General features: G+C 52.8%; 1 protein-coding gene across 1 annotated transcript; it reads right to left on the bottom strand.

Moving 5' to 3' along the window:
- Positions 1-22,018: 22,018 nt before the first annotated feature.
- Positions 22,019-86,769, bottom strand: HS3ST4 (heparan sulfate-glucosamine 3-sulfotransferase 4; the record flags this gene model as incomplete). Its single annotated transcript, XM_082313209.1, has 2 exons — positions 22,019-22,655; positions 86,096-86,769. 2 exons carry the CDS (start codon positions 86,767-86,769, stop codon positions 22,019-22,021), a joined length of 1,311 nt encoding a protein of 436 aa, XP_082169335.1.
- Between the last annotated feature and the right edge of the window lie 55,800 nt (positions 86,770-142,569).

Genomic DNA, 142,569 nt, shown 5'->3' with positions numbered 1-142,569 from the left:
TCCGCCAAGCCCCAGGGGAGCAGGGCATGAGGGACCAGAGGTGCCGGAGGACGCCTCGTCCCGTGGCAGCTGCAGGTGTTCCTGGAGCACGACTGTGCGTGGCGACAGGGTGACAGGTGACAGGAGGAGGGCAGGAGCCAAGGGGAGAGTGGCTCCTGTGTGCAGGGGGTCCCTGCCCAGCACCCCATCCCCTGACCACCTGCCAGACCTGAACAGGTCAGTGCCCCCAGGGAGCAAACTGGGGCCGTGGTGGCATGGGTGAGGACAACACCTCTGCAAGAGGCTTTTCTGCATTGACTGCTGCATCCTATCAAGCAGAGAAAAGCCCTGTTAACCATTCCTCCTGGAGGAGAAATAAGCTTTTTTAGAGATCTATAAAATGCTGTCATTTTGTAAAGAGTGGATGGTGAAGCTGCTGTGTACTGTCTTTCCCTAAGCTGGTACCGATGCCCTGGAAGCAACAAGTCATGGCACGAAAGGGCTTTTTTTTTTGCTGGGGGTCAGCAAATGAGTTGGGAAATGAATGGACTGTGTTCCCTTCCTGGGGATATGTGAGATCTGCTGCTGATGGCTCTCCTGTCACTGCTGCAGGTTAATCATTCAGCAGAAGCACCTTGCTGCTCTGAGGCAAAGATTTGACTTGTGCTGAAAAACAATAAAAGACCGATGGCGGAAAACATCTTTGAGAACAGTAGGCAAAGAAAAATGCTAGCAATTTTGCATTTAAAAAAACAAACAGTTTTTAACTGAGTCCTGATATCTGTTTGTGGAAAATGGCTATGGAATCTGTGTTTCCTTGTTCAGAATTTTGTCTTGAATAAAATCAAGCAAATATTGCAGGAAGTTTAAAAACAACCACCTTTTCTAAAAAGCAGAGTTTTTTAAACCGCGATGTCCCCTTCAGTGCTGCTGCCTGTGCAGGGCTGGCTGGGACACGTGGCTGCTGTGGTCGGCGGGAGCTCTGCTCCCTGCACAGGGAATCAGCGGCTGGATGTGGGCCACCCTCCTTCTGCCACCGCACATCTGCACCTAGGGGAACGGCCATGTCTCAAGCTCTGTGTCCAGATGGGCTCTGCGGGACCAGCTTCTCTGCTGGCTGAGCACCCCCAGGGGTTTCCCTGGGTCCTGATGCTGTGGGGGACCAGGGTTCTCTCCTTGCTGTGGTGTGGTCTGCAAGATCTCCAGACCCCCTGGGCCTGGCAGTGAACTGTCACCTCCTAGACCTGGTCCGTGGCATTCCCCACCTCAGCATTACCTCCTAGGGGGTTTCAAACCGCATTTGCATGTGTTAAAGAGGCTTCATGTATCGTACAGGGATAGATATTTTGAAAAACAAGATATCGATGCAAGTGTTGAGCCACTTTATTGGCTCTTTCACTTATTAGCAGACGTGGCTCCGTTCCTGCTGTTTGTGCTCAGAATGGATTTTTATTGCTTAATTCTCTGTAAGTGAAGTGCTAGCAAATTGTAAAATCCTATTGCTTAACATGTAGCATTAAGTATTGAACTAGCAAAAGAATCAATTACAGGTTTGGTCACTGATTAGCTTGACTCTTTATGGAATTTAATGTCAAGTCTCATTATAATTCTGCTCTTTAATTCAGGAAATAAAGCACATGTGGGGGGATAATGGCTGTGAGTGGCTCTGTTCCAGCTCTCCTGCTGGTGGGATGCTCAGCACCGTGGTGCCAGGAGGACCTGCAGAGCCAGTGGCAGGGAGGTGATGGCCAAACTGTGCTGCCTCTGGAGCCCTCTCCCCAGGCCAAGCCCTGGGGCTCTTTCGGGGTCCCCCAGTCCTGCAGGAGACATGCCTGAGCCTGAGAGTCTGGCTCTTGGTTTCTCTGCCCTCATTTTCTTGCCTGTGAAGGGACCAGGGGCTGGCTGCATGGTTCAGGACAGGGGCTGCTCTGTGAGCCAGATGCACCTTCATGCATGTCCTTCCTGCTTGCTTGTCTTGCAGTTCCCTGCAGGCTGGTGAGAGGCAGAGCTGCCGTGCTGGCACCTTCCTTGGCAAGGGGCCTTGTAACCTGCTTCCCAAGCACAGAGTGCATCCCACCTTGCAACCCAGGGAACAGCCCATGTCGTGGGCTTTGCAATCAGACTTTGATTATTTCATTACTACCAACGCCTGGGTGCAAAGTAACTTACATCTGGCATCTGAAATACTGATGAGCCCTCTGAGCCTCTTGTCTTGGGGGAAATGGGGTAGGAAATGGCTACAAGTGGTTTGCAGGAGCCTTTCAGCAAAGGGCTGAGCTGGAGCCATGTGGCAGAAGACTTGAGCCTTGGTCAGATCACTGGAGTCCATCAAAGACCTTAAAAAACTCCGACTGGCTTCTGGTAAAATATCAATGTAACGACTCAGGGCAAGTGAAAAATGAAGAGGTATCTGAGCCCAAGTTAAAAATCCTAGCAGAAACATTTAAATCAATTGTAATCAGTGTCTGGTGTCTCCTGGAAAACCTCCAAGGAAGGAGATGCAGGGAAAGCTGTGCTTTTCTCTGGGGGATGGCGTATCAGTGCAGTGCCCCAGCAGACCTGACAGGGATGAGCCATGCAGGGGTGTGGGGGCAGGCTGCATTTCCCTCCCTGCATCTCCTAGTGCTGCCTGCAAAGGTGAGGAGGGAGGGCTTGCGCTGAGCTCCTTTCCCCCTCCTGCTCCTGCTGCTTCTCTCCGACTCGTGGCAGCGCTTGTCCTGCATGTGGCTCTCATGTCAGTGACAGTTTGTGTAAAACCCCTCTGGGAAAAGGGCTGTGGACCGCAGCAGGGCAAAGCAGCTTTGCACCATTCTGGGGTCCCCCTGCCCTGTGGCCTGGGGTCCCATGGGGCTGAGCCCCCTCCTTCCCCTGCCCTGGTGCTGCAGGCTGGGATTGCCCGCAGCCTCCTGGTTCCCCTTGCCAGTTGCTGCCTTTGCTGATGGACAAGTGCAATTGGATTTCCAAATTACACCAGCTCGGGTTAGATTCAATATCCCTTTTCTCTAGCCAGACAACCCTTTAATTCCTTTTCTTTTGATTGTGTGGGGACCCTTCTGTGCATCTCAGACCCTTCGGCAGGAAATCTTTGCTGCACGGAAGCTGCCATGTGCTGCCGCTGCAATAAACTGGAGACATGGAGCTCCAGCACAAATAGCGGGAGACCAGCAAGTTTTGCCTTCCAGCACTGAGATTTCTGGAGGCTCTTTCTTGTCTGGCTGAGCTTATCCCCCTTCCAGGAGAAGCTCTGTCAGCAAACTAATTTATAGCGTACTTGAGCAGTCCCCCTACATCCTGAGCGAGGATGGTTTGGGAAATTAAAGTTTGTAGGAAATGCATCAAAAATCTGATGTCCTCAAGCAAGACATCTGTTTTTCCAGCCATGAAAAGGGAGGCTATAACAAACTGCAGCGACTCGGGGGTCAGCAGAGAGAGGAGGGAGGGACAAACGTGCTGCCTGGGCTCGGAGTGGAGGGGGATGCGGCCCTTGCATCTTGGCGAGAGAGAGGTTTGGTCAGTGCCTGCAGTCTGTTGGCACTGGGAGCTTGGTGCCTGCCCGAGAGCCACGTTATGCTGTGCCTGTGCTGTACTGGGCACATTCCTGGTGCTGGCAAATAATAAATAATGATAATGATTATGGAAGCACTGTGGATGTGCCCCTAGGGCTCTGCAAAAAAACTTTTACATCAAAATCCAACAGGAACATTTTCCCCCTTGTCTAATTCACAAAATATGCCCATAAACCCAATAATTTATCTGTACAAGGGCAATTCCCTAGGTATTTAAACAAAGATTGATAGCTGCTGACTGTATTCCATCCTAGCAGGGAGTGAGACCCAGTGGAATTCCTTGGGACTCTGCGCAAATGCAGAAGCATTTTCAATAATATTCATATTCAAAAATCATCAAATGACTTGATATTTACTACTTGGGATTAAACTCTGGGACAGGTCTGGTCCCACCCCCAGCTGTGTCTCCTAGCTTGCTCACAACATCCCTGGGCTCTGGGCCTGGCTCAGCTCCTGATTTTCAGGAAAGGAGCTGAGAGCAAGCACTTTTCCCTGTCTCCAGGTTTGACTTTCATATCATTGCTTTTCAACGTACTTAAATCTGTGTGGTGTTTAAAATTCAGCTATGTTTGTTGGAATTCAATTACCCCTGAAGATTACACAAAGATTATCAAAGTTGTAAACAGCAGAATATGCTCAGAGATCAATGAAGCGCAACAAAGACCACATTTAACAGGAGAAATAAAAGTAAGAGCGTGCTGGCAAACTCTGACAGTGGAGCGTAATGTCGCATCATCACGCTGAAGGTTGGAAAGTAATTGCAATCTATGTTATAGCACAATATATCCCTGCACAGATTTGCAGTCATGGAACACAATTTCAGCTCTAATATCCGAGCAATTCATTTGGTTTAAGCAGACCCAGGCTCTGAGGTGTTCTTATTAAGCACGGGTGCAGAGCATCCGCACAGGTTACGCGGCGGCAGCAGTGCTGCTGCCCATGTGCATCCCCTCTGCCATGCACCCTCTCCTGGCAGCCTGCCAGCAGCAGAAACCCTTCACGAGAGGAAATTCAGGGTTTTGGGGCACAGGATGATTATCCTTAATACAAATGAAGCATCTTGCCATTTTTCTTTGGATTTTTTTGGTAGGAAGGTATTTTCAGCTCTGCAGCCATGCCCATGGGGTCAGAGGTGTGCCGGCTGCCTCCGCGGCCACAGTGTGCAGGCACAGCTGATGCCTGTGCCAGCAAAGCTGCCCTGCTCCGGGGCAGTGCCCTGTCCCGGGGTAATACCCTGCCCTGGAGCAGTGCCCTGCCCTGGGACGCTGCCTTGTCCTGGCAGAGGAGCTGCTGCCTGAAGAGCTTGAGGTGGCTGAGGAGCAGCAGGAAGGACTAAGGATGCCGGGTGCCGATCCCCAGCCCCCCGTCCCGGCGTGTGACTGCCCCCTCCACACAGAAGGCCTCTGTTTGCCGCGGGGCAGCAGGCCGTGCCCCGTGCGACGCTGTGCCCTGTGGGACTCCTTCCCCGCGAGCACCCTTCCTGGCCACCCCGGCTGCCTCGCAGTGCCCCGGCAGAGATCTTCTCCGGCCAGCAGCACCTCCATCATGTTTTGTGGCTTTCCATTGTCATTCTGAAGGCAATGCAGCCAGCTGATTTTTCTTCTCTGTAATATATTGCCACTATAATACCAAGTCTAGCAGAACAATGAACTCTGGAGGATGGAGATACCTTCCTCCTGTTTTGCAAACTAAACATAATTTTTATTTGTGCTCAGATTTGTGGCTGCTGCAGGGGGGAGCGTGGGGCAGGGAGGGGGGACGACGTGGGGCAGAGGCCAGTGCTCCATCCCTGGGTCCTGTCCCGGACCAAGCACTCCTGCTTTTTGTCTCTGCGGGTCCCCAGCAGCATTGAGATGCAGAGGAGGATGCCTCCTTTTGTCAAACACCTCGGGGTTTCAGAAGAAACCCTTCAACCCAGATTAATTACTGTTATCTGTACCCACTGGGGCCCAGTCCACCTGCCTGTCTGCTGCAGCCAGAATGTGCTGAAATTCTCATTCCCTTTCTTTTCTCTCTTTTTTTTTCTTTTCCTATTTACTTCTGCTTTAATCTGCATATTATCATCAGTGCAAAGACCTCTGAAATAACATCTGACAAATGATACCTATTAAAAAAAAACTCTGCACTGTCCTCTTTCACCGCCTTCCAATTTGGACTAGCACTATAACTATGCATCAATAGACAAGCAATATTATGTTAAGAACATGATAAAATACCAGCAGCTTCATAATGGCAGCAGCCAAATGGTAATTTCTGCTTCAGAAATTGGTCATTTATTTTGCTGGTCTGTTCTTACGTTCAAATTAGATGAAGTTTAATATACTGTAAAATTGAATGTATTCTATCCTTTTCAACAAATATGGCATGTATGAAATGATTTATGGGTCTTACAAACCTTAAAATGTTAAATAATCTCCTTTTTCCTGTGCCTTAAGTCAGTGATGCCAAATAGTTTAAGTACAGAGAAGCAAAACTTTATTAGCTCCCATCCTGATCATCACTTTATTTTGCTGCATTTACAGAGGCAGAAACAGTATTTAACATATTAGACTGAGTTTTAGAAGCAGCCATATTAATTGGTACATTAATTTTACCCTATTAACTGTAATTGGTAGGAAAGCAATTCTTCCCTGGTGAATGTTGTAATTTGTGTTTTAAATTTTTAATAAAGTCATGATGGCACTGCAGATGCCTAAATGAGGGTGTTCCTCTCAACTTGAACCTCCGGCCACCGCTGGGCTCCCCCTGGCCGCTGCATCGCAGGGCTGCTCCGTGGCATCCGGGAGAACCAGCCCGCGGCTTCGTCTCTGCCCAGCATCCTCCCTGGCCTCCAGCTCTGTCCCCCTGCCCACAGTACCCCTTGGCATACCCCTCACGGGGATCTCATATCAGCTCGGTCTTGTCTGAATCCAAAAGTGCCTCCCTCTGTGCTTCGCCTGTGAGGAGTCACAGCATCAGGTGCAACGGACTGGGTGGGCGTGAGGATGCTGCAGGGCTGTGTCCCTTGACCTGCTGCTCACGGGTCTTTCCGAGGCGTGCGCCAGTGGGACATCAAGGGCGCTAAGGCTGTGATAACCTCCAGCCCTGACTGAAGGCAGACGTGCCAGCTGCAACTTGCATATACACAGCCTTTGCTCCAGCCCCCGCTGTCACCCTTGTGCAGAATCCATCCCAGCATCGTAATTGTGCACGCTCTGGATTGCTCCAAGGGCTGGGAGAGCTTCTTGCAACACCTTCCAGCTTTGCACACACAAGCGTGCCACACAGCAGAGCGGGCAATGAGATCCTCCTGTAGTGATTTGGGTGCAGCAGCCCTTGGAGAAATCCCTGCACTCCCCTGAGGTGGGAAGCTTGTCTGAGCCTGAGCTGAATCTGATTTACAAGTTGCTTCCAGTGCAGACAAGGATATCAGCACCTTAACGGCATAAGGAGAAGGGAGACAACCTCACCCTGGCTGACATTGCCCTTCACAAGTGCCATCCCTGGGCTCTCTGCCAGCCCACAGGCGAAGCTGGCTTGCATGGTCCCGTGTCTCTGATCTATCTTGGAGCCAGCAGCATGTGGTCCCTCCGTCCCTGCAGAGCCGAAACAAGCAGAGCTCTGACCCTCCTAGCTGGTGAGCGAGCTGCTCTGCTCAGGAGGCACAGAGCAAGGATTAGCATTCTGGATGGGTTCGCTAAAAATTACTGACAACGTGCAAATCCCACCTTGATTTGAAAATAGGCATTTATACCTGTTAAATTCAAAGTTTTTGAGTGTCTCGTGGCATCCAAAGCTTGCAGTGTGTAGCTTGTGCATATTCAGCTTCCTACAAGGCTGGTGACAGCAGCTCCTCCAAAGCGCAGGGAGGATGGTTTGATGGAGCCTGCCCTCCCCTGCAGGGGATCTGCTTGGCTATGGGTCAGGAAACAATTCCCCTTCCCCAGCCTGATAGCACATTAAACCCTCTCCTAAGGTCTGGCCCCAGATCCCAGGGAAATCACTGGGGCGACTGCCCTGGCTGTGGGGTGGGGTGATGGATGATGCAGAATCAGCCAAGGAGCAGAATGAGGGTGACTCCCTCCTGGCTTGTAGTTATTTAAAAACAACTTGTCTCCTTGCCCTTAGCCCTTTCTCTGTTTCCTGATCAGCAGCTTGTCCCTGAGGATAAGCCTCAGAACAGCACAATCTCCTGCAGTCCCCTGGAGCTGCAGCCCTGTGCACCAGCATTATAGAGAAGCCTTTTATTCTGTTTATTTGCTCTATATAATTTTTCCTGCTCTTGCTGACCCTTCTGGGAAGCGTTCCACCCTTCAATCTCCCTGCTGGGTGCCAGAATTGTTGAGCTTAGGCTATATTTGCATTTCATATCCTAGTTAAACCAACATCATCAAGGTCAGAACACACTGTTGAATTGGAATAGGCTACAAAACAGCCTCTGTCTTCATGGCACAGGGGCAGTGCAGAAACCAGACTTCCACCCACGGGGAGTGCCCGTCCTTGCCCCAGCCTGCTCCCAGCAAAGAGGCAGGGGGCTTCTGCCCCAGGCACTGCCCGCCCAGGCCCTGTGGCTACGGGGGTCCAGCCAGGGGCTGCTTTGCTTTGCAGCCTCAGGGTCTGCTCGCAGGCAGGTGCTTGGCAGAGGCAGGGGCTCAGCTCTGGGGTTTGCTGCCTTGGCTCACAGGTCTAAGGGCAGAGCCCTTTGGTCAGCCCCAACTCTGGACAAGGTGCAGAGGGAATGTGGGGATGTTAGGGAAGAGCCAAGGGACAGACTGCCTGGCTTTCTGCTGGGCAAGGCTGGCTGCTCCAGCAACGTCCCCTCTCTCTGGGGGCCTCCAGGGCACTCAGGAGCACAGTCAGGTGTCTGTTCCCAGCCAGCTCCGAGCTCTGCTTGGGGCAGCACTCACGCCTCACTCCCTTCCCTCCGCCCCACTGCTGTGCCTCCCCTGTTCCCAGTTCCCATCAGCCGCTCCAGCCAGGGAGGTTTCTCTGCTTGGGCTGCCCTTGCTTGGACCAACCCATCCTGCAAACACTCAGCACAGCGCAACCATGGCCACGGGTGACAATTCCCACAGAGGAGGCACAGAGCCCACATTTAAACATGTCTATAAAAGCGTATGCAGAGAAATAGGCAGAATGAGAGAGAAAATTCAAGAAACATAAGAAGTAACCCTCCTGCTTCCCGAAGGCAGCTGGAATTTATGCCCCATTTCAGAGCATAACCTCAATGCAGAGATGCTAATGTGCATCTCCACGTGTGCACGTGTGTTCGTCCAAACAGGCTTTAAAAGGCAGCAGCTGTATAGAGCACAGAGCTACACTATAATGATTTTTACATCCGTGCACACAGTCTGTCTTTCCTTTCATTAAGGAACATTTCTTATGGAAAAGTAGCTGGATTTCTGATGTGAAAAAACAATTCTGCTCAAGACTCAGAGCTGTTTAGAATAAACGCCAGACACTGTGTGATGGAGACATTGCATGGAGACTTAATGCTGGTCACATCTCTCTTCTCTGCCAGTAAGTCAAGGATGTGTCTTTGCTATTGTATTTGGTGACTCATCTTTCAAATAATCATCTCTGGAAGAATTTCGTGCCAAGATGAAAAAATGCCTGGATCCTAGAAGTGTGTGTCTGTCTTTCCGTGTGCACACCCTAGGAGGGAGCTGCGGGGCAGCTCTGCTTATCCTCCCTCATGGAGGTGCGGGGTGGAGTGGGCACGGGCTGGCATGGTCCGCTTGCCGGGGCAGTGCCTGCTTTGGGCACAGGATGGGGAGGGAATGAATGCAAATTCTGGCAGGAGGTAGTGCTGCCTCGTGCAGGTCCCACTTACTGTGATTTGGCTGGAGAGCAGGGTCAGGCAGGAGCCCCAGGCCACCAGCAAGCCCATGGCGTGGGGCAGCCGATGGCATTCTGCCATGCCTGTGCGTGCCCACCTGCCTTGGGACAGGAGCCGCGTCCGCACGAGCATCCTACCAGCACCTGGAGGCTTCCCTCATCCTCGGAGCGAAATATGCAGATTAGATGAGTAAGTGAAGTGCTGTATGCTAATTAATTCAACAGACTCACTGTTCCATAACATCAAACCTATACAAGGAGGATGTGCTGGAATTAGCTTCCCCTGGAAAACATTTCCTTGCCGCTTAACAAAAAGTTACACAAGATGATTAAACACTGAACAAGAAGGTGAATACCAGAGAAGCTGTAGGTGCTGTGTGGGCTAAATCCGAGCAGCTGTGCCCACAGAGAGCACAGTAGTCCTCAGTGGCACTGGGAAGGCTCCAGCAGCAGGTGTGTGCCTGGTGATGCTGAAATGTGCCAACAGCATTTTATTTGTAATCCCTAAGAAACCCATAGTGTAAATGGCCCAGAAACCAGCATAGCCAGGCACCACGGGCTGCGAGCACCACCTCCATCCGCTCCGTATCTCATCAGGGCAGCAGCCACATGCACAGCACCGTCAGCACACTCACAGGGGTGACAGAGCTTTTCTTCTTCAGGAAGCTTTAAAAGAGAGTCCACAACTTGCTTCTCTTAAAGTACATGCCAGCGGTAAAGTACACTCACATCTAAACTGAAATCCAGCCCCGAATCATGTCTGTTTGGGCTGCTCTGTGATTTAGCAGGGATAAAGCAGCCCTCAGTGCAAGAGAAGAGATAACATTGTGTGTCTTCATTAATAGCGGGAGCACCCTCAAATGCAGCAGCGTGGAAGCACCATCCCGGGGCACCGCTTCTCTCTGCCGCCTTCCAGCTGTGCGGCTCCTTCTCCTGCTCCTTCTCTGCTGGGATATGGGCTGACACCTCCAGTGCACACAGGTCTGTCTGGACCCAGACTGTCCAGCGCTTGCCAAGGGAATCCAAAGGGAACTGCAAATATCACCCGAGAGCACTACCAAAATGACTGATGGGGCTGCGGGTGCTCTCCAGAACACAAAACAGTAAAGCCCCACAGCAGGAGCATTTGCTATCACCTGGGCACAGCTGGGAAGAGTGGCTAGAAGAGACTGCTTCAAAAGCAGGGAGAAAAAGGGTTTAGTGGAAACGATTTGACAGCTGCAATCAGGCCAGGAACTGAAGGAGCTAAGGAAAGAAAGACGCAGTTGGGTAGAGGAGGAACGGTAGCAGGCAGTGCACGGCTCCTAAGATATCCTCTGCACGAGCACACACGTTTAAATCTCCAGAAGCCCTATGCTCCTGCAGAGATCACTAGGCCAGCATGAGCACAGGGCTGTGAGTCTATTATTTGGCTTGGCTCTTTGCTTATATATTCAAAATGCAAAAATCCTTTCCCACCTGAAAAAGGGCATTCCACCTGATTGAAGCCAATCGTTCAACTCTGCACAGAGGGGTGATGGAAAGCTGTGGTTCCTAAACTGGCTATGCAGCACACGAGGTGCGTGGGCACACGGGAACATCCTAAAAATGCCTGTGTTCTTGCAAGGCACAGGCTTTAATGGGAAGGCTGCATCTCTATGTATAACGCCCTCCAAGAAGGTGAAGTTCAGCTTGTTGGCTCCACGTCATGGAAGGAAGATTCTCCTCTGCTGCAGGGTTTGTGTCAACACCAAGTCTGTCTCTTCTTATCTGGTGCTGTGCGCTGGTTTGTACCTAGCAGCTTCAGGAATGCCTGACCTGTGTGTTACAGTTATGACTCCAGCTCATATTGCTGTGTAGCTCTTGTTTTCTGTATTTTAAATAATAAAGTGGATGCTGCATTCTTTGACAGGACCAAAGGCTGACTTTCTGGTTTGAGAGCTCTGCTGCTGCAAACAGAGCAAGACAGATGGACAAGCCAGTGGCATATGCCATTCCCTCTCTGAGTTGCATGAAAAGACATTTTCCCTAATAGAATGGGGATAAAATTCACAGTTCTCAGGGCGTTAGAGTATTTCTAATGTATGTCTCTGGGAACATGGGCTTGGGTTTTGGTGTTTTTTTTTTTTTTTCCCTTTCTTAGAGTAATTCTCATATTGTAAATCTAACAAATCTACTTTGCTACATAAGTTGTCATACCTGGAAGGAAAACACCAGACTTACGATTTTATTATTAAATCTTGCTAGAAGAAAGTGTTAGTTAAACTATTTTTCTATCTTACCCTGTAGAGATGGCCCCCAACTAAATGGATGAGCCGAGTATTTGCTGTTCTGTATGCACTTCAGCTCAGGAGCTGTAGCTCTCCAGAAACTGCAAAGCCCCTCTCAGCAGGACCTCCTCTTCTGTGAACTCTGACAGATTGTGTGAACTGGAAAGTGGCCAAATTGCAGCCCAGATAAAGAGAGCCTTTTTGCATAGTCACTAATGAACTGTCTTTGCAGACTGGGATCACACTAGGCAGAGGCTGTTTTGGTGCCAGTGTTTAGGATTAAGAAATTGCCGCAGTTGGCTCAGGAGATGCAGTGGGCTTTTAAGGCAAAGCAAACTTCTGGACAGTAAACCTTTGCTAGACAAACAGGTCAGTCCACAAAGGGCAGCCAAAATCATTGGTGCTTGGGCAAAATACCATAAATTGCTTGAACTCCTTCAAGATCATCTGCTGAGAGTGGCTCATCTTCATCTGCCAGGCCTTGTAGTCATGTTACTCCAGCAATGCCCGTTGCCCACAAGTGCTTTCGAAGCCATGGGACAATGTGGAGCAGACGGTCATAGTGCTGAGAAATTAGATTAAATTAGCAGGAATTAACTGTGATGAGACACTTCTTCCCAGGTAAACTAGGAACACTAAGGAAACAGAGCACTTCTCCATCCTCTACCACGGCGCTGAACCGGGGGAGAGATTTCCTATGCAGGCATGTCATCCAGCCCTCCAGCTTGGAGCCCAGGCTGAAGTCTGACCCCCATCCTGGGTTTCATCCCCTGGCTCACAGCCTGCTGAGCAGGGGGAGCTGGAGGCAGCGCAGCTTCTGGTGCTTTCTCAGCTTCTGCATCTGCCCTCCTGCAGGGCCTGTCCGTGCATGGTCTGGCTGGAAAGGTCTCTGCAGCAGCCCCAGGGTGGGATGGGCTGCCCTGGACTGGGCCGTGCTCTGGGTCAGTCCTGGGGTTGGGGTCCAAGCACAGGGAAGATGCTGACCCCTGCTTTCCCTCCCTGTTCTGCACTGGAGGCTGGGTGCCCTGCTTATCCTCAGAGAAGGACGTATCAGGGTGCCATCTAGTGCCAGACCTGCCCAGTAGTGTGGGACGCTGGGGACATGGGTGCTGCTGCCCCAGGACATGGTGAGAGCAGAGCATCCAACTGCATGGGACCCAGGAGCCCTGCAGCTGCAGTAGTGAGCTGTCACGGAGGAGGGGGGAATCCTTTCACCATCTCCCATAGCATGACTGGGATGTGCTGCATGGTCATGGACCACCCGCCCTTCCCTTCGTCACTGAGGAGGGAAATGATGGCAGTGTGACCTGGATACAGAAGGCAATGGCTGCTTTGTGTGATGGTCATACACAGCGGGTGGCAGTGCCCACACGCAGCAGAGCCCCAACTTGTTGGGTCTGCACGCGTGGTATGGTTTCTGCTGGGAACAGCCTGTCTCTGCCAGAGCCAAGGCCATAAGCATCGCTCGCATGAGCAGGAGATTCCCGTAAGAGAGGAAACACGGCTGGGCTCTGGCCCCTGAAACTAAAAGCCGCAGGTCACAGACATGGTGAAAAACTTAAAAATATCACTCAGAGGGACTGATGTCCAGGGAATCGTCATGTGAATGGAAAGATTCCCTGAAAAAAGCTGAATTTTTCAGAGAACTTGCTCTCAGCTGCTTATTCTGCTCAGACAAAATTCTTCAAGAGAGGAGTGCGGTCACCCTCGGTGACCTGCGTATTCCTCACTCCTTTCATTAACTGCAACTTATTCTGCAGGTAGCATTTGAAGGTAAAGGCAAAAATCATCCATTAGCTTTCCCTTGTTAAACTGGGGCTGAACCCCAGCTGAGTCCAGCTGCTGGGCAAGGCTGGGTGCTGTGCAGGGTCCCTGGGGAGAGGGAAGGATGTCAGTCCCCGGGGAGGGACACCGGAGCACCAGCCAACCTTCCAGGGGCTGGGCTGATGGCGGGAGCACTCAGTGCGCTTATGGCTTCATAACCCCTTGTCTCCTCCTGGGAAGTGTCTCCCGCTGCCACTGCTGTGCTTCGTTTTGCCTCTGCTAATGAGGGCCTGCAAGCCTGGCGGCTCTGTTGTACCTGCCGCTCAGGCGCCCAGCCGGAGCACCAGCCCGCTCGCTGCACGCTGGCCCCACAGACTCTCAAGACAAGCTTTGAAGGATGCTTACACTATTAATGGGGTATATTTATAACTGTTTATCTCTGTCAGCTGGGTGGAAAATTGCCAGATGTGTCGTTTGCCTTCATTACACAGACATCTCTCGTGTTATCTGGATCAGTGCTTTTAAGCGGTGTGTCACTACTAGGGAAAAGCTCATTTCTTCTGTGTGGTGTTGATGTTTGTAGGATGTCCCTTAGAGAGTATGGAGAGCAACACCTTGGAGGCAAGTCTCTGTACAGGACAGATCTCTGTCCTCCACTACTCTGGGTATTAGTCTCGTGGAAGGAAAAGGGAGGAGCGGAGCTGAGATCCTCCTAACTGGGGCTCCAGAGCAGCCAAGGCTGCCTGAGCTGGGCACTGCAGCCTCGGAAAGCAGTACCCTACCCCTTGGACTGGCTCGTTGGGGATGGCTGCGGGCTGGCTCCGTGCTGTGGGGCCCGGCTGGCTCTGGGCAAATGCAGCCAGGCACAGGGAGGATGGGTGGAGTTGCTGGCACCAAGCAGGGCTGGTGCCACTGGGGTCGACTGGCCGGAGAGCGGCTGCCCCTTCCCAGGGCCATGATGTGCTCTGCCACCGCGGTGCCAGCACCTCTGGGGCAGGGACCACCCTGGGGCTGTGTCCCATGCTCAAACACAGGCTATAGTGCTCTCCGCTACTTAAGGTTACAGGATTAATTACCCTTCTTGACAACTATAAGGTCCAAACGGGTGCACCACCTCAATACAGAAGCTTCTGTAACTGTTTCTTGGAGTTGATACCACGTGCCACCCACCACCACTTTGGAGGCATGAGGAAACCCACCAGACAGGGCTGTTCATCAGCTGTGAGAAGTGCTCAGGAGCAGGAAGGGGCTCTCAGCCGGGCAGGGGGTCCTGGAGAGCACAGACACCCCATGTGCAGGAGAGACAACTGAGAGTCATGCAGATATCCCTTCCAACACAGAACAAGGGAGAAAGGTAAGAATGGCTTAAATAGAAAGAAGTTGTCTCCAAATAAAATGTTTTTCCTCATTTCCCATGATACAGTGAAATTTCTTCATGGACAGATAGTCAGAGTAGAGTCCATTACACTCCACACTTTTTGCCTTGAAACATAAATAGCTGCATATCATATAAGTGTTTGTTATGAGGAAATGTGTATGCTAGAAAAAGTTAGACATTAAATCATTATTTCATGCAGAAAGATATTGCTGAAGGGAGAGGATTACTTACTATATTAATTCTGTCCTTCAGCTACCCGTACATCTCTCTGCACATAATGACTTTAGTCACAAAATGTATTGTGGAAACAATCCTGGTTCTTCTCAATTCCGATTTCCTCGGAGACTGCGCACGCGGTGCGCCCTCCCTCCCAGCCCCGTGCCCAGGTACACCATGGGGGGCAGCGGGGCAGCAGGGGCAGGGGGGCAGCCCCCCTCCCAGACAGCCCACCCCAGGGCAAAGCGCAGGAGGGGTCTGCAGGAGGGCCCTCCATCCTGCCTCTGAGGATGGGGAGAGGGGAGAGGATCCAGCGGCTGCGGGCCCTTTCCTTCCCTGCACAGCTGCTGGGGGATGGGGGATGCCCACCTCCATCCGAGGGGCTCCTCGGCCACACTGAGGCAATGCCCACCCTAACCGTGAGCCAACAAACCAGCCTTCGTCTGCCAACACAGGAGTCAAAGCACAGGCTGCACAGCTTGTCCTGCAGCACAGTGAGTTAGCAGCAAATAAATGTTGTCTTCACAGTGGCTGAGGTCTCTTAGCTGTGCACAGCCCCTGCTGCCCCCACTGCCACGGCTGCCAGCCTGGCACAAGGCAAAGCCCCGGCCCTGGTCCTCTGAGGGTGCTGGGTCCCACCGAGTTCCTTTGCTGGGCTGCCTGGTGGATCCTCTCTGACACAGGTGAGATGTGTCCTACCCCACCCTGAGCAGCCATGGGGCTGGGCACCGGCAGCATGGGGAGCTCTCTGCGTTATTCTGCAAAGTCCCAATGTCTTTCTCCTCTGCCATCCTAGAGCATCACTAGGTTAGAGCAGAAATTCCTGTTAATCTGTAGGTAAATCTTTCCATGGAGAAACCTTCTGATCTGGCAGCCTCTGTCCTTGCATTGGATGTATATGGGCAAGTGCTTGTATCTATTGGGCTATTAGACATCGTGTTACACCTAAAAATTTCCAAAATATCCCTGTTGGTGGTGTAAAGTAATACTGAAGTGACTCTCAAATTATTTCTTCTAATTCCAAGTCTTTTACCTGAAGTCGGAAGAGCTTCTTTTAAAAGGCATCAAGAATTTTCTAATCAGTTTTGGTTTTTTTTTTCCAGCAAGTGACTTACAGAGGGATAGTTTCTGAGGTCAGCAAAACCAAAAAAACCATGAGCAAAAGGCACCATGAAAGCTGGGGAGGTGAGAGCATCGGTTTGTTTTGATGCTTCTGCCTAGAATAACTGGGACGTCGCAGCTTGTTGGCATAGGGCGCAAAAGCCACTGCACTGCACTGCGCGGGGGTCACAAGCACCCGGCGCCGTGCCAAGGAGGCAGTGGCAGAGGGCAAGGGGCTGGAAAAAGGAGTTTATTCATGCTGACAAAGCTATAACAGGTCATTGTGGGTTTGCAACCTGGCCAGCTAAATAATCCCTGTGTTGCTCTCCTCCAAGGCTCGGGTGTCAGAGAAAAACTCTTTGTTCCAGTATGTGAAAGCTGATGGCTGGAGCTCTTGCCTGATGCTCTGGTTTCCTGTATTTGCTGATGTAAGTGCAGAAAGCTCAGTGCTACACACAGGATAGGGAAAAGCAGCAAGCAAGAGGGTCTTATATCACCATCTAGCATGTCATCCTTATTCAAAGGGCTCTGTTTGAAACCTGGCATCGGCATATACAGAACATGTTGCATCTTTGCTGGTACCTCTTCAATCTGGTTTGCAAGGCATCCTGGAGGATGTGACCTTGGAAGGCAGGCGGAATATCGAACCTGCATAGTAAGAGTATCTCCGCATCAGTGGCAGCCTGTTGGGTACAGGGCAGTTAATAAATAATGAGGATGTCAAAGATAACAGCAGGGAAGTGGGAGCAGGTAACAGCTTTGCAGCCAGCTTTCTGACAGCCGCCTGGCAACGTCCAATTAAGAGGCGCGCACCGCCGTTCAGCCCAGCGCGGAGCGCGTCCGGCACCAGGACCGGGGGTGTCGAGATGCTGGCACCAGGGCAGCCTGCAGCACTGTGTTTGCAGCACACGCTCCTAAAGGCAGAGGGAGCAGGCAAATGCTTTGCAGAGCTGCGTGGGTCTTCTAGGGAGCAAATCCCTGGAGGAAGATGAAAGGCACCCGGCTATGGTACTGGAGAGGCAAAACAGCAGCGGATTGCTGGGAGGAGCGACACTCACTGGCCCAACATGAAGGGGTGTGCAAAGGATGGTGAAGACCTGCACGGAGCAGGGGAAGGAGACATTACAAGAGACAGCTGGATCAGATAAATGCAGGACTTGCTTTCTCAGGGCTTGCAAGAGAGGAGCACATTGGCCCTGGCCCCATGCCGAGGTGCAAGCACTGCCGGGGCAGCTTCTCAGGACTACAGCCCCTGCTCACACAGGTGTTTCTTTTAAGGGTTGCATTATATCATGCCACAAATCAAATATTAGGAATCTGACTACATTTGAGGTGTAATTGATCTTCTGACTTTTTAAACATCTGGTAAGAGGGGACTACTTTCCAAACAGCAAAATCTACACCAAAATGATCTTGATTTGAATAATAAGTACTCCATCCTTGTTTGGTAAATATACCCAGTGTTAATGGTGCTTAATGGTGCCTGTAATTGGTGTCTAAAGTTATTTAAAAGTAAATTTACTAGAAAATAATTAGCAATTTTATAGTTCACTACTTCCTAATTTTGTTGATAAAAGTTTTTCAGTGCTTTTTATCAGATGACACAATAGGGCTGTGCTGTGAAATAGCTTTTTTCAAACTAGCAGGAAATTGTGGGCACAAAATAAGATAGAAAAATTTTCCCCCTAATTTCTTTTCCTGGCAGCCAGCCCTCTCACTCCTTTTATTAACCACTGATTTATCCTTAATCAGCAGCAAGTGAAACATCCCAGGCATTGCTTGGGGATTTGTTCTTTGTGACCTTGGGCGATGCACCCCAAGCTGTGAGGCCAGTGAGGAAAGCTGTGCCCCACTGCAGGGACATGTCCTGCTGTCCCCCACTGTAGGGACAAGCCTGCTGTCCCCCACCACAAGGACAATCCTTCTGTCCCCAGTGCTGGGTCTGGGGGGCCGGTGGTTGGTCCCTGCCTGCAGAGGAGAGCAGCGGTTGTGCTCTCCATGGGTCGCTGACCTGATCCCATGCAGGACTTCTCTGGGGACACTGCTCATCAGGCTGGAAACCCCTCCATGTCTGGGACCCTGCAGGTTGAGTGCTGGCCCGGGCAGTCCTGGTCCTGGTCCTGGTCCTGGTCTGGTCCTGGTCCTGGTCCTGGCTGCGGCATGCGCCTTCCCCCGGCCCTTTTGGCACCAGTGGGACTGCATCCTGTGGAGCAGGTCGGGGCGGCCGCTTAGGGTGGACTGGCTGATGGTGGGTCACGGCCAGCGCCCACCACAGGTCTGCTGCTCGTGGGGTGTTGGTGCTGCTGGGGGGGGCTGGGAGAAATGGAGCAGAGAAATGCGGCTGCTACAATGTTTTATTGTTTAGTGCTGTGGGTTCAAGTGTTCAGTTCAGGATTTTCATATTTTTCAGGTACAGAGTGACACCGACAGACAGAGACGCATTTGGGAGGAGGCGACAGCACAGCAGTTTGGTTTCGGAAAAGACTAACTCCATTTCCAGTCTCTGAACCATGAAGTACCAGCTTTTCCAGAACAATGAATCACCCAGTCTGTGTATAAAATTAAATATAATTTATGCTTTGCTAATTGAAATCAAATACAAAATTCAATTTCCTGTGTATTCTAATGCTGACATTTGAATAGTTTAAAAAAAAAGTGTTATTAACCTGACTCCCTCTCATTTGGCAGGCCAGTCTCTGGCCAGATAGAAAATAATTCCCCTGTCAAGCCCCTGCATTAGCACAGCAGACACAGGGTGCATTTCAGAAAAACAGAAAAGATAATATCCCCCCCCCGTGCTGCCCGTGCCCCCAGCCTGTTCCCAGGGCGGCTGGCACGTCCCTGCTCCCTTCCAGCACTGCGAAGGGGACAGTGGCACTGTGGCGGTGTGCAGGGAGGCAGGGCATCCTGTCCCACCATGCTGGGGTGTTGGTGTCCGCAGGGCAGCCGCTCAGGGGTGGAGGAGCGCAGCTGCCTCTCCATGCCAGGTGCTTGGCGGCTCCTCCCAAGCTCGAGATTACAGCCAATATAAAAAATAAACCTCTGAATATATGGCAGAAAGAATGGGAGTGAGAGTTCGGGGCCGGTGGGCGAGGCACAGGCAAGCCCAGCACCTCCCGTGGCCAGCCGTGCTTCTGTAAACCATCGGGTGGCCCCTCCTGGGGGGGCCGGGGGGCCGGGCCCATCTGCGTCCTGCTCCGAGAGCCCTCCTCTGGGAGCCCTTCTCTGGGAGCCCTGCTCCAGGGCCTTGTTCCAGCTGCAGGACTGAGCCCCAGGCACAACTGTGCTTCGTCCCAGTGCAGGATGGATGCTTCTGCCCGGCCCAGCCGCACACCATGACTTCCCCAACAGGGTTCTTCATTGGGTTGTAATTCTCAGACAAAGACGTGTTTTTGGATCTCCTGTCCCTCCAGTGGTGGGCACGATGAGAAGAGTGACGGTGGCTTGATGGCAGCTGGGGACCAGAGGCTCTTCCTGGGAGAAGGTGGCCTGAGCTGCCCAGGGAGACATGGGGCAGCCCTCAGACCAGACCAGACGAAAGCTGGGGTGTGCCGGGAGACCTGCTGGGTGGGGATGCCCTCAGGGGCTCTTTCAAGCTCAAGGAGACCTTGCTTGGAGAAAAACTGCTCCTGTTTAAGCTGTCGATGGGGGCTGAGAGAGTCCAAGCTTTGGCCATGGAGGCGATGCACGGTGCCATGCTGATGGCCATAACAACCGCAGTCACGCGCAGCTGCCAACCTGCCCGGTCCCGGTGACGCCATGAGCTGGACCGTGTTCCCCCACAGCCAAGCCCCTCTGGCAGGCACCAGGGCCACTGGTCCCACCATCTCCACTGGCAGGCTCCACTCAGCACCGTCAGGGCCAGCCCACCATGGCATTGGGGCTGCAGCACGCAGGGAACAGGGAAAAAATTCTGAATATCTCTTTGGTGAGGAGCCTGGACACTGGGCCTTCATGAGCCCCTCATCCTCCAACTGAATCCATCGAGCAGCTTGCACCAAATTGTGTAACAACAGTTTTCACGTAGGAGCTGATCTGACATTTTAATAACGTGGGAAACACTGTAAAATTATTCCTATTACATACTTCCAATTTTCATGTAATAATTTTGGGATTTGTGGGTCTGTGAAAAACTGCGTTATGTCAGGAGCTGTTTTTAAATCTAATCAGGCTAATAGGAACTGACATGACGTTAGCAGGGACCTTGCGGTGCCCCTCCAGCATGGCCCATGGTGTAAATTTTCCAAATGGCTTCAGCTCCTTTTTCATCCAATCCAAGGCACCACCACCACTTCATGGTGTAACGAACCGCAGAACAGGCCATGAAACCCAAAGCAGGTTCAGCTTGTTACCCAACATGACAGCGATTTCATTTGGTTAGCTGGATCAGTAGGGATTTCTTGCCACCTTAATCAAAATTGAGTCTTGGTCCTCCCACAGCGATTCTACACTGCATCTCTGCTGCCTTCCAACAGCCAGGGACCTGGCACCAGAAAGGGGACCGGGGACTCGCACACAGCTGCACTCCACCCAGGAGGCATCCTCACTGCTCATTAAACCAAAGAAGGCGGCCAGCAATATTTGAATGCCCTTAGCAATCACCCATGCAAAGGGAACATTTCAGCAACGGTAGCTCTGCGTTTTTCCTTTTGTTCCCTCTCTTACTGTTTTTCTCTCAGTAACAGAGACAGAAACAGTGCAGCTGTGTCAAAGTGCTGCTGTCCTGCTCTCCACTGGTTCCAGCATGCAGCTCTCGTCACATTGCTGGAGGATCCAGTTGGTATATGGGTTTATTCTACAGTTTCTACCAGGATTTGCAAATTTGGTTGACTTGGTCATTTCCACTAGCAAGCATGTATTTTTTGCACAGAGCAGTGCTCACCCTGGGAATTAATTGCTTTTTTGTAATTCTGAAGTAAAGATGAAGGCTGCTTCCCCATTTTGCAAACCTGGCTGTCAACAGCAAGGAGCAGAGATCTCATTTTCAAGGTGCAAGTGAAGGGCTGTCCCCCATGCCCCTGCCCTGCAGTCACTCCCTCGGCTCCCACCAGGAATGCCCAGCTCCAAACCATGGAGCAGGGCACAGGATGGCCTTGCCAGGAGGCACTGCACAGGCATGGGCAGCTCTGCACTGCGCCTCGGCAGCCTGGCCGGGCAGCAAGACCCTGGCTCACTCCGAGCAGGTGCCTGGGAACGGTCTTCGGTATGGCTTCCAGGAGGAGCGGGGGGCCCGGGGAGGCCCCGGTTCTGATCTCACTGAGTATCCCAGCAAAGCAGGAACAACTCTCTTCCAACAGTGGCGTTATACCTATCCATCGGAGGAGAATCGGGCCCAGGTGTTTTGTGGCACTTGGTAAATACTAGTTTTAGTGCAACAAGTAATTGAAATGTCTGGTGCAAATGAAGTTTCTGTACATATAGTTCCTTTGCAGCATAACTGGCTTTATTCCTTCCACACACAAATACCAGTGTGCATGTGAATGCACGTGTCCTGAATTTACCAGATCTGATGCTGCTGTTTGGGCAAAACTAAAAGCCAGGGCAGGAGAAATCAAATCTATGGGCTTGTCCCAGTGCTGCTGGGTTTTGTCAGCCACCTTCCCGCTCAGCTAGCTGTGGCAGGAGGTGGTGGTCCTGCCTGCCTGGCTGCAAGGGGGACACCAGCAGCGAAATGTCGACACAAAGCATCCCATCACCCCGAGGAGCACTCTCCTCCTCCCACCCGCCGCCTGATCCCTCAGCATCATGGGGAGAGAGCCCAAGTGCAACCCGAGGTGACATGCCACTAAGGTTTCAGAGCTGGAAACATGGGGCGGCTTTGGCTACAATCCTGACAGCGCAAGAGTCTTGCGCTCGCAAGACTGAGCCTCTAGCCCCAAGTGAGTTTTGGGTCTCTAACAATGATTCACATCTCAAAAGAAAAGAGCTTTTTTCCTGATTTCATGGTTCTACTTATCACTTTCTTCCTGCTCCCACTGGAAATCTTGGCCCGTCATTTGGTAAAACATGACATTGAAGGGTTTGTAAAACTTCCGCAGTCTGTGGATGACATCTGGGTCTATTTTGGGGTGAGTTCGACCCTTGGACTTGCCCAAGCACCGGGGAGCACTGCTGTCCTCTGGCTTCTTTAGACAGGGGAACCCCTTGGTTTTATTAAAATAAAAATGTTTCTCTGTCACAATCCTCTTGAGGCCCAAGAAGTCCTGGACCTTGGCCATTTCCCCGGCCGGGTCAGTGATGAGCCTCTCACCACTGACAAAAAGGATTTGGGAGAGGGGGAAGTACTGGAGCCAGTTCTCCAAGTGCAGGGCGTAGATCCCGATGCGGATCGCACTCCAGGAGGCATCAATCAACCCCAGGGTCCGGTTCTTGAAGGCCAGCACCTCAAAGGTGGGGATCTCTGGCTTCTTGGAGAGCGTCTGCGTGTAGTCTGAGATGGCCCGGGTGACCGGGTTCCTCACCACCACAATCAGCTTTGTGTCCTTGGCCATACAATGAATGCGCCTAGGGGCCTCGTTGGTCACGAAGTAGCTGGGGGTCTTCTCCATGGTGATCTGGCCGTCCAGCGTCTTGGGCATCACATTCCTGTGCAGAAGCAGAGGAGGGGTGGTTAGCAAGGAGCCAGGCATGGGCGGACACCTCAGTGTCCCTCCTGCTCCCTGCAGATGTTAGTGGGACATTCAGGAGGAGAGATGCTGCCACACCTGCGGGCCCTGGGGACCAAAGCACTTCTGGCCTTGTTTCTTCTTGGACCCTGGACATGGTGGGCACCTGAAGTGTTAAATCAACCTTGGTAACACATTATACAGTCAATTCGCCATAGGCATATGTAGACAAAAGTTAATTGACAATAAACCTGTACAATACCTGTCTGTTCAGCAAGCCATCTGCTTCCATTTGCTCAATTAAGCCTATTCACTTCAGAGCCTTGTACCAGAGTGGTGCAGTTAGGATTACACAAGACCTTTTTGTTATGATGACATGCTTTTAAATGTCTCAGCTAATAAAACTTAATACAGAATAAGATCCCTTGCTTCTAGTACAATAATTAAATTTATTTACTATCTTGTGTGTGAGAAAGAATGACTTTTCTTTTATCTCTAATTCACATGCTCTGTCAATAATTAATTGCTGCTGGGTTTTGAGCTTCCTGTGCAAGCACTTTTATTAGCCAAAAGGAATTTGCCTACTGGATAAATTAGCATGTAGCAAGACTTTCCTGGATAGCATATTACCATATTGTAAAATGAAACTGCAGCGAGATAGCATTTATATCTAAGAAAATGAAGAGGTAAATGCTTGTCCCAGCTGCCCCCAGTTAAAGATTATCATAGCAAACCAGAAGGTATTAAATGAAGAGCATTACAGCCTCTTTCACACCTCCTCAGCTGCCGGGTGCTGGAGAGGCCGGAGGGCAGTGCCATGAGCACTACCCACCTCCCACTCCCACTCCTGCGTGCGCCGTGGCCGTGGGCAGCCCCTGCCCTGCCACCGTACCCCCTGCCCTGCTGGGCTCCTCTCCAGCACCTGCTATGTCGTCCGCAGTAGAGACGCCCAGGTGGGAAACTGGCTGGGTCCCGAAAGCTGTGAAAGGCCCCACCTCACCCGCCGGCAGGGACCCACGCAGGCTCTGACCTGTGCAGCACAGAGGGAGCACCACCAGCCCCTGATGCCCTTCCCAGTGCCCTCTGCATGGACTGGGCGAGGTGAGACAACGCAGGAGGCTGTGGAGCCGTGTCTGCTGGAGTGCTCCTGCACAAGGCTTTCCGTACCCACAGTGTACCTGTTCAAAGGTTTTACAGGCACGGTGTTGACTGCTTCATAAGTGTGTTTTAACAATATTTTTATCTTAAGTCTTTCAAATACTCGTGCCTAGGCACGCCCACACAAGGTGTAGTTTGTTTAACCTCTTGTTGGCTAATTTGCCCTGGAGACACGGTGCCTGACGGTGCTGCTGCCTGGGAGGAAGAGGAGGAGTGGTGTCGCTGCTCTCAGGAAGCACTTGCGGCACTCGCCAAGTCTCCTGCAGCAGACACGGAGGACAGAGATGCTCAGGGTCTTGCAGGATTATCCCTTCATATCGCAACTATTTTTAGTACAAACATATGGTGAGGAAACAATGTGAATAGGCTGAAAATGGTTCTATAAGAGCACCTTGGGCACAGGCGACCGCAGCGATGCTGACGTCAAACCGCCAAGCCCCAGGAAACAGCCATTTCAGGAATTACGCAGCTAAAGACTGCAAGCAGAAGTGGCTTGTCAGGCAAGGCCCAGCTAAATTTGCCTGTCAGTGTTGCCTCATATTTGTGACTGCTAAATGCAGGCTTGCTTTAAACCTCCCCGTAATTTGTGTATATATTGCTGGTGTAATCCATCCAACAGGGCTTGTTTTGCCAAGGTGCTGCTGGAGGAGGTGCCGGGTCTCCTGTCAAGGCAAGAGCGAAGGGGGGTTTGGTGCTGCCACAGGGCTGCTCATGCCTTCAGCATTTTTGGGTGAAGAGGACAGCAGGGTCCTATGGCTCCCCCTCACCTGCAGTCAGCATCTGTCCTGTTGAAAAATCTCTAGTTGAGTCCTGGCAATGGGGGTTTGTAGGGGAGCAGGGCTGCAGGACTCCAGCTGACCCATTTCAGGGCCAGCACACTGGTGGCCATGCCCTGCCAGGTTACTCATCCCTCCAGCATCATGTCCCACGAGAGCTGCCTTCCCGAAGCGGTAGGGTGTCTGCGGTCCTGCCTGCTGCCCAGAGCACTTTGGTGTTTTGACTCTGCCTTGAATCAGCTGTCTAAGTAGCAGTGATGTGCAAGGAGCAAGGATTAGTCAGAATGATGCATCTTGAGGTATTTTATCTTAAGAAAAGCCTGAACAAATTAAGAGGGATGCAAGCACTTGGGGACTGCAGATGCTGAAGAATTACAGACTGGCTTTCCTGGGGGGGGATGTGGCACCCTGATTTAACAGTCCTGTAGGAAGGAAGCATCTTTTTTGGCTATCCACATCACAGCAAGGCCCACAGCGTGATCAGGGATTGAGTCCTCAGATGCCCACTGCTGTACAACTAGGGTGGCCTTCAGCTGAGCATGAGGTTGTTTAAAGGAGTGGTGCAAGGAAAGCGCACAGAAAACGAGACCGGGAGGTTGAGCACATGGGCAGGCAGCGCTTGCCCTGAGGACGACTGGAGCAGAAGTGCTCCCTGCTGCTCTCCAAAAGTGTATGATGGACACGAGCCCTGATGGCCAGAGCGGGGCTTCCCCTCCCCAGCACCACGTGGCACCCACGCTCCAGCTTGCCACCCCGGCTGGGGGCAGCAGCTATCTGGGCACAGGCACCACCGGCTGCAGGGAGCAGTGGCTGGCGACCAACCCTGTAAGGGTATCCTGCCAAACTCCCAGAGCGGCACCGGGGCTCACTCGACTTCTCAGTCTCTGCGTGATTCTGACCGCTGTTTGTATTCCCATGGAAATTGCATTCACTCGGCAGCATGTCTCTGAGAGCGACTGGCCAAAGATAACCCTCAATTTCAGGATGTGACCCACTGCAGAAATCTCCCCGCTGCAGAGTCCCGCTCACTGGCTTTGGCGGGCGCTGCCTTTGCATGCACAGCGAGCTTGCAGTGCACCAGTCATTTCTGTGTTGCCCACAAAATACAAGTGTGGCTGTGTAAAATTTCCTGTTTGATTTTTTTTATTTTTTTAAATATTGCTTAACAAACTTGGAACTGAAACGCTAAAACTTCTGCACAGAAATTAGGTCTTGGTCTTAATGTGACAGAGCAGTGAAAGGAAGGAGGAGAGCTGGGGGGCTGAATGGGAGGAGGGCTGGCGGCTGCTGAGGGCTGCCATAGGCAGCACCGCTCTGTGCAGCTGCTCTCGCAGACCGGGTGCTAATTGCCGGCAGTGGAGGAAGGGGAGCGATCCACCTCCAGCAAGGGCAAGGGCCACAATCACAGGGTGTCCATTCCCCATAGCAGCACCAGACACCCTGGGCCCAGCCTTGCAGGTGCAACTCGCTGGTAGGACCCAGCACTGAGCCCGTGCCAGCAGTCAATGCAGCAAGCTAAACTATCTTGTAAAAGCTGTTTAGAGAAATGACACTGAAGGGCAGGCCAGCAAGGACCTCTGAACAATGACTCCATTTCCCTGCTACCAGGATCTCTCTTTGGATCAAGTGTTTTTCTCTGAACACACTCAGCTGCAGGGGCTCAGTCACTCCCCACCATCAACACCTTCTGCTGCACTCCCTACTTGCCTGGAGAGGCACGAGCAGCACAGTGATATTGCTGTCTGTGGTTCTCCCCCCGACGTCCAATCTAGCCCTGCCCTGGCAGGGTGCTCGCAGCGTTGCCGTCTCCCTCCTGCTGCTGCATCATTTGTCATCCGCCCAGATGCCAGGAGGCAACACCGCTTCTGGCTGTGCTGGCTGATGTTTAGCCATTGCAGTCATCTGCATGTTGCAACCTGCTCCTCCAGTGAGCATGACTCAGGTGTGGTGCTACATCAATCTTGCCAGGCTCCAGTCCTTGGGGCAGCATCTGGCACTGGAAACTACTTTGGCAGTTTCCAGCCCTGTTGGGATGAGCACTGCACACAGACAGAGCCACAATCCCTGCCCCGAAGAGCTTCCAGAAGAAGAACGGGAGCCTGCGAGGAGGAGTGGCAGCCAAGCTGCAGGAGCCAGCGCCTGGGGCTGTCCTGGGGCTGTGCAGTTGGCCTCAGAGAACATGTGGAGGAGTGAGGCAAAGAACTGAGACCAGGGAATAAAGGTGCTTCCAATCCAGTGACTTTGCCCAGGGTGCTCCCAGAACAGGTTTCTATTGAACCATTAATTACCCAAATCAATGTGTTACTCTTCTGTTCCTTGCTCCACAAAATAGTTATTATTTTATCATAAGTTATAGCTAGTAATTTGTATGCATTTCCTTTTTGATGGATTCTATCACAAGCTAGCTGCAGACCACGTTTTACCCTGCTGCTTGCTGTCCTGTGCTAACACCCAGAGCACCTCCAGAGTACCAGAGCTGCCAGCCCCCAATGACTAGAGGTGCTGCAGCCTGGGTGGTGACTGGGAGTGTTCCTGCCAGGTCGCCTGTCTTTGATACCAGTCAGTAATGGGAGTCCCCGAGGAAGGACGGAGAATCTCTCAACCAGCTATGGGATTACTCTGCCCATGCACCTTTCCTCCTGATTCCTATCACTGAAGATTTGATGAAGTCCTGAAGCAGAAGCTTTTAATATTGCTTCCCAGTCTCTGTAGTTAGTGGCAACTCTAGATATGGTTAACATGCACAGACCTGTCCAGTCCCTCCTGTGTCTTGCTAAATTCTGTGCTCAAAGACATCAAGCAGCAACAGGGTCCATGGACTCGTCCCTCAGTGCTCGAGCAGTGTTTGTCCTTTGTGCCGGCTCTGTATTTACTGCTGTCCTGCTCCATGAGGATGGGAGAATGGAGCTCTCTGCCTTCTCCCTTTATCTCGACCTTCATTTTACACCATGGTAAAGCTTGAAAGGGCTAGACCAGCTCTGATGCTCCCTTTGCCAGCAAGGTCTCAGTTCACAACAGATTCTCTCAAAGCATCCTTTCCATATTCTGAGCGGAGATGAAGCTCTGGGGAGGCTGACCTGGGGCTAACGTTACTGCTCCCACTGCTGCTGCTGGGAGCTTGGATCAGTGTTTTAAGACAAGAGGGTCAAACGCGACCAACGGCATTGCAGTGAACTTGTGGTACGTGGCACTACAGGGAACGGGAAGAGGCAGCTCTGATTTTTGAGTGAAGAGGGCATCAGCTGAGACAGCAGTGGCCTGGATAACAGGAGAAGCAGCAGCATGTAGAAGTCCTTCTACCTTGCAAATGGTGCTGGACTGCTAGGCAAGCACAAAACATCGTTACACCATGGTGTTCAATTATCCTGACACCCGCGCAGCAGCACCGCACACTTGTTTGTGCTGTCTCGAACAGGATAAGCTGTTTTCCTATGCAATTGTCTAAGCAGAAGGAGGGACCAGCACAGGCAGAATTGGCTGGTGTATGCTCCTCTGAGTCAGACACCCTGGCAGCATGCAGCAGGCTGTCAAATGTCAAAATGTGGTGATTATGAGATGCTAAAAGCTCTGCTGGACTACAGACTGTCAGACAATAGGGCTCGAGGGGACCGTTGCCATAGTCAGCTCTGACCCTCTGCATCGCACAGACAGACCTGCCCTGGGCCACCCACATGGCTGCCTCCACCAGCACCTCTGCTCTGCAGTAAAGAGCTCCGGGGAGCCGAGGGGCCAGGCAGCCCTGGGGTAGCTCCCAGGGTTGGTTAACACCACTCGCTGCTACTTAGTGCCTCGGCTGCAGTGTGAATTGGTCTAGCCACAGCCACTGGCTTATTCGTTTTTTATAATACATCTTTGTATCTGCTTTCTCTCCTAGCTGACAAGATGCTGTTCTGCAAATAAGCGCCTGTGGACTCTCAAACTAAAATCTCAGAGCAAACGGGGGCTGGCTGGGCCCTGCCCCTTGTGCCGATGCTCTGGGTGTGCAATCAGACCAGAGGGTGTAACTAATGGTGTTTGTGCTGCATTTGTTCCTGCTCCCCCTGACCAGCACCTCCCTGGCACTGCAAGCCGTCTGCAGCTCCTTGGACATTTGGGCAGGTTCCCAAGGACCCAGTGCTTGCACAAGCCTTTGTTTGCTTTGTATTATGGATTGCGTCTGTGATTTGTGTGTTGTTAGATGTCAGTGCTTTAAGAGATGAAAATTCATCAGAATTCTGAGGAGGTACTGCTGCTCTCCTTCACCCACGCCACCGCTCCTGCCCATCCCACCGCTGGCAGGGCTGGGTAACCAGGAGCGGGGTTCCCTCTCCTTCCAGGCACTGCCATGCCACGGCAATAGCCCCTTCACAGACAGTTTTGTAAACAAGAATTTTGGTCCCCTCTGCTCTAGGGTCAGGGCAAGAATCGTCTTGCCTTTAATATTATACTTAGTTAGCTTTTACTTTAAATTATGGTTTCAATAAGCTGTTGCAAAAAAAAAAACCAAACCTCTAAGCGTTTTCTCTGTGGTGGGGACGCTTCAGACAATACACTGGAAGCAAGTTTTAGTGGCTGATGTTCAAGTATAAAACAAACACACCAGGGGTTTATAAAAGAAGCACGAACAAACTATTAATTACAACGGCCCCTTCAGATGATGTTATCACAATAAACAGGAGCCAAGAAATTGCAGAGCTAATAATCTGAAAGTGTTGCTACATTTAAGGACTGTGTTTAATTCCATGCACAATAAAGACAAATGGATAGATAGGTTGGCACTGAGGAGAGACAGCAGGGAAGTAGCGATCAAGGAAAAGAGGAGGAAAAGCAGATTCAGCTTTTGCTGTACAGTTTTAAGGAAAACATTGAGAGCTGCAGTGTGTCCTCGAGACAACCCTGGCCCTGCAGAGCACCAGAACTACTGCAGCTCTGGGATTCACACACAGAAATGCTTTTTCCCAAAGTCTGCCTTATTTCCGAGTTACTTTCTAGGTGCTGCCGTTCTTGGGCAGGCATACAGACCGCCTCACTGAGCTCCCCCAGTACAAAGGCAACTGTGAAGGAGGCTCGAGCCCATCAGCCCCAAGAGCCAGCACGTCCTGCGCACGTCCTGCTGCACGCAATAGCTGTTGCCAAGCACGCAGCAGAGAACAATACACGGCACTGCCGGCTCCTGTTGCTGAGAATGACAAGGGTGTTAAACCTAGAGCAGCCGAGCCTCTGGCACGGCGGGAATACTCCTCAGAGCAGTTAACCTTCACAGAGGTGCCGCCATGTGCTCTGCCCTAATTACACGCATGCCAACAGAATGCTAACCAGCTCTGCATGCTTAGGCAGGATGCAACGCTCAGAATTGTTCTCCTCCGGTTGCTGCTGCAGAGCTCTTTGCCGTGCTGGGCCGGGGCTTTGCTCCTGGAGAGGACTACCTAGCCTCTTGGGCATGCTCCAGCTTTTCTTGAAGCGTTTGTTTCCCTTTCGATGCCAGGCTGGTTGATGAAGAGGCACTGCCATACTGCTGACCACCTCTCCAGAGCGGCCCAGGAGATGAAGAGCTGGAACAGGACATGTCTACTCTTGGCTCTGCCACTGGTCTCTACTCACCTCCCGCCCCTCCTCTGCCTTCATCGCTACCCACCTGAAAAAGAGGGGCAATGACAACAAGCCATTTCCCCTTGGAAGGAGCTCCACCACCATACAGCATTAATGACTCCTTCACCCAGTTACAGGGACGGGCGTCATTTCTTCACATTTGTTGGTAGCAGCATCCCTGCGCTGTGCAATGTCAAAATGAAACTTCTATTGCCATTCCTGGGCTTGAATCCAGGAATTACCTGGTCCTCACAGCAGATGATCAAATACGTGTTATTGGGTGCTTGCTTGGGCTTTTCATATTTCCTTTCCTACTCACTCCCCAGTGCTGTGGCCTGGAGGCTAAGGAGGGCCAGGCTGCTCTTTCTGCCCCCCCAGCACCCCCACCGCTCCTGCAGCTCCCCAATCAGACAGGGGACTCACTGCCATCACTTCTTCGAGTTTTTTTGCTCTGTGCATAAAAACACCCCCCAGCTGGTGTGCGGTGATGGGCAGAACATCTGGCTCCCAGTCTCCTCCAGTTTGTGGCAAAGGCCAGCTTTAAGCCCTCATTGGGAAAATGTGCTGTAGTAATTGTTCTTAACTGCTGGCTTCAGACAAGCTCTTTATTTTCAAAGGATACATTTTATAAATTTGTGAATTTGCATGTTGCCAAAATCCCCTTGTGGTTTATTTAAATCCAGATTATCTTGTTTATTCCTTCAGTCACAGCTGTCATTTATCTCTGTGTAGGCAGCTTGTTCACGATGTTGCAGGTTTCCTGCAATCCCACTCAAAAGGAGTCTTTGTTAACTGTGTTTTCATGCTCTCAACAAGAGAAAAAAGTTCACAGCAACTCCCAGGGCTTGGAGAACCACAGAGAAGGACATGAATTTGCACGATTACTATCCAAAAGAGATGATGGCCAGGTGCTGAAACAGTGTCACCTGCCCGTGGAGCTCATCTCTGCCACTCCTCAGTGTGGAGCAAACATCTGCTTTTGTCTTCTGAAAAGACAAACATGAAGTCATTTTCCTTTTTATTATTAACACATTCCAGTATAATTGCTTGAGCTGTCAACTGTGACCTACCAGTAATTCAGCAGGCGTGGGACTTTCAAGGGGAGAACAGCATTGCAACTGAAGACTGCAATACGCATTAAAAGCAGAACCTATTTGCTGTAAGCCCCCAAGTCAAATCTCTTGTTGAATTTGTTCAAACATAAATTTACAGCTGAATTTACATAGGTTTAATGTTTTATAATCTTTTTGGTCTGTGAATCTATATTCAAGACTGAGTGCATTAGCTTAGAAATATTGTGCTTAACGCTGAAAATAATTTTAATCTCTCCACAGTCCAATCCTTTGCACATTACTAAACCTCAGAATCCAATCCCTTCTAATAAGAGACACAAAACTTGCATCTGTCGCTGCCTAATAGATTCATACTGCTCTAATTCACATGGCTTGCACACGTCTGTTAAAAAACATTAAACGCAAATTGTAAAACACTTTCAGAAAAGCGGGTGCCAGTTCAGACTGGGGCTAAAGCAAAACAAATCTCCCCCAGGAGACTCACCAAAACAGTTTCACAGTTTGGAAGCTGGTGTGACTGCTGCTTGTAGGAGAAGGGGGTGAACCATCCTTCTCTGTGACTTGAGCTCTGCTCTTGCAGGACTTAATGCCCAAAATTAAGGGCTGCCTGGGACTGCTGGTTTCCCTCTCCAAGACAAGCAGCTTTCCTTTGTCCCAAATTTGCAAAGCCATTTGATGTCCATGCAAAACACTCGTGAGGGGCAGTTTGAGACTGCAAGGACACTTCCTTGTGCCGTGCCAGCCACCTTTCCTGCCACATCCCTACCGAGCTTCTCCTGGGCCGTGCAGGACTCAGGAGCCCAGGACACTACAGCTGGATGCAGCCCCTGCTCCTGCCACAGCCAGGGGAGTAAGGAGCAGTGGGGGTGTTGGAGCATCTTGCTGTCCTGCAGCAGGGCCAACCGTGTCCCATCTGCACCCCCCCCTCCAGGGCCACGCACTCCCCTCCGAGGCCGGCTCCATCCCTCCTGCAACAGTGTCAGCCAGAATGGTCCTGTGTTGCCATACCAACGCAGGTGCTAACTCGGTGTTGACTAACTGCGAGCTGATCTGATCGGAGAATGGCAGCATCGAGTTGCTACGGTAACCGAAATGCCAAATTGGAAATTGTGTCAATAGCAAAGTTATCCAAGAGGAGGCAAGCATGTGCAGCAGGGCACCAGGCCTGAGCCTGGCTGGAGGATGCTCAGCAGCCCCAGCAGGCAGCTGCCTGGCCAGAGCTCCTGCTCATGGGCTGATGGAACAGCTCAGGACACTGCAGAGGCTCAGCTGCATCCCAGGTGCCAGTCCCAAGGACCTCCATTTCATGGGGCACGGCTCTCCTGCTCCTCTGCCTCTGCTTTCCTTGCAGACATGGCCAGAGGGGCCTGGGCCTCTCGTTGCAACTAACCCCAAAGGACAGGGCTCCCCTCCGGTGACAGTGCAGGCAGCCTGGGCTCACAGGGCACCGCTGGTGCTGGCTGGGCAAGTGCCTGGAGAAAGGATGCCGTCTGTAAGCATCATCTGAGCCGCTCTCCCAGATGCTGAGGAAAATGCCTTTGGAATACAGCCTGTTTCTAATGTGATTTTTCATCATCTTGCCCAGTCTAGAGTCCAACAATCGCAATGAAAGGGATTCTGTGTCTCCACAAAATGCAAAATCTTTAACAGCTCATTGGCATGTGCTTAAGTTGGCCTGGATAAGAAGTTACTCCTGAGAGCCCGCTATTGATTCTGTCAGGGATTCAGAGGTTTTATAGGCATCGCTCAGGATCTCTTTAGTACTTGTACCTTCTTAATGGCTCTCATCGCCAATAGAACTGAAAACATCCCCCTGCGCACTGGGAAGCAGCTGAATCCATGCCAGGAGACAGTGCCGCACTGCTGCCACGGGAGCATGGCTGCCCTCCACGGCCAGCGGGGCAAGCCTTCCAGGCAGCCCTGGGGAGAGAACTCTTCCGTGGTTCCTCTAAGGCATTTTAGGAGGTGGGGTCGATACCAGGGCTAATGAAAAAGCTGGGTGAACTTCACCCAGGAAGGCTCCTCTCCTCCTACCACTATGCAACAAAATCAGTGGGCAGCTGGCTGAGTAGCAGACAAAAATATAAATATGCTCTGATTTCACTGGGACCATCTGGCTCATGCATGATAGGCGGGTAAGAATGCTATAATCATGGAGCAGAGAACTAAGCTGATCCATTAAAGTCTTTTAGCAGAAGCAACTATGGAACCTGTATTAATCCAGCAATGCTTTGTGAACAGACATCACAAGGTTAGATCCATTCAGTTGCAATTAAAAATAACCCTCGCTGTTTAGGCTGGCTTGGATAGCTATTACAGCACTGTGTTCCCCAAAGACTCTCATGTATATAGATTGTTGATGCTCACACAATGCAATCTGAAATTATGATCTTAATGCTAAATCTTGCTTTCTTCTGTTCTTTCCTCAAGTGGTTCTCCTCTGGGATATGGCTGTTGCCTTGTTCCAAAATCCCTCGCCCATCTGACTGCACAGCTCACACACAAATTGGACAGTCTCGGTTTAGACAGCGCTGCTGTGATTTCACTGCCTTGCTAATGGGGGGTGCCCTTAACCACCACCTTCCTCACCAGCAGCCATGGCAAATTCACAGGGGGGTGCTAACTCCTGAGCTGCCTGGCCTGGCCCAGCAGCTCACCTAGAAACAGCCACCAGAGTTCTGCAAGCTCCTGGCACATCTGCACCAGTATGCACTATCTCAGGTGGCTCACAAACACGGCCCTTGGCATCACTTGGCTTTGACTGTGCAAAGCAATCTCAGTCCTGTGGATGGAGATGAGTGTTCAGTGTGACATCGTTTTACCAGGGATAAATTTGGCCCAGTCTCTCCAATTTTAGTGTAAGATTTATTGTTGGTCAGCACTCAGCCGTGAAACAGGTTGTGAAAAAGGCTGGAAATGCATATTTCTAACCCCACTGCAGACAAAATTGTTTTGACTAAGCCTCACTACTGTTCTCTACAGAAGTGCTGCGATGCTGTTCACTGGGAATATCTCAGTGTTGCCTACCAGATTTAATTACTGTATTAATCACAATTATAGCGAAGCAGCACTAGTCTGAGTGCCCGGCCTCTCACACACATGCTGGAACAGGGACTTACTGACAGAGGACGAATGAGTCCTGCCTCCTTTGACTGAAGATGTTCAAGTCAAGGTAGTCTGTTTCAAGTCCAGGTTCCCCTTCAACGTACAGGTACAAGTCCCTCGAGTGCTAGCTCATTCATTTTCCACTGTCATAGGAGGAAGGGAAAAGGCCAAGTCCATGAGCTGGTGCAAATCCTAGGGCTGAGAAAGCAAGCAGCCAACCCAGAAAGCAGCATGCCCACCCTGAGGGCTGTGTGTAACCACAGCGAGCTCCACACTTGAGGAAGGCTTGGTCTTGCAGAAGGTGTTTAGACAGTTTGGGGGGCAGGCCCCAGGGGAAAGGAGCAGCTATTTAATGAGCAAATAAATACAAACTAGCTATGAAAAACTTGGTGTGTCCCAATACCCGTGTCTTAGTCATGGGTAGCTTGCTCTGCAAAGCGCGGGTCCTATGAAGAATGGGGGTGCTCCTGTTTCTCCTCACTCCTGTTCCCCCACCCACCCAGAAGACATGGTCAAGCCAAGGGCATCACCTGCACATCCAGGCTCTGGGGATGCATGTGCCAATGCTCAGTACAGGCTGACTGCAAATATCAGTAGAGCAGAAGGTGAGCAGGGTGGAGCACCTTCCTGACACCTGCTTGAAAAGTACCAATGCAGTTGTAGTGGGATGAAAACCTGCCAGGGGGGAAATTCCTGATACAAGCAAACCTCACTGTTGGTCTTTGAGATCAGCCAAACCTACTGTGCACTGCAGAGCTGTTGCCACCTGGATTGGCCTGGAGAACCAGCTGCAGCTCCTGCTCCCCTGGCTCAGGCAGGAGCAGCCCCCGAGGGGGGCCAGTACTTGGGGCTGGGCAGGGGCTCCCTCTGCCTTCCCCTTGCATGCTGGCACCTGAGCAGCGGCGAGAGGCTGGCTAAGCTGAGGCACACATACCTCTGGCTGTCCCAGTCCACTCACCAGCCTTGGGCAAGCCACAGGACTGCAGCCATGCCTGCCCACCCACATGCCAGTCCCCAGCATGCCTGCAGATAAAATGGGCATGAACTACCTAAAATGCCAATACACCTGTTGACCTATGCTTGCGGGACAGAAATCCTCTCTGAAACACTAGATCCAGCACACCTTGTTGGCAGCAGACCATCGCAGACCTTGCCTTCCCACTTGCTTGGGAAGGCCTATTCCCGAGGTGGGAACTCACCTGGGACACACAGCAGGATGAGCCCCAGTGCAGCCAGCTGTGTCCTCCTGCCCTGAACACAGCTGGCAGGCATCTGTGCAGGACTGTGCAGGCACCCATGCGGGACTGTTCAGGCACCCATGCGGATGTGTTTCCATCCAGCTTTGCCTTGCTGATTGCTAAGTAGTACCTGTGGAAGCTTCAAGACTGTTAATAATACATGCTATTGATATCGCAGGCTATGGTTCCTGGAAAAGCCAGTTTGATATGGAAAAGATACAGCTGAGGAAGAGAGCGCTATACACACAGTCCAGTTCACCTTAAATACTGACTTGACTCAACTGTGCATTTCAAACAATTCCTGTTTCCCAAATACGGGCCTTTCCCGAGACGGGTGATCATGAAAACAGAATGTTAAAATGTAGTAGTATGGAGCTATACATTGTGAGGAGTCCTTTTTCCATCTTCTGGATAATTTACTTCTACCAGGAAAAAAAGCCCTGACAATAATGGCTGCCTAAGTGAAAGGACTGCTGCTGTATCATGCTAAAAGCTTTTCAAGGAAAAACAGTAAATAAATTCCACTCTTCACATGTATCTGGATGTTATCCTAACACAGTGCCAGAGTAATAGGCGAGCATCAACAGCTAAAAGGCTGGAAATTGTTACGGAGGGACGACAGAGGAGCGACATCTGCAGAATAGGTTGAATAACAAAAGTAGTTCTACACATCCCACTGCTGAGTTCTTGCACCGCTAGCAGCCAGGGGAAAGAAGGACTCTCACCCCACTGGCAGAAAGGTTTGACACAAAACTGCCAGTAAATGCTGCCATAGGAGCTCCTGGCTGGTCAAAGGCAGGCAGCCAGGAGCACAGTTCTTCTGCGTCTTCAAAGCCGTGCAATTACTTGTTTGATTTCTAGTTGCAGACGAGATAGGTCAGCGCAGGCCCACTGGTGCCACAGGCAGAGCAGCTGAATGCAGGGGCAGGTGGGGAGGAGGAGGACAGGGTCGTGCTGGGAGGTGACAGGCTCTCAGGGGACAGTGGATGCTGGAGGCAGAAAAAAAAACCAAAAAAAACCCAAACAAACAAAAAAACCCAAACAGTCCCAAGTCCCTCCATGTACACACTGCATGGTCAGATCTTCCCAATTGCATTAACCTCTCAGCTGTCCAAAACACAATATCCCACTTTTTAATCTACAGTAGGGCAGTATTTGCACCCAGCCCCTGCAGCCCAGTACATGCCCTGGGCAGAGCCCCGCTGCCCTCCATTACCACTATCAGGCAGCAAGGAACACCACTGCCCCATCCCCGAAGCTCCTGATCTCCCCCGCTCAGCACCAAAGGCAAGCTGGCTGCATCAGTTCCCAAGAGCTAGGGCACCCTCAAGGCATTGAGAGGTGTCACGGCACCATCTTGGTCGTGGCATCAGATGAGCCCATGGTGGCCAAGGCATCCCCCAAAGTGGCTGCCAAGGACTGCACAGATCTGAGACTCCTCTGTTCCCATCCAGGAGCTGCTCTTCTGCCCCAGGAGGGAGCGATGCCAGCCAGGCTGTTGCTGAGGGCACAGCTATTTATTATTTGCTTCTGTTGATTATTTTGGGGTTTAAGTTCATTTATTATGTATGCAAAAATGGTAACACACTGGCATCTGAATGTCTTTTAGGCATACAATATCCTTATTATTCAAAAATGTTTTTTTCTCCATAATTGAATGGTTTACCTTATTATTACTTTATGTTAATGACCCAGCATTTCCATTTTTCTATAGGATGCTTAATTGTAAGCAAAGTGCAATCAGAATCAGAGATGCCATCTGTAATTGACAGCAGCATAATAACAGCCAGCGTTGCAGGAACAAAGTACCAAAATAAATGGCAGTGGAGAGAAAGACGCCTCTGAAAATACCCAGGAAGCTGTTCTGGGCTGGGGCAGAGCCCCATCCACACAGGATCCTCTCCCCAAGCAGTGACAGTTTGGGCATTAACACAGATAGAGTGCTATTTATATCAGTTTGTACATTTAATCAGTTTTTTTGCAGTTTTCAGCGAGATGTGAACTATATCCCTGTCCAAGGCATTTGGTTCAAATCAGCTGAGACAGAGAATAATCAAGATTTATGATTCTCATTCTGACTCGGATCACACAGTCAGTGCAATCGGTACAGCAGAGCTTCCTCTCTGAGCCCGAGTGACATCCCTTCACTCTCCCTCACAGAAGTGATTTAACGTCCATCTCGGGAACTGTCAAAACGCTGCTGCAGCTCCAGATAACAGCGGCTCCGGGCTTCCCTCCCCACTGCACGCAGCCACACACAGCCCTCCCGGGCAGCAACACTGTGGGGGCACCGCAAGCATGTTAGAGGGTGTTTGGCAGAGATCAATAAAATAGCACTTTGCAAAATAAAAGGGATTTTGTCTTGTCCTGCCTCTCAGTACAGCTTAGAGCAGCCATGAGGAGTAGCCTGTGGTGTGTCTGACCTTCCTTATACAGAGCATCCTTGCCAGGGGAACAACATCACAGGTCCTGCACATGCCCCCAGCGTCTGTAAGTCATACCAGCCCTGCTGTGAGGGGAAGGGGTGTGGGAACAGAGCGAACACCGGGTCTGCAGCAAAGAAGGGCCCTGGGAAAGGCTCAGGAGGCAGCTTCCAGCAGCAGAAAGGGTTGTCAGCACTTCCAACAGACAACTCTATTTCCAGGGGCTCAGCACTGGTCCAAGGAGCCAGAGCTGTGCTCTCCAAGATCTCAGCTGGGAAGCAAATGTTTAGATAAAAATTAAATGATCCAAAAGCAACTCTATTAAAAAAGAGCCAGGTGATGGGAACATAGCAGTGGCGAGGCTGTTTCCAAGCCATTTTGAAGGCAGCCATGCTGCGCGTGCAGGCTGGCTGTGGCATGCTGCCACTGGTGTCGGCTCTCGGGATGCTCCAGCGGGCTCTTCCCCAGACATCTGCTCCTGTCAGCACAAGACGGGCACAAGCCTGGGCCAGGCAGCTCAGCAACAACTGCTGAGGAGGCTTCTGGCACATCATATGCTTTTGTACCCAGGTGAGACCCCACAGGCTACATCCATGCTGCCTGGCAGACCTGGGCAGGATCCCTCCTTGGGCAGGGCAGCAGAGCTGGTCTCTTGCATCTCAGCCGATAAACCCCACCTCCTGCATGTGGTTCATGAATACAGAGCGCTGCGACCCTGGCAAGGAGAAGTTGGCAGGGTTGGAAGATTCATCCAATAAACAGGGTGACAGGAGCTCTGTCTTGATTGTAGCAGGTGGTGAACTAGGAAGGGGAACACAGGCTCATCTCCCCTTATGCACATCCTCGAAATGAAGGCAGAGAAATATGCCAACCATGAAGGGAAAATAAATGCTGTTTACTTGCAATACCAAAGTCTCCATATAGTGACTTTGTCAGTACAGGTGCCTGTTAATGTTTTATTTTCTTCAGGGTTTGTTTAGCCATCTTTTCCCCATACACATACACACTATGTGCAGCACAGCTTAGATTTAGCCAGGACTCCCTGTTAAATTCACACATGCAGTATAACATTCAAGTAAGTGAAACACCAGACTGATTCCACTCCAGTCAATAGAGTAAACAATTCCTGGTTTAGATAAACAGAATTACTAGTGCTGAAGAGCCCTGGGCAGCACTGCACACTCTGATTAGTGTAAATGCTAAACACAAACCAATTAACACTAAGTCTGCTTATCTCATGTCACTTAGTGCTAAAATAAAGCCTAACACTAAATACACATATTGATTTAGCCATTAAATCTAGCATCACTCAAAATAGCTCATTATATTACTGAGAAACAAATAAAGTCACCTTAATTTTCAGAACCTACTGTATTATGAACAATGACTTAATTGCTCCATCCAGCACCAGGGAGTTACTACTGATAGTGAGAACAGACTGATCTACTTAGCCTAAAAATTAAACCTAGTAGGACCCCAGGCAGAGGTGGCAAGAGGGCATCTCTGTGCTACCTCAGGTAGCTTCACCATGGAAACACCCAGCACCCTGACTTGGTGCTGTGGCATCAGCTTACAGAGCCAGGATATAAACTTGACCATTGTTAGGAATACTATTGCTCTGCTGGTGCCAGACACAAATCACAGGCATCAATTAGCTCCTCTAAAGAAGAGGACAAGACTTACCACACAGTCCCAGCAAACACCACTGACTGCTAGTGCCCCTTTTCTGGAGTACAACTAGGTACAAACACCAACCCTAGTCCTTGAAGAACCAGAGCTACTTGTGGTTTGATTTGGTTTTTATAGGGCTGTTAATTTAGAAACTATTGGAAGCTGGTGTGTGGGAAGTTGATGATGGGAAGCACCCAGCTGGAGGTATCCTGCCCTAATGAGCACCGGGAGAAGGCAGGGATGGGACATGTGGATGTTAGCAGGCAGTGTATGATGTTTACATTCCCAATTACAAGAGCTAATTCTTCAGTTTGGCCAGGTGTCCCTTTGCAGACAAGGTTAATGGGATGTGAGAGGCCACAGCTGCCACAGCACCAAGTGAGGAGAACAGGCAAGGGACAGCAGTATTAATCAGCCAGGAGCAATGCAAAAATGGTTATCTCAAGCTGTTTGGAGGCACGGATTAAAAATAAATCTCCCTGAGTTTAATATTCTGCCAGTCAGCTCCTTTTTGTAGGTGGAATCTATTAAAAAATTATCTTTCTGCTAAAATGCTAAAGTATTTTTGACATTTAACAGCTTGCTTCAAGCAAAAAAGTGCAATAAATACATGGGAGAGCTAATTGGCTCCAGTACACCCAACATCCAGTCCATCATGAATAAGCAATGCAGTGCCAGCTTACTGATAGCTCCAGCAGACCCTGAACACCTCCTTCTGAGCAATGGCACACCTGCTCCAGTCTCCCCCGTTCACCCAGGGTAACTGGGAAGTTCCCACCGTGATCCAGATGCAGAACAAAACCAGCCACAAACTGAACGTTTAGACCCAAGGGTGCTGGGGGGGGCGGGGGGCATGTGCTGTAATTTGGTCTTACCGAAGTCTATACTTTGAGGTACTTGGTTTGCAGCAACATGCAGAAGGAGCTGCTTGGCAATGTAGTCTTCTCAATAAAAATTAATGCTTTAACAAGAAGCCAAATAGCTACAGCTAATGTACTTCTGAATGAGATCTAAATTTTATTCATAAGCATCAGTGTCAGGACTAAAATAACAGTTTTATGGACACTATGAGCATAAACAGCTCCGCTGATTCAAAAACAGAAACTGCACTTCTGAATGAATCAACTCATTCATTTGGAACAAAAGCATCATTTTAAATACATGCCTCAACTAAAAGAGAAAGGCAGAGACAATATTCTTGTGAGCCTGCTTCCAAGAAATGCACTGCAGAGGAGAAGGGAGACCAGCTCCTGGCAAGGGGATGGTGATTGGGAATGTGCTGGGGAGCAGAGATCACTCAGAAGCTGCCTGGGACATGGCTGGAGGTGGGGTAGGATGGCGTTCCCACCTCCTGAATCATCTACATGTGGAAAAGAATCCCAGATGGGAAAGAAGAGTGCTATGGTGCTGCGGAAACCCCCGCTGAGCTCCAGCATTCAGGACATGCTGGCTCTGGTGCCTGTTGAAATGGCCTTTATTTATTTGGGATGGATTGCACCATATTTAGATATTTTTCTAGAATCCTGAGTAGCAGGTATTGGGAAATCAGAAGGAATTTAAAGGAAAAAAAATCTCAGGGCTGTGGACATCACTCACTGATGTGTGGGAGGATGCAGAGAGCCTCTGAATGTCCTTCCACATGGATCTGATTTGAGTGGATGCAAAAGCATCTGCGTGGATGGCTGTATCCATGCAGCCATTGTATGGGATGCAGCAACGTATGATATGGCAGCAACTACACATAATTTGTGTCTCTGGAGAAAAATGATACAAAGGAGACGACTCTGTTTCTTGCAGATGTTTCCAGCTGTTGCTGGTCCCTGATGTTTATGCTCTACCTCTTCCTGTGCTGTTTTCCTCATCCTCTCCCAGTGTAGCACGCTGTGGTGGTTCCCAGGAGCTGCCGGTCACAGCGCCAGGAGCTGCCGGCTGCGCACGCCCCGGAGGCAGGGCAGCTCGGGCACGTTCCTCAGTTTGGGACCCTTAGTGCTGCCTTACCTGTCATTTCCAGATGTGCTTTCAGTGGTGGTGGCCTGGGAAGGGCCCCAGGGTACATTGCACAAAGGACTCTCCAGAAGCTGAGTCTGGATCTTGATGTGAATATTGATAACTCACAGATACCCATTGCTAGCCCAACAAAGCAGTTACAAATGCAAGTTAAAAACAGTGATAAAATTGGAAAATGTGGAGCGCTGTATAGCTGACGACTAACTGATAAAAGATTTTTAGAAAAATACATCTTGGAGAGTGCGCTCATTACAGACAGAAAAGTCAGATAGATGTCAGGAAATACTGACATAAAGAAAACTTTATAGACATGCATGACAGGACGAGAAAATGACAGTCATCTGGGCTGGTGGCAATTCTTGTGCCTCAAAGCCTGAAACAAGGAGCTGCGCAACACAGCCAGTTCTGCTGAGTGAGGGCAAGGGCTCCCGCAAGGCACGGCCGAAGTCTGGGGCAGCAGAGGAGCTGTGGCTTGGAGATGGTCACCAGGGTAGTTTGGCTGGGCAAGGGAGACCGAGGAGGGACAGTGACACAGGGGATGGGGTTCACTGGGGAGCCGAAGCCCTGAGTCTGCACTGCTCATCCCCTCGTGATGCTGCTAATGAGTGTCTTTGCAGAGACAGGGCTCCTCCCAGCCACCTTCCCCAAACCCCACCAGAGACCCAACAGGCATCAGGTCATGTCTCCTGATGGTGCCTTTGCGGAGGATGCTGAGGGCACCTGCCCTCCCCCTGGCACGCAATGCGGCACGTGGGCACGGGCCATGGCGTGACCATGCCAGCCAGAAAGACTCCAGAGCACGACTGAAAACAGGTTGAAAAACACATTGTATATTCAGTGACAAATTTGTTAAGTTGTCCGGCTGCTAATGAAACCATAACAGGCTCTGGACAGTTTGTTTATTTTACAAGGCCAATTAGGGGCTGTGCAAGAGGAAAACCGCCAGCTCCCAGCACACCCCTGCTCTCACATGCTTTCTGCAAGTGAAACAGGACCGAGCAATTGCAGTCAATATTGAAACATCCTGAGCAAAGCGATCCTCATCCAGCCCTGAGCAGCCAGAGCTCCTGGCTGGGACGAGGCCGAGCCGAACCCTCCTGCACTGGGCAGCCCCTGGTTTCCTGACAGACCCCATTAGCTCGAGGCGCTGCAGGGCAGCTCTCCCCGCACCGGGGCTGGGAGCACAGGCAGCCCAGCTCTTGCCACTGCCGCGTTTCCCGTAACTGGGGTAATATATCTGTGGCCACAAATGAAAGATCAATATTTATTTAACACACACACTACCCTTTAGAGGCCCTTAATTGTAAATTAATCATCATTAACTGACAGTAATTGAACATGCTGAAAGCTACGATCACAGCTTTCCCCCGCAGTGGGAGGCCCTGGCACGGCCGCCGCAGCGGAGGGGAGCGGGATGGAGGTGGGAAGCAGGAGAGGGACCCGGCAGGAGGCACCACCGGCCCTGCGCACCCACCCTGCCCTGGAAGCAGGGATGCTCAGGGGACTGCTGACGCTCCGGCAGCCTGAGCTTTGCTCGGCTTGTAGCAATCCTGCACCAGAGGGACAGAGCTCTGTGGGCTGGGGGGACCCTCACCAGACCGTGACAAAACGAGGGGTGACCCAGGAGCAGGCAGGTGCCTCTCGCCCTGCTGCAGCCCCAGAGCCCTTGGCAGGACATGCTTGTGCTTTAGCCCCAATCTCACCTCCCACAGGGAAAGGCAGTGGTCTCCAGAGTGGACAAAACCCCCATGATCCGTGTGTCCAGCACGGGGGTCTGAGAAGAGAAATGTGAGGAGTGAAAGGTCCGTCACAGGAGAACAAGTGCATCGGCTGTGCTCGGCCTGCCTGCCCTGGGGCTGCAGACGGTCCCAGGCAGGGGAAGCACTGCTAGTGACAGGCTCTAAGCCCAGGAGGATGCCTTTCCCTTGGGAGGGAGATGCTGCAGTTTGTTTCTTTCCAGATTTTACAGAAATACAAACGAGAAGTGCAAGTGCCAGCTGTTCCTCCCTTGGCTCCCGGGTAAATCAGGTGTGAGCCTGCCTGCAGGTTAGTGAGAGAGAGCAGCCAGAGAGAGGCTGGGGGACATGACGGTCACCAGCAGAAGTGTTTTGGAGAGCGCTGCTTTTTAGACAAACTTGCACATTGGAGGGCTTTTGTGATATCTAGTCTGGGGGGTTAGAGCAGCTCTACCCTGCATTTCTGGCGTTGCAGTGATTAAGCAACAAAATATAACTTAATCCTTGGTGGGGAGTGCAGGAGAGCGTGGCTGATCTCCAGTGCCAGCAGGCTGTGCAGAGTGAGCTGGCAGAAAGAAATGCAAATTCCCTTTCTGTAAGGACGACAGTGGCACAAATGCTGACTTTATTAAAATGCAGAATTATTTCAGGGCCCTTTGTTTAGCTCAGAGCCTGGAGGTAATTTATGCACAAGGATGGAGCAGTGAGGGCTGCGCTCAGCTGCCTGGTGCTGCCAGCATTTCTTGGCTCGTGCTCCTGGTGTGAAGGCTTTCCAGTTCTGGATGGAAGGTCTGGGAAGCCCACAGTCTCCCTGCTTGTTCTTGCTGAAGAAGTTTTCCTGTCCCCACAGCTCCTATGTACAGCTGGGGACTGGGCCTTTAACAGAGAGGCTAATTAAGTACTCACGTATCAAGTAGGCTGGTCTACTGCTCCTCCATGCCTGAGCCTTTCGCTCACAGCCTGCTCTTCTGCTGCCCAGAGAACAGCAGCCTGATTGCATTCAGTGCCTGGAAGCTTGCACAGGACATGCCATCCCTGAATGCTGGTGCATGGCGTCCCCATGTGCCTTCCCTGCGGTTCCCTTGGGACAGAGATGGGAGCATCGCCCCCCCTGCAGCCTGGTAAAGGAGACGTTTGAGTCGTGGGCAGCGAGGAGGAGACCCGCTCCCTGCCCTGCTGCTGGCTGCAGCTCTGCCACGCCATGGGGTGCAAGCTGCACCTCTCACATGGGAAGTGCAGAAGCTGTACCTGTAGCCACTGGACTCAGCATCACTGCTGGATCTGCCCCAAGTGCCCTCAGGCTGGGTAGTTCATGGACTTTGCAGCCCATGAATTCTGTTTGGATTTGGAGACTTGTAGCTGGCAATATGAGCCACTGCAAGCTCTGATCAAAATCTGGGGCTTGGTTGGCTCTTCCGCAGCGTTGGCCTCTATATTGAAGGGAAGCAGGCAGGATTTGGCAGAAGAAATCCTAGAACCTGGCACAGAGATGACAGTTAGCTTCTTATGATGAAATACTAAAACTCAAAGGGATGCGGTTCATTCGCCCAAGTCAGGACTCCAGCACAGCTCAGAGTAAACATCCTGGTCCACAGCAGACAATGGGGTGGGTTCCTGGAAAGCAACCTGGAGAGCATGAAATGAGGGTTTCCCACAAGCCATATGAGGTGGGCAGAAGAAAGAGGAAGATGCTGCCTAAGGTCTCTGAAGGGCAGCAGCAAGCACGCTTGCTTACGACCACAATCCTGGGAGAGGGTCCAGCCATGTCACCGATAGCCTGGGGGAGCTGGCAGAAGGCTCAGGCCAGTGCATTTCGGAGGAGCAGGTTCGGCTGGGGGTGCCGGGGGGTGAAGCAGCACAGCCCAGGAGCATGGAGGGACGTCAGGACAGAGGCAGGGTCTGGGTGCTGCTGAGGCAGCACAGCAGAGACACTCTTGGGCATGGGGACTGATGCCAAGCACTTCACCTCTGCCTGAACATCATTGCTAAAGCAAACAAAGGCTCCTGGAGCTTGTTGACAGGGAGGTTTATTGAGATGAAATCTTTGCATCAGGTTATGTGTTCTTGTTTTGAGGAGCTTAAACTATGTCCAAGATCAGGCTAGAGTAAATCCTTGACTTCCACTGCCGTCCAGGAAGCCTCATCTAGGCCGATTTGCATTTCATCTGCATACTAATGCTGGGCTTATAATCAGCAAGAAAACCTCCCCAGCTCATTGGTCCAAAGGTAAACGTCTGCAATGGAAAGTAAACAGGGAGGAAGGCTCCTGCCGCCGTGCTGCTCAAACAGAAGCTCCCCCCGTGCCGCACGTACAGGATTTGCCGTATCCTGACTGACAGGACATCGGGGGCTCTGCCGCCTAATCCCGAGAGCTGCACGTCTGGCGTTAGGATGTGCACTGCTGGGGCTGTATTTTGAGAATATTACAGTGTGTTTGACACAAAGTCTGGCTTCACTGAGCCAGGTTTATCACCTGATAAAAGCTGCTACACCCAGACATTACAGGCAGAGCAGAGGGCCTGCTATTAACAGGGGAAGGAGTCAGTGAATAAATCCAGGACTTCTGCTTTTGTGCAGGTGGGGTGGAGGTTTAGGTTGAAGGAGAACAGTGCTCTCTGTGTGACTCCTAAATTACACCAAAGCCCTGCATACATGGATCACCAGCAGCTGGTAACAAACCACAGTTTTGCAGGAGTCAGGGGGAGGAATAGTGGTGCTGTGAGCGTGTGGAGCTGAGGCTGGAACCAGCTGCCCTTCTGGAGGGAGAAACTATTCTTAGGTGGGTATTTGGATGCAGTTCAGAGGAACCTGCCTTGTCACATTTAAATTCCTCTCCCCGTGGTGGCACGGTGACAGAAGCCTTCCCGTATGGCGCTGTGGGAGGGAAAGCTTCCGCCCGCCATTGTCTGCGGCGGATGCCAAACGGCACGCTGGGCGCCTGCCATCGGCAGCGGGCTGGCGGCCGCGCGGGTCGGTACCCCTGAATAGCGCTGTCTGCTCGACAGTCAGCGAGAAGCCCCGTCCCCACCTCCCCCCCAGCCAGGAGAGCACAGGGAGCCAGTGTCACACATGTCGCAGGGACCCTGGCTGTAGACCATCATTTCAAGGCGTTTAAACACACCGTTTAACTTCCCCAAATGCTCTGCTTCGCTAAACCTCTTCAGTTCTAGTTTCTCTGCATTTTGATCTCACCACACTTGCTGCCAATTACTATGCAAAATAATCATGTTAATTTCCAACTCCGTTAGCAAACAGCCAATAAAATCTCCAGCACTTGCCAAGAGCGGGGGCCCTGGTGCTGGGAGCGCGAGCGTGGTGCTGCCTGCGGAGAGGCTGGGCCGGCAGCGCCGGGGGAGCACGGCCAGGAAGGAGCAGGAGAAGCCCCAAGTTGCATGGAAGGAAAATGGCCATCGCCTCAGCAGCAAACAGGTTCTGTACTGTGAGCAGCCTCATTCCAACTGGCCGCAATGTGCCATGGAGGTGCCTACCTGTGCCCTGTCCTGCCTGAGGCAGCCGTCCCAGCACACTGCGTCCCACCGCAGCTCTTGTGCTGCCATCGCAGGGCCAACCTGAGCTTGTGCCTGCCCTGGTTCCCTGCTGCCAGGGACAAGGTCCACAGGTCTGGTCCCAAAAGTGGGCACTGCATTCCCACAAACTTTCCAAGAGGAAACTTTTCTCCTTATGTACTTGAAAGTTTCCTGAATGTTTCCAGCAAATTGGGGTTACAGTTAAGCAGAGTTGGGGTCAACCCCGTCCTGTGCCAGAGGCAGATGTGCAGCTCCTTTTCTGCCACTGTGTCACAGCTGTGCTGCCCTAATTGTGCTTGTTAAGTGGAGTGTCTTCCATGGACTTGGTCAGGGCCACGGCTGTTTCAGATAAGACAAAGCCTGGATCAATGCTGTTTGACAGGCGATGCATTCCCAGCCAGCCTGTTCATGGGGCCCTGGGGCGCTGCCGGGTGTTTGCAGTGCCCCAACCTCTGATCAGGGAACACGGCACGGTCTGTGTCCCAGAGAGCTCTCCTGACCAGTGAGGAGGGCATCTTCCCAGAGCTGAATGACCCAAATGTCCTCGGTGCACTGTGGGGAGGGACATCTCCAGCGTGGTGGGGCTGGTGCGGCTCTGCACTCCCCTGCTGACACGGCTTACCTGCACTGCTCTCCCCACACAGCTTCTGCCGGGAAGGCGCCAGCCTCCCGGGGGAACTTGTTCACATTGCCAGGAATGATAAACTCCAACACTGACCCAGTCTTTCCAGAAAGGCCACTATTTTTGTTTGACTCCCTGCCCTCCGAGAGGCTTTGCCACAGAGGACTCTCAGTGGCTCTGCCCTTTCATTGCTGCGCTTAGCATGGGACAAAGCTGCCGGCACATTCAACACTGAGGGCATCACAGATAATCCCATTAGATGTTTCTGTGTTATCTGGCCGGTCACAAACACTTTGCTCTAAGGAAGAGCTGGCTCTGCTGGTTCCAGCTAGCGATGCTCCATTCAAATCCGGTCACCGCTGCCTGCGGGCAGGCGCTCACACAGCATCCCAGTCAGCAGTGAGCTCGGGAGCAGGGAGAGGGCTGGGGAGCCGCAGCCACTCTGAGCAATGCATGCTGGCCAGCTGAGCCACCAGAGACTCAGTGGGGCAGAGACGCCCTTCCCAAAAGCCACCGAAGCCCCAGGCACTAACAGTGACCCCACTGCTGACTGGCTGCAGAGCTGCTTGGTGCCAGCAGCACCTCCAGTACCCAGCAAAGGGCAGCCCTGCCGGACCCCGGCTCTCTGCCGCCTGCCGTGTGTATGTCCTGCGCCCCTGGGGAATGGCAGCCTCCGGGGCCAGGGCCAAATGGCTCTTCCCGCTGTCACCTGGGGCTTTTCCAGACTCCAAGCATTTGCTGCACCTTCTGCGGCTCGCAGGGGCAGGCAGTGCTTGCTGGAGGCAGCAGGACAACTTCCCTGCCTGAGACGGAGCTCCGGGGCAGAGCACTCTCCATCAGCTCTGACCTGCTCAGCTGCCGGGCACCATGGGTACGCTCAGCAGCCTTGCCCTGTGCAGATGCCTTTCAGACCAAATGCATCTCCAGTTTGGGAGTGGTTGGGGACCAGCAGTGATGGATGGTGGTGGTGGCTGCCCTGGGCAACCTGAGGCTCATATGGAGAGATGTTTCCTTCCTGTCTGAGAAGAAAAAAGCCATAATCCCCCCTAACTGCTGCTGTGATTTTCTTAGCCGTCACACTGGCAGCTTATTTCTATCCGCCTGGGACCTGTTACTGCTCCGGCAGCGGACAAGGAGAAGTGGGGCAGCTGGCAGGAAAGCAGTGGGAGCACCTGATGGGTGTCCTCTGCTCCCCATCACTGCAGCTGGACCAGCAGGACCAGCAGGATGAGTCCTGCTGATCAAAGCCAGAGGCAGGTGCCCATGGGCGAGGCCCCCGGCCACCCCGGGGAGGGGGTGCAGCACCAGCTCTGTGCACCCCCCAGGGCAGCAGGAGCCCCCCATGGGTTCCAAGAGTGGCAGAGCAGATCTGGGGAGTTGTCACAGCCACAGCATCACCAACTGTCACGGTGGGGACAGCCTGGAAGGGTATGCCAGGGCAAGGTGGGGGCTGCTTGCTCTCTGTGTTTGCCAGGAGCAGTGCAGGATGCGGGCAGGTATCAGCACAGGCGGCAGGTGAGGCCAAGGCAGGCAAGGAGGGTGCACCACTGCATGGCCCTATAGCACGCCAGGGCCCATGAACAAAACTCCACCGCGATTCTTCCTTTCTTTGGTAATCAAACCTGGGGACAATACGTCTCTGAATTCAGTGCCTTCCTCTGGATTAGCTCCAGAGCGTACCATACCGCCTTCGGGAATATGCAATGTTTTCCTGTAAATCTACAAATTCTTGTTTGTTAGCTAGCGGTGTGACCAGAAATGCCATGCTCAGTGTGCGCATCTGCTGACAGTGTCTCTGCTTGCTATCTCCATCTCATCTCCTGAGGGGTTAAACTGTAATCTTGAGGCTGGGAAATGGTGAATGATATGGCAAGGTCTGAGGAGCTGAGCCTGGATCCTGGGATGGCTGTGGGGACTGGGGATGCCAAACAGGCAGTCAGACTCCAAGAGTCTGACATGGGGAGACATGTCACCACAAAGGAGCAGTAAACAGTTTCGATATTGGGCTGAAGGTTTACAATCCTCATTTTACACTAGGGGAAAGTGTTCCTCTGTGTGTTTACATATGTCTGTATGTCTCTGTCTCTGACAAGAGAGCAAACAGCCCAGCAGCAGCAGTTGCTAGAAGATGCATGTAGTGAGAGTGTCCCCGAAGGAGCGTATCCAGCTTCGGGAGGAGCCTCTCCCTGCGCCCCTCTTCCTTCCCTCGCCGCTGGCCTGGCGGGTGCAGAGCTGCAGCCTCCCTCTGCTTTCACCGCCGGCAGTGCAAGGGGTGGCCCTGCAGACCCCAGGCAGCAGGACCTTTTGTGCACTGAGTTGTTTTTAAGTACCTGATTAATCCAGCTGTCTCTGACGGTTTTCTGGAGAGCAGCTGACCTGGTGGCCTGGGTCTGCACTGGAGCTGGGGGTCCCTGGGCTCTGCTGCTCCTGGCCCCAGTGGGGCTGAGGGGTGACCGGTAGCCGGTGGCTCTTCCCTGCCTTGACACTGTCCTTCAGTGCAGCCCGCCCAGGAAGCTTCACAGCCACAGCTCCACACAGCGATCCTCAGCTGGGCAGCAACAACCTGTGGCAAATGCACAGCCGCTGCAAGGAGCAAACCTTCAGCCTGCAAAGGATCCGCCCTTCGCAGCCCAGTTTCCAGTTACGCCTCCTACACATCTCCTCTCTATTTACAGACATAAATCCTCGGCATATCACAAGAAAAGGTTCAGCTTTGCCAGCCAGACTTGTAAACCACTTTACAGTAGCCCATGACTCTGACATAGACATTTTCACGTGGCACCATTGGTGCGCTGAAGCTATGCCTGAGTCAGCAATTGCCACATGAACCCGTTGTTCCAGGGCTTGTGGCACGGCCACCAGCCCTTCAGCACAGGTGTAGCTCCCTGGCTCCTCACCCCGCCTGCCAGACCCCCCAGTGCAGCTGGGGCACTGAAGCTGCCCTGGCTCAGGACTCCCAGCCAAGCTTCGGATCTGCTCCGTGCTCCCAGGGGAACTCGGGCCACGTCAGCCGGAGCAGCAGAGAGAAGCTCAAGGGGCTTTTGCCCTGCCCAGGGAAGGGAAATAGCAACTTTTTAAAAGTCAATTAGCTCTCTGTCAATTAGCTTACGCTGAAGAAGGTAATTACCTTATCACTTACAGTGCTCACGCAGTCCCAGAGAAGGCAAACATTCCTCCTCCCTGCCTGGCACGAATGATCCCCGCACTTAACCGCCAGCCTCACCGCCACCCTCCCTGTGGGGGCCACGGCCAGCGCTGCTGATTTCGGTGCCCCAGGTCGCGGGCTGCCCCTGGCACAGCGCCAACGCGCCCCAACCCATGCTGTTCCCTGGCAGATCAGGCTTTCAGCACTTGCAACACTCGGGAAAAGAGTGACAACCAGAACTGCAGCGTGACTCCCCGCTCTGCTCCATGGCAGCAGCACGAGCCCCACCAGCTGCTGGAGAGGGAGGGCTCACAGCAGGTCTGCTTCAGGCCTGGACACAGACTGTGCTGAGCCTCTTGCTACCGTGCCTGGTTCTGCTCTGTGCTTGTGCTCGTTCCTTTCCTGCTTTTCTACAGATGCTTCTCCACACCCTCCCCAGGGGCTGCTGTCCTGCAGCCTGCAGCTTAGTGGGTTCTGGGTGAGGAGAGGAGGGATACGCTGGGTGCTCCCGGGTCCCAGCAGGATGCAGCGCCTTATCCCGGTCAGCAGTGCCTGATGGGCTCTTCTTTGGTGTTTAGCGAACGCTGCTGTTTCCTGGGGTGTTCCTGCAGCGATGGCTTGGCAGACTCACCGCAGAAGCGGTCCCAAGTTCATGAGCTCCATCTCCAGAGGAAGGAGTCCTCCTCGTGGTGGCTTGCCTTGCAACATGTGTGGCCAAGCAGTGTATTGCAGGTGTGTCAGGATAGGAAATCTCCATAAAAAAATCTCCATAAAAAATAAAGCAAAATAAAAAGGTTCCATTGTAATCCTATTAATGCATCTCCACACAGGTTGGTATCTCCTGAAGAACACTTACCATTAAAGAAATCAATTTAGTATTTGGCTTTCTTCCTGTGGTGCATATTGAAGTGGGATTTGACAATGATGGAAAACAGATTTGTGTTAAATACTGCCAATAATGTCTCATAGCTCAAGGTTACAGCTTCTTGTGAGCGACAGACGCTCGTAATCCAACTCGTTGAAAATACTGCACTCCACTATCAATTATCTGGAGTTATTAGGTTTTAAAATAACTGCACATCCGGACTTCAGGCCACATGTTTATTTTACATTTTCCTTGCAGTTGCTTCACCCTGTTCTGGGCTTTCTGAAGCTTTCTGAGGCTGTCTGCTTCCAGCCCTTGCAAAGCACAGGGCTGCTCTGCAATGCAGCTGGGTCCAGCTCCAGCTGCAGACCCACCCCAGCCCATGGCCCCAAAAACCCACTCAGTGCAAAGTCTGTGTCCTTGGTGCCCCCAAATTTCAGACCTGGACGGAGCTGCAGACTTCAGAGAGGCTTAGAGCAGACAGGTAATTTCTTGAGCCTCTTCTGTTTGGCTAAACACAAACTGCAGGTTTCAGATTCACCAGTTTACTTGGTAATTTCAAACAACTGTTTTTCTTCCTCTGGTTTCTCAGAAGCCTGCAGCAAAGCAGTTTGCTTTGTGTCCTAAATCCTGGCTTTGATGCTTGACAAAAGCTTTCTTTACTTTGATAAACAGAAATGAAGCTAAACATTAATGGATCCTTTTCTTCTCACTTGAGAAGGCAGGGGAGCCTTGCAGGGGACTCAGAAGACCTTTTGGAGCATCTTTTTATTTTGAGGCTGTGGAAGTATCAGCCGAGCCGGCGTCTGCCCCTGTGAGCTCCCTCTGCCAAGGAGATGCCCAGGCAGAAGCATGAAGCGACACGGATCTCATGGTGGCCAGGTGCCAGCATCACACCTCTGCTGCCCAGGGCTGTGCAGGGAGCTTGCTTTCAGTGATGCCACAAGGAAAAACAGGACAATCTGGGAAATGCACAACAGGCTGGATTTCAGCCCCTGCTTGGGGATGCACTGCATTACGTGTCTGCGGAGGCGGTACTGCTGAGTGCCAGGGAGCAAAAACAAGCAGAGCTGGGGAAACAGAGACATAACTGACAGGTTCATCTGACAGGTAGGAAGTGCAAAAGTCATGCACGTTGGGGTAGTGGGGCCAAGGAACTTGGACCCCTATGCACTCACTGCTAGACATCTTCCCAGTCATTTTTTACCCTAATTTGCAAGTCAATAAAGCCATATAGAAGCCCTGTCCCATTTTTGGATTGCATTTTTGAAGCAGTGTTCCCTGGGACAAGGAGTCTGTGGCATGAGTCCTTACAGACATCACTTTGCCCAAGCAATGGCAGCAAAGTCAACCAGCTGTGGAAGAGACTACAAGGGTGAGCAGAAGGCTTGAGCTAGCCCAGTCTGGCTACGAGGTGATCATAAACTGCGGCACAGCTGAATCTTTTACAGACCATGAAGACATTCATTGGTCCTACAAAACCCAGGATAACAGTGAATATTCTTGATTCCTGTCTCTCAGCACTTCATTAAGCAATTACAGCTCTACAGTCATTTCTCTTCTATAAAGCGTTCCTGCATCAATGGCAACAGCCTGCAAATATTCTAGAGGCATAAACAGAGTAATTAATCAGTGTGCTGTAATGGCAAGAAATTAACATAAGGAAAACACAGACTGAATATCAGAGAAAGTTTTCTGGCAGCAAACCATGTTAATCAGAGAATTGCCATCTCAGGGAAAGGGGAAACTCCATGGCATGATACAGGTCAGAGATCCTGGCAAATATCCCAGAGGGAATGCACAAAGGCTGGCTCATGAGGTGGACAGGATGACCCAATGTATGACTTGCTTTTCCTAGTATCAATGACTGAGTGATTTCAAATGATGATTCACTACTCTGGGTAAAGGCGCATTCATTCACGGCTTGCCTGACAAGGCAGCAATGTACTCACTGAGGTCTCTCCTGCTTTGTGAGAGCATTTGCTACCCAGGTCTCTCCATGCACATTCTGCTGCCCTGCCACAGACTGGGCTTTGCAGCAGGTTGTTTCTTTGCAGCAGGTTATTCCTTTGCAGGACGCAGTCCCTGTGCACATGCCGTCAACCTGTGGGCTCCCCAGTGGGCAGGAGCATGTTGGCCACTGTTTGCCGAACCTGAGAGGAGCGAGGCACTGCCAGTGCTGGTTTCTGGTGGACTGGCTGCTTCCAAGCTGGGCATGGCAAATGCCGTCTGTAGCTGAGCGCTAAAGCTTGCACCCCTGCAGCCCGCTCGCCTGGGGATACAGCCCTTGTGCAGGTGCAGCAAGCGCTGCTGGCAGACTGCAGCACAGGGAGCTGCCTGGCAGGGCACTGGAACCAGCTGTAGTGGGTCCTAGAAATTGCCAGTCCCACAGAATAAAAACAGTTTAGTAGTTTGGCTTGCTCTTTGCACACATGTTAATATTTTGGGGCAGAAACAAGGGTAATTGCAATTCTACAGAGGAGTTACAGCTGCAGCCTTGCCTGGGAGTGGAGGCTCACAGAAAGCGTGGTGGGACAGGACCAGTTCCAGGTAAACCACGCATCTGCCTGACAGTTACCCGGAGCATCCCGCAGCTCCGCATCAGAGACACGCTCCTGCACGGCAGCTGTTAAGCAGGAACATTGAGCTTTAGTCAGCCTTTGAAAGAGCAAAAACTGCAAGGTGAAGGAATAAAATTACCCCAAGTCATAAATTCTATTTTTACAGCAGATTTCCCAGAAATTTGGGCACACTGTAGTGAGTGCAAGAGCACTGCTGTACCTGCACTGACCTCCTCCTAGGAGACCCCTGTAGACACAGTGAACCCCATTGCTGAACTCACAGATCTCAGCTGAGGTTGAAACCCACTGGTCGTGGTACTCCACCTCTTCCCTGCTCATGTCAACCGCCCAGCTCTGACCGTGCTGTGCAAAGCCTGCTCGCTACACGCCACCATGCGCTTTGTGCATTTTTCAAGATGACAAAATGTGCCCTGTGTTCCTCCCAGCCTTCCTTTAACCATGGAGACTCCACTGTCCTGCACCGTGGTGCCCATACACAGGAGAGCCAGAGCCCCCTGCTTCCAGGTGTGCTCTGCAATCCTGGAAACAAAAAAGCTCTCTATAGCTGTGGCAAAGAAATTAATCCAAAGGGTTGGGACATATTCAGCCGCTGCCGGCTGCTCCCTCAACGCCTCCAGAAGCCTGTGCCCTACCTGTCATGATGCTGGAGGTCGAAAGCAGAGAAGACACCAGCTGATTTTACAGCACTTGCCAGGATTCAGTGCAGTAACAAGTGTCACTAACACAGTCTTGGAGTGCACCTTGTGCAGCTGTAATGGATGGCAAGGTTACCTTTACCTGCCATCACCGAGGAGGCAGCCGCTTGTAGGACGCGTCCCCTCGAACACTGACAGATCATTTGCTCTGTGCGTCCTGTTGCAAACAGATGTCTCTGTGCAACAGAGCAGCCACCCGAATGCTAAAGCAGTTTGTTCCCAGCGCTCCATAAAGATGTTATATTTGTTCCCAGAAGTTAATCTTTAAAGATTTTTAGAGCAATCAATAACTAGTGGATGTATGCAGAGCAGTCTGGAGCGGCATCCAGGAGCATCTCCCAGCACAGCGAGCACCCATGCTGAGCACAGTGCTGGCTGGTGGTGACCATCCCCTGCAGCTCGGGCTGGGGTCACCACGGCACTGGAGGGCTCAGGGGACTGGGACGCTGAGCCCCATGGCACTGGGACCTCTTGGCACCGAGCCCAGGTACCATCAGGGGACCTGGGCAGCACTAAGGCAGGCCAGCAGCGGTGGGGGTTCCCAGGCCACACCAAGTCCTGCTGGCACAGCACTGTAGCTGGGGGCACGCCGAGCCCCAACGGCACCTTGGTTCTCGCACGCCTGTCGTGAGCCGCAGGTTCTGGCTGCTGCCTGCTCCCCAGGCAGGCTGTGGGCACACAGACGTCTGCGAGGAGCAAGGGGAAGTTTAGCTTCAATCTGGCAGGCAGATTAGCAGGGAGAGGAGTGTTCAATGCCAAGAAATTGGAAAACCACTTCATTTGCGTTGGGCAAACAGCGTGATGCTGGGCTGTGCTGGTGGTTGGGACGATGTGTGCTGAATGAAACATGCCTGTTTTCACAGACCACACGGTGCACCCCCATCCCACAGTGACTGCTGGAAAACTGGGTGCCTTTGCACAGGTACAAGTAACGCCTCGTCACCCTCACAGAGCTCCCCCAGGCGCTTTCTTGCTCTTCTCCTCTTGAGAAGGGACTGGCCAGCCACCCCTCGGTCCCTGCTCCAGCACTGCGCTGGCTCCCCAGACCCATGGAGGGCTGGGCACCACCTGTGCGGGCACTTGCCCTGAGGGCCGTTTCGGACCCAAGCTGCCCATGGCGCTGGAAGAAAGCCAGGACGTGAGCATGAGCGTTTCAGGAAAACACCCCAGGTCCCAGCAAACTCCCTCCCACCCTCGGAGAAGAATTTCCATATTCATGAGTCTTATCACTCCCCTCAAGCTGCTATGTGAACACGAGCAATTCAAAAAGCACCACCACACAAAGACAGATTTTGAAGCCGTTGGGGAATCAGTAATACAGTTTCTCAAAGACTCACTCGCCCTGCGCCTGTCCTGCTTGATTTAAGCTTGTGCTCCAGCACTGCTAGTCCCAAGGCGGTGACTTAGTCCCAGCAAGGGCAGTGCAGGTCTGACGTCCCTCATGGCACTTCACGTTTAGCAGCTGGCACGGGGATAAGTCCTTGCGCTACCTGCAGAGTGGGGCACTCGGACTTCCCACAGGCACCGTACCCATGAGGGCTGGCTCCTTGCTAGAGGGAGGGTGGGAGCAGGCTCCTGGTGAGGTGCTGGAGGCAATGCATGCCAGGCTGTGCGCCAGCTGAGGAAGAGCTGGGGCAAGCCGCCAGGTTGCCAGATCAATGTTGTGACCAGCTACAAGCTACTGCAATCAGCCAGCCCATGGCTGGCCTGCTTGAGCAGTGGTCCCGGGCTGGGATAGCAGTGCAGCCTTTGCTGTTTGCTGCTTTCAGCCCTGCCAGAGTGTTGCATTTAGCATTTTATTAAGGAGAGCCATTATCATTTGAAAAAACATTCCAGACTTTGTCAGTGCTTATCCTTGTCTGACTCTGCAAAGCTTGTTTGTGCTTTTATCTCCTGCAGACTAGATTACAGTAATGCCTTGCAGCTTGCCTGCTTGCCAGGAGGACTGATTACCAGCCCTCAGCCCCACAGGGCAGTGCCACAACCACGCACAGACTGTGGCCACTGTCAACCCAGTGTCTCACCGCAGGGCTGGTCCCGGGCAGTTTTCTCTCTTGGAAAGGTCTCGAAAGAAGAGTGCTCCAGGTCACCAACTTTCATGAGTGCACCACACAATTAGTGCCCCTAGAGCCCCCATCACCCTGGCCATGAAGCGCTGCTGGGATTCTGCAACCATCACAGCTTTCATTCGGGGTTTGATCCCTGCAGAGGAGCCTTTGGTGTTTCATCGGCTGCCTTTCCGCTCTGCTAGGAGGGTGGCTGCTCTTAACAGCATCCTGGTTGTTTCACTGCTCAGCCCTTGCTGCAGGCAGCGATCACGCCTGGTGCTGTAGAGTAAAACTGTTCTGGCATTTGTGGGGCTGAGCATGTCTGTTAATGCTCCACTGGACTGGTGTAAAACTGCCTGGGAAGTGATTGCCAGAAACCTCCTCTGCCCAGGAAAGGTCCAAAATGCCACTTACGCCTTCAGGCACCAACCACAGCTGGGCACACCGGGGCCGGCCACACAGCCAGACCCCTTCCCTGCTCGTACCCAAGGAAAAAGGAATGTGCTGGGCTGCCCGCCTGCCACACACACCGGACACGCAGCTGGAGAGCCGGTGGTGGCAGGGCTGGAGCGATGCTCCTGGACCATCCCCGTGGGACTGAGCCCCGGGCTCCACCGGGCTGGCCAGGCAGCAGCAGGGGAGCAGGGGAGCCCGGCGCTCCTGTGCTCCTCCGCTCGCACGCAGCACTGCCAGCTTCCCTTCCCCTCACGCTGACAGCTCCTGCACAAACAGCCGTGCTGCTCTCCCTGTGCCGTTCTGCTGCAGGCTAAATTAATTATTTCTAATAAACCCACGTTTAAATTACAGAACCAGGCAGGGGCCAGCTGATTTGAAGGCTTTTCACTCCATTAGCATTACTGCAGTCAGCTGTGGGCCAGGCAAAGCCCTCCGACTGTACCCCTGCGATCGGCTGGGATGGGGTCCCGCAGCCCCGCCTCCTCGGCCGGGTGGGCTTTCACACCAGAGGATCTCGGCCACCTCTTTGGGTCTGGGGACAACACACAGGGGCTCACTGCGCGCCTGATCACACGCCTCAGCTCTGGGAGACCGGGAGCAAACACCTCATCTGGTCTGTGCCAGTGACGGAGAAGATGACCCAGGCAACAGTGAAATGGAGACGAGCTGGCAGCCCTCTGATCAGGGCTTGCAGCTCCTATTTTGGGGAAAGTGCAATGATAGTACACACTAAGCAAAGAAAGTGAATTTATAGCCAGTGCTGCTTAATGAGCAGGTGTTTCCATTAGGCAGCTACAGTCAGCAGATTTGCGGAGGCAACACTGCTTTGCAGAGGCAGATGCTGGGACAGGGGACGCACACAGGGGAAGAGGCTGAAGGACCTGGGTATCTCAGCTTTATCAGCCTGAACCCAGGGAGGTGAAGCAGAGACATTTACAGGCAGCAGGTTCATTTCAGCACTTTGCAGTCAATGCATCTAAGCTTGTCTGGCTCCCCCCACAACTTATCTGAACTCTTCCCAGATGGCTTTTATCTTTAAACTACTGTACAGCAATACAAAAAAGACAACAATAATTTAAGATCCTCTTTGACTGCAGGCTAATACCAATTCACTCTGTTTGCCAAAGGATGGTGCTTTCCCTTCTTTATATAGCCTCTGTGATTTTTTCAGCGTATGCAGATAATCTCATGCTCCTCATAAATGCAGCTATAAACTTCCTCCCTCTGCCCCCTCGGAAGTGCATAAAACCTGCAGGATAACCAGCATCATCCCAGGAGGCCTCTCTGGGAGGCAACAGCTAAAATGGGGCAGCAGCAGCCAGGCAGGTCTTGGGGGGAGCTCCCAGAAACTGGCTGCCATCACTCACCCCCTTCACAAGTCTGAGCAGAGAAGGAAGGACAAGCGCAAAGCAACGGAGCCAGAATTCCTGTACGTTAAGGGTGCCCTCCGCAACCGCGGTTGCCGTCTGGGAAGTTCTCCATGGGCAATGCTCCTGGCTGGGCATGTGCTGGGGAGCATGGGACCTCTGGATACGAAGGGCTGGCGGGCTGGCTTGAAATCAGCTCCTGCTCCATCTCAGAGCCTGCCCAGTTCATACGGCCGCTTCTCAGGGGCTGCCTGGAAGGAAGTCCTGGTTACAGACCAGCCAGGAAGGGTTCTCTTCTCCTGAAGAGATTTTGAAACATCAAAGGCTCTTCCCATATAGATGAAAGATCTATGTCTTGGAAAATGTTATATCTTTCAGTGAATTATTTGGGGTCTATAGAAATGCAGCCTTCCTGGATTTCAGCCCTATTAGTTTTGTCTTTTTTTCACATTCTAGGTCTGAATTAATTAAGCCTTCAAATTCTGACTCATTTTCAAACCTGTTCACTAGAGCAGCTGAAAGAAGGTGTTCTGTCAACAACCGAACTTTTCCCCCAAATGCTTTAAAATCTGAAGGTTGATCAAAATCAACTTTAGTTTGCAAACTGTTTAAGTTTTGAGTTAGCAGCTTTTTTGTGGCAAAAAGAATGGTTAAGAAACGCTCCCAGGCAACTCTGCTGCAGATTCTGGGAGAGCAAAGGGGGCTGGCACAGATCTCTGATCCTCAGCCAATTTCTCCAGCACCGGATTATACGCATCCTTCTTCCTCTTGCTGGAGTGCAAACAAAAACTGCATGTTCTTGTAAAAGCCTCCAGCCATAAAGAAGACAAAATGGTGTAGCGTTTAACAGAGCACAGTCTCCTGGCTATGGCTCTGTGTCATTGGGGTTATGCATTGGCAGCTTGGGCCATTGCTGGCCTCCATCACTCTCGGATACCCCTGGCACAGAAGTACATCTCCAGCTGAGCAACGGGAAGATGCCACCATGGACATCGGGGTGCATCGTCCCCAGACACCAGGTAGACCTTTCCATGTGAACAAAACAATGAAAGCCCCTTCCCTGACAGCAGAAACCTCCTGCCTCTCCGCTGGCTGCTTGTTCTCAATTCTTCATTGAGAGCAAGAATGAAAATGAGCACTTGCATTTTGCCTTGGCCTCTGATGGGGAAACTAGCAGAAGTATGGCCATCTCACACTGCTGGGAAAGGGTGCTGATACACACAGGGCCCGGGCCCAGTGCCGGCCTGGGCTCCAGGGTGCCTGGTCAGCTTTGACTGTGAGACTTAAGGTTCCTTTGCAAATGTCATGCTTGACTGTCCCTGTCCCAGGGATTGCCCAGGATCTGTAGGTTCAGTGCTGCATGCACAGCTCCTTCAGCAAACATTTCCCAGTTTTCTCCCCTCCAAGAAGCAGCATCTAGTTTTTCCAGGAGTCGTCTTGCTCATTACAGGTGCCTCCATCCTGCAGATGACAAATCACTCCCTGAACGTACGGGCTGCACAGCATGTCTCTGGTTGAGTTGAGATTTCACCCAGAACCACATCCCCAAGAGTTATTATCAGTTTCATTAGATTAATGATTGCAGAACCACCAGCAGCATAGCAGATGAGGCATTTACTTTTGCATTCGTGTACAGTAGCAACCAGTTGCATGGTTTTGCTTAAATCAGGACAAGAGACCGACTGGAGACTGACACAGTGAGGCGTGATTTCTTGCTGGCTTTAGCAGCAAGGAGACAGATTTATGATGCTTAAAAAATACAGAGTGGACTGGGAAACGGACAGAAATCTTCTTGGTCTGTGCATAATGACACACAAAACTTTAACCCCTTGCATACTATAAACTTCTTTCTAGTCTATTCTCAGATTAGACTGGTGGTAGCACCCCCCTAATATAATGGGGTGAGGAAAGAAAATTAGAAAACATCCTCTCCCTGCCTAGTCTGTCATCTGTGCTGCTAATAGTCATGAGTAGACCACATGGTGGGCATGCTGAGATAAAAGGAAGCTAAGAGATTGTTTGTACCGTTAATATATCTCATGATAAATGGTGTGTAAAGTTTTACTGCTAGGTCTTAAGGAGGCTGTGAGCAGGGAGCACCAGCTGAGGGAATGCCAGTTCAGGGGAAGGATCGAAAGGCAAATCTGGGGAGGCTGGGGAAGGGCTGGGAGCAGCCTGAGCCCAGAGAAGAGAAGCAGGGAAGGTTTATCCCATCTCCTCTAGGTCCACGTGACATCCCGAAGCCAGACACAAGGTGCTGAGACATCAAATCTGATGGGGGCTGGGTGAGGGAGGTTGGGGCATCACATCCACACTGGGGAGGTGAAATTGAAGACTCCTGTGATAGCTGAGACACCAAGGCAGCCAAAGCTAATCCTGGTAGCTAAATATGCTCTTAGCGGGCTTTCTTGCTTTATCTTTTTAAACTTTTTCCTACACTATGACCCAGTGTTAAATGGAATAAAGTTATTTTCCATCCTGAAACCTCTGAGATCTCTGGACCCTCCTTCCCTCTGGGAGCAGAGAATTATTAAAGAGGTTGCACTCAGCAAAGTCACGGGGGGCCATTCAGAGCACGAGCTGAAGATGTGCCTAGCATGTGGGTTGTGTCTGCAGGAGGTGTGGTTGCTGAGCAGGGTGAGCTCCCTGGACCACTTACACTGTGACTCTTGCAGTGCCATCCTTTGGAAACCGCTTAGGTTCTCCTTAGCAAACATCTATGAAACTCAGGGCCGTTACTGGTGTCTGCCAAGGTTTCCCTGAAGAAGCAGCTATGTAGCAGCAGTAAGAGAGATGCCGGCACAGGCTACATTTTCCATGCTCATTCAGGCTCACTCTTTCGATGCTTTGTCCTTGGCTCGTGGCTGCTGAGAAGCAAACGGTAGGTCACCATGCCCCCATGCACCAGTGAGCTGGAACGAGCTGGTCTCTGTGCCTCTGGCCCAAGCCCATGTTTGAGCCTCTCAGCACCACTCCTGGAACAAACCTGAGGGTCCCTGGGAAGCTGCCACCCACCTACATCTGCTTTTCCATGCTGCATCTATTGATACTAGATCCTGCCATGTGGATCCTGATGCCAGCAGAGAGACCCATGACTGGTGACACTGCGAGTCCCTCTCCTCAGCGGGGGCTTTGTGAGATTCCCAAGGCAGAGGATGAATGCTGTGGCTATCTCATAAATGCCATGCAAACACAAAAAGAATTGAACAAATTATAAAATGGAGATGAATTTTTGGGAGCAGAGAGATTGAATAAAGAAACAAGACATCAAAATATGCAGTTTATGCACAGGAAAGATATATCTTGACAAGGACTAATATTTTATGTGGAGCAAATAACTCGCTAGTAACAGATGTGCACATTTAAAAATGTGGTATTAGGAAGAAAGTCCTGGTTTCCCCTACTTCTCGTCAGAGTCCCTGACAAGTACAACATCCTCACCCTGCACTCAGCATTGCCTTGTATTTAAACATGCTCCTCTTCCCTGCCCTTCTCCTTCCCCAGCGACTCTCCTCTCCCTGCTGGAGCCTGGCATGCTGAGACGGGATCGTCTCCAGCTCTCCAATGTGGGGGAGCACTTTCTCCCAATGACCGACACCAACAACCCCATGCATAGACTTTAAGTGCAGAAGTGCCCTGGGTCACAAGCTCTGATCGCCCCATTGCCCTTGACACTGCATCGTGCCCACTGCTGTCTGCTGCCGAGGGCATTTCTCTCTACATAGAGGATGCTCTTCAGCTCAGCAGTGTTAGTTATTTATGCTTGTGTGGTTACCATACATTGAGACTGTTTGAGTCCACCCCAGAGGAAGACGACGTGCTGAGGGACTTGCGAAAACCGTGACCTATGATGGTAGGACCCAGCCCACGGTGTGACTGGGAGTCAGGGCTCCTGTTACGCTCATCTTCCTGTCTTTAAAGGACTCTGCCACGAGGCAATCAGGCCGCCTTTTAGAAAGTGTGCTTTAGCAGGCTCCCAGCGTGCTTTCTGTGCCAGACCATCTGTCTGTGCTCCCCTTCTCTCCTTGCCACAGCCAGAGATTTGCACAATCGAGCACATTTAACTGTCACTGGAATCTTCCTACCTGGCGCGAGGGATGTAAGCCTTATCTGCATTTAGGAATTGCGCTAAGCCAGCAGATCTCCTGCATATTTGCTCTTTGAAACCATGCTATGAAAAGCTCTGGCAGGAGGGCCACATAAAGGGAAAGCCCTACATCTCCAGCCTACAGATAAAGCTTTGCACCATACAAGACATTTTGATATTTTATGCTAGAATTTGGCATTGTTCCAGAAGAGCTGTGAGTTATCTTAAGCTTCATAAATGCAGAGCTAAAGCATTAGCAGGGGAATTGTTCCTAAGTCAAGGGTTAGAGGCACATAGCAAAAAGGGTTCTTATGGGGTACTCTCTCACTGGCTTTGGGGGGATAAGCACATGCTTACACCCCCCCACCCTGGGGAAACCGCAACATGCTCACCAGTGCTAAGCTGAAGGGCTTAGTGAAAAACTACAGCAAACCAATTCGTTCAAGCTCCTAAGTACATAAAAGCATCAAAAAGTAAAAATGTATTTTAAACTACGGTGATTAATTAGGATGATGGATGGGGACACAAATCTGGTTACATTGCTTCCTTTGCACAGATGCAGAAGCTGTTCTGAGTGGAGGAATCCGAGATGTTCACAACAAAATGTTGCTCTGGATGGTCGCGGCTTGCACAGCTGCGGGGAACAGCAGGGCGTGAGACCGCAGCTACCGAAAACGTGCAAGAGGCTCCTGCCCGCATTAGCACAGCTAGAAAGGTGCAAGTGAATCAGATCTGTGTTTGTGCCCACCCTAGGTTGCCCATTTTTGCAGGAGCGGATGGTAGGAGCTGAACAACTAAAATAGGCGGTCTTGAAATAATCTTGAAGGAGAGAAGTGAGGCAGCTGCTCAAAGGCGTGTGCCAGCCTGGAGCTGAATCTCACTCAGGGAAAGGTGCCGCAGCAAAGGAGACCCTGCGTCTGATCAGGAAGCTCAGTCAAGAGCTGGAGCATTTAAACAGCAATAGCAAAGGAACTGGGAAACAGAAAACAGGAAAGAGCAAACGGCTTTTAAACAGTGGAAATGTTCTGCTATGGAGGAGGAGGAGGACTGAAGAGGGAGGATTAGCCATCTATAAATACAAGCAGCACTGAGTTAAAAGGCTAATTAGAATAGCAAAAAGAAATACAGCAGCACATTTCAGAGACTATTTCAACTAACAAAGAGTTTTTCAAATCTGTTTGCAGGAGTGAATATGAAAGAGAAAATTGGATCCCTATGAAATGATTTCAAGAATTGGAGGAGGAAAAAGGTAATGGCAGATCTCTTAAACAGCTAGTCAAGCTCCCTGACATCTTCATCTGTTGCAAAGGCAGAGGGAAAGATGACAGGCCTCAGTTTTCATGTCTTGGGAGGAAAAAAGAGCCAGTAACAAAGGATGGGTTTGTGAAGAGATGGGGCACAAAGGGAAAGGCCAGGCATTCTTCCCTGGGCAGCCTGGAGAGAAGCAAGCAATCTAATTATCTCAGGCTGAACTGGAAGGGTCTGAGCCCTGCCCTCCTTCAGGGGGCCCCGCGATGCTGCACACACGGGGGGCACTGCCTCTGACCACAGCCCCGCTGCCATCCCGGGACCTGGCCCGGATGGCTCCCGGGGAGGGCTGCAAGTCCCAGAGGTCGCCCCAGCTGCAGCTGCACAAGAGGCAGCTAACGGGGCGTCAGAGCCAGCACAGAGCAAAACCATGGTCTGTGGAAGTGAACCATTGAGCCCTTGGTGATTTATTACCTACAGCCTCAGCATATACCAGAAATTGCTTTTAACTTCCCCAAAAGCTGGAACAGATGGTCCTCAAGTTCCTAACCTATTAAATATATACATACACACACATACATATACATATATATACATATCTATATAAATACACACACACCTGATTGGACACCCCCTACCCGCCTCATCCTGCAAACATGGATCTCTGGGCTGGACTGCTGCAAAGCAGCGCTGTGAGCTGCTTCGTTCCCCAGCAATGAACACCCTGTTCTCTTTCTCTGTGAAAGACTGGTTTAAACTCTCCTTGATCTGACGGCACTTCTGGCGAGGCAGGCATGCAGCTGGCCTTACAACAATCTGGTTTGCAGCCCTTACCCAGCTTAGGTTTTCTGGCAAAAATTGTGATCCACATGTGAGAAATCCTGCAGCTCTTCCTGGACTCGGGGTGATGCCAGAGTGGCTGTGAGGAAGGATGTCTCTCTCTATTGCCCAGTACGCTCTGATTTTCCCCAGTCTTTGGGACACAGGAGCATTTCAGCCCTACAAAGAGCTTGCAGCTAGCCTGAGACAGAGTTTGTCCCACATACCTGCTGGCCAGAGACAGCATGGGAAAAGGAGACTGTCACTGGAGCAGAGGATAGTTGGGATTCACATCCTTCATCTGGGCTTCCAGTGGTTCGAGGGGTAGTAGGAGGGTGTCATCCATACCCCTCTTCAGCTGGAGAAGAGGGATTGGCATCCCCAGAGCTCACATCGAGGTAAACAGCTGAGGATAAATGGGATGACTTTTATTCTTCGTCTGTTCATGATATCATTGGTGGCTGCTGTGACCAGAGCCACAGGTCACGATGACATCAGGCCATTAATGGGACAAAAGTTGACAACTGGGGATGATTCAAGAACCAGGGAGGGGGCAGGGGGGAAGAGGTGGTCACAAGGAGCAGACACAGAATGCTTCTGTCTCCTCCCTGGTAGACAGTGTGAGCTGGCTTCTGTGAGTGTGCACATGGCAGCGTGCAGACAGGGACAGCGCAGTGGCTGGGGAAAGGGCTGGCTGGCTGGGAACTTTCCAAAATTAAACTAATTGCATTGCCAAGCAAATCATAACAGCAGCTATGTTATTTTGCTCTTCTCCAAGGACGTAGAGTGGCTTTATGAGCGTTAATTAACTCAGATTCATACAACACGCCTGTGAGGCAGGTACAATTAGATCCACGGAGAGGGGAAGACAGGAGCCCTAGGTCCCATGGCGTGGCAGCGCAGAGGCAGCGCACACAACCTGGGACATCTCGCAGTACCCCCAGGACCAGCTCCCTCCCCAGGGTGCGATTACAGCCCAGGAGTTCCCACTCCCAGGGCTCCACTCTAATTACATATTCCAGCTCCCTGCACACTCGCATCCATATTTATCATGACTTCCTAGAACAAACATAAGGCAAAACCATGAGGAGTAGTTTTGGTAATAAACAGCCACCAACTGCATCCCTCTGTCCTGCCCAGGTCCAGCAGTGTCTGTCTGTCCTCTTCCGACTGCCCCACTGTGTCCATTCCTCTGCTCCTGCCTGGTGCATCCACCCTGAGCAGCCCATGGGGCCCTGTAGCTCCACATCAGACTGTTCCCACCGCCCAGTGTGCGCTGGGCATGAGGCAACCTTGTAGAGGTAGGAGACAGCGGGCGGGTCCTGGATGCTCTGTGCACTTGGCTCTGCGTCCCTGTCCTCTCCTCTCCCCACTAAGAGCCGCAGGACTCCATCCAGCAAGGCGCCTGCGCTCCAGGCTGTGTTCTCTGTGGTATGGAGCAAGGGGGAGAGAAGCAGAAAATTTCACAGACATGCACGTAAATAAAATATTTTTAAGTGAGTTTCCCATGAGGTGTCAGCAGCTCTTTAATATTATGCTGCCTTTGCTGGCTGATCGTGTCGTCGCTCCAGCTGGTGGGGAGAGTGGCTGCCAGCTGCCTACAGGAACAGGAAGATAGCAACGTCTCCTCTTGCCTGGAAGACTGTGCTGGCTCATCCTCAAGCACCGGTCTTGACTCTACAAAAGAATGGCTTCTTGCGACAGGTAGCAGGATGGCAGCAAGCGGGTCAGCAGCAAATGTGTGCAGCCACAGATTGCTGCCCCGCCACAACGAGCAGCAGGTCCTAGCCACAAGTTACATAGGATTTTGCTCAGAAATGAAGAGCTTTGTTGGTATTAAAGGGGTGGAACTGGATGTAGCCTTCTGCATCACACCATCCCTCTAGCCCTGCCCAGCTGGCAGGCTGGGACGGCTGCCCTGTCCCCGGAGATCTCTCCCTTCCTCCAGCAACCAGCAGGAAGCAAAGGATAAAGCCACACAGCTGCACATAGCCCTGCACTGGGTGCCTAGCTGGCCTCTGTCCTAATCCTGGAGCTGAGGACGTTTTAGATTATTAGGGAGAAATACCATATATACTAGGGAGAAATACCATACATACATACAGGAATGCCCTGCCTGTGGTCACCGTCAGAAGGCAGGATCGTGGGCTTGGTGACCTGCCCCACAATGACCACTCATAAGGTGTCATGCCCTCCCCACCACTCTGGTCACTGCTGTTACTCCAGCAGGTAGAAAGCTTTTGTACAGAGTGGGGATGACTGCTACGAATGTCAGCTTTAATAGCAGACTTCACCTTAGCTGGACAAAAAACCTCTTTGCCCTGTGGCAAAGCCAATGCAGCTGAGCTGCATAAACTCACCAGGTCAAATCTGGGCATTTGCAATTTGCGCTTTCTTAGCACGGGGAAGAAATAGTTATTTCCCCTAATTACATGTTAAATGCCAAATAAATGCCCTATCCTGTATGGTAATTGCAATGTCACTGAGTGATTAATGCCTGCTCTACAAGCTGAGAATCTGCACAACATTTGCAAACCGTAATAACCCAGCTCCCCCGAGTTACCAAGCTCTGCATGGCATTTCTGTCACTGGTCATTTGCTGGGCTCTAGTGAGCCAACACAAAGGGTGGTCTCCAGACTTGCCAGAACATGTCTGCAGCAGGACACAAGCTGACAAAAAAAGGCTGTTCCACACCAGCGTCAAGAGCTGTGGCTACGCCTGACTCACGACCTAGCCCAAAAGTTACCCCCGGTCACGGTGCACTGGAGTGGGCGGCTGAGCTGCACTGGCTGTGTGCTTTGCACAGCACCAGCTGCCTGGCCCCTGGCCCGCAGCAAGATGTGGGAGTGTGCGGGGACTGCCCCGCTCCCCATGCCCCCACAGAGAGCCCTGGCTGGTCCCTGGGGGCCAGAGCAGAAAGCTCCGCACAGGCTCCCAGTGCGGTGCCAGACCTCCTCAGCCCCAGCCCCAGCAGCTCCATGTCCCTGGGGCATTCAGGCGCCCGCACCCGTCCCAGAGCAGACGCTCCTTGAAGCTGCTCATGCCACAGCCAAGCGACCCATCACAGCGCTGATCGATATGAGGCTGAACATTAAAATTGATTCTCCAGCCAATCTCACATTCCAATAGCGAGCAGCGCCCTCCTCCCTATGATTTCTGCAGACTTGCCGTTATTATTTGTACCCAACGACGTGGCATGTGAACAGGAGGGGTCTGGCCCCATCACACCGCACCAGCCAGCCACGGGGGCTGCCGCCGCAGGAGGCCAGGCCTGAGCCACGCTCCCTCGCTTGCAGCCACTTCTGAGAGGGCAGCTCCCGCGGGGAAGGAAAGGCTTTAAAGTTTAGTTTTATATGTATATGAGGGTCTCAAATGGTGACACTTGCTAATTACATTTTAGAAAATAACAAAAGGAAATTCTAGAGAAAAGCTCAGCATTTAGTCTTCCTCCCTCCCCACACACAGTTTTTTTTCCCTTTTTTAAAGAAATAATCTTTTAAGCATTAAAAAACTCCCCAGTGCTGCTGGTACAAATGCAGTGTAACCTTGAATTATATGTAGCAGGGCTGGCTTTCATTATTTATTAGCAAGATCAATTAGAATATTCTGTTTGCAGAAGAATATAATCCAATATGTACTTCAAGCACTAACAGCTAAATATATGCTTATTTAAAAATCAATCTAAAAGTCAAGGTTTCCTTTGTAAATCCTTACTACAGATTAAAAAAAAAAAATCTTTGAGTGTTAACACCTGCTGAATGCTGTAGTCTCAAGGAGACAGTTAGACATTTTAAAACATCTCAAATGGGAATTGATTGTAAAAGGCAAACAATTGCTGAAACCCCCCAGCAGGGCTCACAGCTGGCTGGTGCACATGAAGGCTGTGTGGGTCCCATGGGTGGGCACCCCAGGACCCTGCAGGGAAGCGGGGACAAGCACCCCCTACCCGGGCAGCGACAGCCACCCACCTCCCTGCACAATGGCGAGGGCACCGGCAGCACCCGGCTCCCACCAGCACCGAGAGCGTGCCAGCCGTGCTAAGTGACTCACCACCGACTCACAGCATCCTGGCAGAGGCTTATTTTTCATTGACTTGCTTGGGCTGACATAGAGCCAAAGCATCCACCTAACAGCCCGGCACAGGATCCGCAGTGTCCTCGCCTTTCTCCCCTGAGTCGCAGGTTTCTAAGATTAATTGTCATGTATTATTTATTGACCTCAGCCATGACCTTGGCCTGGCGCGGTTTCCTTCGCGAGCGCCTCCGCACCGCAGCGATGGCGGTGACAGGCAGGAACTCCGGCAGGGCGGCGGGCAGGGGAGCACCAGCGGCACAGGGCGGTCAGCACTCCCTGTCCTGGCCGTGCCGCAGGGCTGCCTGGCCACCCTGGAGATGCCCCAGCCACTCCGTTCCCACCCTGCACAGCCATTCCCCAGCTGTGCCAGAGCTCGCTTTAATCTCTCCCCTGCCGCAAGCCAGGCGCAGGCGTGCTCAGCGAGCTTCCAGGTTCTCCTCCTTTCTTAAGCTCTTTCTCTTTCGTCTTTCATTTTTAAATCTTATCTCCAGGTAAAGAGGGTATTTGACAGGATCAAAAGGTGACCTTTAACAAGGTTAGCAGAGCCTCAAACGATATCCCTGCAAGTTCATGCACACTCAAGCATTAAAGGGAACGGTTCTCTAATCTCCTGTTCCTCGGTGGAAAAGTTGTTTCACAAAGATCTCTGCCAAAAGTCCATGCAGCGGGCTGAGAAAACTTTCTTAAAAACCCAACACCTAGAGTTAGGCACAGGTTGTCCTCCAGCTACTGAGAAAGCAATCATTAAAAACTTCTGAAGTATTTCTTTCTCTGTTCAAGTTCCCAGTCTCTTGCCAATTCCCGCGGTCTAACAGATTCCCAACTATCCCCCATCTTTCACTTAGCTAAATAAAATCACTTGAATGCCTCTTAGGAGAAGCATTACGACCGTGGAGGGAGGTCAGACAGAAGCAATCAGAACGATTAGAGAATGATTACGGGCTTGAAACACATCCAAAGAGAATGTGGGATGGAGACCCTGCGGCTGTCTGCTGGGCAGAGAGGATGAGGCAGTGCTGCCTGGGGACCCCTCCAGCCCCAAGGGAGCAAATGGCTCTGTCACGCTGAGGCTTCCTGATGCCTCCTTGGCAGCGTTGTGTCCCGCATGGGCCTGAGGTCCTCCCGGTCATGCAGGGAGAGATGCACAGAGGGACCAGCAGCATGAGCTGGTGGATGGCAGATCCCTTCCCGAGGAGACTGGGTTATTTGACCTACAAGCTCTGGGGTCATTTCAGCCTTTGCCAAGACCAAGAGCTGCAGACCTCTTCTAAGCACCTTGCAGATAAATTCCAGGCAGGAGAACAGCCTGGGCTAAGAGATGATGTGGGCACACGGTGGCATGGCTCCTGAGCTTCCAGTGCGCTGTGGGGTCAGCTGGCTGCAGCGCACATCCCTCTGGCAGATGAGGAGGGGAGCAGGGAGGGCCGGAGGCTGGGCTGTGCTGGATCAAGAGGGCAGTCCTGCACTCTCCAGTGGCAGCCTGGAGCCAGCACTGGCGGTGACGGGACCGCTGCACCGCCGGCAGGCAAGGGGCCACACGCGGGCTCCCCGGTCTGCAGTGGAGCTTGCCGGTGCCTCCGCCCGTGGCAAGGCACCCAAAGTGAACAGACGGGAGCGGGTGGGCGGTCGGGGATGATACCAGCATTAATCATTTCCGTGCCACCATACATGAGCACAGCAGCGCGCAGCCTGCTCCACTGCCAAGCACTATGCGCGGTGGACGAAGGTACGGGCAACCGGCTCCATGCGAAAGGTGCCCGTTCAGTGCAGCCAACCCGCCGCAGCTCCGCTGGCCGAGAGTGGGTCCCCTCCGCATCCCCTCCATGTCCGCATGACTCCGGGGAGAGGGACGAGAGGCACCAGCTCTGGGTGCTCCGGGATGGGATGGGACACACCAAGCTGTGCTCCCACCTCCAGCCTCCTCGTGCACACACGCCCCTACAGCGCCTGACCGCAGGGATGGCAAAACCACCCCAGGCAGGCTGGCAGCCAAGGGGTTAAAGTGCCTTGTTATTCCTTTCATACCTGGGCTCCACTTATTTGCAGACTGAATTTCCCAGAAGCCAAGGCTTTTTACTAGTGGATCCGCTGTAGAACCATGTTATTATAGATTGCAAGTTCCTTAAAGGTCAGATAACACAATACAATTGAATCATATTAGTGAGCATAGCGACTTGGTATTTTACTAAGAAAACCCATAAAGCAGATTGTTTGTTGCAGAGAAACATACATTGTATAATAAAGTCAGTGTAATTGTCTCCAGAAACAAACAATCAGTTTACGAGAAAAAAAACTCCCTGTAATTGCGGGTCCTTGGCAGGACCAGGCACTGGGAGGGTGTCGAGTGCAGATATTGCAAGTCTGTATTTTACAATTTAGGTTACAGTACCTGAATGCATTGCAGAAGACCTAGTAGGGAAATAAACAATTTCCAAGTGTATTGTTGAGAGACAAATATTCAATACTTCATTTAATGTATGGTTTGCAGTTAGCGGTTAATCTAAGACAATGCAGAGCGAGCCATGTTTCACACTGCTATTAAGGAAATGCAGAATTGATTGTGAGGATGATTGAAGATTTCTGAAGAGCACAATTCCCAAGTCCGTGATGACCCCTCCTTTTTTTTTTTCTAATTTGCCTGTAATCTACTCAGACAAATCCTTTTATCACATTTATTTCCTTTCCAAGTTACAATTGGTGTGATTAATTACTTTACTTTGCAGTCCTGCTTACCCTGCTGTACACTCTAATTTTTCTTCCTTTTAAAATGGTTTTCCATCCCAAATAGACATATTTCCTTTTTAAGCTCCTTTACTTCGTCCCACTGAAACTTGTGTTAATAGCCGATCCTACTGGCAAAGCCTCCAGCCAAGGTTTCCCCAGGACCTGCCCAGCAGCTGCCCGTCCCGTCTCTGATTTCACAGTTCCTTCTGGAGGCAGCGGGCACCGTTCATCACCCCGCTTCCCACTGCAGAGGGACTCGGGCCTTTCTGTGGGGAGAGGAAAAGCACCAACCTCTTTCTCCAAAAAGTCGGGCACTTGTCAGACCCAGGGGGGTCGCAGCTGCTCTGCCAGCCTGGAAATTCTCATTTGGTTCTAGATTTAATCTCATAATGAAAAAGGAATTGGAACCAGTGCAACTGTTTTAACCTACCCTAGTCACAGAAAGAAGAGGAAAAGTAATTTAAAAAAAAAAAAATTGAATACACAAAGCCACGTCTCCTCTCATCCACCTTTAACACCCGCGTCGGCTGTTCACCATCTGAGGGGAGCGGAGGAGAAACACCGCGCAGCTCCCACCTCCCGCCCCATGCAGGCTCCCGGCTCCCTCTCCGCAGCGTGCCATCGCGTCCCAGCCAAACAGCAGCGAAACACACGCGGAAAAGCAATTAGATTTAAATCTAGTTTCCTCTTTCTACCTTGCCTTTCTCTTTTCTCTACTTAGATGCTCTTCAGTGTTGTAACTAATATGATTTGTGTTTAGCACAGTGTGAAACAAGAATGATTTATGGGTCTGTTAGCACTACATGGCTACCTGACGCTATCTCAGCCCCCCGAAAGGGCACTCCAAGAGCAGATTGCCGAGAGAGTTCTGGCATTACATGTAATTATTTGTATACCCTGCCCACATAATCACTGTTTTTCTGGCTCTCACAATGCCTGTGTGCTTCCCTTACGCCACACTGGGCTCTGCTTTGGGAGAAAATGGGACCAGGACCCTCAACCAGCCCCAGCCCCCGACGCCATGCACCAGCCACTGCCCACGCTGTTTCAATGAACTGATCTGCTGGGTTTAAATTGATGTTTCAGCTCAGATTAACTTGTGCCTTAGCTAAAACAAATACGGGCTCAGTCTCTGCATTTCATTACCAGCAGCTAATGCAAAGGCTCTGTGTGCTTGGGAACCGATCAGACCCAACTCCTTGAACGTGTTCAGAAGCCCAGCATGTCCAAGGCTATCTCAGTGACTCAGGTGCCAAAGTCTTATTGAAAGTCTCTGGGATCGGTCAAATTTCACCAACAGTTCCGAGAGCGGCTCTGTCAGTGAGGATCCTGCGCCTCTGCGCTAGCAAGCGCCCTTCATTAATTCTTAATGCTGCCCCAAGTACATCCAGTGTCCTCCTTGGCTTGGCAGCCCGCCCCTGCGAAGCAGGGCAGACAATAAGCAGAGCCCCCTCCCTTTCCTTCAACATATAACAAGAAGCCAAATGAAATAATGAAAGAAACTCATTTTAATGCCACAGAGGGAATTGTTTTATTGCTAAAGCAGCAAATAGAACTAATTGAATCCACTGGAAAAAAAAAAAAAAAGGAGCGAAGGAAAGGAAAGGATAGGTGCAGTGCACAGACAGAAAGGGCGAACCAGGGCCTGAATATTCATGGGCCTGGAAACTGCAAATCCTTGAATGCAAAATATCTTCATAACTGATAATACTGCCAACGGCGATGCATGCACAGTGCTTGGAGAGAGCAAGTTGGGAATGTTTGCATTTACAATTTTTTTTTTTTTAAAGTAATATTATGGAACAAATTCTGTGGTTCATTAAGCTGCTTTGCACCTCCCTGGTAAAACAGAACAGCCTGGGAGCGAGCACCACAGCCAGCGCTGATTCTCACCCGCAGCTGAGCGCAGGGTGAGGCCAGGCAGGGCAAGGCGCCCACGCTGCCTGCGTCCTGCCCGCAGGCAGGCGGCAGCGCCCGGAGGAGCTCCACCAGCCACCGCAGTGCCACATTCACAGTCAGCAGGCATCCCTGGGACAGTTTTGCTGCCTGTCAGGGACAGGCAGGTGACCAGGCATCTGCCTGCCGGATTAGGGGGCTGCGAAGGCAGCTGTGATCCCCCATCCCTGCCGCGGGCTGAGCACAGTCCCGCATGACTGGGCTGCAGAGCTGGGGCACTTCATCCCAAATCACTTCGCATTTCACACACCGCCAGTTAAACCTGCCACAAGCTTTTAAACACACTGTTTTCAGTGAACCTTAATTTTCAGTGGCAACATATATATTAATGTAGGGGGTTGCATTTTAATTAAGGCAGCATTCATGTTCTTCATTACAATACTAAGTCATCCAGCAAGAAACACCAGGGATATAAATCCCATTAATGAAGAAGGAGCTACATATTCTACACTGTACATTTAAGCACAGAGGCACCAACGTACAAAATAACTGTGACATGAAGTGCAAGGGGGTGCTCCAGGAGAAAAACTGGATTAGAAATGCAATTTTTACTCTGAAGGGCCACACAGCATCCATTTGCCACCACCACAACCGTAGGCCCCGAATCCACATCCCAAAGGCATAGCAAACAGCCTGTTGTACCTCAATCTACTTGTTTCCCCCTAGAAAAACCAAGGCACAAGTAGGCTGCATGGGTTTGCCGGTGGGGTTGCACAGTGTCCAGGCTCCTCCTGGCCCCCGATGCCCACGGGTGGGAGGGGAAGGTCTGCAGCAGAGACCCTCTGCCGGCAGGAGCCAGCGGAGTCGCAGGAGGAAGGGGCCTTCCCCCTCCAGCTCCTGCGGAGCGCTGCGCACCGGCGTCAGTCGTAACTCGGGGCTGAGCTCTCCCCAAGCTCACTGGGGGACAGAGCCACAGGATCAAATCTGCCCCTCTGCGGAGCCTCCCCCAGTCCCTCCCTATGCCAGCATCCCAAATCCTCACTCTCTGGGCAGAGCAAAGAACTTCACGCTCTCCTCCACCTGCGATGCACCCTAAGCATTAGCAAAAGTTAATAGGGGGCATTGGCAGAGCCGCACTGTGAAGCGCCTCGTGGGGTTACCCTGGGGAAGGACCTCGAACCCGGCAGCAGAAGACTTGCATCCACCGTGATGCCCTGTGGGGACCTCAGCCAGCAGGAATCCCTGCTCCTGAATACATTACCCCAACTGCAGTCAGCAGCTTTGAACTTAAACATTAATAAACAAGCTCCTTAAACACTCCGGCAATGGGAAAGCACTTTCTCACCATTGCCTACCGCAAAAAATGGCTGAAGAATTTCTGTTCAGGTTTTCCAAATGAGCCAGTCTGTGGCAGAGACACGGATGGTCTCCCACAGAGACCACCGCATCCCAAGACGAGAGTGTTTCAGAATATTATGTGGGAACAGAGTAATAATAAAACACCTTGATGTAACTTTACCAGCAGTGGCTCTGGCAGAAAAGCCTGTAATGATCTAATAACACATTTCCCCTGCTGCCACTCCAGCCTCGAGAAATCCAGGGTACTTTGAGCCTTAAATCCATCCCAGCTCTTCCTTTGTCATTAATTGTTAGGCTATTTGTATTACACGTTTTACATACCAAATAGACTCCAATTTCATGGTGGGCTAGACTGCAGAAATGCTTCTTTTAATCTTTTTAATTCTAAAGTAGTATCGAACTTTAATATTTTCTAACAGAGTATACATTTACTCACATCTAACAATATCACTACAATTTAGGAGCAATAAAAGTCAAGCTCCCATCTGTATGATAAGCTTGCAGCTTTATTTCCAAAGTTCAATCAGTTAACCTAGGAGAGCAATAGCTTCCCTACAATGAGTAACGATGCAGAATAATATTTAGATAGAGATAAACTCTTTTTGCATAGGAAATTGCATTACAATTTGCCGGGTCTTAGAAATTCTCAGCGAGATGCTTTAGTTTACCAATGTAGTTATTGCCTTAGGCATTTTTCCACAGTGCTTTCATTTTTTCAGGGGTTTCTAGAGGATTTTGAGCTGAGTAAGGCACCTTTACTGTTCCTGACCGAGGCGTGTGTAGCAGACCCAGCGGCACCGCCTGCGTGCCCTCCTCCCACGCCGATTCCCCCGCAGCGCTGACCAGGCGGCAGCGGGTGGAAGAGCATCCCAAAGCACTGCTGCGGGAAAGGACCAGACCCCTGTCTCGGGTTGGGACTGCGCAGCCCCCCGGGCCCTCTGCCCCTCACAAGGGAGAGGTGGGTGGGCGCTGCCCACGCTGCCGGCCGGGGACTTCCAGGGCTCCCCTGGCACCCTGGGCCCCCACTGAGTGTTTGCCCCATCAGGCCCAGTTCTCCAGGGTGGAGGGGAACACACACATGGTTACAACGCAACTGCAGCAGATACCTGGCTGCCTTGGATTGCTCTGGTTTGGACAGACATTTAGTTTATCTTGGGTAGCCATTAATGCAGGCTGGCAAGCAAGAACGCTGCCAAGTGCCTCCCCTCCACTGCCAAGCCCTGGCCAGGTTTAATCCCCTCCTGCCCACGGCAGCACCCAGCACCAACCCCCACGCTTACATCTTCCTTCACATCAGCTAAAGCACCTTCCCCATCACACTGTCCAGCTCCCCTAGAGCCTCTCGAGTTCACACCTGGCTGTTGATTGCAGCACTTTTCCTTTCTGTTGGTTTTTAACAGCTCAGGTAAAAAAGGCAAAGCCCTTTCCTGGGGTACCTCTGTCCCCCTGTGTATCACCTGGCTCTGCAGGCCCCCAACACCACGGAGCAGTAGAGCAGAGGCAGCGGTTGGTGATTTGGGATTAACACGGTTCAAATAAATAGCCAAGAAATTAGCTCGAAGATGCGAGTGCTGACGGTGCAGGCGAGCAGCAGCGGGATCAATGCTAGCACTCCCTGGGGGACAGACCAAGTGAGGATGAACCAAAGGCCAATTAAAGACCTCCAGCAGCAACGACTTCAGGATCCGTAGTCTCCCATCCGTATGTCATGAGTCAGCGCTTTGGATGTAAAAGGGTCGGTTTGTTTTTAAACAAGTGGGACTGGAGTAATTCGTAATTAATAACCTGCCCAAGTGATGCAGCCCCTTCCACCCACAGGTGAGCCGGGAGGGGATTCCTCCCCACGCGGTCGGGGGCTCAGAGATGGTCCTGATGGTGTGGGCAGCAGCTGAGCCCCCGGGGTGCAGGGGCACCTGGAGGAGCCCCGAAGCCTCTGGAGCTGGTGCCTCCTTGCTGTTGGCATTGCACAGATCAGGTGGTTTTGTCTTTTGCTTGACTGGGTGATGGCAGCTCATGCTGTCAGCTGCTGAATCCAAATGCGAATTTAACACACGCTTCTGACGCTGACGTTAGCTTTCCACAAGCGTGCTCGCTGCTCAGCTTAATTATATGAATGTCCATCAAGAACAAATACAGAAAGGGCAGAGCTGAGGCTGAAATAAAGTTATTTGCAGATGTGGATGAACACTAATAGAAAGTATATTATATTACTGTACCCATCTCAATGCAAGATGAAAGGAAATATGCTTCAAAACAAAGGAGAGCTGCAAATTCGGGCTACCAGAGCAACGTTGCTCCGCTTGGATCCAAAATGATTACCCGCTAATAAAGGAGGGGGCCAAGTCCACTCCAGCCTGGCTCTGGAGGGAACGGAAATCAGATTTTGGCTTGAAATGTGTTACAGCAATCTCCGTAATACAAAATAAAGTCTGGCAGATGGAGTTATTTTTATCCAAAGCCAGTTCTGTTTAGTAGGTCTGTGGCTATAACTGATGTCCCTTTGCTATTTCCTCTTCCCTCCGGTTCCTCTGCCTCAGTTTCTCCAAGGCAGTGATGAGATTGGAGCAGACAACCGCTGGTATATTTGGGGAGGATCCTACCTTACTTAGCTGTAAAAATAAATTGTGAATTTTGCATCCACCCTCAGCATTTGGCCTGTTTATATTGCCAAATAAATTCTTTAAAGAAGTACTGTACTTCACAGGAGAGCTTGTCAAGGTAAATACCTTCATTTACATAAAATGTGACTAGCAATTGAAATGTTAAAGCCATAAAGAGCAAGTTTATGATCCATCCTTGATGCTTGGATGTATAATATGACAAGGGGGAAAATAGTGCGCCTTGCAACATTTACTAAATTGGTGTGTTGACTCTGGGGATGGAAATGGGAGATTTGAAAAAACAGGTTGGAGGGGGTTTTTTGAGTTGTTTTGTGGTTTGGTTTTTTTTTTTTTTTTCCCCCATAAATATGAGTCCCTTCCACAGCCTTCAAACAGTTGGCTTTTAAATACTCTCCTCCAGCTTGGAAACAGCAGCTAGCTAAACAAACAAACAGACGGCTGGGCAGGGACCTGCGTGGGAAGGAGCTACCTGGCACGCATGGCTCCCAGGGGATGCTCCTTGGGTCATGGGGGGGGTGGCAGGACCCTGGCAGGGGAGGGGGGGTTGCGGAGCACCCCGACCATGCACTCCCATGGGCCGGTGTCCCCTGACATCCCCCAAAAAAGTGGAAGCGGGAAGCAGTGCCCACACGCCATTATGCGTACAGCAGAGGTCTGAGCAGCAGCTCCTGCAGCCCCATCGTTCACGGCCGACTTTGCTGTCAGCGGTGAGGCTGGTGTGGGGCTGAGCTGCTCCCGGCTTCGGGGTCGCTCAGCTGGGTCACAGGGACTGATCCTGCCCGGGTCTCTCTACCTCCTACACCCCAGGAGCAAAGGCAACGCCATGCTTTGCTGGGGCTGACCCAGCCTTTGATCTAAACAGTCATTTCTCACTGTGATTGAATAGACACTTATAATTCAGGGTTTTCTTTTAAACTTTTTAAAAGGGAGGGGAAACCAATTTAAACCACTTCAAATCCTAAATAATACTTTAAAAAAGTGAATAAAAAGGATAAAATGGACTGCTGCCTACATACACACCACAGTGAAATTATAATATCCACACTTAATGCTCTGGGAGGTTTGATAGTGCATGTTCCTCACCTGAACTCAGTACGAACATTTCAGCCATTCATTCATGCTCGTACCCTTCTCAATTCATTGAAACCACTTCAAGCAAAAATCATTTGAAAGAAATTACCTCTGTGTATTACACCATGAGCAGTGAGAAATGTCCCACATGAGCCTCTCCAGCCCCCAAAGCAATAAAATTTCTGCTGAAGTGGATGATATAATGACTCAGGGAAAAGAAGTCCCCATGACAACAAGAGGTAAGAGTAATCCATGAAAAGCAAAAGACTCCGACCTCTCTCGATACAAGGTGTCACCAATTTGTGCCGGAATTTTCACTTTGAAAATCAAAAGCCTTTGTCCATAACTTTGAGAACCTGGTGTTCCTTCTTCGCTAGTCTGGGCTTCGAACAGAGCAGAATAAGCCTCACTAAATCAGAAACTGAGCAGGGGTCAGACTCATCATTTAAACTCATGAACGTAACCAACTGACACTTTGCCTTTCTCTTTTCCAAGGGGGCTGTTTTTCCCCAGGCTTGTTTATGGGGTTTTTGTAGCATCTACATGCTTGAGTGATACTGCATTCACACACAGAGTGAAGCTCACAAACTTTGACACTACAAGTAACACTTAAACCATTAGCAGCAAAGCACTGTAGTGCTTACTTAGCTGATGACCAAGCAAAATCCTACAGAAAGAGTGCTCTTGAAAATACAGTGCAACAGTTAGATTATTTCAGGCCTGGAGACATATGGCACTTCCCTATGTGCTCCATGGGATCCTCCAAAAGTTATGGGAAGAGGCATCTCCACCTCTTGGCTGGTTTTCTGAGCCCTGGGTTCATATCCCTCCCAAGTGCTTCTGCTGGGAGGCGCTGGGCTGCTCCCGTTCGTGGGGTCCAGGCACACGCTGGGGCTCAGAGGGGCAGCGGGGCAGGACCCAGCTGGGTGCAGTGGTGGGACATGGCGCTGGCGCACCCTCCCTCCTCCCTGCCAAGCGAGCATCCCTGCTGGGGCTGAGTGGGGCAGGTACGTGGGGGCTGCCAAGGCGGGGTTCAGCACACGCCCGTGCTGCCTCCCCCCTCCCAGTGGCTCTCTCTGCACAACGTGCCCGTCGTCACCTGCAAACAAATACATTTTACCTGGAGGCAGAAGCAGCAACCAGCTCTGCAGGAGCAGGCGCTCCGGAGCTCTCCCCTGCTAGCGTGTTGTCCCTTACACTTCTCTCACTCTCTTTGCAAGAAGAGCAAGTGCAGTGTGGAGGGGCTACAGGTGCTGAAAGCAGCTGCCATTCCCATGGCTACAATCAAGTAGCCTGTGGATAACCATCATTAGGTGATAAAATACTGCAAAGAGGCTCAATTCATTCCCGCATCCCATCCCTTGAGCTGAAACTGAGCGAAAAGGCCTAGAGAAGACTGCTGCCCAGCAATGGTGCAGGGTGGGTTCCCCTGGCCCAGCACACAGGCAGGGGCAGAGGTCAGGACACCCCCAGCTCTGGCGTACAGTGGGTTCACTCCGGTAGCTCTGAGTGCAGAAGAAAATCCATGCCTGATGCTGGAATGGCCTCCCTCCAGCCCCCAGATAGGTGAAACACAGGGACCAACCAGCGAAGAGCCTGCCCCCCCTCCACCAGCTTTACCGAGAGCTGGACCCTGGCATCGGTGGGAAGTCGGTGCTGCACATGTGTGCTTGCTCTGTGTGGAAGACTTGGGCTAGAAAAAAAAACAGTGCACATGTAGGATCTAAACCAGACCTAAAGGTTTAGGAAAGGTGAAGGGGACAAGGTACTGAAAGAACTACATTACATAGAAATACTTGTACAGTCTTCAACCCAGATTAATCCCAATGCATTGGATCCACAGAGGAGAGAGGGCAGCTGAGTCACTACATTTCAGCAAAAGCCAACTCACAGCAGGCCCCAGAAAAAAAAAAAAAAAAAAATCAATACACTTTCCCTAAGTTATCAGAAGTGCAGAGGGCACAGTACACTGGGAAGGCCTTTTGCAGAGAAACACAGCAGTTACCAGGCATCTGCAGCGGTGCCCGTCATTAGCAGCAAACCCCGATCTATCCATCCACTGTAGGTGTTCCTGTAGTGCCCATCAGCACAGACTCACAGCGCTGATGGAAGTGGTTTGATTTTCTGAATATCCCGAGCTGATCGGAGAGGCACAAGCATTACCCAGCACCGCAATTACAGCTCACAGTGAGGGTCACACTGTGTGGGACCAAGGCGGAAATGGCCCCAAGCTATTGCTGTCCAACAGCTGTGAAGGGATGCTGCAGGGGGGTCTCATCACACATCCTCGGACACAACCGGCACTGTTCCTGCCGGCAGCCGCAGTGGCGAGAGCCGGGTGCTCCGAGGTAGGACCAGCCCTGATGCACACAGAGACGGCCCCGCCATGCCAGCCTCCAGATCAGCACAGCAGGAGGGTGGGTGAGACGACACACGTTCCCCGGGAGGAGCAGAGCCCGTTACAACGATAACAGCGCATGACAGCCGCTTCCCCAATACAGACGAGTTTAATGTCCACAGGGACACGACTGAGAGCATTGGCTCCGCAGCCACAGCCAACTGCTCCTTGGAACCGCTGGCTCGAGAGCACATGTTTATTACTGGGAGAAGAGCTCCCTGTCATGGTATTATTCATTATTTGTATGAGGGTAGCAGCTCACAGAATAACACACAGGCCTGACTGTTAGGGAGAACGCTCCAAAAAAACCAGACAGGCAGTGAAAGTAGCATTAGACATGCAAACCATTTCATTGCCTGTCATGGTGACTGCTCCCTGCAGTGGCTGCAACAGGACTGCTCCATGCATAAAGCTACACCCCTGTATAAGTGCTTAACGTGTGGAGGCCTAGAGCAGAGTGAGAGGAATGTGGTCTAATTACAGAGACATTGCTGCAGCTTCTCCGTGAAGGCTCCACTGAGAGGGAGGAAAGGAGTAAAGCAACGTGCATGCACACAAAGAATTTAACTCCTGATTATTTGGAATAATTTTCAAATCAGTGAACTTTAAAACTCCACAATTTGAGCTTACCACTGTCAGATACACTCTTTGCATTGTGGAGATCATATTTTTATTAAAACTTCAAATCTGTTTCCAAAATACTGTTACAAATCCTCACTTTTCTGCTAAACACAGCATGTCAAGACAGCCTTGAAAGTGTGAACGGACAAAACTGAAGCACCTCACCGTGCTGAGCCCGCGGGCAGCTGGGAACAGTGGACTCAGAGCACTGGGCTGTTCCACTCAGCTCAGAGAGCTACCGAGATGCCAAAGTGCTAACATCTATTGTGTTGGTCATTTGCGCAAGCAGAACGACCCAGCTAAAGCACCATCTGTCCTGGTGCTAAGAGCCCCTGCTCTCTTCACACAACCACCCGAACGTGTTCCTCCTTCGACACCAGCAGCATCTGAGCATCTGGAGGTGTCAGCGTCTGCACATGTGAAATTGTCCCACTGCTGAAACCACTGGCAGCGGGGCAGCTGTGCAATGCCAACAGGACTGCCTCCCCTTCTCCTCCAGTCACATAAAGCCACCTGGGACCACACTGAAGCCAGGGCTCCGCTGCAGACCCCACGTCCAGCCCTCCAGTACGCAGCCTCTCCAATGGCTGTCGCAGCAGACACCAAACTGAGGCCTCAAGCACTGCAGGGTGACAAACTTCTCCAAGGGGCAGACACTGCGGGCAGTTTGCATTTCCTATTATCCACAAAGTCATCTCATGCTCGTGCAGTCTTCTTTCATGCCCAGGCAAGGAACTCAGGCATATCCCAGATGCTGCTTCTGTTTGTACTGGTAATGAGCATTTGTAGATGTAAGCTAAATTCCTTCAGTGCTCAGGGGCCTCCAAAGTCTTCCCATCATTCTGCTGTCCTTGCTGCACTCTCAAAAAGGCTCTCAGTTCATTTCCAACTGCAGGATAGCTCAGGGCAGAGCTCATGGCATGGGCCATGCCCATTGAGGCATGAGCATCGTGCGGGAGAGAGCACGTCACCCATGCAAACGCCTCTGGTCCGGCCTGGCCACAGGAGCCGTGCAGGGCAGTTACCTGTGCCTGGGCTGACTGGGCAGCAAGAGCTGCCCTGGGTGTGCGAGGGAGCAGAAAGACGCTTGAGCACTGACTAAAAATCAACAGCAGTTCCTACCGGGAATGATGGCATATCCTGTGGTTTAGAAGGACTGCAGAGGTTAGAGAGCCGCTAGCAACTTCCAAAGGAAAGACAGACACCTGCTCCTTACCACAACCTTCCTCCATGGTGGGACCAAATTCTGGCATATTGTAAGGGACAAAGTCAGCAAAGTTCATCATGGAAGATAATATTTACTGCCAGGTATCAGCATCCCGGACTTAAGAGAGAGAGCTGAAGATATGCAAGTAATACATACACCAGAGAGAACTATTGCCACACTGTTAATAAAAAGGAAAGGTTAAAAGTCACTTCCCACTCAGCCTTTAACACAGTTTAATAGTAGTCAAGTTACATTCTGCATTAAGGGGGAAGCAAGCTAGGAAATTTATATACAAAAGTTAATGTACATGAGGGTATTAAGTGCAGTTTAAGGAAAGCTGTATCATTGAACTTGTCCTTCAGACAGCCCAACATTAGGATGTACGGAATCACAAATTACAATTACACAAAATTCTGTCAGCATAACAGCAACCGACCAAAACAAGCCTTCGACCCAGTTCGCATCAGTACATGTGTAGGAAGACCTCAGTTCGGTAATTTCTACATAAACTTTGACTGCAGAGCTAAAGCAATCACAGACAGCACAGCTTTCCCTAAAGGTTACCAGGAAAACAGAACAGACTGCAGAGAGCTGGTGTAACAGGCTTACCACACCGCACCAGCCAACAGGCAGAAAGCTATATTTGCACCAACTTCAGCCTCTGACTACTGTCCCGATATAGATCCTGGACACAGTGTTTATAGCTGACTAACCTCAAGGCAGCAAAGACATGAATAACACAGCATGGGACACACGCAAAAGAAATGGTAGTGCTTAGGTACTGTCTCCATTTTCCAGGCGGAGAAACTAAGGTGGGGAAACTGCTGCCTTTCCCTACAGCTCTGCCAGACTAGAAGATATTCTCAGTACTGAATGACAAAGCAAGGAATCCTAAGGGTCTGCTGTTTCCTTATTTCACTACATAAGAAAAAACTTGACAGTATTAAAAGCTAACAGTTTATAATGCATAAAAAGAAGTGTTATATGCAAAATATAAACAAGTGATAGAAGTCACTGTAAGGAGATGCTGATATAAACACTTCAATAGTTGCTTCTTTGCTTAAAGAAAATTGACAGTTCTGTGGATAGGAAAAATCTCCAATTACCCTACCTGGGACACAGCTGCAAGCAGTCAGCCTTCTTGGCACACTCAATCAGGTAATCTCAGAGAAGGTCAGGAAGAAACAGCTGCTCATATGGATGGCAATCTTTCCCCCCCTCCATTTTTGCTTAGTATTTGTACAGCACCAAGTGGCCCAGCCTCCTGGTCCATCACAACAGCCTGGTATCAGTAAAGCACCAGGGGAAACCTGTTGCGGCCGCTGAGGCACGGATCACCAGCGCTGTGCAACCTGGTGTCCTGTGGCAGCAAGGCTGAAAAACTTGCGAGGAGAAAGAAGAATGCTGTTTGGACTGGGCAAGAGTGAAAATGGCTTTAGGTTATGCAATTAGGGCAAATCCTCAGGACCACAATGGCAATTAAGTGGAAGTGTAATTTATTTATCTCACAACCAGAGAATCCATCCCCATACTCTGCCCAGGACCCTCACAAATCAGCTCTGACCCAACCTTTTTTTCTCCCACCTCTTTACCAACCAGTGCAGCACAACATCAGCTAAACAAACCACAGAGCTACTGCAGGGACGAAAAAATATCAAAATGCATTCTGCAAATGAAAACCTGTGTGTGCCTTTTACTCCACGAGAGGAGTTACACCCACGCTCTAGCCCTTTTCTTGTAGCATGACTTTAAAGACGAAAAGGCAGCTGCTTGCCATATTCAGTGCTTGATCTTCTTCTGCCTATTTTAAATAAAACCAAACCTTTTTATATGCCACTTTCTAGCCTCTTCCAGCAAGTTTCTAAACTTGTTTTTCAAGGCAAGCCTTTCCTGCAGGAAAACTCAGTAAAATAAGATACTGTGTCTGAAATTATATATATAAATACAATAACCACAGTCAAGCCTTTATTCCTTCCTCATGTTGGTAGAGCACACTGAAAACACTCTCAGAGACAAATGCGCTTTTGGTGCTGATCTCCACTTTATTGAAGTCCCTCAAGAAAATCCCTCAGCATTTTAACAAAGCCAAGTGGATTCTACCCCAAGTAAGTGTTATGAAGACTTTGCTTCCACAGTTGTCACAGAAAACCGCCTGGAGTTCCTCACATTTAAATGGCGTTGACATGAAGACTGTGTACTCTATTTTAATAAAGAGTGACCAGATAATCCAAGCAGTAACTAACTTGCTGCCTCTATTTATTTTTTCCTTCATTTTCAGAGCAGCTAAACAACTACCATACTAAGCACAACCAAAAAGACAGAACTTTATCAGCTCAGCCACAGACTATTTCTTATAAAGAAACTGGTATGGGTTGCTTTTAACCGTAAACTAAAAAACTACTAATAATTTGCAAGTTCCAATAAGGTACTGCATTCTTTTTAGTTTTGAGAGTGAGAGAGAGAGAGAGAGAAAGTGAGAGAGAGAGAGAGAGAAACCCTGAGCCATCACAATTCATTGATTTGCTAAACCTGCCAAGCACTTAACACTTCATTACTGCAGTCCAGTATTCTCTAATAATCAGAACTTTTAGCGTAAGATTCCCTTAAAATGTTACCCTGTGTCAGACAACAACATTTAGAGACTTCTTCACGAATAAAATTAGATTTTGTCAATGGAAAAAAACTTTCGGACGTGGAACTTGTTGAATAAAGAGCAAATCTTATTTGTGAAGTGAACCCTGCAGCTTGTATGAAAGCAGGCATCCTTCTTCACTTCAAAGCCCTTAGCATCACCTGGAACAACTTGCAATCTTGTTTATTTCAGTAATTATTAATTACTGACCTATTTAGACGTGTTTTACGCCAAGCACAGCTGAACCGCTACGGTCTGCTCAAGCGCTCTGTGCACGGGAGTTACAGACGAGGGATGTTTTTACACATTTTCTGCCTTCTCCCACCAGAACACCGCATTTTAAGTCACCGCGGCCGTCAGGCGAGGCACCCGCGCGGCCACCCGGCCTGCCCTGCCAGCGCGCTTCACCTGTCGCGCTCCGCGCCCGCCGCGGGCCCGGGACCCGCCATCGGCCGGGGCCCTCCGCGGGGTCCCCGGGACCCGCCGCCCAGCCACCTACCGGGGCCATCCGGAGGGGGCCGGGGACCCTCCGCCCCGCGGCTCGCCGGGGCCCCCGGGGCCGCCCGCCCCGGCGCACACGGACACCCCCCGCGCCCTCACCTGTACCACTCCAGCCCCTTCTCGTAGTTCCTGTCGAAGAAGTGGGGCTCGGTGCCCACGGCGCGCACGTCGGGGTGCGCCCGGATGGCCTCCAGCAGCGCCCGCGTCCCCCCCTTCTTCACCCCGATGATGAGGGCTTGCGGCAGCCGCTTCTCCCCGTAGTCCGGCGTGGTGCTGCCGCCGCCGCGGCTCCCCGGGCTGCCGGCCCGGCTCAGCTCCTCGTCCGTGGTGCTCGACTCCTGCGGGTCCCTCTCGAAGGCTCCGCTCTGCGCCGTGATCACCTCCCCGGCGGCCAGCGGCGTCCGCAGCCAGGCGCCCGCCGCTCCTTCCCGGCTGCTGTTGGAGGCCCGCGTCGGAGCGGCGGAGGCGGCCGGGGCACCGGGGCTGCCCGGCGGGCTGGCGGGGGAACGCGGGGCCGCCGTGCTGGGGAGCGCGGCGGGGGAGCGGGGGGCCCCGGGGGCCGCCGTGCCGGGGAGCGCGGCGGGGGAGCGCGGGGCCGCCGTGCCGGGAAGGGCGGCCGGGGAGCGCAGGGCGCCCGGGCCGGTGCCCCCCATGAGGCTGTAGCACAGGTAGGTGAGGCAGAGCGAGAGGCTGCACATGCAGAGGAGCTTCCGCGCCGGGGGCACCTTAGAGCCGCGCCCGCCCGGCACCCCCGGCTGGGCGGGGGGGGACATGGCTGCTCCCCGCTCCTCGCCCCGGGCACCGGGCGCACATGGTGTCAGCCGCCGCCCGGCCGCCCCAGCCGCATGGGGCGCCGCTGCCCTCCCGCCCCGCCGCCGCCGGGGGGGAGCCCCGCATGGCACGGTCGCCGCCGGCCCCCGCCGGGCACCGGGGCGCCTGGGCTCAGCGCGGCTGCGCTCCGGCGCCGCCCCGGTGCCGCCGGCTCCGCACTGTTGCCGCCCGAGTTCCTGCTGCTAAACTTTGTGCCGGGTGGGAGGCGGGAGCGCGCTCCCGGCGCGGGGAGGGCCCGCCCCCGCCGCCGCCGCCGCCGCCGCCGCCGCCGCCGAGAGCGCGGGGAGCGCGCCGGGCCCCGCCGAGCGCCGCGCCGGCAGCGCCGGGCCGGGCGGGGGCAGCGGCGGGCGGAGCGGGGCAGCACCGCGGACAGCGGCCGGGCAGCACCGCGGACAGCGGCGGGTGGCGGCGGAGCGGCCCCCGGGCGGCGGCGGGGAGAGCAGGGAGCCGCGCCGGGGGCAGCGCTCGCCAGGGCAGGCCCCGGCTGGCTGCAGCCCCGCTGACCCCCGGTGTGCTGGGGACAGCCCGCGGCAGCCCCGCACCCCGCCCGCCCCATCTGCTCCCCAGATCCACCTGCGGTGCCACATCCACCCCTTGCCAGTGCTCACGGCCGCAGGGAGGGCACGGGCCCCCAACGGCAGGAGGCTGTGCCAGCTGCCCTCTGCAAATCCTTCTCCTTTCCCTCAGCAGAAATCACCATGCTACAGCTCCTTGACCGCTTGTCCCAGCCTGCTCCCCTCTGGCCCCCCCAAAGCACTTTCTCTATTTTCACCCTCTTGTCCCACTGCCCCCAGCCCATGGCTCCTGCCCAAATCCTCCAGCTCCCTGAAGAGGAACACCTAGACAGGACGATGGGACAGCCCCATGCAGCAGGGCTGAGGTCCCCTGGCTCTTGGCCCTCTGAGGATCTGGAGCAGAGTGGATAGGTTTCATAGGGCAGCCTGCTGTCTCCTGGGAGCTTGAGGAGACTGTGGGCAGGGGCAGGCAATAGCTTCTTCACTGGTACAGTAGAGCTAAGGGCCATTTCGAGCATGGAGGGTTCATAGTTTAGGTGCCAGGAGCTGCACTAGTATGTGAGGCCAATTACACCCTCGCACGCTGCTCTTCCAGGAACTCTGTCCCCAGCATTGGTGGAGCAGGCTGGGGCTGAGAGCTTCCCTCCTCACAGTTTTTCTGGAGCAGCCACCACCTCTTCCCAGCTCCACATTTTGGCACTTCCCACCTCCAGTTCTCAGCTTTGGCTTTAGCAAGGATTTTGTGAGGGTAGAAATGCTTTAGTGTCTCTCAGCTTCCTTCTATCCCTCATTCTGGGGTCTCCCAGGAGTCTCTCCCTCGTAGGTGTTGTACTGTGGCATTGGGGCACATCACAGCTTTTGGCATCCTGGCCACCATGGTCCCCCTCAGCAGAACAGTGCTGGTGTCACAGCGGTGACTTGAGGAACACAGTCATTTGCTAAAGCCCTCACAGGTGAACAAGCAGCAATCTAACCTTTTGCACCTGAACTGCTACCCCCAAACCACCAGCACCATCTGCATGCTGCACATCACCCAAAGAGCCAGCACCTGATCCAGGTGGCAAAAGCTGCAGAGCAGCTGTGTGTTAACACATACGAGGGCCACAGCTGGCCTTTTGAGCAAGGGCTGGAAAAGTGCAGAGTACATTTCCAGCCTTGTGTGGCTGTGAGTGCTGGGTACCTCACCCTGCCCACGAGCAGAAGGCGCGTTTGGAGGCACTGACCCTTCTCCACTAGCCTCCACTTTGGGAAACTGCAGAGCTGTGCACCCCACCATGCAGACGTGCTCTGGGTGAGGGCTGAATGGGAGAGAGCTGGCAGAGCTCCCTCATGCTCCCCCAGCTGACTGGATTTTACAGGGGAAGTCCAGGGATTGCTCCAAATCTTGCTGTTACTGTGTGAAGCTCAGCAGGGGACACCTCAGAGCAACATGCCATTGGAGTCTCAGCTATGCTTGGTCTTGCGGCAAAAGCAACATTTGAAAAAAAAATTAAGTGCCAATATTAACTAGATACCCAGGGCTGAGAAAAATATTCATTGAACAAGAGGAAGAGCACAGACTTTTCCCATAATGAACAAAAGCTCAATGCTGCTCTCAGCTGGACATGTGTTCTCTCTGTGCTGCTCCAGTTCCGATAGAGATTATTCCTTCATAATATATTTTTTATGGTACACATGAGACCTCTGAAATGCAGTGTCTTGTGTCCTGTAAATCATTTCCTGTAGCTCGTGGATCCCTTTTCAACTGCATTACGGTAATGTGAATGTTAAGGGACTAACTTGAACTGACAGAAGCAAAGGCTCGCATCCCTCACTCACAGCTTCCTGCCCTGCTGCTCAAAGGAGGCTGGACAGCCTGGGCCCAGGCGGCGGGTGCTTGGCCCGGGGGTCTTCCCTAGAGCTCTGCAGAGCCTTGCGGGGAGGCATGCGGTCCCTTCCCCGGACAGGCTGAGCCCACAGAAAAGTTGCTGCAAATTTAGTAATCAGACTTGAACCTTAAATGAAAATCCTGAGTAGGTGCGGTTTGGGTCATGGTGGAGGGGAGCACATGCTGCAGAACTGGGGACAGACTGATATTCTCAGGAAGCCCTGAGCAGAGTGGGTTCACCCTGCTGCTCTGCTTAACTTATATATATGTCCTTTCACATCACTGTTATAATATGTATAGGTCTACCTTGTGAGAGATGAATTTTCCTCATGTATGGAGATATATTTATTCCAAATTGGAGAACCCACAGAGTCTGCTGGCATCAATAAGCCTGCTCTCGAGTTTCCCAATATCACACCATAAAAAAAAAAAGAAATTGTTTTCCATTCCAAAAATATAAGATAAACCTGAAAATAGACACCATTTCATGAAGAGTCGCAGTGCTTTGGTCTTTCTTATACTGAGCACACATCTAAACCGCAGTGCTTAGCAAAATGCCCTGGCTTGACATCCCTGTGTCTCTTTTCCTGTGATGTGCTGCACAGAAGACTAATAGGATTTGCAGGCAAATCATACATAACGGAAAGACTATTTCTTCTCGGACACCAGCTTCCAGCCCAGAGGAAATTTTACAACCAGAATGTAAAGCCCTCTGAAACAAATGGTTTAGCCTTAAATGCCTGCTGCCTGGGCTCTGACTCTTTTTATTCATCATAGAATGTGTATTTCTCCTGCACGGATGTCAAACGCATCCATGAGCAGATCTGAGTGTTATCCAAGCGTCTGGTGGTGTTCAGCCGGTGGATGCAATAGGAGCTGATGGAGTGTAACACTTTATTTGACAGTTCTGCTTTTAAAGGCTTATGTATTTACACTGCATACCTGCACACTTCTAGTCACATTAATTAGCAATAGAGTGCTTCCCAAGCATCCAGTAAGTGCCCAGTCTAGCGAGGCCAACTGGTGCTGTTAGCCCTGTGTGGGAATTGCCAGGATAGGTCAGTCTGGTAAGTCATCTAGTTCATGCCCCAAATTTTGGCAGGGATCAAGATCAGTTGCTTTGGAGAAAGGTGGAAGAACTCTGTCGTGGGCAGCCATGGAGCAGCCTCCCCTCAGATGTAATTTCTTCTAAGTCCCCGTCATTTAGTGTGACTTGTGGCTGTCCCAGCCTGGGAGACATGCCTATGCTGCTGTCATCTCCAAAGGGACAGCAGTGCTGAGATTCACGCCAAACTCTTGGTTATGGGGACGTGTGACAATAAGTCATGGCAGGCAGCTGGGACCCCTTCCCTGCACCAGCTGGTAGGGCCTGACTCTGCACGTAGTAAAGAGATGGAGATAGGATGCAGAATGAAGCCCCACTTGTCGAAGAGGTGGCAGTCACCAACCTGCTCCTCTACCTGGATGCTCACAAGTCTATGGGGCCAGATGGGATCCACCCGAGGATAATGAGGGAGCTGGCAGAGGAGGTTGCCAAGCCACTCTCCTTCATTTATCAGCAGTCCTGGTCAACCAGGGAGGTCCCAGATGACTGGAAGTTAGCAAGTGTGACGCCCCTCTACAAGAAGGGTTGGAAGGAGGATCCGGGGAACTGTCAGCCTGACCTCGGTCAGCCAGGCCTGTCAGCCTGACCTCGGTGCCAGGAAAGGTCATGGAGCAGATCATCTTGAGTGCCATTACACGGCATGTGCGAGACAACCGGGGGATCAGGCTCAGCCAGCATGCGTTTATGAAAGGGAGGTCCTGCTTCACTAGCCTGGTCTCCTTCTATGACAAGGTGACCCGCTTAGTGGACGAGGGGCAGGCTGTGGATGTTGTCTACTTGGACTTTAGTAAGGCCTTTGGCACTGTCTCCCACAGCATTCTCCTGGAGAAGCTGTCTGCTCACAGCTTGGATAAAACTGCACTGTGTGCTGGTTTAAAAACTGGCTGGATGGCCTAGCCCAGAGAGTGGTGGTGAATGGAGTCAAATCCAGTTGGCGGCCAGACATGAGTGGTGTTCCCCAGGGCTCAGTACAGGGGCCGGTCCTGTTTAATATCTTTATCGATGATCTGGATGAGGGGATTGAGTGCACCCTCAGTAAGTTTGCAGACAACACCAAGTTGGGTGGAAGTGTCGATCTGCTGGAGGGCAGGAAGGCCCTGCAGAGGGACCTGGACAGGCTGGATCGTTGGGCCAGGGCCAACTGTATGAGATTCAACAAGGCTAAGTGCTGAGTCCCGCACTTGGGTCACAACAACCTCATGCAATGCTACAGGCTGGGGGAGGAGTGGCTGGAGAGCTGCCTGGCAGAAAAGGACCAGGGGGTGTTGGTCGACAGCCACCTGAACATGAGCCAGCAGTGTGCTCAGGTGGCCAAGAGGGCCAATGGCACCCTGGCTTGTATGAGGAATAGTGTGGCCAGCAGGACCAGGGAGGTGATAGTGCCCCTGTACTTGGCACTGGTGAGGCTGCACCTCGAGTACTGTGTTCAGTTTTGGGCCCCTCACTACAAGAAGGACATCGAGGTGCTGGAGCGTGTCCAAAGAAGGGCAACAAAGTTGATGAAGAGTCTAGAGAACAAATCTTACGAGGAGCGGCTGAGGGAGCTGGGGTTGTTTAGTCTGGAGAAGAGGAGGTTGAGGGGAGACCTTATCACTCTCTACAACTACCTGAAAGGAGGTTGTAGTGAGGTGGGGGTCGGTCTCTTCTCCCAAGTAACAAGTGATAGGATGAGAGGAAATGGCCTCAAGCTGCACCAGGGGAAGTTTAGGTTGGATATTAGGAAAAACTTCTTCACCAAAAGGGTAGTCAGGCACTGGAACAGGCTGCCCAGGGAAGTGGTTGAGTCTCCATCCCTGGAGGTATTTAAAAGACGGGTAGACGTGGTGTTTAGGGACATGGTTTAGTGGTGGACTTGGCAGTGCTAGGTTAACGGTTGGACTTGATGATCTTAAGGGTTTTTTCCAACCTTAACGATTCTATGATTCTATGATTCTATTAAGGCAAGACTCTAATTAGAGCCATTCTGCCCACATAATAGACGGGAGAGCCCTTTCTCAGATGTTGCTGCACCTCCAAGCAGCACAAGGGTCTCTCATCCCTGGTTGGTGCTGTGCAAAGGCTGGTGGCCTGGTTCATGAAGGGGAAGCAGAATTCCACTCCAAGGCAGGGATGGGTGAGGGTTGGCTCTTTCTCTGTTTAGACATGGGAACATCCACCATGCTTATCACCTCTGCTCCAGGAACAGAAACTGGGAGAGGAACAGGGGCAGAGCCAGACTCCAAGGACAACCTCCAGACAGAAGAGCCCATCTGAGGGGACCTGGGCATGTTCAGCCAAGTGAGAGGAGGGATGGGGAGCATATCCCTGCTCTCTAAATGCACAAGCAGATGAGCACCAAGGAAGGAGGAAAATGGCCTCAGGTAACAGGCAGTGCTGGCACAAAAACAAGGAGGTATGAATTGGCACAAATGCATTTTGGCTGGAAATCAGATGGTTTCTAACTGTGGGAGAAATGTTGTTCTGGAACAGATTCCTGAGAGGAGTATTGGGGGCAAGGCATGCAATTAGTTTTAAGATTGAGTTTGAAATGGACTTTATAACATGGTTGCCAGCAATTGCAGGGAAATGGGATTTGATGGCCCACGCCATCCCTTCCAGTTCTATGCTCCTGTTGTGATTCACAAGAACCAATCTGAGAAGAAGACCTCTGACAGGAAAGGGCTCTTTAATCTATCAAAGACTTAACAAGACCCATTGATGGAAAGCTGGAATTAGACGCATTTGAGTGAAATGAAAAGTGTGTATTTTAACAGGAACAGTAATTTCCTTTTGTAATAATTTGTGAAGCGATATGGCAGGTTACCTCTCTTGGAAGGCTTTACACTGCGACTGGAAGTGCTTTGAAAGAAATGGTCCTACTTGGCCAAGCTGTAAGCTGGGGATGCGGTGCCTGCAGGAAAGTCTTTGGCCTGTGAATCTCTACATGCCGCTATCCCAATTATTCCTTCTGCTAAGAAGTAAGTTTCCAGAGATTATCACCTTATTTCCTGTCTTTTACAAACACTAGAAATATATTTTTCAGAAAACTTCAGAGGTTAGCCTCCCATAATTCCTCCTCATTGTTTACTTGTCATCAGAAGCAGTGAAACGCCTTGAAAAGAGGTAGATTAATTCACACGGTGCTCTACCTCCTTCAGGGAATGAATGAAGTTTGTAAATATATACTGAATAGAAAATAAACAGTAAAAATGCAATGACATTTAAACTCTAGTCCAAGAAGGCACTCAAGACGTTTTGCAGTAGCATTCCACACTGTCAAAGCATTTTCCCATTCATGGAAACAGCTTCAGGTTTAGAATAAGCGTTTGTTCTGATGGCTTTTAGTAGTGCCTCTTGTGATCTAAACTATACGGCCTTGCAACCTACATCCATCTTCCTTGCCTAAAATTAACAAAAGGTGGAAGAAAAGCATCTCTGGGCAAGCTGCTCAGAAACCAAACCCCCTGTTTCACTGATGCATTGTTCACAGTTGCTATGAAAGGGGGAACAGCTCTTAGACTTGGAAAACTCTATGTGCAACAAATATGTTGTGGTACATGATTTATACAGTGAGTAGTCCTGAAAATGTAGCCAGAGGGAAAGCCTTTCAGTCTGAGAGGTGGATGCTGACAGAGGCAATAGAAGGGGTTAGACAAGGGGCAGTCACAGGTGGCACAGGCACAGAAACGAACTAGATGGTCCCTCAAGGTCCCACCAGCCCTTGAAGTCTGTTTCTGTACACTCAGCATGGCCAAAGATCGTAAAGGCCCCTGGCTCCAACTATATGAGCGATCGGAGAGGTTGTGGTAAACGCTGGGGGAAGCGGCAGCTTCTGGGGTCTGTTGTTTCTGCTGTCACTGTTTTGATAAGCCAGCCCCTAGGAAAGCTGTGAAAAGACTGAAGCCAAGAGTTTTCCTTTCATTGCTGAACACTTGAATTACGTATCTGCTCCCTCTAATCCTCTCCATGTTTGCAGTAGTGGGGGTCTCCCTCCTCCCCCTTGCTTTTCCTACAAGCAGCCTGTGCCGACCTGGATCCGTGCGGCACTATGGGGAGAGCTGGCCTTGCTTCTCCTCGGAGAGGAGCCTGTCTGCAGGAGATGCAGATGGAGAAACACAAAGGCTGCAGCCACCATGCTCACAGCAAGCCCAGCCTGGGGCTGCTGGCAGCCCCAGAGACAGCCTCAAGCAGCAAGGCTACATGGGGCTCAGCCTGATGGGTGTCCCGCTAAGGGCAGCTGCACATCAAGGTCATGCTCTGCCATGGCCAGAGGCTCAGACCTCTCGCTGGTCCTGAGCAACCTGCTCCCACTCTGCAAGCCCCGGTTATTGCTCAGGACCGAAGCCTCCAGTTCATCTCGCAGCTGCCCTCAGTTTCACTGATAAGCACAGGAGCAGGCTGTTCTCCCTGTAGGAAGGGTATTGCAGGGCCTGTCCCATCTGTCATGTACTTACTCAGTGTAAGTAGTTGAGTGGCTCTATCTGCGCATTATCAGGAGATAATCTCCTGTTCTAATCTCGGCTCTTGCAGAATGAGGACCAGCGCTTGCAAAGGAAGCCCTTTGCTGATCACACAACAGGACGACATGGCAAAGCCACACTGAACACTGTGTTCAGCTGGCTGTCTCCATCCTGTGATAAAGTAGTGATGATGGTAGGAAAGGGGAAGGCAGCAGTTGCAGAGAAGCAGTCTCAGATTTGCAAGGTGGCTGAGTACATTATTTCTTGACTACAGAAAGGGAAACCAAGGCAGGGAGGGAGGAAGAGATTCGCCCGTGGTCACAGAGTGACTTTGATCCCAGTCTTGGAAGGCACAGTGTCCTCATCCCAGCCCCGGTGTGGGCACAGCATAGCCCTGCTCTGTCTCGGCGCTCAGGGCTGGAGGCTCGCAGAGGCTGGCAGCACATCACGCAGAGACCTGGCCCCAGCTGCCGACACTGCGGCTCTGTGGACAGGGCTGCCTCCAGGACAGCTGCAACAAGAGCATGGATGTGTCCTGCCACTGACGTGGACTGCAACACTGCTGGCTGCAGTGAGATCATTCTGAGCCATCATGACATCATGCAGCCAGCCAGCCAAGGATGAAAGATTAGCAGGACAGCCAGGAGACTGCCTGGCCTCTCCACCTCACCATCTGAGCCCCTTCAGTGACGCTGCTGGTGCCCTGCTCACTTGGTGCTGGAAGAGTCTCTGGATACTACAGCACTGGGGCAAATCCTGAACTGGGAAGGAGTGGGACATACCTACCAAACAGCGCAGAGCCTAGGGCCTTGGATACGGCTCATCTGCAGCACAGCCTGCTGCCAGCTTTGCATCAGGAGGCCAGATTAGAAGTGTTTTGCCAACATACACTGTGCTTTCTAAAATGCCCTTCACTTGCTGCATAGTCCACTCCAGGAGAAGAACACACTGGCTGGGTGGGCAGCTTGGTTGCCCGAGGAGTGTGCTGGGCCACTGTGCTGCAGCCTTGCACAGCATCACCCCCTCTGATGCAGGACATCTCCTGCACTTGCTCACAGACCAGGGATGATGGTCTATGGCAGGATGCCATTGAATCAGCACAGTCATGCCAGCCTCCCAGCTCCACCTCGGGTAGCTGGTTCATGCCGAGCTCTGAGGTGCTCCTCGTGTTACCATAGCAATCAGATAGGATGCTTGGAGAGGGAACGGTCAGCCTAGCCTCTGCAGCCATGTGCCCACAGGGGTGCAGCTCCTCCTGAGCCCCAGCCCAGAGCCCTACCAGTTGAGATGCTCTCTATTGCACACTGATGCTTGGGCCATGGAGCAAAGACACTGTCACCTCACTCACTTCATCCCTTCTCTGACGAAGACCTTCAGGTAGCCAGCAATGCTTCCAGTTTAAACTGTTAAATTAGAGCTGACAAACCCGTACAGACATCAGAACCTGATTCTGGATCATGACACACAATTCCCCAGCTTTGCCCTGGACACGGCTCAGCACCTGATGTCTCTGGTGCCACAGAGACCTGCTGCTCATTTGCTGCTCATCTGCTGCTCCTTGCTGCATGCCTCAGCACTGGCAGCAGTGGGGGCTCAGCCGGGAGGGCTTTCACCCTACTGCCATGGTACAGAGCTGCCCCCCTGAATCAGCATCAGGTTTTACAGGGACCCAGCAATGAGGCTTCCCAGGAGCTGCCCATGATCTACTGCCCTTCGCTGGCAGGAGCAAAGCCCAGTGTGGATCTCTGTAAATCATCCGTATTCTTCCTCATCCTTTCCTTTCCCCTACACAGTTCCTCCTCACTTGCCACTCAGCCAAGCCCTGCCAATTTCAGTAATTTAATCTCTGCTCATTAGATGGATCCTCCACCTCCCTCATCATTTCTGTAGCTCTTCTGTGAGCTGCCTAATTTATCACTCTCTGCCTGGTAACGAGGTACCCACTGTGCTCCCACTAAGATTTATTCTTCAGAAACACCCATGCCACCTACTCTGACTGCTTAGGGACTCTTCCTTTTAGGATTTTGAATTATTTTACTTGGGATTGAAATAGGATTAATAAATGATTATGACTATTCATTTACTAGATTTTGATACCACATCTGCCTTCCTTGGTTCTGGTATCTTCTATAGTTTAGAAGAAGAAACCTCTGCTAATGTATCCCTAACTGCTGTGATGCAAACAATACCTGAATTTCAAGTGGGGAAATGAACTATGCTCCATGCCTTATACGACCAACTAGACAGCGGGCTCTGAGCAAGACAGCAGTTAATGTAGCCTGGGATGACATTTAGCAACGTCTGAAGTCATTTCTTCTCTATCAAAAATGAGAAGTTCTTGTTCCCTCATGTTAGAAATATTGTTTAGATGTTAAATTTTACAAACCTGTCTGTTGTTTCATCATCATCTGGCTACCAGCTAGCTGCCAGTGTGGGATCAGAGCCTCGCCTGGCCAGCAGCACCGCAGACACAGCCTGAGACCTTCCGGGAGCCCGCTGCAGCACAGAGCCAGCTCCTATTACCCCTCCTTCACTGGCAGCAAACCAAGGAGGGTCACCGCCTGCCACAGAAGACAAAGGTGACACTGCCAGTGCTTGCCAAAATTGGTGGTGGGATGCAATCCTCACCACCACCCTGAACATCCTCCAGAGGTGGAAAGGAGAGGCAATCGCTGTACCTCCCCGTGGGTGTCTCAGAGAACATCTGAGCCTTTGTTAGAAGCATCAGAGAGGAGAGGAAGCAGGAAGGGAGCCAGAACTTTTTGGATAGTTTAGTTCAAATGAAACCCTTCTTGCCCACAAATACTCAGGACTCCTGCCTCTGAGGTATTCCCTGACAATGACAATTCACATCCCATAGCTGCAAGTGATGGAGCAGTCCTGCTCTGGAGTACAGAACGTCAAGGGATTAAGAAAAGGGCCAGGAAACAAAATGGGTGTTTGCCACACGTTCACCAATTTGCATGCAACCCTCTCTGATAAATTTTGCAACCTGAGCTTGTCCTCTGCTGTGCCAGAATACAGTAAATTTATTCAGCCTGTAATTTAGTCCAGCTGTAGGTGTGATTTCTAGGTAGAACTGACTCATGTAAAACAGTTGGCTTCACTTGGGAGCAGAAAACCCCTGTGGTGTGCCAAGCGACTGACTTTCATGAACTTGCGTCACTGTGTGTCAGGACAGGACGTTATCTGCAGCTAAAGCATACAGTCCACAGGGAAATAGCCCATGCTTCCCCGCATTGCCTCCTCTTGAGGAACCACAGCAGGGCTGCACTCGCATCTCCTGGGCTGCTGCATTTTGACCATGCTCTTCTCTGTACCTTCTTCTCCCTTGGTACCCGCCGGCTTGGAACACCAGGACTTGGCCTTGCTGGGAGCCGGCAATCCCCAGGTTCCCCCAGGACCGCAGCGGCAGAAGGAGGCTGGCAGCACACACTGCCCACCTCCAGCAGCACTCATCACCCATCCATGCCTCCAGCCACCCTCATCACCCATCTGGGCCTCCAGCAGCCCTCGTCACCCATCCGTGCCTCCAGCCTTTCCCTCCAACAACTGCTAATGGGATGGCTGGCGTGGTCCGGTGCTGTCCTTGCTGTGGCACTAGCTCAGTTCCCAGGACCTCTTAAATCTACAGGGTGGATCTGGGATGCTTCTGGGCTGGCTCCAGACTGGAGGCAGTGACCGAGAAGGAAAGGCTGCTGCCTCCTGCCAGGGGCTCAGGACACAGCGGGGAAAGGGTGGAGGACGGAGCTGGAAATGCCTACGCAGGGATCATTGGACCCTTTCGCTGCGAGGATTTCCCACCCCACTCTCCTCGTCCCTGTCCTGTGGATGGCAGGAGCTGTGCTGGTTACTGGCTCTTGCCTTCGCATCCCCTGCCTCGTTCCCCATTTCCGCGTTTCCAGCTGTGCAGCTTTCTGTCGCAGCTGAGCAATGCAACCAGTCCTGGCCGGGTTCAGTTTTTCTTCCATGATGTGAGAAGTGACAGCTCATAAACTTGAAAGAGTATCATCTGAAATGTTTGAGGAAAGGAAAAGCAAAGAAACCCCACAATGCCAATGCAACGGGACGGGGTCTGGATATCTGGTATTTTGTGATTCAGAAATCCACCGTGCAGCGAACTGAAAATAAAGTGGCTGCCTAACTAGCTGCTTAAACAAACTTCAGATTCATCTGAGCAGAGTTTCTAAATACTCGGATATAAAGGTCAAATAGTCCTTGCCAGCCCGTGAGCCTCTTTTACAGACAAGAATCAACTATGGCCCTCGTTATGGAAAACAGTCAAAATAATACAGTGATGCTACCTCCAAGAGAAAATAGATAGTGCAAGTTATTCCATCTTCCCTTTCAGCGATATCGGTTTAGAAAAAGCTAGGCTATTTACAGAGAGCATTTTGCTTCCAGTACTTTTGAAGTAAGTGAATTTTGAATTAGTTTAAGTGCAGGATAAATCAGTGAAATAGGAAGATCTTTACACTCCAATAAGATGCTATTACTCATAAGCATATTGCACTCTAGCTTGTGGACTAAAACTATCAGTGCATGACAGGACACCAAGGGCATGAAACACAGGGGATCCATGAAAATTAGCAAAGCACCTTTGGTATGAAGAGGTAATTTGGGATATTGATTGGTGATAATGGCAGCCCAATGCTGAGATAATCTGGCCAGATCCTGTGATCCTGGGTGCTCCAGACTGCTGTGAAAATTCCAAAACCCCTTCCAAGAGCAATCTGTATTTCTTCAGATTTCACACCAGAGGCTGAAGCAGAAACACAGAATTAAATGTTGTGCTGTTGTTAAGGACACTGTGTCCACTGTTACTCTTGTTTATCACATCAATCACACTGGCATGGAAGAACCACAGGCAGGAGCTCAGCCCCTCGCTGGGCACACCAAAAACACATCTGGTGGCAGGGCCTTTTTAATGAGGTTTTAACCTGGGTTAGAGGAGGGTGCACAGGATGGCAAATGCACAGAGATGGAGAGGAAGGGTGGAGCAGAGGCTGCTGCAGAGGAAGACGGAGCATCACCACAGGGCATTTGAGGAAATAATAATTTTTCTTTTTTACGTCTATGATCTCACTGCATGTGGGCACCCGCAGCTGGGCACAAGGAAACTTGGCACGGGAAGCTCCATGCTCTGCACCCCACTACACAGGTCTTTCTGACCATGGAACGACATTGGGGCATGCCCAGCTCCTGGCAGCACAGCATGAAGCTCTTGGTGTCTCCAGTGTCAGTTTGTATGATACAAATATGATAAGCAGGCAGAAAGGCAGACCTGGAGAGCTCCAGGGATGGCCAGACATGACATATCATGCTACATGCGTGCTGTCAGCCCCTGAGCAAGGCATACAGCAGAGGCAGTCGTTTCTGGCCCTTATCTTTGGACATCTCTCCAGGGAAAGAGCCTCCTTGGGTTGCAAGCCCAGACAGAAGCTGGTCATAGAGGAATGATGCTGAGTCTTCATCATCCACAGTCCCAGCTGGTTTCAAGCATGAAAATAAGAGGAAGAAAAGCAGATGGCTTTGCAGTTTCCACCATTTCTCTCCCCGTTCTCGTTCCAATAGGGAAGGAGCATCTGAGGCGAAGGCATTTCCATGCCTTGGGACAGTGCTTCCTACTTGTGACCCAGCCATGCCATATAAAAGAAGCACGCTCATGTACTGTGTGCTGAGATATCCAGTGGGTTCCCAGCTGCTTTCTGAAGACCAGCCAGGTGACCTTCCCGTGGGCTTGTGTCTGGCTCTTGTGTTTCCAGCCCTGCAGCAGAGGTGTTGGAGACCTTTCTGAGAAATGAAACACAGCCATACACTGGATGCAGAGAGGCACGGACAATCTCTCCCTGCTCCCTTGACATTTTTCACCCTACTCCTCACAAGATGCTTGGATTTTGTGTCAAGAGGGTGATTCTGCAAACTAAATCAGTTCTTGTCTCCTCTTCGTTGGCATGGCAACCTGGGAGGATAGATGGCACAGCCTTGCTACAGCTCTCATGGCTCTTGTCCCACCCGCATGCAGCATAGCTTGGCTGGAGACACATCCCGGATCCTTCGTGCCGGTGCTCTTGCTGATCTAGGCAGATGGTGCAAAAATCCCAGAGTGATTCTGTGGGCAACGCTGGGCCCAGTTCCTGGGACAGCTGCCCAGCACCAGGCTCAGATTCCCTCTGGTTGAAGGGCCAAGCTCAGCCCAGGCGAGGCAGGAGCAAACCCTGGTGCAGGAAACCGGTGCCCAGGCCAGCAGAGGCTCCGGAGCCTCCGGAAACAACTGCAGCAAAAGCTGCACATCAGCACGGTTGCCTCCCAGCTCTCAGACCTCCCAGTCCTTGGCAGGGAATCTGCTTTTCCCTGCTGCCTCAATAAATGAATTTAAGCATTTTCCAGCTCAGCAACTAGAGCCTTTGCTAGTCTTGCATTTGTGTTTGATTAATGAGATAGCCAGTAATTTAAACATCTCTTGAGGTCTCTGTCTTTCCTGAGTAATTCTGAAGTTATTGCTGTTTACATAGAAGAAAATCATATTGCCTCGCAGAGAGCATTACTGTGGTGATAAGAGTGGAAATTGATCCTCAAGGAGCAGAGGCAATGGCACTTCCACGGAGTTTCAGTGAATGCTCATTGTTTCCTGGAAGAGAAAAACACCTTCTGCAGGCTAAGAGTTGCCCGCCCAAAACCTGGGAGAGGCTGGGGCCATTCCCGCCCTGTGGATCCAAAGTGCCTGAGACTGTTTGCTGCTTCCCTGGGAGAGGCACCAGCAAGCCAAGGGGGCCAGGACTCACCATCATGAAAGCCCGGTATTGTGGATTCCTCCAGGCTGGGGTTGGGAGGATTAATTTCCACGAGCAGACTGGTTGTCTGACCCATTTGAGATAAATCCATTTGCAAAATTATCATGTTAAAAGGTTTTCATTATTAGGGACACGTTAGGAAGACAGCTGGGATTTGCCTTCTGTTGTTCCCACCAGGCCTGATCAGTCCTGGTTTTTTCTCACATCCCAGCATAAATCTGGAATAATCCTCCAGGTCAGAAGAATCAGGCTGCTGCCAAGGCAAAACCCAGTCTGGGAAGAGAGTGCAGACAGCGATGATTTGGGGGATACTTTTACAAAACCAGGACTTGCTCCTAAACAGCAGACATGGGATTAGTACTGATGCTAAACCATGCAGATTTCTGCATGCATAACCTTGAAGCCACTTTGCCTTTGAGGAGAGAATGCTGCAGCCAAGCGTCGCATGCAGCACCCCGGTCTGGCTGGTTTTCCATGAGGAACTTGGATCCAGTTCAGATCCTCAGGTTTGGTTAGCAAGAGCTGTCGTCCTGCCTCGGCTGCAATCAATCACGGTCCTTTCCTGGGGGCTGTAGAACTGCTCCAGGAAAGGCCTGAGCAGACAATTATCCTTCTGTCCTTATAAGGCTTCTTCTCCTTTGCGCTGAGACCCACCACCCCCTGCTCACCACCCGCCACCCACCACTCGTGGGGTGAGGAGTGCCCTGGGCTGCAGAGCTGAGCCAGGACTGGCCCCCGGGTGGGACCGGGCTGAGCTGCGGCCACCTGGACCCACGGTGGCTGTGTCAGGAGACAGAGAGGGGACACCGAGCCCGGCAGTCCTCCTGCCTGCTCTCCCACAGGTGTGGGGAGCTCCAGTGTTTTCCTGCTGCTCCTTTTCTTCAGCTGCCTCAGAAAAAACCTACAAAAATGCCTAAATCCCACTGAGGTTGGGACTGAAACAAGAAGTGAAAAAAGGGGCTAAATTAAGGCCCATATACTCTCAATGTATCCTCTACATTTTGGAGTCATCCTGTTACATCTGGCTGTTACCAGAAGGTCACCCTCTCTCCCACACATACCAGTCAGCCCATCAAGCCCGAATGCTTTACGAACACTGGGCGACTGGGAGCTGTTGCCTGAGGGCAGCAGAGCTTGGCTTTACTTACGCAGGTCTCTGCTGCTGAAAGGCAGGGGAGCCTGGCGCCAGGCTGAGCACGGCAGCACAGGGTCCAGCAGCACGGCGGCGACTGTGAGAAGGGGTGGACAGGAGGTGCCCCCCCAGGTTATCTATCGCAGGAGCGCCCCGCTCCAACGCTGCCGATCCTCCCACCAGCAGCCCCACTCAGGACAGCAGCTGAGCAAGGGCCGGGCAGCCAACCTCCCACCCGTGTCTCCGGCTTGGGTGGACTTGAGGCCAAACTTTGCCAGCAATGCAGGGTTTGATATCTCCCTGTTCTCTCACAGCTTTTCGCAGGCACTCTCTTGTGGCCCTGTATGAAATAATTTCAATTTAATGAGCTCAGTTAGCTGCAGATTAATCGAAAACAATTTTGCACAGGTTCCTTCTTTATTATAAAAACATTCTGGTCTGTCTTCTCATTTCTCAAGCTGTCTCTCTGTGGTCATCTTCCCTCTCTCCCCTCTCCCCACATGCTGCTGATACAAATTACCCTTCCCAACATGGGCTGGATGGGAGAGCAAAAGCCTCAAACTCCTTAACTCCTGCATCTTCCTATGGGAGAGGTATGGGGAGCTCCTCTATGTGCACATGGCATGTCCTCAGGAGAGACACTTAAAATTCCTGCCGTGGCACGAGGCAGCGTTTGCTGCAAAGCAGCATCTCCCCTGTGTGCCGAGAGCTCCTGCAGCGGGGCCACAGCGGGCAGCAGCTGGCAGAGCCCTGGGCTGGGCTCATGCGGAGAGGGCAGAGCAGCCCCAGCTGGGATGGACAAAGGAGCTCCCAGCTTCCCAGCCCCACCGCTCAGCCTCTCCCGACACCAATTCCTCCCATTGGCCTCTTCCATGCCCAACATCTGGGCAGGCGAGGTGCCCACAGACCCTTTCATTTCTGTTCTCCTGTACCCAGCAGGCTCTGAGCTTTGTCTTTCTCACAGTGCTCACACTTCTGGGTTTTTGTCCTCAGAAAGTCCAGCTGCAGAGCTTTGAAGTCTCCTGGTGCTTTTGATGTGCTCATGGGAAGGAGAGCATCTGTGCAATCCCACCTCAACGCTCTGGACAGCCTGGGAGTCCCTGCACTTACCAATTTTCATCCAGACCCCCAAACTGCAGTATCTTTCTGCTGCCAACCCAGGGAAGTGTGCTGGTCCCAAGGAAGCTGCAGCACACACCAGGCTGATGAAGCTGCAGCCCAAGGGTGTCCAGCGCCAGCACCGCTGAGGCTGTGCGGCACACATTGCAATCAGCTTTTATCACCAAGCAATTCCCACCCCTCTGCCAAGTCCAAGGAGGCAGAACCAGCTCACCCAAGTGATTTCCTTCCCCCTGCAGCAGATGAGCTCTTCCCCACACTCACACACTCAGACAAACCCCTGCCAATGGCTGCAATGCCGTCCCTCGACCGGGAGCTGCTGCACCCTGGGGACCCGGCGTCCCGGGCTCCCATCCCTCCATGCAGCCAGGCCACTCCTCAGCCAGGCGTCACCGTGCCAACTCCCGGCTCCCCGGTCTAACCACCGTGCCATCCCAAGGAGGACAGGAGAAGGAAACTGGGGACACAGGGCAGACGTTTTCTGTGGGGACGGATCCCAGCTGCTGCCCCAGCATATGTATGCTGGCGGGATGGACAGTGCAGTTTGTAACTCTGGTGATGTCTCCTTCTCTGGTGAAGGGGGCTGGGAATTGCCTTCGATAAAGCCAAGTTTCTGCCCCACAGAAGCTTGAGTCCTGCAAGGCTGTGCTGGCTCACCCTGGGAGCATGTAAGCAGACAGAAGCTTTGGGCATGATTTTCAGCTGCTGCAGGGGAACAGGAGGGGCAATGCCCTAGGGCAGAGCTCTGCAAAGCCCCCACTCCCTCCAGGTGTCAGCTGCCTCCCCTTGGAGAAAATTCCCTGGACTCTCCCCTGCAGCTTTGCAGGAAACCCTGTGACAGCATAGTTACAGCTCAGGCATAAAAGAAATATTAATTATCTCCATTATCTCCCAAACAAATGAGCCAGTGCATAACATAAACAACCTTGAGCCCTCCAGCTCCAGACGGAGTGTCAAGATGTGCAAGCAGGGCTGGGTGTCAGGTCCCCCCCATACTGTGGGGCAGGAGGAGCTGCTCCCTGCCAGCCCCTCCAGCAGGCAGGCGGCTGCGGCCCCAGGCACCACCATGTCCCCTGCCCCCTTCCCCAGCAAAGACCGTGCACCTGCTGCAGGCTCCTCACCTGCCGGGAGCCACTGGTTGAGGTGAGCGACCGTCCCCTTCACCAGCCAGGCCCCGAGCCATCCTCCCGACCGGGCGAGCTCTGGCCAAAAGGCAATCCATCTCGCGGCCTTATCGCCTCATGCTGTTTGAACCTGATTTACTGTTATTGGCAGTCAGCAACCTTTGCCATTTATATTCAATGCCAAGCTTCAATTTACAGTATACTTTCTGCTTCAGCTCACCCCGGCCTCTATCTCCACCTTCCACATTAATGCAGGATATGCGCAGAATTCATCTTGGAATTTATTTAAAAAACATCAGCCACACTGGCTTTAATATGTTCCCTCATCAAAGCAGCACAAAGCTTAATTTAAATGAAAACTAGAGAATTATGGAGTGTTACCCGAGCCAGCACCCCGTTCAGTCTCGTTGAGCTGCCAGTGTCCCCAGCGGCACAGCAGGCACTGCGTGCCGGCAGCACCACCCCAGGGTGAACCCCCGTGAAAGAAAGCAGGAGAGGAGTTGTAAGCTTGCAGCCAAATGGAATTCCTCCAGTTGCAGAAGATGGCCAGCCACAACCTGTGGCATGTCCCTCCGGCACGTCCCTCAGCGAGCCCGGTGTCCCCCCACCCCAGCCCACCCCACAGCTGCCTGGGGGCTCCCGCAGCCCTCCCGTGCAGGGGGACCTCCACGTCCAGCTCTGCACGTCTGCCCGGGTGCAGTGACTCTGTCCCTGCCATGCCAACCTGGTCACAGGAGTCCCCGCACCCAGAGTGGCACATGATGGGCGATGGGGCAGCTGCGGCTGCATCTGCGCAGCCCCTGGGGGATAACAGGGCAGGTGGGAAGGGAGGGTGGGCGCAGGGAGTCAGGCGAAGGCGAGAAGGCCAAGAGCCTCCCCAGCTCCCAGCTCAGGTGCCTGCAGGTCACTGGCTGTCTGCTCTGCAGAGGGCTGAGAGGAACACACAAAGTATTTTTCATAGCTATAAAACATTAAACTGTGCAGCAGCTTTCCCTCCCAGGGGAAGAGTTGCCCCCAGGGCAGGGCACGCTGTACAGGGATGGAGACCCTGCTTCCCAGTAGCACTTAGTTTAGACTAAGGGCAAGGAGCAGCAGCTGGGTACGCAAGGGAAAGCAATTAACCGTTAATTAGGATAAAAGAAAAAGAGAGGCATTGCTGCCTGTTCTTGTCTTTGGGATGAGAAAGGGGAGAGGGGCTACACTATGTTAGGATCTTCCTTGGAGCATCTTGTGCTGTTTGAATTAACGGTTTTACTGCATATGTGGGCAGTCTGGATTGGGGAGGGGGGGTGTGTCTATTAAGATAACAGCTTCTGCTTTTTGTGGTCCTAATTAACTCCAGGTATACATGTGCTCTCATGGTAGTTTCAGCCTTAATAGTACACACTGTTAAGCCTGTACTAAAAATTTTGATGTGAGCAGCAACAATTTTGGGAAACAGAAAAGCTGTAACAGGGCACTTCATAGGGAGCACTGCCCTGAGTTTTATCAGGGCTTAAGGAAGAGTCTCCACCTTCACAGCCAGCAAAGCCAGCATCTCCTGGTGTGAGGGGCACCCAGCCTTCTGCTGCCCTGGCCATGGGGAGGAACTGCCCTGCCTTCAGCCTGAACCTGCCAGCAGCAATCTGTGGTGGCCGCTGCTTTCCTTGAAAGAGAGTGGAAAATGGGTTTATAGCTAAAAAAGAAATTAAAATACTGAAGCAATAGCCTGGTGGTGAGTAGCATATAATCCCCCAGCAGAATAAGCAGAGCTAAAAAGCTGAAAGCAAAAATGTGTGTGAACAGAAAATCTGCAATTGTTCTCCAAGCTTTGCTGTCTCAAAGCTGTTCTGGGACCCTCGTGAGAAGTGCCTGCAGAGGACGTCCTGACCGTGGGCAAGTCCCCTCTTGCGTGTAGACCCCTGGGTGCTGGGGTAGCGAGCCTGGCAGAGCGGGACAGGAGGCTCTTCCTCCCGGCTGGTTTGGATGCTCTGGGTGATGGTGGATCTGCTGGTTGGCTTCAGAAGATGATGCAGCAGGTTTGCATGTCTTCTGCAGAGAAACGCTCTGCGTGACCATGCTGACGGAAGGGGAGTCCTGCAGAGACCACCTGGAAGAGCGGAGGAGGCTCTTGTGCACCAACCCGGGAGGAGGCAGGACTGAGTGGAGCTGGCTGAGCTGGGGATGGCATGACAGGCGGCAGAGGGGGTCCCTGCACTGGTGGGTGCTCGGGCTCGGGGCTTGCTGCAGGGCTGGGGCTGCCCACCCCGGGGGGAGGGAGAGAGGGAGGGGGCCCGGTGGGGAGGATGCCTGGAAGGGTGTCCCCACCTGCGATGAGGCAAGGAGCTGGCAGAACCCGAGGATGTGCCTGCAGCACGGGTCCTGTACCACCGGGCTCTGCTCCTCTCCAGGCTGGGCTGGACAGTGTCTGCCTTTGCCCTGAGCTGCTCGGTTCCCCCTCGGGGGAGGCTGTCACTGGCAATGTCCCACTGCTCTGCCCTTGCCCCTGATTACACAGACCCGCCCAGTTTCCCCGCAATTAAATAAACAGGCTTGATGGTTTATAGTCTGCCCCATGCTAGAGCCAGCGGGACCCTGGGCCAGCTGCAGGGTGCTTTGGCACATCGGCACCAGCTGCTCTGCCTGGGCCTGGACACCAGGGACCTGAGAGGCAGGGTCGGGGGGGAGTGCAGAGCTCCTGCCCTGGGGGCTGTGGGCAGCTCAGTGAGGGTCTTTGGCTGGAAACTCAACTCATCAGGGGGATGCGAAGGTTCCTGAAGGCAGCTCCAGCTGTTCCCTGCCGGCTGGGGAAGGGATGGGGATATGTGTGCCCACTGCTGCGGGGAGAGGTTTCTCTGCAGAAAGTCAGGAGCAAACAACAAATAGGGTTGCAGAAAAATGCTGTTTCCCACATTTTGCACCAATTAAAATATTCTTTTGGAGAGCTAACCATTGCTCCTTTGAGAAAGGGACAAAAGATATATCATTGACAGGTTTTTCAGCCTCATTACAATATTCTGTACATCAAGTGTGCCCAGTGTACCAGAAAATACAGATGTTGCAGCTGTCATTTGGGATAACCTGATTATCCTTTTATTTCTAGCTTTGTTCAAAATAAATTAGCTGTGGTAGTCTGTTCAGAGAGATAATTACAGTCAGTCTAAACAACAGAACATAAGAAGCCTTCTCTAGGTCAGAGACTTAACTGAGGCCAAGCCAGGCTGAAGACCCAGCCCTATGTATGAGTCCACACATCCCACCGCATTCAGGACCTTCTCTCCTCCTCCCCTTCTACAGCATTTGAGGATAATGAGGAAATGCTGGTGGGAGATGAAGCTGCTGCAGGCTGGTGCATGCTGCTGCCTCCCAGCCGTGGCAGGGCTGCCAGACAAGGGCTCGTTTCGCCCAGTGCGGTACAAGCACTCCAGAAAAGGGGAGCCCTTGCCGGCAGCTGCCAGTGGGCAGGGAAGTGCGGGGAGGTGTGCGGGCAGGAGGGCTGCACAGAGCTGAAGCCTCTGCAGGATGCTCCCTGCCCGGCCCTGCATCACCAGGGAATTTCAAAGAGGCAGAGGAGGTCTCTGTGGGAAGATTTTCCCTGCATTAGGACTGGTTCGGGAGGGAGCTGTGGGGTGCTGTGGCTGCAGGTGAGCTGGGTCTGGCCAAGGCTGCCTGCAGGTCTCTGAGCCGGCGCCTCAGCTCCGGCTGAGTATTTAGGCTGAGAACAGCATTGCTTCTAAGGCCCGATTTGCACTCTAATTAGCAAATAGACTCAGTGCACACTATGCACCAATTAAATGCTTCCATTCCAGTTATTAACTCACTTTTTAACAATAAAAAAGAAGACATTTTCTTTTTAAGGCTGATGTGATTTTGGCAGCTGTTGAACATGTCAGTCTTAGCAGAAGCTAATTCTTCTGAATTAGGCTATAGTCAAATCTCTGTTTTCTAACTCTAGGTATTTAAAGCCTGAATGATTAGATAATCCAGAATACAAATTAATAAAGCCTGAGGAAAAGGAAAAACAAGCCCCTTTATTGAGGTCCCATCCCATATGTTCTGACAAAAATAATGCAAATAAATGCAGATGTAGATGTGTGGCAGAAGACCAGTGCATAACCTTATGGCACTCGGTTCAAATTGTTGGTTTGCCTGTGCTCAGTGCGTTGCTTTTCAGAGTGCTCCCCTCACCCCCTCTAAAGGGGATCCCTTTTGGTGGTGTCTGCTCCAGGCTGATTTGAGTACAAGCTGCAAAGTGGCGAATTGAGTGAAGTTGCATGGAGCTGGCTGTCATGAATTAGTCTCTCCCCTCCACGCTGGGAGCCCCTGCTGCAGGTTATTAACATGGCCAGCGCTCCCTGCCCACTGCTCCCTGCCTGGCTGATGGGGATCAATCCCGGCTGCCCTGCGTCTTGCAGCTGGGTCGTGGGGAGCCGCGACCGCTTCTTGCTTAATGAAATTACAGTTCATAAAATTTGCTGTCTTACAAATCAATAGTAAATACATGCTGAGCCTTCCCAACAAGCGTGGCTAATGTGCTTGCCAGGGCTGCGGGAGCGGAGCAGAGCAGGGTCTCTGCCACAGGCACAGCTGAAGCAAGTTGGACTCAGCCTCACAGCACCTGGGGACACCAAGCTGCCCCCGGGACCTTACCTCCCATGGGGCTCTTCACAGAGGGTCCCAGCCCAGGAAAGGTGAAACACTTGCTCTGAACCACCACGGGTCTCTCAGGAGTTTATTGGCACCGTGGGGAATTAGAGGGGGGCAGGAGCAGCATCTAAGCTGCCAGCCCAGCATTCCAGCTGTATCCCAAGCCCTGTGCGGTGGCTGCATCTGTGTGTGCAGAAGAGCTTACGTGTATGTGGCTGCTCCAGTGGCGCAGGAGAGGCTGGACATCCCTGCCTGCAAGGAGAGACGTGGACTGCACAGGCCTCACAGTCATCTTCTCCCATGGGCTGGGGTTTTCTCTTCGCCGAGGACAGATGCTTCTCGGCTTCCTCCTCTGTGTTGCCATGCATCTCGCAGGTCCTGGATGCCTGTGCCAGCCCCACGTGGAGCCGGCACAGCGAGTGCCGACGGGCTTCCCCTATGGCAGAGGCAAGCAGCCCGAGAGCAGGAGCTGGATGTCGTGTGAAACAGCAATAGCCTTCTGGGAAAGCTGCAGGGTTTGATCAGGTAACAGCATTTCTGGGGACGCTCACGCATGTTCTCAGCAGGCAGTGCAGAGCCATCAAGGCTGAGCAGGCTTCCTCAGCGTGGTGGGAATGGGAGGAGAGCTGGTGAGGGAAGTAGCAGGAGCACCCAGCCTCTCGGCAAGCTTTACCAATGCCATCGTCCTCCTGCCAGAACCCATAGTGTCATGCCAGGCACTTGCGAGGCACTGGCTGTCATTGCCTGCCCTCTTGGGTGCTGGCATGGGCTGGGGCTGGGGCTGTGTTGGCAGAGGAGCCAGGTTTCACCCCCCCCCCCCCCCCAACTTGCTCTTCCCAAACTGCAGCTGCCCCTTGGGGATGGGGTCTGCTCATCCCTCCCTGCCCTGCCCAGGCACCTGGCCAGGGAGAGACTCCACACCATGGGGCTGCTCGGTGGAAGCTGTGCAGTTTGGGGTAAATCCCCCAGGGTATGGTTGGGCACTGCAAGCTCCCGGCCCGGTGGCAGGTGCAGGAGGAGGCTTCTGCCAGGCTTCACGTGGCTGCTTGTGCTGGGGTTGCAATGTCCTGTGCATGGAGGCAGGAGGGCCCTAAGATGAGTTCCTTGGAGGAGCCCCAGCTCAGCAGTAGAAGCCCTGGTGTCAGCCCCATGTGCTGCAATAAGCAGGACGCACTGTGGCTTCACAAAGAGGCTTCCTGTTGCCTGCTTAAAATCATCTTGCTTTAGAAAAGTAAAGAAGGAAAACTGCCTGATGAGAGGCTCAGAAGAAACAGCTTATGTACCAAGGAGTGGAGCAGGACACCCTGCCTGGGCAGCCCCCTGCCCCGGGGGTCCGGTGAGCGCAGCTGCAGAGCGGGTGCCAGGCGACGCCAGGGCTGGGGTGCTTCTTACCGGAGCAGAACTGGCTGCCTGCACATTCATAAATATTCTTGATGCAGGCAAGACTGGCTGGGTTTTGATCGCGGTTTTGCTAGAGAGCTTTTGCAAGGATCTTTATCATTCAGTGTCTGTGTAAAACACTTTCCAGAGTCTAAATTCTGCTATAGAAAAACTATTTATCAAGTGCCCCCCCCCCTCTGCTGATACACTGAGCAGGAGTTGCCAGCACACTCTGACAGCCGGCTGGAGGCAATATGATAGATATGTGGCTAATAATCAATCGATACTTCTGTTTAGGCCTCTGTCTATCAGTTTGGCATTGTGTGAACTAATTAGATGATAAAATGTGATGAATGTGTATTAAAGTCAGCTTCCTCCTGTTAGCACTCCAGGGACCCTTTCCATTTTCTAGCTGACCTTTTAGATCTCAGCTTTATTGTACGTGAATGCAATTAAATCAATTTGTCAGATATTTGCATTGCTCCTGCTAGTTCAGAATTCAATTAGTCAGTGTCACTTTACCGTCCTTGTCAGCCTCTGCACCAGCTCGGGTAAAAAAAAAAAAAAAAAAAAAAAAAGAAAGCCTGTTAAAACCAAACCGAATCCTGCCAAGACTCAGCTCCTCTCTCTGTGGCTCACTCCTTCATGGCTCACACTGTTTGCTGCTGCTGCTCCTCCCCGGGCCCCGCACAGGAGGGTGCATCCCCGCTGGCGCGTGCAGCCGTGACACCTGGGGTCCCCCCTGCGCAGGAGGAGGGGGCACCCGGATCAAGCAGGTGAATCGCTTGGGTCCACTGGGGAATTTGGCAGGCGGCCCTCGTTACCTCTGCTCTGGCTGTGCCGAGCAGAAATCTTGTCTAGCAAAATTATTCACACCAGCAGAATGAAACTGCAACAGCCGTCTCCATGCTACAAGGGTTTTTAACAATATTCAAATGAGAGCCAACCTTGGCAATTATTTTTCTTCCTGCTGTTCTAAAGTGATGGCTCCTTTATCCATATTTTATCAGCCAGCGAGGAACTCTGATAGTTAAGATTCTGTTGCTTGCTTAGATCCACGAGAGCACATCCTGAAAGTCTGTTTGAAATTAGCATACAGGAATGTGTCTGGTGAGCCAGGAGTCAGTCCTCATCCTCCACACTTGAATTTGGAGTTACTTCTTAATGGCGAAGCAGCTGCTCACGGCCCCGACGCGGTGTGCTGCCCCTCTCCCTCTGGGGCCGTGCCGCGGCTGCCTCAGGGGCTGTTATTAGGCACAGGCAGCGGTGGGTGGAATGTGTTTGCAAAAACGTTTGCAAAAGTGTTTGCAAAGGGTGAGTGAGTGAAAGGGATGGCAGTGGGACAGGCAGAGAGAGTGAGCGGCCAGACCTGGCAGGATCAGGCGCTGCAGGGCTGTGCCCGCTGCAAGGCTGGTCAGGGGGCAGGGTTGGATGCTGGGGGGCCAGTCGTGGGCAGGGACAGGCACTGCGGGGCAGGCTGGGGGGCTCTGGATGAGCGGCAGCACAGCTGGCAGGAGCAAGAGCCGGACTGATGCACCCCATCTGGAAGCATCCCTCGTGCTTTGCTCCTGCAGCCTCAGCACCATCCCTAATCCCTTCCCGGTGCTGAGCGCTGTCTCCACCCTTATCCATGGCTGATGTGTGGTGAGACAGGCGCATTCATCCTTTATCTCCTCAGAGGTACAAATTCACATGTGGAGTTGTGCAAGCACGAAGGCTGCTGCCAGCGTGCTGTGTTAAAGTCTCAGCTCAGTCTGTGTTGGGCTCAGCCTCATCATTCACCAAGTCCCAGCTCGAGGTCTGGCCTGAAGCTCCCACCACGCTGGACTTGTGTTCTGACTCCTGTCCTGGCAAAGATCTGTCCAAACCCAGCCTCGAAGGGCTTCGAGGGAAATCGTGTCTGGAAACCACCTACCAAGGGCTCCGCAGCTGCAGGTGTTTCCAGTGAGCAGCTGTTGCTGGGGCTTCCCAAACCAGTGAAATGCCAGCAGAAGGGCACTGGGAAGAGACCCTGCAAGGGGGCTGGATCAGTGGGAGGAAGGGGAGCTGCTGTAATCTTACACCCTGCAAGCACATGGTGCCTTTGAGCAGCAGCCAAGAGAGAGGAGATAGAAGCTTGCTGGATCTAATGTTTGGATGACAAGAGTTTTGCTTGCACAAGCTCACCTTCTTCCTATGAGTTCTGGCTGGGATATGAATATCTGAACCATGGCAGGTATAATTAACAGATGGAACTAGCTAATTATGTCCTTTGCATGTGAGCAGAAGACGCAACTGTTAATTGCTATTTGCACATTTATTATTCCAAGCACTGGGACTGCTGGCATTTACTGTGACATGTGCCCTGTTTAAAAACAAACAAACTGCACTCCTGTCTGTGCTGTGGTACAATTTAAGGCCTAATTAATATAAGCTGCTATGCTGCCCTGTTGCTTTGAGAGGGTGTGTGGAGGGAGTGTGCTGGTGTCAGTGGCAGCCCCCAGGCCCCGCAGCCGGCTGCATTGGCGCCTGGCAGCCCAGCTGCACAGCGAGGACAGCACTGCAAGCTGTGCAGGGGAAACATGCGGCGCCGCTCGTAGGGAACCAGCAGTTGCCCCATTGCATTTCTGGGCTCATTAGCAGGAGAAATAAACTGGACTGAATAAGCCTCTAGATAATAGACTGCGAAGAAGTTCCCAGTGCTGCCAGACAGCAAGCAGGGCTGTTTCCCCACCCCCACACATCTCCCTGCCACGGTTTCACACCGTAAAGCCAAGATGTGCTTCCTGCTGTGGAAATGAAGTGGCCAAAGGTGGCTGAACTTGGCTGCATTCCCTTGGAGAGGCAGGAAACAGGGCAGCAGGGAGATCCCTCTTCAGCAATAATGTTGGCGCCTCAAGGCTGTGCTGCCAGGGTCTGAGGGTGCTTCCTCTCCAGCATCACAGGGCTGCAAGTGCTCCCAATGAGCCATGCTGACCTCCAAAAGCACCTCTTCACATGGTTATTCTGGAGATAATTCAGGAGCCAAGCCCTGGACATCAGCAGGAGCACCCTCATTTGCCACCCTTTGCAAAACTTCCCATCAGGGAAGCTCTCCCTTGGAGCCTCTCCCAGGCTCAGGCAAGGACTGACCCGCAGGGCCAGAAGTGACTCTGCATGCTGGGGGTGATCTGGGTGCTGCAAAGACCGAGGAAGGGTATGTGAGTGCAGCCCCCTGCTCCCCGGCTGGGTGCAGGACGCACAGCTTTGGACTACACCAGCAGCAAACCCAAGTCTGATCCGAAAAAGACCTATGCCTCTCTCTGTCTCTCTAAAATGTAATAAGAAAAATAACAACTATGTTTTCAAAAGTAATGATTAAATCTCTGGTCTTGAATAAGTATTTGTTTGAGATCAGTGCTCAGAACGCACCTTAGCTTGGTGGTTAGTTATATAAATATCGGAGATGAATAGCAGAGGAATTTCTACCTTTTCTATTAAAGAGTTGAGATGGATTTCAACGACCACACTTACATCAGGGGGTCTGAGCTAATATTCTCTAGGTGAAGGCTTTCCTTTGTGATTGGAGAAAGCGGTTTCTGAAATGCTGTTATTCCCTAGCAAAGCAGGACACATTGCATCAACCTCCGCTTTGCTATTAGTGCAAGGTGAGAGAGCATCCCCCGCGACAGGGCTCTTGCCAGCACAAAAAGGGTCTGAAACAACCATGGGAGAAAGGATGGAGCCCGAGTCCTCCGCCCCGGGCTCTGCAAGGGGCCAAACACTGTCCCCCAGGGAGAGTGGGGCTGGGGGCGCAGGGCTCCCTGGCTCACCCCGGTTGGGGACAGCATGAGCCCGGAGCTGCTGCCCCTCCAAGGGGCTCTGTGGGCAGGGGCGCGCCCAGCCCAGCCCACTGCCCCGGGGAAGGTGGCTGCCTAGGCACACCAAGTGGTTCTCGCTTGGTCTTCTCCCTTCCTTTTTCCCGGGGGTTAGTCTTTCCTTGGTGTTTCCAGTGAAATCATTCCTTTGAGTCCCTTTCCCCGGAGCAGGGGCCATGCTGGCTCCCCAGCCCTGTGTGCAGCCTCTGCATCGCAGCTCGGAGGGGGAGCTCTGGGTCCAGGTGCCTCTTTCCCTTCCTGCTCACAGCCTGTGGCCAGCTCCCGATGTCCCTCTGTCTGAGGTGACCCTGTAACTGCAGAGTGACAGCACATGGCTCCATCGAAATGTGGCCTTGGAGAAAAGCATCCTGTGACCTTGGGACCCTTCCTGGCTGCGTCGGAGAAAGCTCTTTGCAGGTGAATGCATTTCTGGGCTCATTAGCAGGAGAAATAAACTGGACTGAATAAGCCTCTAGATAATAGACTGCGAAGAAGTTCCCAGTGCTGCCAGACAGCAAGCAGGGCTGTTTCCCCACCCCCACACATCTCCCTGCCACGGTTTCACACCGTAAAGCCAAGATGTGCTTCCTGCTGTGGAAATGAAGTGGCCAAAGGTGGCTGAACTTGGCTGCATTCCCTTGGAGAGGCAGGAAACAGGGCAGCAGGGAGATCCCTCTTCAGCAATAATGTTGGCGCCTCAAGGCTGTGCTGCCAGGGTCTGAGGGTGCTTCCTCTCCAGCGGTGACCAGCCCGGCGCAGCTGTCCCCGCAGCGTGCACCCGGGGCCAGGCAGCAGCACTGTCCCCTGTCACCCCGTGGGAGCTGCAGTGTCAGAACCCCCCCAGCTTCTGACAGCAGACACAAAGGTCCTTTGTTCCCTTTGAGGGCCAAGGAAGCAAAGCCCTCAATGGACTGGTCCAGCAGGATGCTGGGTGTCACGGGTGGGGGAGAAAGTGCCTTGAGGCGGGGGAGAAAGTGCCTTGAGGCAGGGGAGCACTTGGAGGGCATCGGAAAGAGCCCCAAGAAAACAAGATTGGGAGGAGTGGAGAGGGTAAAAGTTGTGAGTCTGCAGTAGGACCATCTGAACCGGAGAGGCGGCTGCCCTACAAGACATCCCCCAAAGCAGGTCTCTTATTTTCAAACATCTGCATTAACTGAGCAGAAAGCCAGACCTTGCCAGGCATCGTGGGGCTGCAGCAGAGCTGTGGCAGACCAGGGCCAGTGCTGCAGGCTTGCACTGGAGATTTGTGGAGCGGGTTTCGGGGTGCAGCCTGCAGCTCCTGCTGAGCAAGGATGGGAGGTCAGCCCTTTCCTTGGACACACTGGGTCTGCAAGGATAGCCTGTGGTCAGGGAAGCCAGGTGATGCTCTCCAAACAGGAACTGCAAATCATTGCCATCTGCCTTCCCCTTCCTTCAGTGTAACGAGCTGTGGTGCTAATATTCGGATGCTTGTGCTGTTCATTGAAATATCTGGGGAAGGTCAGGGGATGATCTTCACAAATGCTCACCCAAAGTGCTCCAGCATCTGTGATCGTCCCTCATTGCTGCCCTTGCTCCCTCCTGGCAGAGCTTCTCCCAGGGCCTGCCCACTGCTGCCGGTCCCCAGGACCTCATCGGGACAGGGCACTGTGGGCACACACAGGGCAGGCGCCCAGGGAGCCCCAGCCTGCCAGCATGAGGGTGGCCACAAAAGGGAGAAATTACAGCATGATTTCTGATTAGTTAAGCAGCTACCACATATGAATCCCACAGACTATATTCTGAGTGCATCCAGTATATCAGGTTAATGGAGAAATACAGACACAGAGCAAAGTCCAAAGCTGCAGGCAAGATGCTTCATATGTGATGAATCCCAGCTGCTGCAGTTCAGCTCAGCACAGCGATGTTGTTGCAACGCTGTCCTCTCGCTGCCCTGGCCCTGCCTGGCACTGGTGCTGGGAATGAGGAGTACTCCTTCAGAGCCTTCCTCCCTCTTCGCATCCACCCACAGCAGGCTGTGGGCTTCAGTGCTTCTGCACTGTACATGTTGCTGGCACCATACTCCTGAATGGGGCTGGGGAAAAATAACAGGTACAGTTTAAAAAAATCTGCAGAATCTTAACGATCAGTTGAACAGCTGTGTGTAAGTGTTGTCCTCAGCAGATTGGCATTTGGAAACACTCCAGGATACTAGCAGCCTGGCTACCAGAACAAAGAGGAATAGACATGGGTATAAATGTATTTCTGCTGGGTACGGACAAGGGTTACAGAGTGGGGTAGCTGTGGGTACCTCAGAGCAAATTAGCCCTATGATGTAATGCGATTACCTGTTCAGTGCTAGAGGAAGATCTCTTCCTGCCAGCAGCCAGCAGCACACAGAGAAAGCAGAGGGACAAGGGCTGGGTGCATTTTCAAACCACTCTGCCTCGCCTGAGCAGCATTTCAAAGCAAGTATCTCCCAGCAGTGTGGGGATGGTCTGGGGGACGCAGCACACACAAGCCTCTGTGCACACCCAGCAGAGGGAACAGGGCTTGCACCAGCGCCCGTTGGAGGAGGAGAGGAAATGCTAGGGGCGTCAGACCCCTGGGCTGGTGCTGCAGGAGGTGCCCCCAGGTGCAGGGGCTGCAGGAGGAGTCCCCGGGTGCAGGGGGCTCGGCCATGCCCCAGGGGTGTGCAGGAGGAGGCTGGCAGGGTGCTGAGCACCCAGCTTATGGGAAACCAGGCTGGGGTGAGCTGAGCAGAGGGGAACACGGGCCAGGCTCCTCCGCACACAGCCCAGGGCAAAGCCCTCGGAGGCCGGGGAGGGGCTGGGGGTAACAGGCTGCATGCCTGGGGTGAGCTGCCTTGTGCCCCAGAGCCTGGCCAGGTTTCCTGCACAGGGCACCCACCTGTGTCCGGGGCCAGAGCAGGCAAGGCAGCAAGCATTGTTAATGCTGGTTTGCTTTCGGAAAGGGGCTGAGAATGATGGAGCAGGTGAAATATTTATAAGGATGTGAGAGATTCTCCCATTATACACAAGCCAACAGGCTGCACAGCCTCCGAGCAGATCTCCTGAGCGTGACTCTTTGAAGTGAGCTCTACAGAGCCAGTGTGTGCACAGCTAAAGGGCCACGCACGGCTCGTCACAAACAGTGCCACGCGCTGCCCCTGCACTGGGCATGCCTGTCCTTGGTGCTCGCAGCTCAGACACTTTCTGGGGTTATCTGTCTGGTGGATCCCACCACCAGTCCCTGGTGCCGCTGTGGGCTGGCCAGCATGCTGGAGGGGCAGCTCCCTGTGGGGAACGCTCCACAGCTGGGTGGCAGCTGGAGCAGCGGCACTGCCCCAGAGCCCGGCCCCCCCAGCCCCAGCACAGAGCCCCCACGGAGAGAGGGTGCCCGACGCCTCCAGAGCAGCTCGCCTGGCGATGGGGGAATTGATTTGGTGGAAGAATGAAGTTAGCGGGCAGCAACAACATGATGTCTCTGCTGAAAGGCATTGAGCAGGGCTGGGGCAGGTTCCCCCCAGCCCCAGGCAAGTCTCCCTCCTCCATCCCACCCGACCATCGCTGGGAGCCAGGCAGCACCCCAGCTCCTGAGCAGACCCAAGAGCAGCCCCTTGCTGTCATCAGATGGCTGCTGTAAGTAAACAAACACCACTGTTTATATTAATTGTTTTGTGTTTCCTATAAAGGGCTTGGGCTTTTTGAAACTGCAGCTAACTTCTGTGGGTATCTAATGAATATATTCCATTCCAAATACCCGTGAGTGCTGCTAAGCAGCTGTTTGGGAGCACCAGCCTTCAGTGTACCATGCGTTTTAGGAAATATATTAAAAGTACCTGCGTGAAGCATGGGGACCCCAGGTATCAAAAGCAATCTCTTCAACCTTACCTCAACAGTGAAATTATGGATTGGAAATTTCAAAAAGCTAGGAAATTCAAAAGTTAAGTTTCTAATACTGATGTTAACTCAGAGCCAATTGGATTTAACTTGTCCATTTTACATAATATGTCTTGATATGCACTTTGTCATGAAACTCCAAATAGGAAATATTTAATGTGCACAAGATGATGAATTTTGTGTTCCTGTTAGAAATACATATTTTACATGCTTTTGACTGATGACTTTCAGAGTACAGTTTAAGTGTTGCAATGCTATTTTATATTTTCAGAGCACAAAAATGGAGGGGCAACATGGAAAAGAAGGAACAAAACCAAACAAATGACCTTAGCATTAAAACTGCCTTCAGAGTTCATATTTAATATCCATTTGGGGCACGTTTCCTGCAGGAGTGGTTTAGCAGCTTGGCAGCAGCACCCAGCCCGGGGCAGCAGTGCAGTGAGAGGCCAGGGCTGATGGGACTGCACTGCAGTGATTTCAGGGGGACTCGAGGGAGATTCCTGGTTTGGAGCCGCTCAAATCCAAAGGTGGGCTCCTGCAGAGAGGGAGAGGTTGTGGAGAGGATGATAGGGAGCAGTGAGTGCCCAGGCCCCGAGCTGGGATGGTGTTCAGGCATGAAATGTTTAAGCTCTTCTCAAGGAATTGCATTAAAATAGCTCTTGTCCCAAAGAAGTAGCAAATGCCGTAACTGCTTCTTCAATTGTTGTTTTTTTAATTTCCTCATTTAAAGACTCCAAAGTTGGTCCTGGGTGCTTACAGATTGAGCGGGCATTGACCTGATGATTTGGGTAAAATAACCATGGAGCGAAGTGGGAGCGGGAGGTTTCTGCTCTCAAGGAGGCCCCAGCAGGCAGGGCGTCTGCGGAGGAAGGCTTTGTCTTAGGGGTGGGGAGGGGTTTGGGGGGTGCTGGAGGGTGGTGGCTGAAGGAGAAGGGGGTGACCCCCCAGGTCGGTGAGAGGGTCCTGCCAAGGAGGCTGATGGAGCAGCTTTGGTCAGGGAGAGGCACCCGACACCCCTGCGCCGGGCATGGTGATACCCTCCCAGCAGCCTGGCACTGCCCCCTCGTCCCTGGGGGGGACAGGAGCTGCCTGTGGGCTCCGGCAGCACCTCCTGGCACCGCACAGGACTGTCCGCGCGGCTTCATCTCCTGCCTGTCTCCTGCCTGTGCACCTGCCTTCGGACAGCTACTCTTTATTCCAGACGGTCCCACTGAGATAAACAAATGTTTTCCTGAGGTCAGGTCTAAATGCCCCTTTGCAGAGCTTGCTCCTGTTCGTCCCTCCCTGCACCTCTGTGCGCAGCTCTTTACAGCGCCGTGAAGAATTACAATTCTGCACCACAAAAGCAGGAAACAGAGCTATTAATTTCCTTGCGAGTCTGCAGGGCGCTTCCAGGACAGATGCTGCCTTAAGTAAATGTTACCCGTTTCAGGCGAGAAGGGGAGATGCACTGCACGGAGCCGGGTTCCCAGCGCCACCCTGCACCACACCCGGGGGGACCTCACGAGGGGCCACACAAAGCATGCCCGGGAGGGAGAGGGGGGCAGCAGGGAGAGCTGAGCCCCTGGAGGAGATCCTCCTCCGACCGAGGGTCTGGGGTGGGGATGGGTTACGCGCCTGACAGCCTGGAACGCCAGGCACAGGAAGGGTGGAAGGCAGGGTGGGTAGAATTGTCTAAATTCTTATAATTGAAGCAATTGTGAATCATTTGAAATGCCAAAATCTTGACAGGATAACGAGTTAAATCCAAGAGTGTGAATTCAATTACGTCTCAGGGTGCCGCGCGGCGGGAGCTGCCGCAGCACGTGCCATTCACCCAGAGTGCCGGCAGCATGGGGGGCAGCCGACCTGCCAGCCTGGGAGGCCTCCCACTGCGCTTGGGGGGCCATCTCCCACCCCAGCAGGTTGGTACCTCAGGTGCTGGCAGTGCTCCCCAGTCCCCTCGTGCTGCAGCCAGGGCAACGCAGAGCCGCAGCTCCCCGCGGCCCTGGGCAGCCAGAAACAGTGGGCAGGATCCCCCAAACCCACCCTGCCCCTCACCCTCTCCCACAGGCTCTCGGCTGGCCCTTGCTGGGGTCAGGACCTGGCAATGGTCTGCTTGGACCCAGCCTATACTGGTACCCTGTGCCTATAAATACCGGGGAGGCATTTGTCTTGCTGTCTGCTCCTGCCACGGCTGGGCCGGCTGCTCCCCCGGCTCCCGCCCTCTGGGGCCCCTCACACCGCCCCGGCGCTGCCGGCAGCGGCCACAGCTTTGCACCCAGCTGGTTATTAGCTGTGCGGTGGGAGCCGGGGATGTGCAGGGCATTAGTCATTCAGTCAGTCGTGCTGGCAGAAAATACGTTCACAACTACCCCTCTCCTCCAGCGCTGCCTCTTCCAGCCCGCACACCGGCAGCATCTCTGTAATTGCCTTGGATGGCTGGCTGGAACGAGGGAGACCGTGTCACTGGAACGGGGATGGATCGGCTGCCAGCATTCACGGGAGGGACCCCGGGTGGACAGATCCAGCCGTTCATCTCCCCCGAGACACCCTGGCTGGAGGCAGCCTCCCGGGTGGCAGAAACCTTGGCTCAAGCGTCTGTGGAATCAGGGAGCAGTTTATGTGACAGAGCCGCTGCGTGGGGAGAGGGGATGAGCCAGGGCAGCCCCAGGGAAGTGCCTGGAGGGCTACAGGGTGCAGGAGGGGGCTCTGCGGATGGGGGACAGCACTGGCCGGCAGCCCCTCCTGCCCAGGGCTGCGTGGCTGTCCCCCACCGTCACAGTGAGCCCTGAAGTTGTTACCTGCAGTGGCGAGACCTGCCATCCCTTTTTGGCACTCTGGATAAGGTCCCCCCTCTGAGCATCCCCCACCCGCGCCTGCTGCCAGCTTGATGGGGGTCCTCCCCCCCCAAACCCCACGTGGGTGCTGTGCAGGCGCATGGTCTGTGTGCTTGGGGTCGGGCAAAATCTGCCTCTGTTCTGAGGGTGCTTCAGCACCAATATTGCAGGAGCATTTTTAAAGACCTTGCTGGTCATGCTGTGGGGTGGTGGGGATGTCGTCCTGTCCCAGCCCACTCTGGGCCCCATCTGGGGGCCACAGTGCCCGAGCTCCCACAGCCATAGGCAGCACACACTGGCCCTCCCTGGCTGCCTGCCCTGCCCATCCACGTGGTGCAGAGCCACCCCCGAGGCCAGTCCTGGGCTGCAGGGTCACTGCCACCCAGTTGCCTTCCAGCTGGCTGGATCTGCATGAATTCTCCGTCTTGAAAACCGTCACCCTTGCTTCCCAGCTTTGCTGGATCCAGCAAGTTCTGGCTACCTGAAAACACTGCAAGCTTTAAAATAGAGATGGCTTTGCAGGATGATGGATTTCAGTGTCTCTCTGCTCCAGCTTATTGAACAGGGTGAATTTTTATGGACATCTCTTTCCTCTCCTCATCTCTATTCATCCAAGTGTCTCCAGAGCACACGTGCTGGAGGAGCACAAAACCAGGGGACATCAAACCAGGGCTGGCCCAAGGGAAGAAGGCAGTTGCCCGTCCTCTCTGTTGGGATTAAGTGTGTACACCTCAGTGTGCCATTTCCAGAGCCTGTGTCCCAGCAGCCCCTCCATGGGGACCACTTTGCACCGGGAACGGCGCAAATAGGATTTGTCACCTTGTTAGGACCAGTTTGAGGACATTCTCCCTGCAGCCACCCACAGCACGCCTATGGGTCAGCCGGAGCAGGCACACGCAGCTGCCTTGGGGCTCAGTAAGCATCGATGGCATTGGGCAGGTCCCACGTGGGGACCCGGCACCAAGTGGCCATCTGTGCTGCCAGGACAGGACCGGCCTGTGGGAGCGGCTACCTGTGGGGAGAAGCAGAGGAGGCCAGGTCCCCAGGGCTGGTGGTCCAGCAGTGTGAGCTCCAGCCCTTCCCTTCAGCATGGTGGCCAGGGTGTCCTGGGGGGCAGCACCAGGCTGGACTCTGCTGCTGCTTGGAGCCAGCAACCAAATGCTGGTGGCAGGGATGTGGTTCAGCACATCGGCGTCATGCAGGGATGGCAGGTTCAGCACATTGCCACTGCTGAGCAGTGGCATTTCCAGGAAGGGACAGCCCAGCCAGCTGTGGGGTGCATGGCAAGCACCCATCGGGTTCCTGTTCCCTGTCCCAAACCTTCTCTCCTATACAACCATGTGAGACTGTCTGCCAAGCAAGTCAATATGAATCAGGCAATGTTTGTGCCCTCTCAATAACTCTATTACATCCTCAAGGACAGATCTAAACCACCCAAATGGGCCTGAAGCAGATGCTTTGCTGCCAGAAGAACAAGCGCGCAGGAGATATTGTAAATCATGCAACATTAATATTGTCACCGACAATGAAAATCTCTGTATCTCCGCATCTGCCTGTGAGTGGTGGCCTTCAGATGTGCTTAATAAGCACCCGAGCTCCTGCTCCCGCAGTGGAGGGTGGGTGAGGGAGACACCGAGCAGGCTTGGGCCACGGCACCGTTTGCCAGGCAGCTGAGCCCGGGCAGCATGCCAGGGCCGGGGTGCATGAGGGGTGCACACAGGGCAAGCCCTTGCCTTGGGGCTATGCAGGGCTTAGGAAGCACACCCCGCACTGCTCACATGGCACTCCAAGGGGCTTGGAGGGTGAGCTGCAAACCCCGGGGTTATGCAAACAAAACGCTTTTCTGACATATTTGAAAGAGCACAGAGCCTTTTGCCCCAACGCACATCATCCCAGCTCCGTGCTCTGCTCTGGGCTCCCAGCCCTGCCCACAGTGCAGGGAGGCTTTTGCTGGGCCAAAGCACAGAGCAGGGCAGAGCATCCCTGAGATGTCACGGACCTGCAGAGCAGGCAGAGGCAGGCAGGAGGAGGAGGAAAGGGCGCGATGGCTGCAGAGAGCTGATGGGGACATGCACATGTATCTCCAGCCTCTCGTGAGGAGGAGAGGGCTGGCCTGATGGATGCAGTGCTGAGGCACTCAGCAGGCAGGAGGGAATTATTTCAGGTGCTGGAGAGGCTGGTGCAGGGACAGCCAGTGCTGCAGGCAGGGCCCTTTGCTCTCCCTCAGATATTATGCAAAGTGCCTGGCTGTGAGATTTATCGGGACATGCAGGGACCTGCTGATGGAGGAGGCTGAGCCTGGACCTGGGGGATGCAGAGACAAGACAAAGCACTTAGGAGGATGGCGGAGAGGAGGAGCCAGCACTCGGAGGAGGATGCCTGGCCCTGGGAACTCTCCCTGCCCACAGGGACAGAGAGCCAGCTGCCTGAGCCCACCACACCGGTGCTGCCGGCTTTAAGTGCTCCTCTCAGCTGGAGTAAATGCAGCCTCCTGCAATCATGCCAGCCCCTCTTGCCGCTGGGATTGAGCCTGGGACAGCATCACTTTTGGCATTCTTTGTATGTGCAAGATGCTATTAAAGCCACGGCTCCGGAGCCAGCCCAGGGGGACCGAAAGGTCAGAAGACATTCTGTCGCTTGTAAATAAATAATAATAAATTACCATGTTTGAGCACACTCAGGAATGCCTCTGTGTGCAGAAACATCAGGCTGGATTAGTGCACAGCCCTGACATGGGGACGGGAGGGATGCTGCTGCCGCCTCCTCCCTGCCTGAGGCGAAGGGCACATCCTGCTGCTGTGGCAGCTCCGCCGTGGCTGAGATGTCACTGTCATGCAATGGGCCAGCATAAGATGGCCCTGTTCCTCCCGAATGTGCCTGAGATGCAGACCGAGGCCCATGGGGGCTGTGCTGGTGGGACACAGTGTCCTTGTTGGCGCTGGGTGCCAGCTGGCAGCAGGCAGGCAAGCCATCCCATGCTGGCCATGGGGCTGCACAACGCCCATCCAAGCAAGGTGGCTCCGCAGCCCCCATGCCCCAGGACAGTCCCTCAGCCCCTGCTGGCACCATGGCCCTGTCCCCGACAGCTGCCAGGCCCCGTGATGGGCTCTGTGTCCCAGCTGCAGTACCAAACTCCTCTACTCCATTCAGTCATGGCAGTCACATCATGCCCAAGCCCCTGGTCAGCAGGGATTCGGCATTTCGGGTCAGTCAGGACCAGACCTCGGGCTCCCCATCAGCTGGTGGAAGAACAGGGCTGTGCCAGGCCCGCACTCGCCTTGATGGCTTCGCTTGCAAGGAGCTGCTGGCAGTGGGGAGAGGGGGAAGGAACGGTGCTGCTGACACCAGTGTACGGGGAGAGCGGGAGGCAGCGCTTCCCAGACCAGGAGAGCAGAGTCCGACCCCAAGGAGCAGAGACCACAGCGGCCGAGACCCGCTCCCTGCAGGGCAAGGTTGGAGGCAGCTTTGCAGCAGATGCCGAGGGGATGGCAGTGCCCCGAGCAGAGGTGAGTGGCTCCTCCAGGTGCATCCCCCAGGAGAAGGGCCTGGCAGGGAGATGAGCCCTCTGCTCCTGCAAGTTTCAGAGCAAGCTAGAAGTCAGTTTATTTTTTCCCTCAGCCCATAGCTTGCCTCAGCCCTGGCAGCTGCTCCATCTATCGAGTCTGTCTGTTCGGGGTCTATACGAGCATTCATATGGAAAAGATCTGTTCCTTTGAGTCATTTTTCATTAGTTGCAATACTACTGAGCAAAGCAGAGCTGGTTTTGTAAATTAAAATGGGTTGCAGTTCAATACAGAATACTTCATTTGCAGCCAAGTTAAATAAGAGAATTGACATAAATATAATGCAATTACTTTTGCTACTTTCATAATGCCTTTATGAGGAAGATAACCATCCACATGAATGCATTATCCCACAGTATTCTGCATCATTTCTGGACTTAACTCTTTTGAGTAGTATCAGAAGAATGGATACATTTAATTAAGTATCTTATTTTAGAAGTCAATTTTATGATGATCAGGAAGCAGTATCTTTAATTTTCAATCATAGAAGGGGCTTTCTTTTCATGTCTAGACTGTTGTGATTTTAAGGATGTGATCTTGAACGGATCCAGTACACGCGTGTGTCTTGCAGGAGAAGCTATAAGGTCTGAGTGTCCCCTCGCAGCCTCAGGCAGGAGAAGGCTCCCAGGGTCCATGGGCATGCAGACCACCTCTGGCTTCCCAGCCCAGCCACAGCCCTGGGATGGCAGAGGCTGCCCTGCCCGCTCTGCGGAATTATCCCTTCTGATGGCCAACGATGGGGCTTCAGCAACGGGGAGTAATGCTTCTGCACATGAGGGGCAGCGCTGAAGCTGGGGTGCCATGCCTAGAGCGGCCGGGCAAGCAGAGCCTTTTGCTGGGCTGGGTGTAACGTAAGCCCCCTTGTCTGGGGTCCTCAGTGCCCACCAGTGAATCCTGGCAAGCTCGGAGGGCTGCTGGGCTGGGATGCTGCAACAAGGCTGTAGGGCAGTGCGGGGGAGCTGGCACTTTGCTTTGCTGACTTGTTACGCTTACTGCAGCTTTTTTACCTTTTTGCTGCCTTTACAATTAATTCTCAAGTGCTCTGGTGCAGTTATTACCTGCTGCGCCCCAGCCCACCTCCACCAGCTTCCTTCATTAGCAGTGACTTCTAATCAGCACAGAATTAATTGCAGGTTTGCTGGGAGAAAGGTGAGTTTGATAAAGCACATTTCTAAGGGGACTGTTGTATTTATGTTGCTCTCAGCAAATGTTTCATGTGGGGAACAGGGCAGATGTGATGGGATGGGGAGGTGTGATGGCAACGCAGGGAGACAAGGGACAGGGAGCAAAGGGACCCTCAAGCTGTACCTTGGATGCAGGTGGGGAGGGGGAGAGGTGCAGGGCCAGCCCCAGCCCCTGCCCCAGCCCCAGCTGCTCTGGGCTCCCCCCAGCTCCTCTGCGTCCCCATCCCCACAGGGCCACCACCGAGGTGCGGCAGCCTAGGCACTGTCTCGAGAGCCCAACTCCACCACGAGGGAAACCATGGAGCTGCTCTGGCTGGGAATGGCATTCCAGGGGCAGGGGGGTTGTTCAGTGGGGAAAATCAGTTTTATGTTTAAAAAAAAATCCTTGAAGAGCATAAACCTCAGTTAAATTAAGAACATGTAGGTCCTACATGAGCAACAACCTCTCATACTTCTGTTGAAAGCAAATTAACTCTTTTGCTAAAAAACAAAGGCATCAATATGGAACATCAGTTTTTGGTGAAATCAGTATTTCATTAAAAGACATTTGCCTGTGCTCTCAAAACAACCCTCAGAAGCTGCTGCCTGATGCCTGGCCTGGCGCCGCGTGCACCCCCTCCGCCTGCAGCGCTGGAGCCAGCGGTGTGGCTGCATCAGCCGCGCGAGGCCTGCAGGCGCCGAGCCCTGGCCCCACCAGCACCAGCCATCGCTTTCCGCATGAACGCCATGGCAACAGCTGATCCCCGCTGTGGAAACTGGGCTCAGCCGAAGCCATCCGCCTCCTGAAAGCCAGGATTACTGTTCCCTGCTTCATATCGGATCCTTGGCTCAGAACAGATCCTGCCCGTGTTGTCTGCTGGCTGGTTTTGGAAAGGCAGGGCTCAGCTGAAGCCATCCGCCTCCTGCGAGCCAGGATTACTGTTCCCTGCTTCATATCGGATCCTTGGCTCAGAACAGATCCTGCCCGTGTTGTCTGCTGGTTTTGGAAAGGCAGGGCTCAGCCCTGCGCTGCCAGCACTGCTGCCTCTTGCTCTGGGGTGAACACCCCACTGATGCTGCTTCTGCAGCTGGGTCCGAGAGACCTCAGCAGCTGGTGCTCTGCAGGCAGGGACGAGTCTGCTGGGTGAGGAAGATGCTGCCTGTGCTGCTGGATCCAGGGCACATGGCTGCAGCAGCACTCCTGCCCGCCCTGCCTGCACCCCTGCCAGTGCAGCCTCTGCCCCCAGAGGAGGAGCTCACAAAGTCTCAGAGGGCACCAGACAGCAGGAAGAGGCTTCTCCCATTCCAGCTCCATTTTGTGATAGCCCTCATGATTTCTGTCTCCAGGAAAGAGCCCCCAAGGGCAGCAAGCCCCAGGAAGGTCCCTGCCTCCCCAGAGGGACCCGCTGTGGATGACCTGGCTGAGGCTGCTCCAGGCTTCCCTGGGGCAGGCTCCACTCATGAGAGGGGGTTTGCTGTGTGCATGATAAACCCTCGCTCACGTCACCCTATCTCACTTCAGTCTTAAAATACAGAGTACAAAGCGAGAGAACAAAATCTCTGAAACTGGACTAAAACCCTTTTGAAATGTGCTTGGTGCTGGAGCAGATGGAATCTGTTTCCGTCAGGAGGGGCCTCTGCAGGCACATTCCCTATATTGGCTTTTACATCAGTAGCTATTTTAGACTTGCAATGCCACTTCTCTGCGAGCGGCCAATAAAAATATCCTCCTGGAAGCGATGGGATTCTTACCTCTGTACTTAGAGCAAAGCTGCTTTTCTTGCGTGCAAAGTCCTTTCAGCTCCTTGGGGCAAGCAGCATCTTCTGTGGCCACAGGACAAGCCCCTGATACTGGGGATGGCCGTGGCACCTCCACAAAGGCTGCTCAGCCTCCATCATGTGTGGTCCCTGCTCCCCTCGGTTTTTCTGGCCGTGCTCCCCCCAGCCCCGGCTGGGTGCAGTGCCCCATGGGGACACCCCCTCAGCACTGCGGTGCAGGCAGAATGCCAACTTGCCTTTAGCCCTATGCACTAACCAGACGAGAGGCAACGCGTCCCCAAAAGCCTCGCGGGTGGGCTGGGACGTGTTGTGTAGGGGCAACTCTGTCTCATGGTGCAGCTTGGGAACAGTGAGTCCTGCCTAGCTCCAGCTGCGGGAGCACTGCGGGACAAGGACCCCGCGGGGATGGAGACGGGAAGCAGTCCCACAGCCAGTGTTTGGTTCATGGTGTGAGCAGGGCTTGGGGCTGGTTCAGCCCAGCAGCACAGGAGGGCAACGTGCCCATCTCCTGGGGCAGGAATGGACTGGCACTTGCTAGCTGCAGCTGCCCTCCATGGGATTTTAATGCCACAGCTTTTCATCTCAAGGCTGAGAAGCTATGTTTTTAAATATAGAATATTAGGATTTTATGACAAAATCAAACAACACTTGCTGGAGAATTGATTCTGCGCCTTGTTTCCCTCCTAACTGGTACTACGGTATTACTCCTCGATGAGCAATATATCAGCCCTGCAGCAGCACAGGGTTTGGTTTTCAGGACACTCTTATGGCTGGCTTTTCAGCATGAGGAATAGCAGCCCAGCTGCAGATGGGAGGATAAAAAGTCCCTCTAAAATTCCTCCGGCAGATCCATACTCCATTTCTGGTGGTGTGAAAACAACTGCACAATTGATTGGCTCTTAAGTCCAAATTTGTGAGTTGCAGAAAGTCGCTGGCTCCAAAGTCACTTAAATTCCCCGCAAGTCCCAGAGGTGCTGTTAGTTCTCAGGAAGCTGAAACCGCAGAGCTGAGCCCCTCTCCTGCACACCCACCTGCCTGGAAAGCATCTGAGCCTTGGAGTGCTCATGTAACCCAATTGCTGGGGAATGGATCCCTGCCCTGCAACAGGGCAGCTTCTGCGTTTGGTTATGCAAGAGCAGATGAAGAATCCCAATCTTCCCCTTAGTTATTCCTTCCCTACTTTCTCCCTGATTGCTCAGTACAAAAGCTTTGAGCCATCTTTAAACCAAATTGCTTCACAAATGACAAATAACATGAAAATAGGCCTCATAACCAGGAATAATGAAAGAAATCATTCACTTTGATATCAGGAGATGGTCTGTGTTAAAGGAGCCCTTCAGCCTGAATAGCAGAAAAGCACATTGCAATTTTCATGTACTTACTGGGATAAAACACGTGACTCCATGGATGCTGCAGCTGTTGTTTCACACTGGTCTTTGCACTTTGATTCTGAATTGCATAGGTTATCTTGACACTTGCTGATAAATTTTAAATCACCTCTTTTGCTGTATGTGAGAAGGGGTAAGGAGAGCATATCTGAATACAAACGTTAATGATATTTTTAAGTCCTCGCCAGAGAGTGGGAACAGCACTGGGGACGGTGTTCAGCGATGTGTCCCCATCTCTGAGATCTGCCTGCCACAGCGGCCGTCCCTTGTCCTGGGCCTGCAGCAGAGCACAGTTTTCTGCAGAGGCTCTGCACAGACAGGGCAGCCAGGCTCACACCGTTCCCGTCGCTCACAGGGACAGTCTCCAGGCTCACCCTCCCACACGGCACAGAGGCTGCCCGCCCACTGCCGACACTGCTGCGCTGGGGCTGCAGGAGCGATGCCCTCTGCATGCCCCAGCACCAGGAGCTGGGAGCACCCTGGGTGCCCACAAGGCCAGCTGACAGGGTGACAGCAGAGTCCCCATGAAGTTGGCCGGACTGCAGGGTGTCTTGGTTCCTCTGCTGGCGGGAGCAGGGCAGGCTGGAGAGCAGCGGGGCACCTCTGCAGTGCAGAGTCCCAGAGCCCCGGGCTCACCGAGCATGAGCCGGTGGCCCCAAGCTGCCCTGGCTTCCAGTGTGTTGCCAGAGTTGCCATCTCCGCCAACCCCTGGAGAATGGCAGTCAGAGGAGACCGGTGGCCGGCAGGACCCGAGTGGACCTGGGGCCAAGCCAGGTTGCAGACACCACCGCAGGCTCTGCCCTCCGGAGGAGACCCCCTCCTGCCCTTCCCACCCCCTCCGCTCAGCTCCTCACCCACACACCATTGACCAACACAATAGTCTTGGTGTAATTAAACAAACATCTGAGCAAAACCTAATAATTTTCAAAAGCTTTTATCTCAGCAGCTATGAAGATAATGGCTAAAAATAGGTGTGCCCATACCAAGTGGCAATTAAAACATCGTCATTTTGATTCCATCATGTTTTAATACACAGAGGGCTCTGCTGGGAGTTACATTACCTTGATGTGGCAAATTTGCTCATCGAGACGTATAAAAAGCAGGGCAACTCAGAAAAGCACCAGAAAGCAGACCCCTGCAGAGCTCCCCGGTCAGATGTGCCACACTGGAGGGAGGCAGGCGCTGCCAGTGTCCAGCATTGTGCGCCCGCAGCGTGGGGTTCGGCCACACAGGGCATGGGGCTGGCTCCTGGCTGCGGCTCCCTGAGCGCTGGGTGGCCGTGCCCAACGGAGCAGGCGAGCCGCGGCCAGAAGCAGGGCTCTGCACCAGCTGTGGGGCTCACAACATCCCTGGGGAGCACCCCGCTTCCCAAAATCCCTTTACAGCACATTCCTCCACCTGGTCTGACTGGTGCAGCCACAGCACCGGGGCCTTTTCTCCACCTTGGCGATGCCTTTGCCCTTCTCCCCTTTCTTCTCCGGTTCAGACAGAACAGCTCAGGGTTCAGAGGGAAGTTTGCCCCGAAGAAGTTCAAGTGTTAGGAAAATCTCCGGTGCAAACAGATTAATTAATCTAATCAGACGCATCTCTAGAGGAATTGGATTAGTGCTTTTTGGATAAGGATTGTATTAAGCTGATAAGTTACAAATGCAATGAGATGCTGATTTATTGCAAAGAGAGGACTTGACAATTCTCACAGGTTCATGATCTCATCCTTAGGGCTGCGGGTTGCTGCTGAGCAAATAAAACAGCAACGTGCTCCAAAGTTTTCTTTGACATTGCAGAAGCCACAGAGCCCTGTATGCCCTGGCACCTGCCGGCAATGGGCCAGCTGTGCAGCCGGAGCTGCACGGGCACCGGCTCAGCAACCCCCATACCCAGTGCTACTGGAAAACTGAACTTTGGGGATCTTCCCACAGCACCTGCCCATGCCCAGGGGTAAAGAGTGTCTGTGTGAGTATTTGCATGCTGTTAGTCACCCTGCTGTTAGGTCTGGGAGCTCTACCAGGGTTATGATACCCTTGGGAAGGCCATGGGCGTGCTCAGAGGGGGCTACAAAGTGTTAAACTACTCCATGACATTGACTGCTCTTTCTTGCCAGTTGCAGCTCAGTTCCACGAGGGCAAAGGCTGATGTACCAATAAGGACAGCCAAGATTTGATTTTTTAAAATTTATTGCCAGAACATGAGCATATTTGGGGGAAGGTTTTCTCTGAAGATGACACAAAATTCTGCTCCTTGCCTAGCTCACACTTTAAGTGCCAGAAGAGACTTCTCTGCTCTCGTCTTGTGTAAATGCAAAGCGCCATCTGTTTCCTCTTGTACCACAAGTCTTGGCATGCAAAGAGTTACCAGGTGCCTCACTGTCTGTTTTCACTCTGAGACAGAAGATTCCCTGAGACACTTAATCAGGGCAGCACATCCTTTACAGTACGTCCATTGACTGTCCACAGGACACCAGACATCCATCCCCCATTTAGTCAAGTGTCACTGGTAGTGTCTACCCACATTCAGCATGTTTAAATGTACAAGTGCAGCCCACTGCCTGTGAGATCCAGTGCCATTCCAACAGCTTCCCTCTGTGCCAGCTGGTGGCACCGGGACTTGCTCTGGCTCTTGGATGGGAACGTTTCCAAGGTCCGTGTCCCCCAGGCAGGGGACAGCATGGATGCACCGTGGCACAAGGAGCTGGCTCCACAGTGTGCCCTAGGGCAAGGCATGGTCCTGGCTGTTATGGGGAGGAACTGTGTGTGCATGAAGGGACCAGGTCACCTCGCTCTTCATCTCCTGCTGACTGGTGTACAGAAGGGGACAGGCCAGGAGGTCTCCTTCGCAGGTAGGGCATGGAGTGGGCAGGAGCACATCAGCAGGGCAAGGTGTCCAAGCATGGTGACAGCCTTCATTAGGCGCTCGGTAAGCTGTGCCACGATGGCTTTGTCAGCAGCCGTTTTCCCCACCTCCGGATTTCCTTACAAAGCTGTTGCTTTTCTTGCTGCAGTTCCCTCAGCATCACTTCAGGAGCCCGAGTGAATGTCTCTACACAGCTACACTTGTCCTTTGCTTGGCTCTGTGCTGCCAGCACAGCAAAAATACAACTGAAACGCACATAGCAGCAGCCGCCCGGGAAAGTGCCATCGGTCACAGTTACAGGGTGCTTAACAAAGTGTAATGAAATGGCAGGTGCAGGCGCTGCGCTTTCTGGAGCCCCATCTATTAGCGGGGAGGGGACGTGAATGCTAATCCTCCAGCCCCGCTCACCCTCCAGGCTGCGAGCTGCAGCTGCCCCCAGCAGCAGGCCTGGCTCTGACGGGGACGTGGCTCTCTGGGTCAGCACACCAGGCCCGGCTCCCCACAGGCTTGGGGCACACGCTCAGACCTGCCAAGGAAGCCCCATGGCACCTGCTCTCCTCCCTCCTTCACCTTCTCTGGATGCCTGAACAAAAGCAGGCAATGGAGAAGGCTGGCTGGACACACCTCCTCCTCCTCCTGAGCCTGGTCTGGGCTTGTTCATGCCCACACAAGGATCTTCCGCACGGAGGCTGCCCTGGCTAGCCCTGCAGGAAATGCAGCAAATCCTCCCCTTTTCCAAGCCCCCCAGATCCCCTCTGTCACCATTCCCGGGGTGACTGTGCAGTCTGGGACAACGCTGAGGACCCACCAGCACCATGAGGAGCAGAGGGGATCCCCGAGATCACCGCTCTGCGGACCCGAGCGTGACAGGGACGCCAGCTGCCTGCGCGCCTCTTGAGCATGCACGGTTAATTCCGCTGGGAAAGCCTCTTTATGAGCAGGCAGCAAACACACCCGCTCACCGCCACCCGCCTTGCCAGCCGCGGCCTCTCCTGCCCCAGGAGAAGAGGATGAAAAGTTCACTGAGTGAATTTCTCAGCTGGAAGAAAGGCAGAAACAAACACAACTTGAACTATCACAGCAGGCGCATTGTTGCCTGCTGCTCAGGAATCAAACAGGCAAGCAGGCAAGTGGCTGATCTTAAATACAGGCAGCCACTCCCCGAGAGCCAACCACGGCATCCAGGAGAGGTGGAGCTGCCTCTGGCCAAGGACCAGCCTTTGTTTCTCCATCCTGGGCACCACACAGGGCAGGAGCCTCCCGCAGCCCCAGCAGGCAGAGGTCAGCCAGTCCCAAAGGTAGCCGGGCTCTTGGGCAGATGCAAAGCTTCTGCCCACAGTCAAGGCAAAGCCTTTCCTGAGCAAGCAGATCTAGCTGCAGTGCTCCTGCTGCTGCTCAGGAACAGCAACGGTAGGAACCGGAGACTCAGCTGGGCTGGGGTGTCCGGCTGCCCTGCTGCTCCAGAGGGGGACAGCAGCTCCCTCCCACTGCTTGCCATTTCTGCTGTCCTGCCTGGGGCGAGGGAGCTCCCCTGGCAGCTGGGGTTTGAGAGCCTCTATACTTCTCCAGGGTTTTTAGAGCGCCTTCACTGTGGCAGTAAAGTGCCACACAAAATTAAAGAGCCCAGAACAGAAAGTTGCTTTTCTTTCTGTTCCTTCAGGCAGAGGAGATAAAAGAACATGTCATTGCTACCCAGCTTTGCTCCGCACGAGTATATTGCGCCCATATACCCAGGCAGTGTGACAGGCACTTAGACTCCACCATGCTCAATCACGCCAGAAGGCAGCAGCACACAGCCCACAGAAGGAAAGGGTCCAGCTCCAGCCTGGCAAGTCCGTCAAGGGAGTTTCTGCTCGTAGAGGAATATGCAGCACGCTACTTTCCTCAGGGCAGGCAGCTCCTGGGTGCTGGGGAGAGGCAGGGCCACTCCTGCGGCTGGACCGGGCTCCCCCATCCCACCAAGCCTCCAGCCAGAAGCCATTTGGCAGCACAGCACAGGGGGCTGGCACAGGACCAGCAGGGTACAGAGCCACATTGATGGGCAGCACCTCCCAGGTCGCTCGGGCCTCTCAAAAACCCAGGGTGGCCTGGAGGTTTGCAAAGCCAGAGCTGAAGCGGGCAGCGCGAGCGGTGGCCCTTGCTCCGTGCGGCAGCTGCGGCTCTGGGCAGCATCGGGCAGCACCAGGCAGCACCTGTTTGCACTGTGCCTCAGCTGTTGCGGCATGCGTTTGCCAGGGAGCTGGGCAACCCACATCCTTACTTCCCTTGCCTTTTCCAGCCATGTGAGCTTGCTAATTACAAAACAGCCACGTGTTTTCTGGGTAAGACAGAAATCTAGCGGAAGTGGTGATCTTGCCACTTCAGCACAACCTGTCATTGTCCTAGAGTTAACAGAAGGCATTTTCCTACTGTATGTCTTTTCCCATTCCCCAAAGAGATCTCCAGCCGGCACGGATGGCAGTGCCGCTAAAGCCCAGCCTAATCCTGCTTCACTCATTACTGCAGAAGGTGAAGGAAGGGTTTTGTTGCTTTGAAGCCTCTTCAGAGGCTCTCTGGGGGGCTGATGAGCACGAGGTGCTCCGTACTGCCGGGAGGGAGGGTCTGATGATTAGCGAAACCAGCTGCTAGCTCCACAGTGGCCCAAGCAACAGGAGTCCCCAGGTGAGCCACATGCAGAGCCAGGCAGCAGGCTATCAGAGAGCCATCTTGATAGAAAAGGTTGGTGAAGGAGGGAGACAGAGCTCTGTCTTCTTTTAGCCAGGCTTTCTCCAGAGCAGCAGGGCTTCAATTCAAAGTCTTGCAGGAAAAGAATATGCAAACTTTCCCCCTCCGAGGCAGTCCTGCCAGGCCTGCAGCAGGAGCAACTCCCTGCCGGCGCAGGCGGCGTTGTGCGAGCAGAGAGCACACTCTGCTGAGCCACCGCAACACCGCAGCCTGGCCGGGCACGGTGGGCGACGGCAGGGCCTGCTGAGAGGGAAGGGTGCCTGGCTGGGACCGGGCCTGCAGCCCATCCTGCTGGAGCCGCAGGGCCAGACACCTGCCCCACATCGGCCCCACACAGGCCAGGTACAGCTCTGCCAGCACGGGCTCAGCACAGGCCCCAAACCTGCCCTGCAGACGGGGTGCAGCTGGGCTCACTGGCCCAGGGGCTCTGGCCACAGCAGCAGAAGCGAGGGTGGATGCCACGAGGTCAGGTCTTCCCCAGGTCACCCCCCTCCTCTGCAAGGCAGGAGCTGGGAGAGGCCCCGCTCCGAGGAGCTGGCGGTGCAGGCAGGGCAGTGCAGGCAGGGCGGTGCAGGCAGAGCAGTGCAGGCAGGGCCGTGCGTGCTGGCCCAGGGCTGAGCCTCCCAAAGCCGCAGGCCGGCAGGGGCTGCCCTTGCCCCGTGTGGAAGCAGCCCGAGCCGCCTGGCCCGCAGGGACCTCTCCAAGAGGCCCGCCTGTCCTCAGGCAGCGTGGGCACCTGGGCCCGGCCCGGCACCCGGCGGTGGGGACACGGGTGCTCTGCGGGGCGCCCTCCACACCCCCTCCGCTCTGCCCTGCGCGGTGGTGGCCCCGTATCCCGCTGCCGGGGGAGCTGGGGGCCACGGGACAGCTCGAGGGGCTCGCACGGCCCTGCGCCGGGCCTGCTGGTGAGGGACGGGCGGCTGCCTGCAGGCCGGCCTGGAGGCACGCTCGGCTGTGACGGGGGCTGCGTGAGCTGGGGTCCCACAGCGCAGCCGGGGGTCCCGCATGGCCGGGGGCTCCCACAGCAGAGCCCGCTGCCGCGGGCACGGCCTCCCGGGCCTGCCGCCCCCGCGGGGTCTCCGCCCCCGGCCCGGCCCGGCCCGGCCCAGCGCCCCGGGCACTGCTTCCCCCGCGCCCGCGGGCGGCCGGGCCGTGCTGGGCCGTCCCCGTCCCCGTCCCCGTCCCCGTCCCCCGCCGGCCGTGCGCCCCGCGGCCGCCAGGGGTCGGTGTCGGCCCGCAGAGCCCCGCGCCGCGGGGCCGTGAGGCCTCGGGCAGCCCCGCCCGGCCCGGCCCTGCCTCCCCTGGAGAAGGGGGCGGCCGCGCCCGCCGCGGCTCCCTGGCCGGGCGAGAGGCCGAGGCCGCGCCGTCGGGCCTTGGGCAGGGGCCGGCCTGTCACACCGGTGAGCGCCCGGCCCACCCCGCGCTGCCGCAGGCCCTGGCCGTGATGGCGAGATGTGTGGGACCGGCATGCCTATGGCTGCCGGGCGGGCAGGGGCGGCCCAAGGCGCTTCTGCCGGTCCCACTCCTCTCGGGGGTTTTCCGAGGGATTCCTCGAAACCAGCTCCGCTGCTCGGTGCAGTGCTGCAGGGTTGGGTACACACACAAGGAAATCAGAATAATTTCCTCCAGATTAGGAAATCGAAACCTCCAGCTAATCAAGTTTTATGCAGCATTATTGCTTTTCCTATGCAAAACCCATTTAAAAATCAATCTTGCTTGAATGGGAGCAAAAATACATGGCTGCAGTTGCAATTCCGTCTGATGCTTTTAACATCAGTTAGTCACTAATTGTGTTAACGCGGTGGTGTTGCTCCACTGGACGGGGACAGGGTGTAGTCGCGCGGTTGCGTCCGTACGTTTCTCATCTCAGCGGGGGAAGAAGCCGTGCCGGGGATGGGCCAAACCCGGCCGTGCCGGCAGAGGGATGTGATGCCTTGGCAGAGCCCTGGCACGCCCAAGGTGCCCAGTCTGGGTCGAGGAGAGATGTGGGGAGGCACCTCCGCTCACCCACCTTGCTCTGCATTTTGCAGGGCGTCTCCTGTGCGCCCTGGTGCAGGTGCCCTGTGAGAACTGCTCTCCCCTGTGGCAGCAGACAGCCAGGCAAAAAGTTAACCCTTGTCACTTATTCAATATATTGATCACTTAATATTTAAAAAATAGCTTTCATTCTTCCCTCAAAGATTTCTGAAGGCCTTGGTGACAAAGACTTATTTTATAATCGATAACTGTTAACATCATGTTAGGCCCATAATTCATGCTAAAACACTTGGTCCATCAGTCATCAGGTTACAACGTTCATTGGTCAAACTGCTAAAATATTGCCTGCTGCCTCTGCAGCCAGAGCAGGAGAGATGTGCCAGCTCCCCCGGCCCACTGCCTGCCGGCAGAAGCTTGGCTCCCACCTTGCTGCTGCAGCACCCACAGCTGAGGGTGTGAATTCCCAAGGCTACTGTGAACCCCAGGGCTCATTTACGGTGCCTTTGGCTGCTCTCGGTGCTTATGGGGCACCCACCAACAGGTCCCCATCCCCTCAGGCACCCTCCAACATGTTTCACCCTGACACAGTGGTGAACACGGTGTGTTTGAGTTCTAGTATGCTGTGAACGCAGCAGTTTCTCAGTGACTGCTCAGAAAAGCACATGGCAGCTCCACCACAAAAAGTTGGCTCCCTATGGCCAGGCATAAGAAAGTTTGGAAATCATGTAGCCTTTGCTACTCTTGTTTGGAAATATTTGGCTGAGTTCATGCTTTGCAAAAAGCCAGCACAAAAGACAGGTGCGAATCACATGCAAGCCCAAAGCTCATGAGCTGCTTTCTGCCTCCAAGGAGGATGCACCATTGCTAGGAGCTCTGGTATCTCAGAGACCACTGCAGGGAGGTCCAAGCTTCACACCATGGTGTATCACAGTGTAACTGGAACATTTGCAACATTGCAGCTGAGTGAGATGAAAAAAATTTTTTTGTTTAAAGGAAAACCTTCTCATGTTACTTAGGATCTGACAGATGCTTTAAAAATGTTTTGTCCGATGGAGCCCTGCAGGACACAAGGTAACATCTTCTGTGACCTCTGTCCCTCCCTGGGGCCTGGGAGAGCGGCTGCCGCGTCTGCAGGCAGGGAGGCTGGCTGGGGTGACAGCAGGCAGCGTTGTTCTCGTTGTTCGGTTTGGACCTGTGCCCAGAAAGTTTAGCGGCGGAAGCAAAACTGCAGCACTGAGTACACTGAAAAATAAAATCAGTGGGAGAAGACTGTAACAAGGAGATTTTTGCACCAGAGCCAGGCAGTTTGCTGCTGTGTCCCCATCCCTGAGTAGAGCCGAAGCATTCTGCAGCCGCTCAGAGTTTAGCCAAACCATCTGGGCCGGGTTGCCTTCTTGAATGGCTGAGCTGAATTCGTGACCCTGCAGCTTTCACACTATATGAAATCCTTTTGCTGACCTTCTCTTGAGTAACTTCCTCGCTCACAACTATTTACCTCTTTCAGCTGCCGTTAAACCCTTCTTTGGGCTTTACAACCCAACTACTGCGGTTTATTCCAGTGTGGATGGTGCGGGCTTTGCATTTTCCATGAAACACCATTTCCATACAATGTTTCATAGTCACAAAGCCGGACCGGGGCATGAGGCCTACGTTCCCGCCAGCTGGGCACTTGCTGGGCTCTTTGGGTTGCTAAGAGAGACCTATGGTATTTTTCAGCTCGTTCCGCCGTGCCCCTCCATGCTATCCCAGTGGTATGTGTAGGACGTGCTCCTGGTCAGGGCTCAGGCTGTCAGGACTGTGTCCTGCACAGACAAAAACACAAGCAAGGTTAATACAGCGGTGCTTGTGCCACCTGTTGTTGGTGGGTGCAGGATGCTCTTGCTCCATGGCATACTGCCCCAGCCCTTCTCCTCCTGCTTCCAAAGGGTGCCAGGCCACGGTGCCCAGTGCCCTTTGGAATGCAGATACCCAGCTCTGAATCACCCTGCGGTCCCTCATGATTTTCGGTGTAAAGGTCCCGGCATTTCGCTCTGTGCCAGTACCTAGGAGAGGGAGTTTTGCTTTTCCCTTGTTGTCCTTCCTTTCAGCCTCCCTCCTGCCTGCAGCGCCTTCCCAGCCCTATAAATACCTGCCGCTCTGGAGGAGAGCTCTGCCATCGTGCCTCCCTGGCTGCCCGCCCCACAGGCTCACACATCTCGGCACCTTCATTCTCAGCATAAACCCTTTAAATCACACCTCGTCTAAAAGCATGAGGGACTAGCAAACAACAGAACTTATATTGGTTCTTGGGCCATCTGGGAACCTGATTTAGATGTAACATTTTCTGCAGTCACCTGGAGGAGGCTTTGGATGAAATATTTCAGGGCTATTGATTTCTATATCCATCAGTCAATCCCCTTTATTCTTCCTTGTTACTTCCAAAGCCATTGGTGCCTAACAAACCACCCAGGCTTCCCACTGACTTAACACGGTTCCCTCAAGCGTGCACAGCCAGCCTGTCCCACTGCCCACACGAGGTGACAGAGCACGGCTTGTTCACTGGTCCCAGAAGCAAGCTGTCAAAAGCCTCAGCATGGTCAGTGTGTCCAGCCTGCCAGGGTTACGTCCTGGAAATAATCTCTCCATCGTGGTTTTAGCTGGAGAGCTCCTCGGCACCTGGTGCTGCTGCCCGAGCAGCCACAGCCACGGTGGGTCGGTCACTCGCCAAGCGCGGCAATGACCGCGGTGTGCAGCTGGGGCAGGCAGCATGGTCACCAGCTGCGCCTCCGCCAGGCCGGGGTGTGGGTGCTCATAGACAGGCACCCAGTGCTGCTGCTGCTGGGGACAGAGAGCGCTGTAGAGAGTGCGGCGGTGCTGGGCCGCAGGGTCCTGCCATGCAGGCCGGAGGAGCACGGTGCAGGAGGGGAAATCCCATCTGGCTGCAGTGTTTTAGATAAGGCTGCAGCTCTGGGGATAAGAGGTGCAATAGAAATTAGTATAATGCATGATACAATGCTCCTTAGCACTTGCTGATGAGTGCGGGAAGCTGGAGTCCTTAATAAACGCTTCAAATTGATCCTTTAGCAGTTGCAGCCCTGGAGCTGGGGTGGGCGCAGCCAAGGCCCGTGGGCTGTAGTAGCAGAGAGGGCGGTAAATTCCTGGGTTCCTGCAGCAGCACCAGTCGCTGCTCCTGAAACTGGTTGTTGCCAGCAAAGTGCTGTGCTTGGAACACTAGAGAGCAGTGGGCTTTTGCAGGGACTGCGCTGCCTGCCCTGCCCAGGCTCTGCGCTTCTGCATCCTCCTGTCTGGGGGAAACCGGCCTTAAACTGCTTGAGGGGGCTGTGGCTGGGAGCGGGGCTCAGGCCTGCAGGTCCTGTGGGAGACCCTGCCTGTGGCCGCCCTTGCAGGCACGGTGGGCACAGACCCCTTCTCTGGCAGCAGCTCCCCGCTCCCCCAGCCCAGTTTTGTAGAGACCTCTCCTGAGGTGGAGGATGGGGAGTCGCCCCTCACAGCCGGGATGTCCCCAGCCACCAGCCCTCCCTGGGTGCTGCCCTGCTGAATTGCTCCTGCTGCCCTGGCCAGGCCCTGGGGCACCAGCAAGCAAAACCAGGGCAAACGTAGCATGGCAAGGCTCAGTTCTCCAGGGCCTCCCTGGCTTTCCCTGCCTCACCCTCAGCCTTCCCTACAGGAGACACCAGCACCCACAGGAGCAGGTTTCTTTAAACAAGGGCGATGCTCTATGAGGCTTCACACTGAGCTACTCGTCCAACACCTACAGAAGGCTGTGTGTTTATTTTCCCAGAAAAGTCAATGACTGAAAAATGAGCTTTCTAAGTTCACCTGAGTTACTCCGGATTGATATTTAATGAGAACAGTAACCTCTGACAGCTGGGGCAACACTGTCCTGGCTGTGCAGTCAGTAATACAGACACTCAATAACGAGGGCGTAACTGCACCGACACAGCCTGGCTTTAACCAAATTAAAAGCTCGTGCAATTTCAGATGCGCAGCCCAGTCCCTTGTCACCTCTGATTTTTCACTAACTTTTTTGCACATCAAATACCTCATCGCTCATACCTGTCTCTGCCCCTCTTGCCCTGACTGGGGCAGGGGCGTGGGGGTTACCAAGCCCCCATGTATGAAAGGAAAAGAAGAGGAGAAGGAAGAAATCATTATTTAGCCCGAATTTAAGGCTGTGACTGGAACTTTCATTAAGGGAAATTAAGTGGTGCTGATCGTGCTTGTTGCTTTTCCTGGCTGCTGCTGGGGCCGAGCGCTGCTAAGGCTGTGATGCACAGAGGTGCTGGGCTGCAAGGCCTGGATAATTGGGTCCTGTGCAGCCGACGTGTCCATGATTCACAGGCACCCAGGAAGAAAACAACGGGCGGCTCCAAACAAACCACGCACCACTCCTGGGTGCCAGGGTGTACAGAGGCGAGAGGCGTGCCTGGGGAGCGGGCTGGGGGGAAGGACCACTTCTTGGGCACCAAAGCAAGAGGAGTTTTAATTAAATGAAGTTGGCAGCTTGTTTCAAGTCCAGTAATCTTCATTTCATAGGGTGTGCTGCAAAAGTGTCAGCTGTTAGAAACTTAATGCTGTGTGAAACTCTCGTAATTAGGAGGAGCAGGGTCAACATGTCCATCCGTCATGACCTCACAGGGTGCAGACAGAGGTAACTGAGGCCATGATTTCAGTTCAGGTACTTCGTTATGTAGGTGGCTGGAGAGCAGCCTGGGTGAGGGTGGTCCCCCAGCAGTGATCCTGGCCTGGCAACTTGCATGGGCTGTGGAATCGGCTTCAGCACCCGCTGACCCCCAGCCTCCCCAGGGACCCAGCGGCCCTGCAGCACGGCCCCGTTCCCATCTGGAAGATCCAAGGGGGGGACGTGACTCAGGTGTTGGCAGTGGATGGAGCCCCGGCGTGCCATTGTGGTCGCCCCTCCACAGGATGCCAGAGGCCGTCGACCCCGTTGCTTTGCTCCCCCATCACAGCCAGCATCCCTGCCACGCTCCGATGATTCCTGGGTTTGTCAGTGAGCAGGTGGCATTAGTGGCCAGGAAAAGCAATTTGTGAAGAGAGGACTCTTGCCTTTGCAGCCACCTCTGCAATTCAGTTGTTCAGTGTCTCCAAAGTTTGGCACCGGCTGAACCCGGAGTGCCAGTTCTGTATGATAAATATAGCATCTGTGCGCCGCTGCTGGGGATAAAAGATTGTTGATGACCTTTCTGAATGAAATCTTGGAGCGCGTGGAATAAATGTAGAAAAGGTCATAAGTGGAAACTTTTATTATGTGGTAAAGTCAAATGTCATTCCTAATCAGTTAGTAGACACCTGGGCCTGCAGTGCATGCCTGCCTGCTGCCACGTCCTCCCCAGGAGCAAGGAGAGAGGCTGCCAGACACACGCTCTCCTGCCTGCACGAGCCTGCCTGCACAGGCAGGCGTGCTCCTCCAGCCACCCCACTGCAACAAGCAGGGTGCTCCAGAGAGCCACCCCCCCAGGGACCAGGCTGTCCCCCCCCACCTGCTGCTCACAGCTGCAGGGTGTCCCCCAGCACAGCTGCAGCTGCAGCGTGGCTGAGGGGTACAAAACCCAGAGCGGGCAAAATTAGCCAGGAAAATGGGAGCAGCTCTGGCAGATCTCGTCTTAAAATGAACCCAACAGAGCATTTGGGGGTTGTTATTGTTGTTATTATTTTGTAGTA

The sequence above is a fragment of the Platalea leucorodia genome, assembly GCF_965183815.1.
Source record: "Platalea leucorodia genome assembly, chromosome: 5".
NCBI lineage: Eukaryota > Metazoa > Chordata > Aves > Pelecaniformes > Threskiornithidae > Platalea > Platalea leucorodia.
The sequence above is the reverse complement of the archived record's forward strand: the minus strand, read 5'-3'. Positions and strand labels throughout refer to the sequence as shown.